The sequence below is a fragment of the Gnatocerus cornutus genome, chromosome 2 (genome assembly GCF_029298725.1).
Source record: "Gnatocerus cornutus isolate USDA-ARS CGAHR chromosome 2, icGnaCorn1.1, whole genome shotgun sequence".
NCBI classification, from domain to species: domain Eukaryota; kingdom Metazoa; phylum Arthropoda; class Insecta; order Coleoptera; family Tenebrionidae; genus Gnatocerus; species Gnatocerus cornutus.
In genome coordinates, this window is record NC_142234.1 from 2,554,125 (window position 1) to 2,676,020 (window position 121,896).

The 121,896-nt window shown below is 30.3% G+C and overlaps 1 protein-coding gene across 3 annotated transcripts; it reads right to left on the reverse strand.

Moving 5' to 3' along the window:
* Positions 1–62,939: 62,939 nt before the first annotated feature.
* On the reverse strand, positions 62,940–120,775 carry Zip48C (Zinc/iron regulated transporter-related protein 48C). 3 transcript variants are annotated; one of them, XM_088030088.1, is made up of 7 exons: positions 120,337–120,775; positions 120,054–120,288; positions 119,873–120,004; positions 119,606–119,822; positions 81,290–81,388; positions 67,572–67,730; positions 62,940–63,300 (listed from the first exon to the last, which is right to left on the reverse strand). In XM_088030088.1, exons 1-7 carry the CDS (start codon positions 120,442–120,444, stop codon positions 63,222–63,224), a joined length of 1,029 nt encoding a protein of 342 aa, XP_087886214.1. In that variant the 5' UTR covers positions 120,445–120,775; the 3' UTR covers positions 62,940–63,221. The 3 variants fall into 3 exon arrangements, with proteins under 3 accessions (XP_087886214.1, XP_087886215.1, XP_087886213.1); XM_088030089.1 differs by having other exon boundaries at positions 62,941–63,300; positions 119,606–119,772; positions 119,874–120,004; XM_088030087.1 differs by having other exon boundaries at positions 62,941–63,300; positions 119,606–119,825.
* Between the last annotated feature and the right edge of the window lie 1,121 nt (positions 120,776–121,896).

Consider the following 121,896-nt stretch of genomic DNA (forward strand, 5'->3'; position numbering starts at 1 on the left):
AATTTTTATTTATGAACCGATTTCAAAAATTTTAAAATTGATTTAAATGGCTTTAAATTTACTAAAAGCTGATGATTTTAGAATGTTTCTAAATGTCTTAGAATAACGGCATTCATTTCTTTTTTATTTATATTTTACATTTATTGCCTATTTTTTTTCAATTTTAATAATTTTTTTAAAAATATTTTTTGTAAAAGTAGAACATATTACACATTTCTGAATCAAGAAAATTAATATCTTCCAAATGATGCAAAAAAAAATATGGGTGCCAATTTAAAATAAGAAAGTTGAATATCGCCCAAAAGATAATAAGACATTTAGAAAAATTCTAAAATCATCCGTTTATAGTAAATTAAAAACCATTTAATTTGTTTTTAAAATTTTTGAAATCGGTTCATAAATAAAAATTCTACGCCTGCCGTTTTTTAAAAATCACCCTGTATTAAAATTAACCCAAATTTAGCAACTTCTGTGGACTATTTAACCTTAAAAAAACTCCCACAAATTTCGTTCTTGTGACACCAAAAATGTCGACATTAAAGCGCGTTCAAGTTTTTTTTGTAAATTTTTTTAGCTACTCGAAATAAAAATTTCTACAAATTCTCCTTTTCGCTCTAAATTTTTGTAAATCGGCACTGTAAATAAGACAGTCAACAGTGATAATCTCCACAAATTTCGTTAAAATCACATCACAAATAGAGAAATTGCTGGCATTTTTTTGGTCTTAAAACGAATTTTTTTTTTAAACACCCTGTATTTGAAAATTTTTTGAAAAAAAAAACTGTTGTTAACAAACGTGACATACTTTTTTTCATAAAACATTTAAATTGGTATTTTGATTTGGTTAAAATGTAAAACGTCAAAACGTCAAAGTTGAACTTTCTAATCCGCCATTTTTAAGTTACAGGACAAAGAAAAAATTCACGTTTTGTTAAATTTTGTAAATTTTATAAAAAAAATAATGTAATAAATCTTGTATTTCTACAAGACCACCAGGGAGAATCATCAACAAAAAATTAGTTAAAAACTTTTTGGTCGTGTATTTAATAATATTTTAAATAAATTTTGAATAAATCTAAATTTGCAATTGCTAATAATTAACTGCAAAGAAAATTGTTCGATCAAATCTTCGTATTGACAAAAACTATCAAAAATACAGTTTATTACACAATTTTATTTATATTTATTGACGAAATTTGGAGTTTAGCAATAAATTATATTTTTGATCATAAATAACTTTCTCACAAATAAAAAATAAGTGCTTATTCATTTTCTATAAAATCTGCTTGCTATTATTTATTAAATTACGTACTAGTGGAATATTTTCATATTCTTAAATTTTTGAAATCGGTTCATAAATAAAAATTCTAAAACGCCTGCCGTTTTTTAAAAATCACCCTGTATGAACCGAGTGCACTTAAATCTAGGGCAGAAAATTAAGAACATTCTGAGAGTGAGTCCAGCTTACGTATTTCTTATGGCGTTTTTATAAATAATTATTATTTAATATTTTTGTGTAAATAAAATGCATAGGTAGTATTATAATAGTTAATTGTGTATCAAGACCAAAAAGTGCCTTTTTTTGGCCGAGCCTTTTTTTTAATGGCCGAGGCGATAGCCAATGTGATACACAAAAGATTTTTTAGGCGACATCATTAAATTTACAAGTTAATTATTTTTTATTTTTTATTGATAATTTATTGATTTAATCATTTACAACAACTGAATAATTGGAAATAATTATGAATCCTTCAGAAAAGTTCATATTTTCTTTATTTACATTTCCAGTTTCAGCATGTGTAGTTTAAAAATTCTTGAAACGGCGAAATTGTCAAAGTTTTGAAAATGACCTTGAAATTGCAATTTTTCGTTTTTTTAATGTTTTGGATTTGCATTTTTGAATTCGAAAATTTTTCAGCAATTTTCTTTATTGGTTTCTTGCATTTTTTAATTTTTGGATATTTGATTAATTTCTAAATTTCTCGAATTTCCTAAATTGGTATATTTAAAATAATTTTGCAAAAATCTTATTTTTAGACATTTAATAATTTTTGAAATTTGGATTTGACTTTGTACTAAAATACAATTGTGTAGCTTCAAAATTAAAAGTTTCAAAATTTTCTTGAATTTACAAAATTTTTAAAATTTTGAAAATGACCTCAGAATGTATTTTGGATTTGCACTTTTGAATTCCAAAACTTCTCTTAAATCCTAACATTTTGAGTTTTTGAATTTTTTTTACTCTTACTTTCTTTGATTTTTGATTTCTGAAAATTGACCCATTAGAGTTAACTTTTCCTTAAAATTTCCTATTCTTAGACATTTTATAATTTTTGAAATTTTGATTTTTTTTATCTAATAGAATTGCTCTTGAAGTCTAACAACATTTTGGAGCTTCAAAATTGAAAAGTTTAAAAAATCCTTGAAGCTATAAAATTCTCAAAATTTTAAAAATGCACTCAGAAATTCAGCCTTTCTTATTTTTAAACTTATTGATCTGCACTCTAAAATTCAAAAATTCTCCTGGAATTTTATTTTCTGTTGGTTTCTTGCGTTTTTTATTTTATTGGAATTTTTCGTTCTAACATTCTTAGTTTCTTCTTTTAATTTTTTTTGGATTAACTTTGCATTTAATAATTTTTAAAATTTGAATTTTTTTAGTTGGTACTAAATTACAAACTGAAATAAAAAAATGATATATCTAATTTTCTAAACCATCAATTTTTGTTTTCGATTTTTTAAAATTAAAAACTGCGGTTTATTTAATATTTTTTTTAATTAGGTCTTAAAAAAATCTGGCATTGAATCGCTATAGTTTTAAAACTATAAAAAAGGACTTTAGCTTCAATGTGATATAATTATGACTTTTGCAGGACTTTATTACACCACATTACAAAATTCCATAATCTAAAAGTGCCCAAAAAATTAAAATTTTCGGAAATTTATACAAGTTTTTAATTTTATTTTATTTTCAAAAATTAAGAAAAAAATGTTTGTTTCCATTGTCAATTTTTTAAACTGGTATAATAATGACGTCTGTTAAAATAAAAATTCACGCTGAACTTTCGCTCTAATATGATATAACTGCTACTAAAATTGCAGGACTGTATTCGAAAAGTTTGGGCCGCAAAGTTAGCTCACTTAAAATTCCAAAATTTTAAAATTATCGACTGTCAAAATTTCTTTAGAACACCAAATTTTGTCAAATCGCGGACTACTTGATAAAACTTTTTTTTCAATTTTCTAAAAATCTGGATTTAAAGCGGTATAATTTAGAAACGAGCCAAAAGAAATTTAGCTTAAATGTGATATAATTGTCAATTTTGCAGTACTGAATTACAAAGTTTTAAGTCTAAAATTTCATAATCTTACTAGTGAAATCCATAAAACTCATCGAAAAATCACTTATACAGGGTGATTTTAAAAAAACGGCAGGCGTTGTAGAATTTTTATTTATAAACAGATTTCAAAAATTTAAAAATTGATTTAAATGGCTTTAAATTTACTATAAGCTGATGATTTTAGAATGTTTCTAAGTGTTTTAGTATACCAGCATTCTTTTTTTTGACACCATGCACCTAAATTTTATTTATATTTTACTTTTATTGCCTATTTTTTTTCAATTTTGATAATTTTTTTAAAAATATTTTTTGTAAAAGTAAAACATATTACACATTTCTGAATCAAGAAAATTAATATCTTCCAAATTATGCAAAAAAAATATGGGTGCCAATTTAAAATAAGAAAGTTGAATATCGCCCAAAAGACATTTAGAAAAATTCTAAAATCGTCAGTTTATAGTAAATTAAAAACCATTTAATTTGTTTTAAATTTTTTTAAATCGGTTCATAAATAAAAATTCTACAGCGCCTGCCGTTTTATAAAAATCACCTTGTATTTGAAAAATTTTTGAAAAAAAAAACGTTGTTAAAAAACGTCACATACTTTTTTACATGAAACATTCTAAATTGGTATTTTGATTTGGTAAGAATGTAAAACGTCTAAACGTCAAAGTTGAACTTTCTAAGGCGCCATTTTTAAGTTACAGGACAAAGAAAAAATTCACGTTTTGTTAAATTTTGTAAATTTAAAAAAAAATAATGTAATAAATCTCGCATTTCTGTAAAATCACCAGGGAAAATCATCATCAAAAAATTAATAACAATTGTTAAAAACTTTTTGGTCGTGTATTTAATAATATTTTAAATAAATTTTAAATAAATCTAAATTTGCATTTGCTAATAATTAACTGCAAAGAAAATTGTTGGATCAAATCTTCGTATTGACAAAAACTATCAAAAATACAGTTTATTACACAAGTTTATTTATAAATTTTTATTTATAAAACTCATATATAACTCATTTATAAAATGAGTGCTTATTCATTTTCTATAAATTCTGCTTGCTATTATTTATTAAATTATGTATTAGTGAAATATTTTCATATCCTTAAATTTTTGAAATTGGTTCATAAATAAAAAATTTACAACGCCTGCCGTTTTTTTAAAAATCACCCTGTATTTGAAGCAAAGTGACGATATCTGATATTGTTATATACATGTTGTATTTGAAGGTTGTATTTGCAAAGTAGAGGCAGAAATCCACCAAACAGTGAGTTGTTAGCAAGAACCAAGGGTCAATTTTGGAGAAATCGGCAGCTAAAATAAAAAAATAAAATTCAAATTCCCATGTCATTTCCCTATGTCCAGCGATCCGCGGTACATAAAAAAAGTCCTAAGTTTCTACTCTACCTACTGCAAATCGAATGTGAATGAAAGTAGCATCTCGAACCTCGCGGTTAAAGTAGGTCACTTTAGGGTGGGAAAATATCCGAGCAAAAAATTGAACAAGATGATAATCCAACACTACATGTGTTGTTTGCGAGAGACAAATTAGAAAGAGTTTCCTGTGTGGCAAATTCAGAATTTAAAAAACTGAAATAGGAAACGAATTTTCTCTATGAAAACGTCGACGAGCTTAGTTGGGTCGTTCAACCCACATGCAATAAAGTAAATGTCCAGTTTTTCTATGAATTGAACAATGTTTGTAATTCACAACGTGACAAAACAAAAGTCATAAAGAAACGCCTCAATTTAGGTCACTAATATTCAAAGAGCCAACTTTACAAATCACAGAATTACCTGTAAACAATAACACTTCCGCGGTAATATAAATTGAAAATATCACAAACCAAATCGGCATTACGTGACTGCAGAAATCGAAATTACGTAAATCGCTATTTTAACCATCACCTGGTCATTTGCTTAAAAATCACAATGCACTCAGACCCAGGAAGCGAACATAAAAGCAAGACCTACATCGTGTTTCTTGGAAATGCACCGAAAAGAACAATCGATGCGAAATGTACCCGTCGAACTAGTTCGAAATGTGTATAGAAAGAACCCTAATTCTGAGAAATTCCTAAGGGAACCTGCAAGCGGTGAGAAACGGCCGTGGGAAGGAGCAGATTTAAACATGATCTACAGTTTACCAAACGCTCTAGTGCGGTTATGGCTTTGACTTTTTAAATCGTTTACAGCCACCGAAACATAATAACGCTCAAGTTTCATCCATATTTTCACCCAACTGGTCGGTCTTACAAATCGAAACAATGAAATTCCTCAAAATACGACCTGAAGTGGAATTATATGAAACTTACTTTTGTTTAGTAACAACAGATTTTCTAATTTTATATAAAACATACCTTTATGAAAATAAGGATCTGCTAAAACCTGAATTCTTCTAGAAACTGATTCCTTTCAAAAGTGAAAGCACTAAAGTGAACTCCCACTCCATTAGCCCTTTTACTTCGATTTTAAACCGACTGATAAAACTGGAAAGTCCCAAAAAACTGCCTGAGATAATCAGATTATACCATCCATTTTCATCCACCGTCCAAGAAAATCTCATCCCTTATGAGGGTCAAAGATCAAAGACGCCGAAAAAGCATAGAAACTCCCGGTAATCCAGAATTTCTAGACGTGTTTTGAATGTAGTGTCTTGATTAGTATTGTCGGTCAGCTCTATTAAGTATAACAATCAATAAATAGAAGTCTAAAATCAGATAGTTTCAAAAATTAATGATAATTTATAATCATTCATGGCTTTAGATAAATTAATGTCGATAATGATTTCAGTACCTCTGAAGCATAAAGGTCTATCTCCAATTTTTGTGAAAAATGTTTTTAATACTCTTTACATCTTCTTTAAAACAGAGAAAAATAATCCCCATTAGATGAAAAACAAACAATTTTAGGTTTCTCTAAAGAACTGAGTAACACATCATGTTAGAAGCATAATGAACCAACTCCTTACAGGTCTAAATTTCCGTGTATTCGAACATTCATTAAATTTTTTTTTAAGATTCTGTAATTTCTTTATGTTTTATGCGATTTTAACGACATTTGTGGAGATTATCACTCCCGACTGCCTTATTAAGAGCGTCGATTTAGAAAAATTTAGACGGAAAAAGAGAATTTTTAGAAATTTTGATTTCGAGGAGCAAAGAAAAATTTTTGTTTTATTAAGAGTACTGATTTTGAAAAATTAAGACCAAAAAAGAGTATTTTTAGAAATTTTTATTTAGACAACTGTGAAAATGTCAATATTTTCAACACTGTAATTTTGTTATTTTTAGTGCGACAGGAATGAAATTTATGCAAGTTGTTTCTTTTGTTTGTTTTAGTTATATCGCTAATTTGCAAAAATTTTGATCAAAAAGTCGAATTGTTAGAAATTTTCGTTTTAAGACCAAAAAAATGCCTCCAAGTTTTTTTAAGATCCTGTAAATTCTTTATTTTTCATGTGATTTTAACAAAATTTGTGGAGATTATTGCTCTCGACTGCCTTATTAAGAGCGTCGATTTAGAAAAATTTAGACCGAAAAAGAGAATTTTTAGATTTTGATTTTGAGAAACGAAAAAAAATGTTTGTTTTTTGACCAAAAAAAAAGTGACCAAAAATTTTTAACGTCCTGTAAGTTCTTCATTTTTAATGCCACTATAACTAAATTTGTGGAGTTTATAAGTCTTCACTGTCTTAAGAGTTTTAGAAAAATTTAGACCAAAAAAGGAGAATATTTAGAAATTTTTATTTGGACAACAGTGAAAATGTCAATTTTTTCAACACTGTAATTTCGATATTTTTAATGCGACAGGTACGAAATTTATGCATGTTGTTTCTTTTGTTTGTTTTAGTAATATCACTAATTTGCAAAAATTTGGATCAAAAAGTCGAATTTTTACAAATTTTCGTTTTAAGACCAAAAAAATGCCACCAATTTTTTTTTAATCCTGTAATTTCTTTATTTTTCATGTGATTTTAGCGAAATTTGTGGAGATTATTACTCTCGACTGCTTTATTAAGAGCGTCGATTTAGAAAAATTTAGACCGAAAAAGAGAATTTTTAGAAATTTTGATTTTGAGAAACGAAAAAAAATGTTTGTTTTTTGACCAAAAAAAAGTGACCAAAAATATTTAACGACCTGTAAGTTCTTCATTTTTAATGATACTAAACCCAAATTTGTGGAGTTTATAAGTTTTAACTGTCTTATTAAGAGTTTTAGAAAAATTTAGACCAAAAAAGGAGAATATTTAGAAATTTTTATTTGGAAAACTGAAAATCTCAATTTTTTCAACACTGTAATTTCGTTAGTTTTAGTGCGACAGGAACGAAATTTATGCATGTTGTTTCATTTGTTTGTTTTAGCTATATCGCTAATTTGCAAAAATTTAGATCAAAAAGTCGAATTTTTACAAATTTTCGTTTTAAGACCAAAAAAATGCCACCATTTTTTTTTTTAAATCCTGTAATTTCTTTATTTTTTATGTGATTTTAACGAAATTTGTAGAGATTATCACTCTCGACTGCCTTATTAAGAGCGTCGATTTAGAAAAATTTAGACCGAAAAAGAGAATTTTTAGATTTTGATTTTGAGAAACGAAAAAAAATGTTTGTTTTTTGACCAAAAAAAAAAGTGACCAAAAATTTTTAACGTCCTGTAAGTTCTTCATTTTTAATGCCACTATAACTAAATTTGTGGAGTTTATAAGTCTTAACTGTCTTAAGAGTTTTAGAAAAATTTAGACCAAAAAAGGAGAATATTTAGAAATTTTTATTTGGACAACAGTGAAAATGTCAATTTTTTCAACACTGTAATTTCGATATTTTTAATGCGACAGGAACGAAATTTATGCATGTTGTTTCTTTTGTTTGTTTTAGCTATATCGCTAATTTGCAAAAATTTAGATCAAAAAGTCGAATTTTTACAAATTTTCGTTTTAAGACCAAAAAAATGCCACCAATTTTTTTTTTATCCTGTAATTTCTTTATTTTTTATGTGATTTTAACGAAATTTGTAGAGATTATCACTCTCGACTGCCTTATTAAGAGCGTCGATTTAGAAAAATTTAGACGGAAAAAGAGAATTTTTAAAAATTTTGATATCAAGGAGAAAAAAAATTTTGTTTTTTGACCAAAAAAATGTGACCAAAATTTTTTAGTTCTTCATTTTTAATGCCATTATAATCAATTTTGTGGAGTTTATAAGTCTTGACTGTCTTATTAATAGTACCAATTTAGAAAAATTTAAACCAAAAAGGAGAATATTTGGAAATTTTTATTTGGACAACTGAAAATGTCAATTTTTTTCAACTCTGTAATTTCGTTATTTTTAGTGCGACAGGAACGAAATTTATGCATGTTGTTTCTTTTGTTTGTTTTCGTTATTTCGCTAATTTGCAAAAATTTTGATTAAAAAGTCGAATTTTTACAAATTTCCGTTTTAAAACCAAAAAAATGCCACAATTTTTTTTTTAATCCTGTAATTTCTTTATTTTTTATGTGATTTTAACGAAATTTGTGGAGATTAACATTCTCGGCTGCCTTATTAAGAGTGTCGATTTAGAAAAATTTACACCAAAAAAGAGAATTTTTAGAAATGTTGGGATCGAGGAGAAAAAAATTTTTTGTTTTTTGACCAAAAAAAATTTGACCAAAATTTTTTAGTTCTTCATTTTTAATGCCATTATAACCAAATTTGTGGAGTTTAAAAGTCTTGACTCTCTTTTTAATAGTACCAATTTAGAAAAATTTAAACCAAAAAGGAGTAGATTTAGAAAATTTTATTTGAAAAACTGAAAATATATTTTCAACATTGTAATTTCGTTATTTTTAGTGCGACAGGAACGAAATTTATGCATGTTGTTTCTTTTGTTTGTTTTCGTTATATCACCAATTTACAAAAATTTATATCAAAAAGTCGAATTTTTACAAATTTTCGTTTTAAGACAAAAAAAATGCCACCAATTTTTGTTTTAGATCCTGTGATTTCTTTATCTTTTATGTGATTTTAACGAAATTTGTGGAGATTATCACTCTTGACTGTCTTATTTACAGTGCCGATTTACAAAAATTTAGAGCGAAAAGGAGAATTTGTAGAAACTATTATTTCGAGTAGCTAAAAAAAATTACCAAAAAAACTTCAACGCGCTTTATTTCGACATTCTTGGTGTCACAAGAACGAAATTTCTAGGAGTTTTTTTAATGTTAAATAGTCCATAGAAGTTGCTAAATTTGGGTTAATTTTAACATCCATTATTTCTAATAACGACTATTACGCACGATTTGAAATAAATAGTCATCAATAACTCGCAATTCGCTCATAAACTGCATATTTGAAAAGACAATAATAACACCACCGTGATTTTTTAGAAAACCCGTTTTGTCAAATTTCTCGAAACTATAATTTATGGAGATAAAACTCTCATGCTTCTGAGATGCCAATTTATTAAAAAAGAATCATTTTAAGAATTTTTTCCTGTATTCATATGATTAAGAATAATTGTAATTGTACCTAAAGTTTCAAATAACTGCTCTATCAGAATGATAAACGCTAGCTACTTTGAGGAATTTCATTGTTTCGATTTGTAAGACTGACCAGCTGGTCTTTAAAAAGTCAAAGCGATAACCGCACTCGAGCGTTTGGTAAACTGTATGTAATCAGATCGTTTAATGTGAAATTTCAAATTTCTGAACAATGTGCGACATTACGAGGAATATTTTGAATGAAATGTCACGTTTTACGACGCTTAATTTTTATTAGTCTATTGTTGCACCATCAGGTGAAAGGTCAGAGAATTTTGCGTGAAGAAAATTTCAAATCTCTCTGAAGCCTGCCCTGCCACAGCAACACTGAATGGTCAATTGTGCTTGGAAATGACTGGCGACTTCGCTATCAGAAATTTTAATGGGAATTTTAGCACCAGCAGTTCGCTCAAGAATGAAACAACAGCAAAGTAGTACCATAACATTGGAATCAAATCACAGTGATTTATTGGTCTTTAAAACCCTTTCTAATGCCTTATTCCCAACGAAAACACGAGTAAATATGAGAACATTCCAATCCAACGTACGTGAATGAATTTATCAGCAATGACGTTAAATGTACTTCTGTTGAGAAGCGTCCCACACCATTTTCTATAGTAGGTATTGTGTCATCGGTCGTTTATGTAGGTTAGCAGCTAGCTAACTCTGGAATGCGACCTGTGGGTGCTCGTTGCAGTCTCGACTTAAAAAGGCCGCCGCAGACTGAGTCAACCTTATAAGGCCTAGCGCCACCAAGCCCGGCGCTCCATGTCTGCACTCTCACTTATCTCACTTCCCGGGGTTTCACCAAAGGTGGATTGGGTGGCGTTTTATGATCCTGCAAATTATTACTGCCCAAATAAACGCCGCCAAATTACCATTAATTAAGCAACGACCAGGGGCAATGCCTACATGCGGAAAAAGAGGTGGACCGAGTAGGCTGCTTGCATATGGAAAGGTTTGCCAAGTGCAATTTGAATGGAGAAAGGCGTAATATCGCCACTCCATGTACTCTAGTAAATCTAGTTACCTTTGATATTACGTGCCTTGTCAGTAACACAGATCGACAAAAAACTTTTTTATCCAAACGTCACAAAAAGTCACTAATTTTTAGTCGTTTTTAGACAGTAAAGTAAAGAAGAAGTAAGAAAAACTGCTTTTTGAGTTGTAAAACGTAAATGTCATCAATGACAACTACATGCATAGCCATCCATGTTTTTACTTCAATTTGCGTTCACTCATTGTCGGTCTAACGTTTGGAGAAAAAGTAGGATTTGTTATTTGAAACGCTTTGCCTCGCTATTGCCACTTAATTGCTCGGCAAAAAGTACCACTTTTCTGCCGTGTAACAAAATCTACTATTTTTCTGCCTTTCTGTTTTAATATATAAATTCGGATGTTAAATATCGAAAAACACTAAAATATACATTCTTAGCGTCTAAAGTTACGAGCAGCAAGTGGTAGCAGATTGATAAAAACAGTTGCTAATTTACTATAAACAGATAAATTTAGATTTTTTCTAAATGTTTTAGTTTCTTTTGGGCGATATTTAACTTTCTTATTTTAAATTGGCACCCATATTTTTTTCCATAATTTGGATATTAATTTTCTTGATTCATAAATGTGTAATATGTTCTACTTTTACAAAAAATATTTTTAAAAAAAATTATTAAAATTGAAAAAAATAGGCAATAAAAGTGAAATATGTATAAATAAAATTTAGGTTCTAAAATCATCAGCTTAAATTTAAATGTAAAGCCATTTAAATCAATTTTTAAATTTTTGAAATCTGTTTATAAATAAAAATTCTACAACGCCTGTCGTTTTTTTAAAATCACCCTGTATAAGTGATTTTTCGATGAGTTTTATGGATTTCACTAGTAAGATTATGAAATTTTTAGACTTAAAATTTTGTAATCCAGTACTGCAAAATTGACGATTATATCACATTTAAGCCAAAATTCTCTTGGCAAGTTTCTAAATTATAGCGATTTAAATCCAGATTTTTAGAAAATTGAAAAAGTTTTATCAAGTAGTCCGCGATTTGACAAAATTTGGTGTTCTACAGAAATTTTGACAGTCGATAATTTTAAAATTTTGGAATTTTAAGTGAGCTAACTTTGCGGCCCAAACTTTTCGAATACAGGCCTGCAATTTTAGTAGCAGTTATATCATATTAGAGCGAAAGTTCAGCGTGAATTTTTATTTTAACAGACGTCATTATTATACCAGTTTAAAAAATTGACAAAGGAAACAAACATTTTTTTCTTAATTTTTGAAAATAAAATTAAATTAAAAACTTGTATAAATTTCCAAAAATTTTAATTTTTTGGGCACTTTTAGATTATGGAATTTTGTAATGTGGTGTAATAAAGTCCTGCAAAAGTCATAATTATATCACATTGAAGCTAAAGTCCTTTTTCATAGTTTTAAAACTATAGCGATTCAAAGCCAGATTTTTTAAGACCTAATTAAAAAAATTATTCAATAAACCGCAGTTTTTAATTTTAAAAAATCGAAAACAAAAATTGAAGGTTTAGAAAATTAGATATATCATTTTTTTATTTCAGTTTATAACTTTGAAATTTTTTATTGATAACAAAAGACAATAATAATTAAATAAAAAAAAAAAAAACATCTACCTAATTTATTTAAAATACTGTTGAAACGCCATCCCGATTTTTTCAGTGCACAATTAACATCATGCACTTAGATTTGACTAATTTTTATTGCCTATTTTTTTCAACTTTAATAATTTTTTAAAAAATATTTTTTTGTAACAGCAGAACATATTTCTGAATCAAGAAAATTAATATTTTCCAAATTATGCAAAAAAATGGGTGCCAATTTAAAACAAGAAAGTTGAATATCGCCCAAAAGATACTAAGACATTTAGAAAAATTCTAAAGTCATCAGTTTATAGTAAATTAAAAACCATTTAATTTGTTTTTTTAATTTTTTAAATTGGTTCATAAATAAAATTCTACGCCTGCCGTTTTTTTGAAAATCACCCTGTATAAATCGCACAGAAGTGAGTATTTTTGTCTATAGCAACTGCAACAACCGCTCTTGTGTGTTAATGAGTTAAAAAATGGCGTCAAAACAGTGCAAAAAGATATTGAGCCTTTCGGTTTTTTGCGGTGAATTTATTAATGTAGCAAAAAATTTTCTTTGCCAACAAAAAATCACGAAAAATTCAGGGAAAAATATTAGAACATCAGGGGCCAATCAAAAGGAAACCACTAGGATATCAGGGAAAGTTAGACGAAATCAGGGGAATTTGGACGAAATTACAAGAAAATCCGAAAAAGTTAGACAACAATAAATACGAGGAAATCAAGGGAAAAATTTAACAATCAGGTCAACTCAGCCTCTGCTCAATACCAATTTATGAATGAATAAACTTAAACAAACAGGTCGTTTCCAAAAAATAAATTATTGTAGCCCATTTATGATTGCTGAAATCTCAAAAAGTTTTAAATTTTTTTGACTCGGTGCAGCCTGCCTGATTTATGAATTTTCTGCATAGTACTGTTAAATTTGTAATAGCAAAGCCCGTTGGTTATTTTCTGTTAAATTTTTAAGTCTGTTTTTTATTCTAAAATTTTCAGAAAATTCTACATTTTGCCATGAGTACTAATTATTTGTATCAGAATTTCAAAAATCGAAAAACACAAAATATTAAGTAATTAAAAATAAAATGTTTAATAAAAATTTAAATGCTCAGTAACTGTTATTATTATATGGAAAAAATCATCAAAATTAACCACAATCAATTCTCTTTTTTTTTCAATTAACAATATACAGAGTGTCCCAGAACTCATGACCCAGAGAGCAAGACAGATCGTAGATTTCAAAACAAAAATGAATTAGGTTTAATAGTATTCGAAAAAGGATAATAAATTAACATTATTTTTTGAGCTAGGAAATTTTTGTTTCGAAAAGACAAAAATCGTGTCGACCGGTGTAATTTATATTAAAACATCTCATTTCCTTCATGGCCCCATTAATTAATTAACTAATTAATACAGTGCGTTGCATAATGATAGACGCACCTTCATTTTTCATTATTTCTTATAAATTTTTATATTTAATATAATTATTTCTTATATTCAGTAAACTTAAATTGAACGTTAAAAATAGGCAAAGACAGAATTCGATTTACAGTTGTTGCAAAATATTAGACGCACCTAATAATTTGAAACTTTCAGTGTATTGTACAAGGTGTTTATAAATGTTTCTAGCATCAAAGGTGGCTCTGGAATTCTCGTCATGCACTATTTTGCCGCTTTGTTTTCATAGTGAATATAACTATCTTGAATTTTTTTTATAATGTTACTTACGTCAATGACGTTTTAGTTACTATTTTATGCCCAAGTTTTTAATTTTCAGGTGTTAAACCACAATTAGAACAGTTTCTTCTTTCAAAACTTACTTTACTCCATGTTTGAGGTAACTGCAAATGTCAGTCGAAAAATTGAAACTCACATTTGTAACGAGCGGCAAATTTCTATAACATTACATAGCCACCCTTGATGCTAGAAACATTTATAAACACCTTGTATTATAGATTTGACTCACAGAAAACAGAATTTTTAAGTGAATTGGAAAGCCAGGTGATCATTAAAGTTGATAAATTTAGTAAAAGCAGTTAGTTCTCAGTTTCACCTACTGCAAATCGATTTTTGACTCTTATTATTCAATGTAAAATGCACCTATTTTTCGTAATATCAGTTTGGTAATACAATTACCTATTACAATCCTAAATACGCGCATGCAAGTTTTAAAATAATAAAAATTATCATTTTGCATGGATAATCGAACTCGAAAATCGCCAATTTTTCCGCACTCGCGTCAATGTTGCGTGTCTTCTTTTGATGGGCATTTTGAATACTGGCGAGCCGAGAACAGCTTCCAGGAACAATAACATTATTTATTTTAATGTTTTCGCAGTAAATTGCGGATTGCGGACATCGGCATAGCACAATGGATGTGCCCGATTATCTGAGGTGTACTAGGAAGACGCCGGGGGCACAAACGAAATCAGATACATTGTTATACGTATTATAATGAATGAATTTATGACAATACTTCTGGGAAAATATTTGTCCTTCGCTGCTCTCTCAAAGAATTGTTATTTCATGAGTCAGTTCATTCATATTATCTGTAGTTATATGCAATCAAATTACTCATATTTCTGATTAGCCATTCAAGTTTGAGAAAGATTTTTTCGAACATTGCAGGGTCATAAGTGTGAATGAAACTGAGTCATCATTGTAAAAATATCATGTGTCTTTTAATTCGATTTTGGGGTAGTAAAATTTTTAACATAAATTTTAACGTGCGATTGAGAAAAAAAACAACGCCACGTCAATTTCCTTGTGACCTTCGACTCTTCCTAAATTTGAACGAACTTGACAGCCCATAACAAAACAAAAACAAAATATTTTTGAGTTAATTTTAAATTAAGCCTGTCCCAATTGTTTTTTTTTTCGTACTAGATTTTTTTAAAGAAATTCCCCCGACTTATCTAACAAGTATTTATCTAAGTATTTATTTAGAGGATTTACGAAATAATCTGGAAAAATTGAAGAAAATTTCTAAAATCTACAAAATTTTAAATATCTAGAAAACGAAAAGCATTCAAATAAATACAAAGAATATGAAGAATATTAGTTTGATTTATGGAGGTGTGGGGCTGACGAAATTGGGAGGCGAGCGAAGCGAGCTGCGCTGTTTGGCGGCCAAAAAAGTATACAATAGCTCGCTTCGCTCGCACGTTGAACACTCAAATTTAGAGACGTTATAAGAGAATAGCTACAATTTTTCGGCAGTTTTTTTAAGTGCGCCAAATTGCAAAATTGAAAATTTTTAGAAGTTTTCATTCTTGGAGCCAGGAAAAAATTTAAAAATTCCTAATAAATGGCATAACTCTGGTAGTTTTATGGCTAGAAAAGTGAACTTTGGCTGCATCACGTATTTTAGTGTGCTAATTAATTAAGCCAAATTTCAAAATATTCGGACAAGAAATACAACTTTCAGAAATTTTTATTTTACGGATTAACTAAATTTTCGAACTCATAACTTTGACACTTTTAATTCTAAAAGAAAGAATGAAACTTGAAGACGTTGTTACTTTCAGCGGCTTTTTTAAGGGTGCCAAATTGCAAAATCCTAAAACGCAAAAAAATTTTTGAAAAAATTTTCATTCTTAGGGCCAATTAAAAATTCAGATATCTCGAACAAATGGCATAACTCTGGTAATATTATAGTTAGAAAAGTAAAGTTTGGTTTCGTTACGTATCTCAGTGTCCTAATTAATTGAGCCAAATTTCAAAATTTTTGGACAAAAAACACAAGTTTTAGAAATTTTTACTTTACGGATTAACTAAAAATTTTCGAATTTTTACGAAATGTCATAACTTTGACACTTTTAATGCTAAAAGAATGAAACTTGGAGACTTTGTTACTTTTGGCGGGTTTTTTAAGTGTAGCAAATTGCAAAATTCAAAACACGTGGAAAATTTTTTAGAAATTTTTATTCTTGGATAAAAATAAAAAAATTAAAAATTCCTAATAAATGGCATAACTCTGGTAGTTTTATGGTTAGAAAAGTGAACTTTGCCTGCATTACGTATTTTAGTGTGCTAATTAATTAAGCCAAATTTTAAAATATTCGGACAATAAATACAACTTTTAGAAATTTTTATTTTACGGATTAACTAAAAATTTTCGAATTTTTACGAAATGTCAAACACTCGCAACTTTGACACTTTTAATGACAGAACAATGAAACTTGGAGACGTTGTTACTTTCAGCGGCTTTTTTAAGGGTGCCAAATTGCAAAATCTTAAAACGCAAAAAAAAATTTTAAAAAATTTTTATTCTTAGGGCCAATTAAAAATTCAAATATCTCAAACAAATGGCATAACTCTGGTAATTTTATAGTTAGAAAGGTGAACTTTGGTTTCGTTTCGTATCTCAGTGTTCTAATTAATTGAGCCAAATTTCAAAATTTTTGGATAAAAAACACAACTTTTAGAAAATTAGAAATTTTAGTTAGAAATTTTTATTTTACGGATTAACTAAAAATTTTCGAATTTTTACGAAATGTCATAACTTTAACACTTTTAATGCTAAAAGAATGAAACTTGGAGACTGTTACTTTTGGCGGATTTTTTAAGTGTAGCAAATTGCAAAAATTCAAAACACGTGTAAATTTTTTTAGAAATTTTTATTTTTGGAGCCAATTAAAAATTAATATATATTATAGTTTTATAAACAAATATTAAAAATTCGGGAATAAATGTGGAGCGATTGCATATTAAAATGTTTAGTAAAATGTTTAATCTCAGTAAATCTAAAAACTATGAAAGATTCGAAAATTTTGGAGAGTTCAGCTGAATCCTAGAAAATTGGACAAAATCAAAAATTAAAAAGTTGAATCTCACAGAATAGCTCGCAGAACGTCATTAAGCTTTAAATCATCCAAAAAAGCTACTAAAACAAAAATTCCAAATTCCATTTTTCAACCTAGGTGAAGAAATCTTAATTTTTTACATATTTGTCGTCAAATCTAGGATTTGAAAATTTGGGGAATGAATAAAGAATATTTCTCAATTCTGAAAATAACACATACAACTTAACAACTTAAGCCGACGATGTGTATAAATTTATATAAATTATAAAAAATTCGTGCAAATATCCCAAATTTTCCACCATTTGGTACAAAATTTATAATTTTTCCTTAAAGGTTTCTCTCCATAAATGTAGGCCATTTTCTTGTAAAATTGATCAACGGAAAAAAAACAAGCATTTTACCAAACATGCACAGAATCAAGAAAAACACCAATTTTTAAATTTGTTGAAAAAATTTCAAACTTCAAATTTTACTTAGTCTTTAAATTTTTTTTAAATTTCATCTGCAAAAAGTAAGAAACGAGAAATTTTTCAAAAGAATAAAAAAAAAAATTCGCATTTTAAAAATTTTTGGAAATTTTCCAAATCTACATTTTTTTATTGTTTATTAATTCTTAATTTTGTCGGCACACTTCCATACGTAGGTAAATTCGATCTGTTAAATGACAGGAATGAGCTCGTTTGCAAAAAAAACACAAAATTAAGAAAGAAAAAAATTTTAAAATTTGTTGCGAAATTTCCAAATCTCGACTCGACCAAGATAAAATTTATAATTAATTTTAAACATAAAAAGCTCACATTTCATTATTTTACTATAATTTTTTCGTTAATTTTGATCTGTAGGAAGATAACAACGAGGAATTTTCTAAATTTCCACACAATTAAGAAAGATGCGATTTTTTTAGCAATTATTCCTAATTTTCGATCATTTCAAATAAAAATTTTAATTTGTGCTTATAGCTCTCACTCGCTATTTTTTACTTGAGATAATTTTCTTAAATTTAATCCATAGAAAGACGAAACAAGTAATTACAAAATATCTACAAAAAATACGACATTTTTTAACAGTTGCTGCATAATTTTTATTGGTTTATTCTGACCAGAGAAATTAATTAAACTCGCGGTTAACTTATTTTACAAATATCTCTTAGTCCTGACCTGATGGACCAAAATCCCAAAATAGATACAATCTCTAAATCTTTTTTTTTTCCTAAAATAATTAATTGCGTTTGCTTTTTTCTAAGAAACGCAACGATAAATTAATGTACGACACTAAAAATAGATTGAAAATGAATAAAAAAATTGATAATTTCATTAATTTGAGTTATGACCGGCGAACCAGAGATTAGTGATATCTTGAAATGTTTTTCCTGGTGCAAAATTAGTTAATGCGATGTTACGTTATAAGATAAAGAATAAATAACATTTAAATAAAAATATTTCTTCGTTTAAGAACTTACTTACACTATTCGATAAGTAATGTCACAATTATCTAATTGAAGTGTTGTAAGTAGTAATCAACCCAAATTAGTAGGTAGGCATTTTATCAGCAAAAAACGAAAAGAAGTCGAGGAGAATTCCAAGTCTAAAAATAGAAACTGCACATTTACATGTGCAGGTAATTGAAATGCATTACGATAAATGAAAACATTTGTAAAATTTCTTTAACACCGTGACATGAGTAATTTTCTATTAAAATGAAATGTCAACTTGTAAAATAATTGGCAAGCAGAGTTGTTAAGTAGGCGCCACAACCCAAACAACAATCTTTTGTAATCGCAATTCTGGCACTGAATCACATCACAACAAATAAATTTATTAGATTTCCTCGTTCCGGGGATATTTTAAAAACAGGATAAAATAACCGGTAAAAGTATGATTATACCTTTGAGTGCAGTAATGACACTGGTTTAACTTTGAACGGCGCATTAAAAGCGGTAATTATTAGGTACTTAATGGAATCAACATTGCAAGGGGCCTAATAGGTGCGAAGTTGAACAATACCAGAAAATTCCGCGCGCTGGAAATTTTAAATTATGAAACAAAGGTGGTCGGGAAAAACCTAACTGCACATTCACCTGCACCTGGCCAGATGTTTCTTTATTCCACTTTATCACTTGGCAAGCCGTGGAAATGACCAGAAGTCACTTGCAAATTGGCAGTTAACGTTACCGGGAATCTTAAAGTACAGTTTAACAAACGCTCTAGTGCGGTTATGGCTTTGACTTTTTAAATCGTTTACAGCCATCTTACCGCAATTGTGGTTGGGTCTCATCTAAGAAATATTTTTTCCCAGCTGGTCAGTCTTACAAATCAACTCCTTACAGGTCTACATTTCGAGGTGATTTTGTTACTCAATTGACCCAAACTTACTCAAATTGATGATAAACGCAATTATATTAATTGGGGAGACTAAAGAAAAAAATACGTGGATTGGAACAGTTGGAAATTTGTGGAGTTTCTAATCTAAGTCTTGACTGTCTTATTAATAGTACCAATTTAGAAAAATTTAAACCAAAAAGTATATTTAGAAATTTTTATTTGGACAACTGAAAATGTCAATTTTTTCAACACTGTAATTTCGTTATTTCTAGTGCGAGAGGAACTAAATTTATGCATTTTGTTTCTTTTGTTTGTTTTAGTAATATCAGTAATTTGCAAAAATTTAGATCAAAAAGTCGAATTTTTACAAATTTTCATATTAAGACCAAAAAATGCCACCATTTTTTTTGAGGTCATTTTCAAAATTTTAAAAATTTTGTAAATTCAAGAAAATTTTGAAACTTTTTAATTTTTAAGCTACACAATTTGTATTTTAGTACAAAGTCAAATCCAAATTTCAAAAATTTTTAAATGTCTAAAAATAAGATTTTTGCAAAGTTATTTTAAATAGACCAATTTAGGAAATTCGAGAAATATAGAAATTAATCAAAAATCTAATAAGTAAAAAATGCAAGAACCCAATAAAGAAAATTTCAGAAAAATTTTCGGATTCAAAACTGCAAATTCAAAACATTAAAAATACGAAAAATTGCAATTTTAAGGTCATTTTCAAAACTTTGACAATTTCGCCGTTTCAAGAATTTTTAAACTACACATGCCGAAACTGGAAATGTAAATAAAGAAAATATGAACTTTTCTGAAGGATTCATAATTATTTCCAATTATTCAGTTGCTATAAATGATTAAATCAATAAATCATAAATAAAAAATAAAAATTAATTAACTTGTAAATTTAATGATGTCGCCTAAAAAATCTTTTGTGTATCACATTGGCTATCGCCTCGGCCATTAAAAAAAAGCTCGGCCAAAAAATAAACACTTTTTGGCCTTGGTACACAATTAACTATTATAATACTACCTATGCATTTTATTTACACAAAAATATTAAATAATAATTATTTATAAACGCGCCACAGAAGAAATACGTAAGCTGGACTCACTCTCAGAATGTTCTTAATTTTCTGCCTTAGATTAGAGTGCACTCGGTATATAGAGGGTGATTTTTAAGAAACGGCAGGCGTTGTAGAATTTTTATTTATGAACCAATTTCAAAAATTTAAGAATATGAAAATATTCCACTAGTACGTAATTTAATAAATAATAGCAAGCAGATTTTGTAGAAATTGGATAAGCACTCATTTTTTATTTGTGAGAAAGTTATTTATGATCAAAAATATAATTTATTGTTAAACTCCAAATTTCGTCAATAAATATAAATAAAATTGTGTAATAAACTGTATTTTTGATAGTTTTTGTCAATACGAAGATTTGATCCAACAATTTTCTTTGCAGTTAATTATTAGCAATTGCAAATTTAGATTTATTCAAAATTTATTTAAAATATTATTAAATACACGACTAAAAAGTTTTAAACAAATTTTTTATTGATGATTTTCCCTGGTGGACTTGTAGAAATGCAAGATTTATTACATTTTTTTTTTATAAAATTTACAAAATTTAACAAAACGTGAATTTTTTCTTTGTCATGTAACTTAAAAATGGCGCATTAGAAAGTTCAACTTTGACGTTTTGACGTTTTACATTTTTACCAAATCAAAATACCAATTTAGATGTTTTATGAAAAAAAAGTGACGTTTTTTAACAGTTTTTTTTTTAAATTTTTCAAATACAGGGTGATTTAAAAAAAAAAAAATTCGTTTTCAGACCAAAAAATGCCACCAATTTTGTTTTTTAATCCTGTAATTTCTTTATTTTTTATGCGATTTTAACGAAATTTGTGGAGATTATCACTCTCGACTGCCTTATTAAGAGCGTCGATTTAGAAAAATTTTGACCGAAGAAAAGAATTTTTAGAAATTTTGATTTCGAGGAGCGAAGAAAAATTTTTGTTTTTTAACCAAAATAAAAATGTGACCAAAAATTTTAAACGACCTGTAAGTTCTTCATTTTTAATGCCACTATAACCAAATTTGTGAAGTTTATAAGTCTTAACTGTCTTTTTAAGAGTTTTAGAAAAATTTAGACCAAAAAGGGAGAATATTTAGAAATTTTTATTTGGACAACAGTGAAAATCTCAATTTTTTCAACACTGTAATTTCGTTATTTTTAGTACGACAGGAACGAAATTTATGCATGTTGTTTCTTTTGTTTGTTTTAGTAATCACAAATTTGCAAAAATTTTGATTAAAAAGTCGAATTTTTAAAAATTTTCGTTTTAAAACCAAAAAAATGCCACCAATTTTTTTTTAATAGTGTGATTTCTTTATTTTTTATGTGATTTTAACAAAATTTGTGGAGATTATCACTCTTGACTGTCTTATTTACAGTGGCGATTTACAAAAATTTAGAGCAAAAAGGAGAATTTGTAGAAATTTTTATTTCGAGTAGCTAAAAAAAATTCCAAAAAAGCTTGAACGCGGTTTGAATTTGTGAAATTTGTGGGAGTTATTTTTAAGATTAAATAGTCCATAAAAGTTGTTGAATTTGAGTTAATTTTAATATATCTTTGTTAGCCATTATTTCTAATAACGGTATTATCTTTATTTTTGTAAAAACATTGTTAATTTTTTTTGAAAGTTTCTATTACTAAGTGGTCCAGATAATCTAATTTTTCTTAGAAGCATAAGGAAAATATGCCCAAAAAAATATTTTTGTATCAAAAATTACGACTATTACGCACGATTTGAAATAAATAGTCATCAATAACTCGCAATGCTCTTTTAAATTGCATATTTGAAAAGAGATGGAGAATATTTATTGCGGTTCATTTCAAGCCAGATGAGACCCAACCACTTGCGGTAAGGTGGCTATAAACGGTTTAAAAAGTCAAAGCCATAACCGCACTAGAGGGTTTGATAAACTGTACGTAAAATATTTACGCATTTTGCACACAAAGTCCGTGAGGTTTCACAATGATGTTGCCAAATTTCTGCCTTGTGTCAACGGTTATCAGAAAATCGTCAAGAAACTGATAAATTCAGGCGAAAAAGAAGTTGTTTTTGGCAAAAATGTAAGACAATCGGATAAATTAATAAAAGCAGCCGTGCTTATGAGAAGGAACTAATTGGATTTACTGTTAAGTAAATTGGAGCAGAAAAATCCAAAAAAGATGATAATGCGATTTAGGTGAAAGTATGTTTGTTGTTGAGCGTCTGTTTAAAAAATCGCTCCTATCTCACTTGCGTCAGTACTGTAAGTAAACACAGCTTTATTAACTATAGACATTTAAAATTTAAAAGTCCCCAGACAAATTCGAGAGTTGCCAACCCAAATAGGTGGTTCATTAGAGTGATTTTCGCAATTTGCGAGTTTTACCAATGACTGAAGGGTGAAGCAGTAATTACAGTGTCAGAATAAATATTTAATAAAACGCGAAAAATGTGCAGATAGACGCCAGTTCAACGAACTAGACTTTGAGTCATATAAATATAACTCTTATTAGCGTACCATAAAGGTAATAAACTATCAATTTGTTTAATCAATGGGCACAAATGTAGGCTGAATTAACGATGATTACCTACTCGACGTCTGTAATCGCGGACGTTTAATTACGTCCACATTTTACATTGTAAAACACGCATTATTATCTCACCTAGTTACCCAGTGATGGGATTAAGTGATAAACGGAGAATTCGTCGGGCTTCCACAACCATGAATGGGTGACGGCGAAGGAATGATTTGAAAAAAATGAGGCCTGCGTTGGGAGGAAAGCTCATTAAGGAAATATTTAGGTCAGGTCAGTTCAGGTCAAGTCGCAAAAATCCGAATAAAAAAATTCGAGCGAGATTTATAGGGGATATCTGCATTCCTCCTAGAGCGGGCAGTGGCGGGGGTTATGTAACTCTGTCTGGGTTAAATAATGAATGAAGTAAGCGGCCGTTCGATGGTTTAGTGAACCGCTAGCAACAAAAAATTGGCGAATGACTTTGTAATTCGGCAGTCTGACTGCTCCTAAAGGGAGCCTCAAACTGGCTAGACAGTCGTCCCCCACATCTATTACAATTATAATCCACAGTTCCTAGACCTCTAACTCAAAGAATTGAAGGAGTGATCGAATTTGGCGACTTGACCCAGACAGGAGAAACCTTATGAAATGAGCTGGGATCTTTGCTCAAAGGGTTCCGAGCCGATCAAGCGGAAAAGCCAAACTGACCCACATAAAAGTTAGATAATAAATGTAAAAATTGCAAAATACGCAATAAATCCAGCGCGATAGCTTAAAATAAGTTTTATGTCCAGTGATTTTTCATAATGAAAAAAATTTGTTTTCAAACAATTACATAGTCGATAAGAAAGGCATAAACGTGCCGAGCATAAAAACCCAGTAATTACCCATGATAAGTACATGCACATACGTAACTCGTTGCGTCCAAGTCGAAGGGAAAATGCGGAAAATCCCTTTTCTCCCACTCGCGGAAGCGCCTCTGTCCACTAACCTACCCAAAAAATTCTACTTACGGTGAAAAATCGCATTCAAACTCCAATTGCTTCTCAATTGGCAATAATTCATTGGGTGGGGGCTGAAAGCACAAACTAAGAACACTGGTTATATGACGAGCAGTTTATTGCAACTACTTATTTTCTAGTAAGGAGTCGCGCATAGCAACCAACCGACAAACGTCGCATTACACCGCGCACACGAATTAAACGATAGCAAGTGAGATCGAGAGAAACACGTCATTCAGACCGGCGCACTCCAATCTTCGCGAACTTGGCGAGTGGGGATTGCCCGATTTCCCCAATTTTCACCCCCACAAACCACTTTCACGCCCTCTCTTTGTGTGGGAAACCAAGTTCGCGACCCCTGCGAAAACTCCACCACGAAAAAGTCCGCATTTTTCCGCCCAAAACCGAGAAAAACCACTCCGAAACGGTAAAAGTCGCAGGCGCGCCGCGTGGAAGGACGAATTTCGAGCAAAATGGTTGCTATCGCCAACTTCGCTAATCAAGTGCGCAAATTCTGTTTTGCGAAAAAAATTTTGCGAACGTTTTTGACGACTTTGGCTCCGGAAAACTCCGCGGGAATTTTCTGGGTGCGAAAAACTCGGTTTGGGCGCGCGGACGCGCCGGAAACCGCGAGGGACTTTAAGGGATGATTTGGGGACTTTGCGGGGGGAAAATGTCGGCTTTTATGGGTCTAATGCGTTCCTTGGTCGGTTCGCTGGGGTTTTAACTGGTAAAAGTTCGCCTGAAGCCTCGCACTTGGGCGTAAAAAAATAATACGCACTCTAAGAAACAATAATGGCGCACCGACCGCAAGAAAAAAGGACCATGTGAGTGAAGTTCGCCTTTTTCGCCAATTTTAAGTTAAAACTACGCACTTATTTTATTCCAATTGAAGTTTAAATTAATTTCAGTCAAATGGGCGTTAAGTTGGAGGACAAAATTTGTCACAAAAGGCCCTATTTCTTCGTCAAAGCCCAACATTTCCTATGGCGGGCGTGTCTAGATAGTTAGAACTGGAACCCTTAAAAAGGTCATTTGTAGAAATATTTAGGGGTGTTTCATTTGAGCCCTTAAAATACCTTGTTTTTGCAATGCGACTCCATTTCAAAATGTTTATTTATTTTGTTACAAAATGAAGGAAAAAATGCAGAAAAAAGTGCGAAATCGCTTATTCTAACCAAAATGACTCCTTTCAAAATTCGCCTCTTTAAACTTATTGTGCCCTAAATCAAACGAAAATTATTTCCAAGAATGACAAATGTTGAAGGCAAATTGTTATTGTTAATTAAACGAATTGAAACAGAAATTTAGAATTTCAGCAAAGGCAAAGAATTTCTAAGAAAGAAAAAAATTCACTTTAAAATTTTTGGTAATTCCAGGTAAAAATGACAACGAGATGATTTCCACATAAAACTCAACTTTATAGTTTTCCTCATAATTTTCTACACTCGAGGGTAGTTTTATTCAAATATTACGCTACAGGTTTTAAAATTTAATTAACTTCAAAAACCAAAGGAAGAGAGTGAATATAGAAACAAACCTAACAATGAAACAGTTTTAATTTTTTTGCTTAGGAACTTTACTGAATTTACACTTATAGAAGGGGTGTATATTTGGCCATCCGCAAGAATATGCAATCGATTTTTTCACCGCTTTGCAAGAAAGGCAGAAATAAACAGCAATAAAGTCACTTTAAAAAGTGAAATAATTGAAATGTGTGACAAATATATTTCATATTTTTTAGTTTATAAAGCAAAAACTTGTAAATGAAGAAATACCGTGCGTTTTTTTAAAAACTTTTTAAACTTTTATGCATCAAAAAAAATTAACTTCATCATTAATTTTTTTAGATAGTTTGTTATTTTCGAAAGGCATTTATCTATAGATAATATTATATGAAGTCCGAATCTTTATCCTATCAAAATGGGTTTGAAATTTTACCATTCACCTTTAAATTTGTAGAAATGAGGAGCTTTTAAAAAAAACAATTTTAGGATAAACTTAGAAAAAGCTCCAAAGAAAAGAAATTTTTGAGAGGAAAAGCGCCCCAAAAATCATACTAAACTGGCAAAATATCTAAAAAGCGGGCATAATACTTCATATTTAATTTTAAGGTTGATTGACACCTTTGAAATTTGTACTTACATTCTAAAATCTGCAAGAAAAGGTTTAAGTTGTCATGAAACTGCAGATTACGCCAAGTCGCTACGAGCCATAAAACCGCAACAAAAGTCATAAAATTATACTTAATACATACCTATTGTGCGTTCTTTTTTCTCAATATGCCTACCATTATACAAGCATTCATTTTAGAGCTCGAATAAAGACGATTTTTCAACAGTTTTAGAGAGAAAAAGTGGAAAAACTGGCTAGACAAGAAATTCCAAGACAAAAATAATAAAGGCATTTCCCAAACGGTGGATGTAAACAGTGAGAAATCCTCGGTAAACTGGGTTAAGCTTGTGTAATTTTTAGATGAATTAAAGATAAATTATTTGGTCAAAGCAATGCAACAGGCGCCACACAAAAAGTAAGAGAAGTAATAAAAGTATATTCAGCTCTTGAGGAAATCAAAACATGTAAATTTGATAAACACGAAAGTATAATACTTTCACACAAACTCAAAAGTACATTCATTTCAGCGCATAAATTAATTAACTTGTAGCAGTGCAAAAAATCGTAAAAAACAAGTCAAATTCATTAGTTTAAAGACTCGTGACCGCTGAGCTGGCAACAATTATTCATGTAATAATTACGATTACACTTTGGGAATTAAATCCACCAAGCGTCAAAATTGCTTCTAAGAAACAAATCTGTTCGGCTGAGAAAAAACTCAAGTTGGAAGCTTTTTTGATTAGTGGAGGCCAAATTTCAAGTTTAATAAGGGTAAGACCAGATGGAACAGCTTGATAATAACTGCATTTGAGCACTAGGCCAATTAATTAAAAACCGCTTCTTGAAGATGATGGCCGGAATTCGACTTGGTATCAGACATACGGTACGGATGGGCGCTCAAGCGCTCTTTGCCGCCACGTTAACGACCCCGGCACGACACCAGTATTCCGTCTGTCTTGCCATACTGGATCAATAGCCATTTGCTCTAGTCATGTGGAGGCAGGACGGAAAATTTTAAATAAATCTGAGAAAAAAATCGGTTTTCTTTAGATTTGCACAATGAAATTTACTTGTTTTTTGACTTTTTTTTGTTCATTTCTTAAATTTTTAAGCCAGCTCTGGAAATGAACATCCGGTGGTAGCACTTTGACAGTTTGAGGTTAAAATTTAACTGCAATGCAGAAATGTCATTGTTGGCATGATTTTAATGACAAATCTAAAAAGTGAAACTTCATATTAAACAGGGCTGCCACCTAGTGCAAACTCCAAGGCCATTTGCAATTTCTATTTTTATTTATATTTCATTATTTCTTGTTTTTACAAGCAAAACTCCACTTTTATAATGAGGAAGAACAAACACAAATGTCAATAGAAAAGAACTTTTTGCAGATAATCACAATTTTTGAGGTTAATTTTGTTTAAAATTTTGTGTGATCCATCCAATTTTAATTGGCAGTGGGTTTTGAGCAAATTTTTCATGTCGTAGCTAACACCAGCGCATCAGGTTTCTGATGCGATTTTTCTGGCGGTTGTGCAAACCAGGGAACTAAAAATTTTAAATAAATCTGAGAAAAAATCGTTTTTTTGGATTTGCACAATGAAATTTACTTGTTTTTTGACTTTTTTTTGTTCATTTCTTAAATTTTTAAGCCAGCTATGGAATTGAACATCTGGTGGTAGCGCTTTGACAGTTTGAGGTTAAAATTTCACTGCAATGCAGAAATGTCATTGTTGGCATGATTTTAATGACAAATCTAAAAAGTGAAACTTCATATTAAACAGGGCTTCCACCTAGTGCAAATTCCAAGGCCATTTGCAATTTCTATTTTTATTTATATTTCGTTATTTCTTGTTTTTACAAGCAAAACTCCACTTTTATAAGGAGGAAAAACAAACACAAATGTCAATAGAAAAGAACTTTATGCAGATAATCACAATTTTTGAGGTTATTTTGTTTAAAATTTCGTGTGATCCATCTAATTGTAATTGGCCGTGCGTTTTGTGCAAATTTTTCATGTCGTAGCTAACACCAGCGCATCAGGTTTCTGATGCGATTTTTCTGGCGGTTGTGCAAACCAGGAAACTAAAAATTTTAAATTGATCTGAGAAAAAATCGTTTTTTTTGGATTTGCACAATGAAATTTACTTGTTTTTTGACTTTTTTTTGTTTATTTCTTAAATTTTTAAGCCAGCTATGGAATTGAACATCTGGTGGTAGCACTTTGACAGTTTGAGGTTAAAATTTCACTGCAATGCAGAAATGACATTGTTGGCATGATTTTAATGACAAATCTAAAAAGTGAAACTTCATATTAAACAGGGCTGCCACTAGTGAAAATTCCAAGGCCATTTGCCATTTCTATTTTTATTTATATTTCAATATTTCTTGTTTTTACAAGCAAAACTCCACTTTTATAAGGAGGAAAAACAAACACAAATGTCAATAGAAAAGAACTTTTTGCAGATAATTACAATTTTTGAGGTTAATTTTGTTTAAAATTTTGTGTGATCCATCTAATTTTAATTAGCCGTGGGTTTTGAGCAAATTTTTCATGTCGTAGCTAACACCAGCGCATCAGGTTTCTGATGCGATTTTTCTGGCGGTTGTGCAAACCAGGGAACTAAAAATTTTAAATAAATCTGAGAAAAAATCGTTTTTTTGGATTTGCACAATAAAATTTACTTGTTTTTTGACTTTTTTTTGTTTATTTCTTAAATTTTTAAGCCAGCTCTGGAAATAAACATCTGGTGGTAGCACTTTGACAGTTTGAGGTTAAAATTTAACTGCAATGCAGAAATGTCATTGTTGGCATGATTTTAATGACAAATCTAAAAAGTGAAACGTCATATAAAACAGGGCTACCACTAGTGCAAATTCCAAGGCCATTTGTCATTTTTATTTTTATTTATATTTCAATATTTCTTGTTTTTACAAGCAAAACTCCACTTTTATAATGAGGAAGAACAAACACAAATGTCAATAGAAAAGAACTTTATGCAGATAATCACAATTTTTGAGGTTATTTTGTTTAAAATTTCGTGTGATCCATCTAATTTTAATTGGCAGTGGGTTTTGAGCAAATTTTTCATGTCGTAGCTAACACCAGCGCATCAGGTTTCTGATGCGATTTTTCTGGCGGTTGTGCAAACCAGGAAACTAAAAATTTTAAATTGATCTGAGAAAAAATCGTGTTTTTCTTGGATTTGCACAATGAAATTTACTTGTTTTTTGACTTTTTTTGTTTATTTCTTAAATTTTTAAGCCAGCTATGGAAATGAACATCTGGTGGTAGCACTTTGACAGTTTGAGGTTAAATTTCACTGCAATGCAGAAATGTCATTGTTGGCATGATTTTAATGACAAATCTAAAAAGTGAAACTTCATATTAAACAGGGCTGCCACCTAGTGCAAACTCCAAGGCCATTTGCAATTTCTATTTTTATTTATATTTCGTTATTTCTTGTTTTTACAAGCAAAACTCCACTTTTATAAGGAGGAAAAACAAACACAAATGTCAATAGAAAAGAACTTTATGCAGATAATCACAATTTTTGAGGTTAATTTTGTTTAAAATTTTGTGTGATCCATCTAATTTTAATTGGCAGTGGGTTTTGAGCAAATTTTTCATGTCGTAGCTAACACCAGCGCATCAGTTTCCTGATGCGATTTTTCTGGCGGTTGTGGAAACCAGGAAACTAAAAATTTTAAATTGATCTGAGAAAAAATCGTGTTTTTCTTGGATTTGCACAATGAAATTTACTTGTTTTTTGACTTTTTTTGTTTATTTCTTAAATTTTTAAGCCAGCTATGGAAATGAACATCTGGTGGTAGCACTTTGACAGTTTGAGGTTAAATTTCACTGCAATGCAGAAATGTCATTGTTGGCATGATTTTAATGACAAATCTAAAAAGTGAAACTTCATATTAAACAGGGCTGCCACCTAGTGCAAACTCCAAGGCCATTTGCAATTTCTATTTTTATTTATATTTCGTTATTTCTTGTTTTTACAAGCAAAACTCCACTTTTATAAGGAGGAAAAACAAACACAAATGTCAATAGAAAAGAACTTTATGCAGATAATCACAATTTTTGAGGTTATTTTGTTTAAAATTTCGTGTGATCCATCTAATTTTAATTGGCAGTGGGTTTTGAGCAAATTTTTCATGTCGTAGCTAACACCAGCGCATCAGTTTTCTGATGCGATTTTTCTGGCGGTTGTGCAAACCAGGGAACTAAAAATTTTAAATAAATCTGAGAAAAAATCGTTTTTTTGGATTTGCACAATAAAATTTACTTGTTTTTTGACTTTTTTTTGTTTATTTCTTAAATTTTTAAGCCAGCTCTGGAAATGAACATCTGGTGGTAGCACTTTGACAGTTTGAGGTTAAAATTTAACTGCAATGCAGAAATGTCATTGTTGGCATGATTTTAATGACAAATCTAAAAAGTGAAACTTCATATTAAACAGGGCTGCCACTAGTGAAAATTCCAAGGCCATTTGCCATTTCTATTTTTATTTATATTTCAATATTTCTTGTTTTTACAAGCAAAACTCCACTTTTATAAGGAGGAAAAACAAACACAAATGTCAATAGAAAAGAACTTTTTGCAGATAATTACAATTTTTGAGGTTAATTTTGTTTAAAATTTTGTGTGATCCATCTAATTTTAATTAGCCGTGGGTTTTGAGCAAATTTTTCATGTCGTAGCTAACACCAGCGCATCAGGTTTCTGATGCGATTTTTCTGGCGGTTGTGCAAACCAGGGAACTAAAAATTTTAAATAAATCTGAGAAAAAATCGTTTTTTTGGATTTGCACAATAAAATTTACTTGTTTTTTGACTTTTTTTTGTTTATTTCTTAAATTTTTAAGCCAGCTCTGGAAATAAACATCTGGTGGTAGCACTTTGACAGTTTGAGGTTAAAATTTAACTGCAATGCAGAAATGTCATTGTTGGCATGATTTTAATGACAAATCTAAAAAGTGAAACGTCATATAAAACAGGGCTACCACTAGTGCAAATTCCAAGGCCATTTGTCATTTTTATTTTTATTTATATTTCAATATTTCTTGTTTTTACAAGCAAAACTCCACTTTTATAATGAGGAAGAACAAACACAAATGTCAATAGAAAAGAACTTTATGCAGATAATCACAATTTTTGAGGTTATTTTGTTTAAAATTTTGTGTCATCCATCTAATTTTAATTGGCAGTGGGTTTTGAGCAAATTTTTCATGTCGTAGCTAACACCAGCGCATCAGTTTCCTGATGCGATTTTTCTGGCGGTTGTGGAAACCAGGAAACTAAAAATTTTAAATTGATCTGAGAAAAAATCGTGTTTTTCTTGGATTTGCACAATGAAATTTACTTGTTTTTTGACTTTTTTTGTTTATTTCTTAAATTTTTAAGCCAGCTATGGAAATGAACATCTGGTGGTAGCACTTTGACAGTTTGAGGTTAAATTTCACTGCAATGCAGAAATGTCATTGTTGGCATGATTTTAATGACAAATCTAAAAAGAGAAACTTCATATTAAACAGGGCTGCCACCTAGTGCACATTCCAAGGCCATTTGGCATTTCTATTTTTATTTATATTTCAATATTTCTTGTTTTTACAAGCAAAACTCCACTTTTATAAGGAGGAAGAACAAACACAAATGTCAATAGAAAAGAACTTTATGCAGATAATCACAATTTTTGAGATTATTTTGTTTAAAATTTCGTGTGATCCATCTAATTTTAATTGGCAGTGGGTTTTGAGCAAATTTTTCATGTCGTAGCTAACACCAGCGCATCAGGTTTCTGATGCGATTTTTCTGGCGGTTGTGCAAACCAGGGAACTAAAAATTTTAAATAAATCTGAGAAAAAAATCGTTTTTTTGGATTTGCACAATGAAATTTACTTGTTTTTTGACTTTTTTTTGTTCATTTCTTAAATTTTTAAGCCAGCTATGGAATTGAACATCTGGTGGTAGCGCTTTGACAGTTTGAGGTTAAAATTTCACTGCAATGCAGAAATGTCATTGTTGGCATGATTTTAATGACAAATCTAAAAAGAGAAACTTCATATTAAACAGGGCTGCCACCTAGTGCACATTCCAAGGCCATTTGCCATTTCTATTTTTATTTATATTTCATTATTTCTTGTTTTTACAAGCAAAACTTCACTTTTATAATGAGGAAGAACAAACACAAATGTCAATAGAAAAGAACTTTTTGCAGATAATCACAATTTTTGAGGTTAATTTTGTTTAAAATTTTGTGTGATCCATCCAATTTTAATTGGCAGTGGGTTTTGAGCAAATTTTTCATGTCGTAGCTAACACCAGCGCATCAGGTTTCTGATGCGATTTTTCTGGCGGTTGTGCAAACCAGGGAACTAAAAATTTTAAATTGATCTGAGAAAAAATCGTTTTTTTGGATTTGCACAATGAAATTTACTTGTTTTTTGACTTTTTTTTGTTCATTTCTTAAATTTTTAAGCCAGCTATGGAATTGAACATCTGGTGGTAGCGCTTTGACAGTTTGAGGTTAAAATTTCACTGCAATGCAGAAATGTCATTGTTGGCATGATTTTAATGACAAATCTAAAAAGAGAAACTTCATATTAAACAGGGCTGCCACCTAGTGCACATTCCAAGGCCATTTGCCATTTCTATTTTTATTTATATTTCATTATTTCTTGTTTTTACAAGCAAAACTTCACTTTTATAATGAGGAAGAACAAACACAAATGTCAATAGAAAAGAACTTTTTGCAGATAATCACAATTTTTGAGGTTAATTTTGTTTAAAATTTTGTGCGATCCATCCAATTTTAATTGGCAGTGGGTTTTGAGCAAATTTTTCATGTCGTAGCTAACACCAGCGCATCAGGTTTCTGATGCGATTTTTCTGGCGGTTGTGCAAACCAGGGAACTAAAAATTTTAAATAAATCTGAGAAAAAATCGTTTTTTTGGATTTGCACAATGAAATTTACTTGTTTTTTGACTTTTTTTTGTTCATTTCTTAAATTTTTAAGCCAGCTATGGAATTGAACATCTGGTGGTAGCGCTTTGACAGTTTGAGGTTAAATTTCACTGCAATGCAGAAATGTCATTGTTGGCATGATTTTAATGACAAATCTAAAAAGTGAAACTTCATATTAAACAGGGCTGCCACTAGTGAAAATTCCAAGGCCATTTGCCATTTCTATTTTTATTTATATTTCAATATTTCTTGTTTTTACAAGCAAAACTCCACTTTTATAAGGAGGAAAAACAAACACAAATGTCAATAGAAAAGAACTTTTTGCAGATAATTACAATTTTTGAGGTTAATTTTGTTTAAAATTTCGTGTGATCCATCCAATTTTAATTGGCCGTGGGTTTTGAGCAAATTTTTCATGTCGTAGCTAACACCAGCGCATCAGGTTTCTGATGCGATTTTTCTGGCGGTTGTGCAAACCAGGAAACTAAAAATTTTAAATTGATCTGAGAAAAAATCGTTTTTTTTGGATTTGCACAATGAAATTTACTTGTTTTTTGACTTTTTTTTGTTCATTTCTTAAATTTTTAAGCCAGCTATGGAATTGAACATCTGGTGGTAGCACTTTGACAGTTTGAGGTTAAAATTTATAGTTCAGCCAAGTTGGCCTGAGCCACCATAAAATCATAAAAATTAGACGGCAACCGCACCCGGACAGTTTGCGGTATTTTGTCATTTATGACGAGACATCTGGCCTGTTTAGGGATGCTGTTCTGATCGCAGGGTGCAAACTTGAGCAAATAAACCCTCATTATGTGCACTTGAGAATCTTTTGAAGCTGTCTCGTTGCGGTAGCCCGCAAATTTTTATACTTTTATGGTGGCTCAGGCTAACTTGGCTGAACTATAACTGCAATGCAGAAATGTCATTGTTGGCATGATTTTAATGACAAATCTAAAAAGTGAAACTTCATATTAAACAGGGCTGCCACCTAGTGCAAACTCCAAGGCCATTTGCAATTTCTATTTTTATTTATATTTCATTATTTCTTGTTTTTACAAGCAAAACTCCACTTTTATAAGGAGGAAAAACAAACACAAATGTCAATAGAAAAGAACTTTTTGCAGATAATTACAATTTTTGAGGTTAATTTTGTTTAAAATTTTGTGTGATCCATCTAATTTTAATTAGCCGTGGGTTTTGAGCAAATTTTTCATGTCGTAGCTAACACCAGCGCATCAGGTTTCTGATGCGATTTTTCTGGCGGTTGTGCAAACCAGGGAACTAAAAATTTTAAATAAATCTGAGAAAAAATCGTTTTTTTGGATTTGCACAATAAAATTTACTTGTTTTTTGACTTTTTTTTGTTTATTTCTTAAATTTTTAAGCCAGCTCTGGAAATAAACATCTGGTGGTAGCACTTTGACAGTTTGAGGTTAAAATTTAACTGCAATGCAGAAATGTCATTGTTGGCATGATTTTAATGACAAATCTAAAAAGTGAAACGTCATATAAAACAGGGCTACCACTAGTGCAAATTCCAAGGCCATTTGTCATTTTTATTTTTATTTATATTTCAATATTTCTTGTTTTTACAAGCAAAACTCCACTTTTATAATGAGGAAGAACAAACACAAATGTCAATAGAAAAGAACTTTATGCAGATAATCACAATTTTTGAGGTTATTTTGTTTAAAATTTTGTGTCATCCATCTAATTTTAATTGGCAGTGGGTTTTGAGCAAATTTTTCATGTCGAAGCTAACACCAGCGCATCAGTTTCCTGATGCGATTTTTCTGGCGGTTGTGGAAACCAGGAAACTAAAAATTTTAAATTGATCTGAGAAAAAATCGTGTTTTTCTTGGATTTGCACAATGAAATTTACTTGTTTTTTGACTTTTTTTGTTTATTTCTTAAATTTTTAAGCCAGCTATGGAAATGAACATCTGGTGGTAGCACTTTGACAGTTTGAGGTTAAATTTCACTGCAATGCAGAAATGTCATTGTTGGCATGATTTTAATGACAAATCTAAAAAGTGAAACTTCATATTAAACAGGGCTGCCACCTAGTGCAAACTCCAAGGCCATTTGCAATTTCTATTTTTATTTATATTTCGTTATTTCTTGTTTTTACAAGCAAAACTCCACTTTTATAAGGAGGAAAAACAAACACAAATGTCAATAGAAAAGAACTTTATGCAGATAATCACAATTTTTGAGGTTATTTTGTTTAAAATTTCGTGTGATCCATCTAATTTTAATTGGCAGTGGGTTTTGAGCAAATTTTTCATGTCGTAGCTAACACCAGCGCATCAGTTTTCTGATGCGATTTTTCTGGCGGTTGTGCAAACCAGGGAACTAAAAATTTTAAATAAATCTGAGAAAAAATCGTTTTTTTGGATTTGCACAATAAAATTTACTTGTTTTTTGACTTTTTTTTGTTTATTTCTTAAATTTTTAAGCCAGCTCTGGAAATGAACATCTGGTGGTAGCACTTTGACAGTTTGAGGTTAAAATTTAACTGCAATGCAGAAATGTCATTGTTGGCATGATTTTAATGACAAATCTAAAAAGTGAAACGTCAAATAAAACAGGGCTACCACCTAGTGCACATTCCAAGGCCATTTGCCATTTCTATTTTTATTTATATTTCAATATTTCTTGTTTTTACAAGCAAAACTCCACTTTTACAAGGAGGAAGAGAACAAACACAAAAAGTTTATTCTATTTCAGAAGAACTTTTTGCAGATAATCACAACATTTTTTAGGTTAATTTTCACGTTTGGCGCATGCGTATTAAAATTTTGTGTAATAAAAGCCGACATACGTTCAAATGCATGGTCCTGTCTAAAACAAAAATTTAATGGATCACACGGAAGTATCTGCATGTTTTTGACAGACAATGACAGTTAGTTGCAGGAGTACCAACCCATAAAAAATTTGTAACTAGAATCTCTTAATGCTGCGGAAATTGTTGAAAACTGAGTTTTATAAGCCGTTTAAAGCAAAGAAGTTAAAACTTTGTTATTTATCTACGTGAAAATGCTTCTGAAGGCACTTTTCCACAATGCCCAGACTGAAAATTTAAGGTAAAAAGTTACACGTGTGCTTAAATAAACCTCATCAGTAAAGCACGATTTTCGTTCCTTTTGCGCACATAAATCCCAGGTTTGGTTTTGAATAAGTCCAGAGGTAAACCTTTTGTGGGCCTCCAACTTTTTTCAACCTTCAAGGAGCTATATTTTCATAGTTTTATTACATGACGTAACAATATAATTCTTCAAAATGTTCCATAAATTCAGAGCTCTTCTCTTGGCAAATAAGTAGGATTTTACCGAATAAGATGCAAAAATAGAAATAAAATTACGACACATTTTATTGATAAAACCAAAACCTTTTCGTTCTAGGAACTTGCAGCGTTCATATCTGATAAAATTTCAAAAATTACACCAATTCACTGGCGTCATTATTTATTTTATTTTACCTTTCTTAGAAATTAATTACCGTAACGTATAATTGAGTGGAGATGGCCAACCGCCAAATATCGAAGTTTTTTAATATAAAAATGTGCGGATTTTCGGGTCAGAGTGGTTTATTGCTATTCGTAAAATATTCAGCCAGTCTTTAACCCTGGGTTCCCTGGTGAATTTTCTTGAAGATAATTGTGCAGTAACGTGATATTTGGCTAATTTCGATGCATTTTCGGCGTCGGTAGTAATTTTCTCGAGCCGCTGAATAAAAAATGCATAAAACCTGCGAATGTAAATGCTCGATAATTATGGTGATTGTGTTCGAAAAATGTGAATTTAAAATTTTGCGTTGGCGCCGGCGTGGACAATGCACTCCTGACGATTTCCATTGAAAAATCCTCGAAAGCAATTATGCTCATAAATATTATTACAGTTTACTTAGGCAATTTAAATAGACAAATATAGAACAGCTGTAACAGGTCAAAAACAAAAGAATACATTAAGTTGAATTTACACACAATTTTCGAGCCTTTTAATTTTTAAATATCTCGGTGGAAAGCGGTGTTACATAAATACACAAATATTTACAAAACAATATGAAGCACAGCGCCTAATGAAGCACAATCTTATCAAAGTAGAACGGAATTAAGTTATAAAAAAACTTACCAAATCGTCAATTAAAAATAAGTTGCTCCAATTAAAAGAAATGTACACTGAAAACCACTGCACGGTTATTTTCACTCGGTGCATTTTATACTTCCGCTAAACAACGTGGCATGCAGGCAAGATTTTTACGAATATCATCAAGTCAAAGAAGTGCATTTAGTCCGTTTGTTCATTCATGAAATTTATTTTCTGAGAGTCAACAACAGCCGATAAGTTATCGACTTTACTGTCCATCACAATGATAATGTATTTCTGAAAAGAAGCACAACTACCTTGCCCATCGCCACTGCACGACTGCGGTCGATGCCAGAGTATGCCGTAGGCCCATTGAAGAATGCAGACTGTGGAGTCACTCACTTGCATAGTGTGGAGAGGGAAGACAAGAGAAAGAGCAAAATTCGGTTATTTCCATTCATAAACAAGCATACGGTTTTATCATTTGTGGAACGATCGGGGACAAAATGCTTTTCACTAATCGCCGCTATTCCTACACTTTTTCCTCGACTTGTCCATCAGATCTATGAATGAACTTTTCGGTGTCTTGGCAATTTTTGGGAATTCGCCAATTATGTTGGAAAAATTTCACGGTAATTCAAACTGAAATTAACTGTTTTCAAAGTTTTACAGATAAAAATTGGCGACAAGTTTCTGGTTTCTTTCAGGAAGATTGCTTGTATTTTTTTAAATTAAACAAGAAACAAAATTTAGAAAACATTATTAATTCAATTTCAACGAAACTGAATCATCACTAACAAAGTTTAATACAAGCCGTTTAAAAATGCAAAAATTATATGAGAGAATTTGAATTTTATTATTTTCCAGCTCTTCTTAACATAATGAAATTCAATTCAAGTTGGATTGTGCTTTAAGAGGTTCTTAATTCAAAAGCCATTTTTGGATCAAATGTTATTGCGGCATTATTTAAATAAAATGAATCGAAAACATAAAATTTAACAGTTAATTAGTTTTTATTTATGATTTATTGATTTAATCATTTATAACAACTGAATAATTTTGTCGATTTGATTTTACCCAAATAATTATAAAATTAGGGGTAATGTCGGTATCTTGATGTAATATGCAAAACTATGGATAGATGGCGCCACCATAGATCGGCCGAAAATGTTTGCGGCCAGAAAAGACTTGCTTTTAGGCCGCTTTTGAGGCCTAAAAATCCCATTTTCGGTTTAGGTCGCCTAAAATAGTTATTTGTGTACCAAGGCCAAAAAGTGTTTTTTTTTAATGCGCGAATATCGGTGTGCGCCGGTATATAATTTGGAATGCCATATTCCAAATTACCTGCACCCCAAGTAAGAACACGCTTTTGGAATTTTTTAGTTTGATAGACATTTTTAGAAGGTTTGTCTTGGCAATTTTTGGGAATTCGCCAATTATTGTTAGAAAAATTTCACGGTAATTAAAACTGATGCAAAAGTCTTACAAATGAAAAATTCCGACGCATTTTTACATTTTCTTAATAATATTTCATGCGACAAGTTTCTGGTTTCTTTCAGGAAGATGGCTTGCATTTTTTTAAATTAAACAAAAGACAGAATTTAGAAAATATTATTAAGTAAATTTCAACGAAACTGAATCAGCACTAACAAATTTAATACAAGCCGATTAAAAATAAAAATTATTTGAGAGAATTTGAATTTTATTAGGTTCAGCGTAGCTGGAAAATAATAAAATTCAAATTCTCTCAAATAATTTTTATTTTTAATTTTTTGTCGATTTGATTTTACCCAATTAATTATAAAATTACAGGTAATGTCGGTATCTTGATGTAATATGCAAAACTATGGATAGATGGCGCCACCATAGATCGGCCAAAAATGTTGGCGGCCAGAAAGACTTACTTTTAGGCCGCTTTTAAGGCCTAAAAATCCGATTTTCGGTTTAAATCGTCTAAAATAGTTATTTGTGTACCAAGGCCAAAAAGTGTTTCTTTCTTGGCCGAGCATTTTTTTAATGGCCGAGGCGAGAGCAAAATGGCACTTTTTACAAGATAATTATTTTTTATTTTTGATTTATTGATTTAATCATTTATAGCAACCGAATAATTGCAAATATTTATGAATCCTTCAGAAAAGTTCATATTTTCTTTATTTACCGCTATTCCTACACTTTTTCCTCGACTTCTCCATCATATCTATGAATCTATGAATTCGCCAATTATTGTTAGAAAAATTTCGCGGTAATTAAAACTGATTCAAAAATTTTACCAATAAAAAATTGCGACGCATTTTTACATTTTCTTAATATTACTTCATGCGACAAGTTTCTGGTTTCTTTCAGGAAGATTGCTTGCATTTTTTAAAATTAAACAAGAGACAAAATTTAGGAAATATTAAATATTATTAATTAAATTTCAACGAAACTGAATCAGCACTAACAAAGTTTAATACAAGGTGTTTATAAATGTTTCTAGCATCAAGCGTGGCTTTGGAATTCCTGTCGTACAATATTTTGCCGCTTTGTTTACATAGTGAATATAACTATCTTGAAAATTATTTATAATGTTACTTACTTCAATAACGTTTTAGTTATGGTTTAGTGTCCAAGTTTTCAATTCTCAGGTTTTAAACCACAACTGGAACAGTTTATTTCTCAAAATTTACTTTGTTTCATGTTTGAGGTTAACTGCAAATGTCAGTTGACAAATCGAAACCCACATTTGTAATGAGCGGCAAATTTCTTTGACTTGATGCTAGAAACATTTATAAACACCTTGTACAAGCCGTTTAAAAATAAAATTATATGAGAGAATTTGAATTTTATTATTTTCCAGCTCTCCTGAACCTAATAAAATTCGGTTCAAGTTGGATTGTGCTTTAAGAGGTTCTTAATTCAAAAGCCATTTTAGAATCAAATGTTATTGCGGCATTATATAAATAAAATTGATCGAAATCATAAAATTTACGAGTTAATTAATTTTTATTTATGATTTAATGATTTAATCATTTATAACAACTGAATAATTTTGTCGATTTGATTTTACCCAATTAATTATAAAATTACAGGTAATGTCGGTATTTTGATGTAATATGCAAAACTATGGATAGATGGCGCCACCATAGATCGGCCGAAAATGTTTGCGGCCAGAAAAGACTTACTTTTAGGCCGCTTTTAAGGCTTAAAAATTCCATTTTCAGTTTAAGTCGCCTAAAAATGCGTTTTATTAAAGTTTAACATAAGTTTTATACTTTTTTTTTTCTTTTTCAACTTCTATGTACATTAATTAACCACTCAAACGAAACAATTTGTAATAATTTCCAAAAAAAAATAATTTAAGAATATACTTGTTATTTCAAGATTGAAAAAAAATCAGAGCCAATCTTTCAAAACTTTCAAATATCTGCAAATTATCTGCATCCGAAGTAAGAACACGCTTTTGGAATTTTTTAGTTTGACATTTTTAGAAGGTTTTTATCTGTGGTTCAGTTTTATCGTTTGTGTTAATCAGGTTTAATATTTTTCCAAAAATTTAATGTCCTTACACTCGAATATAATACTAGATTTTATCAAAAACCTCTGTTGGTTGCAATTAAGGCATTAAAAGAATTGTCAGAAGTGACAGCAGTGACAAATTTTTAGTTTTTAGAAAGCCATGCTTGCATTGTTGTCATGGAAATGTGGCATAATTTTCTTTAAATTGTTTAGAGTTTAAAGTGTTTAAAGTACTAAAGGATCTAATAAAAACATTTTGGCTTGCTAAAATATTAACTCACTTCTTTTTTATACATGATAGAAAATGTTTAAAAAAATCGCAAAAACAGACAATTTAAATTTTCACAAAAAATCACTTGGAACCTTATAATTCTCACGTCGCGATTCAATATTATCAGTTATCAATATTATATTATTATATTATTATTATTATTCAATATTATCAGTGTTCAGTTATCTTATTTTAAAGGTCTTATTGCAAATATAAAAAAATACAGTCAAATTATTCAAATTTTATGTCTTTTCAACGACTTCATTTTCATTACAAATTAACAGAACTCACCTTTTGAAGTTTTCTCAAATTTCTAATTTAGAATTTTGGATTTTAAAGGATATCCGTGACCATTTTTGTTTTGTGTAAGTAATTTTCTCCAATTTTCTGTGTTTCTTCTTATTTAATAGATTAAATTAAAAACCGTTTGAAGCACAATCCACCAGTATAACCGAATTTAATTGGGAGGTTCGGGAGAACAGGAAAAAATAAAATTCAATTAACCTTCTAAATTAGAAATTTTCAACATGTAAGTTGGCAAAAATGTTGTTTATACGTTTAGTTGAGGAAAATTCGTTTCTTCTCTTGCCACAGTCAAAAACTCGCCCATAAAATTTGCTTCAATGTCCAAACTTTTTGACACCGACTTTTGAACTCTTCTTGACTGTTTTATAGACATTGTTGTATCATTCATTCTCTTTATGTTTTATTCATTCCTTTCAATGATCTTTCCCTTCACATTCCCTTCTTTTTTAATGTTGATGTTGATGTTACCCTTTATTTTTTCTACAAAATTCTTTAAAATTCCTCTTCGTTCTCCTCTTTGCTTCATTTCTGCATTATTTGTTTCGCAGTCAGGCATTTTTTACCAACGTTTTCTTCCACAATTCCATAATCGGTTGACGACCGTCCCTTTGAAAGTTTTGATAATGGCAAATTCTTGAGTGTGCCTAGTCCACAATTTGCTTTTTTGATCCTATCTACAGTTTACCAAACGCTCTAGTGCGGTTATGGCTTTGACTTTTAATAGTTATTTAATAAACTAGTTTGTTAATGAAGGCGATTAATAATCGAAACTAAAATAAACGAAAATAGTTGAGCTTATTAATCGCCCATTAACAAACGAGTTGCTTACAACATTTTTTTCGACGATCGTCGCAACAATCAACATTCATATTTTCATTTGGATTCAATTAGATGAAATTCTATAACTTTTCATTTGTCCTTGGATTTCACAATGTTTAGAATTATATTATTAATGAAACAATTATTAAAGGTACACATATGGCTGCTGTCAATGTTATCAACATTTTCTAAGTTAGAAGAAGAAACATTTGACGTTTTATAAAGGAAATTACTTTATAATATTTGCTTATACAGTATGATCCAAAAATTTTTGATCAGCCCTTCTCTGAAAAACAAAAGACATGGAAAACGTAGGTCGTAGTTGAAACAAGCTGCAGCTGTCAACCTGATTATTGTAAATTATTTGATAATAATTCAAACTGGTATTGAAAAGATTTGAGTTTTTGGTGGCCGCCTGCGCTCTTGTGAAAACCGTTAACATGTTGAGACCGAAGTTTGAGGTTATGTTATTAAAAACAGTGTAAAAACAGCATGGATAAAAAACACCAGTAGTGCAACGTGCAATTGCTAGTGTATTTAATAAAAAAATGTTAAAAGTGGTGAACACCTTTTCAATTATGACAGTAATGACATTAATGACAGCCAAATGACCACTCAAATTTATTATGCGAAGTTCCCTACGCCATACGTTTTCAATTTTTCTGTTTTCCACAAAAGGGCTGATCAAAAATTTATTTGATCATACTGTATCAATGTTTTGTTTTATATTTAGTGTTGACTTGAATATTTAGGCCACAATGAGGCCAGCAGACCTTTACTTTGGATATCAGAGAAATATACTAATACGAAGCCGGTTGTTAGGTTAGGTTAAATAATAAAGACAAATCATCGATATTGGAGCGTATATTTAATATCGAAAAGAAAATCGATGTAAATTTAATAAAAATTTATTAAAGTCCGTTTTTTTTATTAAAAAACCACCAACACCGCACTCTTTCAGCACTTTACAACCGGCAACATCGTCGATGGTGACTTTTTGGTGATAAAATCAAATAGGTTAGCTGCCTAATTGACAATTTGGTTACAAAAAAGGGCCTTTTAGGCTGTGCCGAGTCTTTTCACTATTAAATCATTTGATTTCTAATCCAACAGGCTGTAAAAGAAACGTTTTTAACGGAAACACTGTCAAATTTTCAGAAATGTCAAAAATTTGACAATTATTTTCTCACCAAAAATCTCCCTATGCAACGTTGCCGGTTGTAATGCAGGAGAAGATTGCGGTGTTGGTGGTTTTTTAAAAAAAAACGAACTTCAATTTGATAAATCAAAAAATATAAAAATAAAATTTTGTGTAAGCTTAAAAACTAAAGTTTGTACAGAGATAACTCATTTTTGATTAATTTGTGAATTGATCGAGTGATTTCGATATACATATGTCGATGTACAGCGCTGGGATTAGAGTCATCATCGAAATGAATTGACACTTGCATGTGGTAAAATACAAATGACATATCTGCTTGATAAAGTGATGCATTAACGCATTCACTTTCAAAAGAAATCTTGCAAATAAAGTAACTTTAATGTTACTTTATGTTAATGATCGTCGGAAAATAGTATATTATTAAACGCGTTTCATAATGAACATTTTGCCGCACGCACGTTTTTACGACACGACGAGCATATATGTATACTATATTTCAGAATTATTGACATCTCGGTAGGCCATGTCTGTGTAACACGCCTCTAACAATGTGAACGACTTTTAGCATTTTGGTTCTAAAACTGTCAATGTAACATTTTGAGGTTATGAAGTAAATGGATTGATATTTTAATCAGATTCTGAATCTACCATCATAACACAGATTTCTTCTGCTTCAGATGAATCTGATGATAAATATAAATCTAAAAACACTAAATACGCTTATATTAGAAGATTCTGACAACATAAATTTGAATTTCCAAGGCACACTGAGATGTCAATAATTCTGAAATATAGTATACGTAAATAACGTGTGATTCAATTTTTATGTAGAGTAGGCTTTGACAAAAGTCGAGAAAAAATTTGACAGCAGTTTGATATTTGTCATTTAATTAAATTTAATGTAATGTTACATATTTTCATCAAAAAATTGAGGTTATATCAAAAACAAAATGACATCTAAAGTCCGTTTTTTTTTTAAACCAGCAACACCGCAGTCTTCCGCTGCATTACAACCGGCAACGTTGCCTAGGGAGATTTTTGGTGAGAAAACAGTTGTCAAATTTTTGACATTTCTGAAAATTAGCCAGTGTTTCCGTTAAAAACGTTTCTTTTACAGCCTGCTGGATTGCAAATCAAATGATTTAATAGTGAAAAGACTCGACACAGCCTGAAAGGTCGTTTTGTGTAATCAAATTGTCAATTAGGTTAGCTAAGCTATTTGATTTTATCACCAAAAAGTCACCATCGACGACGTTGCCGGTTGTAAAGTGGTGGGGGAGTGCGGTGTTGGTGGTTTTTTAATAAAAAAACGGACTTTATGTTTGTCTCTCTCTTTCATGGCCTACCCTAAACAAACATTTTGTGGCTCACATGTTATAATAGATGTGAATACAGGTTGTGAGGTTAGGTTAAAATTCAGTGACAGTGAAACTTAATAAAAATTTAGAATTTTGGATTTTACAAGATCTCCATGACCATTTTTATTTCATGTAAGTAATTTTCTCCAATTTGTGTTTTTCTTATTATTTATTTAATTAAATTAAAAACCGTTTAAAGCACAATCCACCATTATAATCGAATTTAACTAAAAAATCTTCTAATTTAGAAATTTTCAACATGTAAGTTGGCAAAAATGTTGTTTAGTTGACACCATAAAATTTTTGACACCGACATTTTTGTATCATTTTTTCCCTTTATGTTTTATTCATAGTATAGTTTCCTTTCAATAATTTTTCCCTTCACATTCTCTTCTTTATTAATGTTGACTCTCATAAAATTATTTTTCTTACCAATCACCATTACTTGCACTTTTTTTGCTAGTTCAATTTGCAACACATCCAGATTTTCTTGCATATGTGGCACTGTCACGCCCTTTCGCTTGCAAATTTCTCTTTTCTACAGCACTCTTTAAAATTCCTCTTCGTTCTCCCCTTTGTTTCATCTCTTTCACAGTCAGGCAACGTTTTCTTCCATAATTCCATCGAATTCTTGAGTGTTCAAAGTCCACAATTTGCTTTTTGGGCGACAATTTTAGGCCTAAAAGTAAGTCTTTTCTGGCCGCAAACATTTTTGGCCGATCTATGGTGGCGCCATCTATCCATAGTTTTGCATATTACGTAAAGATACCGACATTATCCCTAATTTTATAATTAATTGGGTAAAATCAAATCGACAAACTGCTGTAAAGTGCTGCAACAACATCAAAAAGCACATCAAAACTAATTCATACAAATTGTGAAGCTACACATGCCGAAACTGCGAATGTAAATAAAGAAAATATGAACCGAACCAAAAATGTCCACCACTTTCTAATAAATTCCGCAACTTTGCCAGTTTTTCTTCTGAAACTGTGAAATTGGGTGTTTTTTTTTACTTTTAACTTGTTCACCAACAGTGCTAATTTCCAAATTTTTTAACAAAATCTAGAATTTTAAGAAATTTTTTTGTGACATGAACCAACCATTTTGACAAGTTTATATTAAATTATTTGTAACTTTGACAGTTTTTATGCTAAAACGGTGAAATTTGGAGGCGTTACTACTTTTGGCTTGTTTAATAACTACGCTAAATTTCAAAATTTTAGATAAAAAAACAATCAAAGAAATTCACAACTTTTTATTAAATTTCGTAACTTTGGCAGTTTTTATTCTAAAACGGTATAACTGGGTGAATTCACTCCAGATTCACTTGCGATTAATTTAGGATTTTCCTGGATTCTCTTGCCATTTCTCTTTTAATTTTTCCTATAGTTTCTAGATCTATTTAGATTAATTTTAAATTCTCTTAAGATTTTCTACAGTATAATTTTTCTAAATTCTCGGATTTATTTTATTTAAGATCTTGTTAAATTATCTTCATTTTCTCAGTCAATTCTATTTAAATCATTTTCAAAATTTTTCTCGTTTTTCAAGATTTATTGAATTCTTTCTTGATTTCTTCTAAATTTTCTCTTTATTTACTTTGAAATGAACCAAAAATGTCCATTTTTTTTTTATTAAATTTCGTAACTCTGATAGTTTTTATGATAACATAGTAAAATTTGAAGATTTTACTACTTATGGTTTGATTAATAAATGTTTCAAATTGCTAAATTTTGGAGCAAAAATAGCATTTTTAGAAAAATTTATTTTGAAATGAACCAAAAATGTCCAATATTTTCTATTAAATTTCAAAACTTTGATAGTTTTTGTGGTAAAATAGTGAAATTTGAAGATTTTACTACTTACGGCTTGTTTAACAAATGTTTCAAATTGCTAAATTTTAGAGCAAAAAATAGCATTTTTAGAAAAATTTATATTGAAATGAACCAAAAATGTCCAATTTTTTTTATTAAATTTCGTAACTTTGATAGTTTTTGTGGTAAATTTTACTACTTACGGCTTGTTTAACAAATGTTTTAAATTGCTAAATTTTAGACCAAAAAATAACATTTTTAGAAAAATTTATATTGAAATGAATCAAAAATGTCCAATATTTTCTATTACATTTCGTAACTTTGATAGTTTTTGTGGTAAAATAGTAAAATTTGAAGATTTTAGTACTTACGGCTTGTTTAACAAATGTTTCAAATTGCTACATTTTAAAGCAAGAAATAGCATTTTTAGAAAAATTTATTTTGATATGAACCAAAATTTTTAACCATTTTCTTTTAACTTGGACAGTTTTCAAGCTAAAACTGTGAAATTTAGAAGTTATACTACTTTCGGCTTGTTTAACAACTGTGCTAAATTCCAAAATTTTTCACCAAAAAATAGAGTTTTCAGAAAACTTTGTGTTGAAATCTACCAAAAATTTCCACCACTCTCTATTAAATTTCGTAACTTTGGTAGTTTCCATGCTAAAACAATGAAATGTGGAGGTTTCACTACTTTTGACTTGTTTATCAACTTTACTAAATTCCAAAATTTTTAATTGAATTTTTAGAAATTTTTATTTTGAAAGCGAACCAAAAATGTCCACCACTTTCTAATAAATTCCGTAACTTTGCCAGTTTTTCTTCTGAAACTGTGAAATTGGGTGTTTTTTTTTACTTTTAACTTGTTCACCAACAGTGCTAATTTCCAAATTTTTTAACAAAATCTAGAATTTTAAGAAATTTTTTTTGTGACATGAACCAACCATTTTGACAAGTTTATATTAAATTATTTGTAACTTTGACAGTTTTTATGCTAAAATGGTAAAATTTGGAGGCGTTACTACTTTTGGCTTGTTTAATAACTACGCTAAATTTCAAAATTTTAGATAAAAAAACAATCAAAGAAATTCACAACTTTTTATTAAATTTCGTAACTTTGGCAGTTTTTATTCTAAAACAGTATAACTGGGTGAATTCACTCCAGATTCACTTGCGATTAATTTAAGATTTTCCTGGATTCTCTTGCCATTTCTCTTTTAATTTTAATTCTCGGATTTATTTTATTTAAGATCTTGTTAAATTATCTTCATTTCCTCAGTCAATTCTATTTAAATCATTTTCAAAATTTTTCTCGTTTTTCTAGATTTATTGAATTCTTTCTGGATTTCTTCTAAATTTTCTCTTTATTTACTTTGAAATGAACCAAAAATGTCCAATTTTTTTATTAAATTTGGTAACATTGATAGTTTTTGTGGTAAAATAGTAAAATTTGAAAATTTTACTACTTATGGTTTGATTAATAAATGTTTCAAATTGCTAAATTTTATTTTGAAATGAACCAAAAATGTCCAATATTTTCTATGAAATTTCAAAACTTTGATAGTTTTTGTGGTAAAATAGTGAAATTTGAAGATTTTACTACTTACGGATTGTTTAACAAATGTTTCAAATTGCTAAATTTTAGAGCAAAAAATAGCATTTTTAGAAAAATTTATTTTGAAATGAACCAAAAATGTCCAATATTTTCTATTAAATTTCAAAACTTTGATAGTTTTTGTGGTAAAATAGTGAAATTTGAAGATTTTACTACTTACGGCTTGTTTAACAAATGTTTCAAATTGCTAAATTTTAGAGCAAAAAATAGCATTTTTAGAAAAATTTATATTGAAATGAACCAAAAATGTCCAATTTTTTTTATTAAATTTCGTAACTTTGATAGTTTTTGTGGTAAATTTTACTACTTACGGCTTGTTTAACAAATGTTTTAAATTGCTAAATTTTAGACCAAAAAATAGCATTTTTAGAAAAATTTATATTGAAATGAATCAAAAATGTCCAATATTTTCTATTACATTTCGTAACTTTGATAGTTTTTGTGGTAAAATAGTAAAATTTGAAGATTTTAGTACTTACGGCTTGTTTAACAAATGTTTCAAATTGCTAAATTTTAGAGCAAGAAATAGCATTTTTAGAAAAATTTATTTTGAAATGAACCAAAATTTTTAACCATTTTCTTTCAACTTGGACAGTTTTCAAGCTAAAACTGTGAAATTTAGAAGTTATACTACTTTTGGCTTGTTTAAGAAACTGTGCTAAATTCCAAAATTTTTCACCAAGAAATAGAGTTTTTAGAAAACTTTGTTTTGAAATCTACCAAAAATTCCCACTACATTCTATTAAATTTCGTAACTTTGGTAGTTTCCATGCTAAAACAATGAAATGTGGAGGTTTCACTACTTTTGACTTGTTTATCAACTTTACTAAATTCCAAAATTTTTAATTGAATTTTTAAAAATTTTTATTTTGAAAGTGAACCAGAAATGTCCACCACTTTCTAATAAATTCCGTAACTTTTGCCAGTTTTTCTTCTGAAACTGTGAAATTGGGTGGTGTTTTTACTTTTAACTTATTCACCAACAGTGCTAAATTCCAAAATTTTTAAACAAAATCTAGAATTTTTAGATTTTTTTGTGATATGAACCAACCATTTTGACAAGTTTATATTAAATTATTTGTTACTTTGACAGTTTTTATGCTGAAACGGTGAAATTTGGAGGCGTTACTACTTTTGGCTTGTTTAATAACTGCGCTGAATTTCAAAATTTTAGATAAAACCAATCAAAGAAATACAAAATTTTCTATTAAATTTCGTAACTTTGGCAGTTTTTATTCTAAAACAGCATAACTGGGTGAATTCACTCCAGATTCACTTGCGATTAATTTAAGATTTTCCTGGATTCTTTTGCCATTTCTCTTCTAATTTTTCCTATAGTTTCTAGATTTATTTAGATTAATTTTAAATTCTCTCATTTTCTACAGTATAATTTTTCTAAATTCTCGGATTTATTTTATTTATTTGGACTGTGATTAATTTCTCTTTACATTTTCTCGAATATCTTGAAAATCTTGTTAAATTATCTTCATTTTCTCAGTCGATTCTATTTAAATCATTTGCAATTTTTTTCTCGTTTTTCTAGATTCATTGAATTTTTTTTGGATATTTCTTCTAGATTTTCTTTATTTTGCCCAGTTCCCCCCCGTAGATTCTCCAAATTTTCTGTTTTTTAAAAGGCTTGAATTCTCCTAAATTAGTTACTTTTACTTTTATTTTCAGATTCTTCGATTTTCTTTGATTTTATATGTACCGCGTGTTCCACAAATTGCCGAACATACGAAAATGGCATGGGAATTTGAATTTTATTTTTTTCTGCTCTCCCGAACCTTTAAATTAAATTTGGTTAATGGCAGATTGTGATTCAGAAAATTCTTAATCTGAGAGCTATTTTAGAATTACATACATGTTATTTCGGCATTTGTAAAAAATGGAATTGAAAAATGCAAAATGTCAAATTTCCCGCTCGAAACCATTAATTTAATTTGGAAATTCGAAAAAGCAGAAAAAAATAAAATTCAAATCCCTATGTTCAACACCAAAATGTTTCTATTCTTTTTGATTCTTTTCAACACTTAATTGTTTTACGTGTCATTCTAATAAATTCATAAATTCTTTAAAATCTTAGTTGAATAGTTTTAGATTATTGCTTCATAATTAGATCATTAAATATTCTTTATCTTTTCCTCGGTTTACACTTTTTTGGATTTTCTCTAGATTTTCTTCAATTACCTTTAGATTTCATTATCATAATTTTTCTTTAGAGTCTATTTAGATTTTCATCAAATTCAACGTCGATTTTCATTGGATTTTCAAATTTCTATACTTAAGTAGATAGAAAATTTATTTTTAGATACTTCTTAGATTGTCTTTTCTAATTTCTGTAGATCAAATTCTTCGAGGCTTCACATTTTTTATACATATTCCTCAAATTTTATTTAAATTTTCTAAATTATCTTTTCATATTTATTTTCTCACGATCGTGCATAAATTTTCTTTGCACTTCTCTTAGATCCTATTGTTTGGAATTTTCCATAGAATTTCTTTTAGTTTTTTCTTGGATATACTTTAGTCTCTGATTTTTCTTTATATTTTCCGGAAATTCAGTTGAAAATTCATACAAATTGTGAAGCTACACATGCCGAAACTGCGAATGTAAATAAAGAAAATATGAACTTTTCTGAAGGATTAATAAATATTTACAATTATTTAGTTGTTATAAATGATTAAAGTAATAAATCATAAATAAAAAATGAAAATCTTCTTTCTGGCCTCGGCCAAAAAAGAAACACTTTTTGGCCTTGGTACACAAATTACTATTTTATGAACAGCCTCTGTAATAATAAAGTAAAACGCCCGCTTTTTAGTGTCGAATAATTATAAACAAATTAATGTCAAATTAGAATTAGAAGTTTCTTGGTTTCTGATTTCTGGACTTGGAAGGAAGAACAGATTCCTTATAGCTTTAGACTCTACTTAAATGATTAAAATGAATAAATCATAAATACAAGTTAACGAACTAGTAAATTTAATCACGGCCAAAAAGTGCAATTTTGCCCTCGCCCTCAAAAAAAAAGCTCGGACGAAAAAGAAACACTTTTTCGTCTTGGTACACAAATAATTATTTTAGATCCTGTCTACTAATTCAAATCTCTTATATTTTCAAGTAATTCAAATTACTTCAAAGTAATTGTCTCAACAACCTGCAAAGTTGTTTCCTTTAAATTAAATTACAAGTATTTACTTCCACTTTATGCGTGCTACAACAAACAATGTGAACATCGGCGTACTTGTAAATGTAACATGAATGACAATTCTATAACTTCGTACGCTAAAGTGCGTTACTTTCAGGACATCGAACTGTACTATTGTCGTCGTGTTCCTCTTATTCTCTGAAAATAACAAGTAATGTAACAACCGCTAGACCATAAGTGGGAGCTTATCGTTTGTTTAAAGTTGTGTAGATCTTCAATAAAGTCAAGGACTGATATAATGAATATTTAGATTCCTGAGAGGTTTGGACGCTGAAATTTTCATATTTTTCTTGTTGTTCATTTAGCGTGCAGTCCTGACTGAGACTTGTTCATTTTTAAGAGTCAGCATTCCTTAACAAATTTTACTTATTAACTTGAAAGTGAACGGTAACTGTTTTATTGTTATCGTTGCTCTGTTTTTATAATTAAACAAATTCAACTGAGAGCTCCTGAAATATTTCCGCCGCAAAATAACTAGAATAGAATTTGGCATAATCCTCACACCTTTGCTTCTTAGCGTTGCACTCCGACCAAACTTAACTTAATGATTCCTTTCATGTTTATTAAAATACGCATAGCTAATGGCTGACATAAACATATTTTCCGAACACATCAAACTTCCTGCTAAAAACTATTGTTAAACCAGTAAAAATGTAGACGTGATTATGCAAAAGGTCGTTCCTATTTCTGTGGACTAATTTTAGGAACAAAGTTATAGCGCGGCGCCGCGGCGCTCCCGACAAAACTTCCGCCTTTTCTCTCGGTTTTATTTTATTCGAAATTTTGCACTACGAAAATAGAGATTTGCTGTTCGGATTTAAATAAGGAAAGGAAGTGTGGAGTTTTGAGATTACTATTTTAGAATGAAAGTTTTATTTTTAACAGACGAATTATGCAGGTGCTTTTGCCGTACCTAAAGTGAAAAAATGAAGCCACTTGAAACGTGTTTTAGGACACATTTCTTGATTATCTCTAGATTTGATTTTGATTTTTCGCAAATTCTTTACGGATTTAAGGCAGATTCAAAATGGATGTTAATATTGCTTCCTCGCTTTTGCTTGAATTTTCTGTTTATTTTATATTTTTTATATTTTTATATTAAAGGCGAAAAAATTTCCATCACGTGTTAATAAATTTCGTAACTTTGGCAGCTTCTAAAAGAGTAAAATTGGGTGGTTTTTCTACCTTTAACTTGTCTACCAACAGTGCTAAATTCCAAAACGTTAAATCAAGAAATGCAATTTTTAGACATTTTTATTTTGAAATAAACCAAAAATGTCCAATATTTTCCATTAAATTTCGTAACTTTGCTAGTTTTTGTAGTAAAATAGTAAAATTTGAAGATTTTACTACTTACGGCTTGTTTAACAAATGTTTCAAATTGCTAAATTTTGGAGCAAAAAATCCCATTTTTAGAAAAATTTATTTCGAAATGAACCAAAAATGTCCAATATTTTCCATTAAATTTCGTAACTTTGATAGTTTTTGTAGTAAAATAGTAAAATTTGAAGATTTTACTACTTACGGCTTGTTTAACAAATGTTTCAAATTGCTAAATTTTAGAGCAAGAAATAGCATTTTTAGAAAAATTTATTTCGAAATGAACCAAAAATGTCCAATATTTTCTATTACATTTCGTAACTTTGATAGTTTTTGTGGTAAAATAGTAAAATTTGAAGATTTTACTACTTACGGCTTGTTTAACAAATGTTTCAAATTGCTAAATTTTAGAGCAAGAAATAGCATTTTTAGAAAAATTTATTTTGAAATAAACCAAAAATGTCCAATATTTTCCATTAAATTTCGTAACTTTGATAGTTTTTGTAGTAAAATAGTAAAATTTGGAGATTTTACTACTTACGGCTTGTTTAACAAATGTTTCAAATTGCTAAATTTTAGAGCAAGAAATAGCATTTTTAGAAAAATTTATTTTGAAATAAACCAAAAATGTCCAATATTTTCCATTAAATTTCGTAACTTTGATAGTTTTTGTAGTAAAATAGTAAAATTTCAAGATTTTACTACTTACGGCTTGTTTAACAAATGTTTCAAATTGCTAAATTTTAGAGCAAGAAATAGCATTTTTAGAAAAATTTATTTCGAAATGAACCAAAAATGTCCAATATTTTCTATTACATTTCGTAACTTTGATAGTTTTTGTAGTAAAATAGTAAAATTTGAAGATTTTACTACTTACGGCTTGTTTAACAAATGTTTCAAATTGCTAAATTTTAGAGCAAGAAATAGCATTTTTAGAAAAATTTATTTTGAAATAAACCAAAAATCTCCAATATTTTCCATTAAATTTCGTAACTTTGATAGTTTTTGTAGTAAAATAGTAAAATTTGAAGATTTTACTACTTACGGCTTGTTTAACAAATGTTTCAAATTGCTAAATTTTGGAGCAAAAAATACCATTTTTAGAAAAATTTATTTCGAAATGAACCAAAAATGTCCAATATTTTCTATTACATTTCGTAACTTTGATAGTTTTTGTGGTAAAATAGTAAAATTTGAAGATTTTACTACTTACGGCTTGTTTAACAAATGTTTCAAATTGCTAAATTTTAGAGCAAGAAATAGCATTTTTAGAAAAATTTATTTTGAAATAAACCAAAAATCTCCAATATTTTCCATTAAATTTCGTAACTTTGATAGTTTTTGTAGTAAAATAGTAAAATTTGAAGATTTTACTACTTACGGCTTGTTTAACAAATGTTTCAAATTGCTAAATTTTAGAGCAAAAAATAGCATTTTTAGAAAAATCTATATTGAAATGAACCAAAAATGTCCAATTTTTTTTATTAAATTTCGTAACTTTGATAGTTTTCGTGGTAAAATAGTAAAATTTGAAGATTTTACTACTTACGGCTTGTTTAACAAATGTTTCAAATTGCTAAATTTTGGAGCAAGAAATAGCATTTTTAGAAAAATTTATTTTGAAATGAACCAAAATTTTTAACCATTTTCTTTCAACTTGGACAGTTTTCAAGCTAAAAATGTGAAATTTAAAAGTTATACTAGTTTCGGCTTGTTTAACAACTGTACTAAATTCCAAAATTTTTCACCAAGAAGTAGAGTTTTTAGAAAACTTTGTTTTGAAATCTACCAAAAATTTCCACCACTTTCTATTAAATTTCGTAACTTTGGTAGTTTCCATGCTAAAACAATGAAATGTGCAGGTTTCACTACTTTTGACTTGTTGATTTTTAGAAATTTTTATTTTGAAAGCGAACCAAAAACGTCCACCACTTTCTAATAAATTCCGTAACTTTGCCAGTTTTTCTTCTGAAACTGTGAAATTGGGTGTTTTTTTTTACTTTTAACTTGTTCACCAACAGTGCTAATTTCCAAATTTTTTAAACAAAATCTAGAATTTAAAAAAAAAATTTTTGTGACATGAACCAACCATTTTGACAAGTTTATATTAAATTATTTGTAACCTTGACAGTTTTTATGCTAAAACGATGAAATTTGGAGGCGTTACTACTTTTGGCTTGTTTAATAACTACGCTAAATTTCAAAATTTTAGATAAAAAAACAATCAAAGAAATTCAAAACTTTCTATTAAATTTCGTTACTTTGGCAGTTTTTATTCTAAAACAGTATAACTGGGTGAATTCACTCCAGATTCACTTGCGATTAATTTAAGATTTTCCTGGATTCTCTTGCCTTATGAACGGATTTTTCCAAAATTTAAAATATAATTTCTTGAATAGGTAAGGATGATGTGACATTACCAGCGTCATCCTTGTCTTAAAAATGTTAATTTTACTTGTCTTATTTTAAATTTTAATTAGTTAGGAGTTATGTCATTTTATAAAACATCAATAATTATTCGAGTGTGCCAAAACTCAACGCTGGTAATGTCACATCATCCTTACCTATTCAAGAAATTATATTTTAAATTTTGGAAAAATCCGTTCATAAACAACAAACACAAACACCCTGTATATTGTTATTAAACACGAATCGTAAAATCCGTAATGTGAAATTGACCAAGAACTTGACAGGAAACGGGTGACAGCCAGACTAATTAATTCTGCCAATTCTTAAAAAACAAAATTTTCTACTTTGAGTTCTCTTATACAAGGTGTTTATAAATGTTTCTAACATCAAGGATGGTTCTAAAATTTCGTTCGTGAACTATTTTGCCGCTTTGTTTTCATAGTGAAGATAACTATCTTGAAAATATTTATGATTTATTCTAAACCACAACTAGAACAGTTTATTTCTCAAAATTCCATGTTTGAGGTTAACTCCAAATGAATTTCTCAAAATTCCATGTTTGAGGTTAACTCCAAATGTCAATTAAAAAATCGAAACCAACATTTGTAATAAGCGGCTAATTTTTTCGACTTTTCATAGCCACCCTTGATGCTAGAAACATTTATAAACACTTTGTAAGAAAAGAGTCTATAAAAATCTAACGAGATTCTAAGAAAAACTAAGAAAAATAGTGAAATTGACCAACTGACTTGACAAGAAACAGGTGACAGCCAGACTAATTAGTTCTGCCAATTGTTAAAAAACAAAATTTTCTACTTTGAGTTTTCTTATATACTAGAGCTCATTACTATTGGTCCACTTATTAAAAAGTAAAGTTGGCAGAAACCCCTAGCAATTTTTATCGGAAACAGTTGGGAGAAAAAGCATTTGACGTTGAAGCAATTGCGACATGCGTAGATGCTAATCGTCCTGCGCAAGTTTGCCATACTCATAATTGAAATACTAACAAAGATACGAATTTTAATGAAAAAAATTAAACATTTTTGATTCGTTTTAAGATAAAAATTTCTAAAATGTCTATTTTTCGTTAAAAAATTTTGTACTTTGACACAGTCAATGAACACTTTAGAAATAGCGATCTCCTCAAATTTCATAGATATAACTTTAAAACTAACAAAGATACAAACTTCACCTAATAAAAAAAAGCTGAAAATTTTTTGTTTGTCCAAAAATAAAATTTTCTAAAATCTTTAAATCTTGTTCTATAAGTTTGAACTTTGGCCCAATTAATGAACACTTTAGAAATAGCAACCTCGCCAAATTTCATTGTCAGAACTGAAAAACTTACAAAGATACGAATTTTAATGAAAAAAAAGTTAAAAATTTTTGCTGCGTCCTATAATAAAATTTTCTAAAATATTTATTTCTTGTTCTAAAATTTTTCACTTTAGCATAGTTAATAAACAGTTTAAAAATAGTAACCACCATAAATTTCATTGTTATAACTTAAAAACTAACAAACATACGAATTTTAATAAAAAAAAGTCTAAAATATTTTATTTCCAATGTTTACATGTTGTAATTGTAATTTAACAAAATAAATGTAAAAAATTGACAGAATTCTTATTTAAATCTCTCTTTTGGAACTAACCTTTGATTAATTTTTAACTAATATGAGATGTTCATACACCAAACTTTGACAACGTGTTAACCTCAAAAAACGTTATTCAATTTTCCCCTAATTTACTCCCTAAAGAAATGAAAGCCGAATTTACACCCAAGAATTGTCGAAAATTTACACAGGAGAGTGGACAGATAGTAATAAGCTTGACTTTAGATACCTATAAACTACTCCAAATTAAGTACTCTAATAGACCTATAAAGCGGCAAATTCGAAAAAGTGTTTAAAATTTCGAGTTGTCAAATTCGTTTTATATTCTCTGTACATTTTACTCGCATTTCCTTCTTCAAATATTTTGAATGAAAACTTGGTCTTACTCAAAAAAAAGTTTAAAGTTGGAATTTTACAAGACCGTTTCCAAACAGAAGTCTAAAGTGCACAAGAGTGCAAAAAACGTAATAAGCACCACTATGCATAAATAACAATGCTTAAATTAGACGCTCCTTTAGCTTCTAATTATGAAGCAATAATCTACAACTATTCAACTAAGATTTTAAAGAATTTATGAATTTATTAGAATGACGTACGTAACAAAATTAAGTGTTAAAAAGAATCAAAAAGAATAGAAACATCTAGGTGTTGAACATAGGGATTTGAATTTTATTTGTTTATGCTTTTTCGAATTTCCAAAATAAATTCAATTAATGGTTTCGGGCGGGAAGTTTGACATTTTGCATTTTTCAATTCCATTTTTTACAAATGCCGAAATAACATGTATGTAATTCTAAAATAGCTCTCAGATTAAGAATTTTCTGAATCACAATCTGCCATTAGATAATTTAATTTAAAGGTTCGGGAGAGCAGGAAAAAAATAAAATTCAAATTCCCATGTCATTTTCGTATGTTCGAAAACGCGGAACACCCGGTACATATAAAATCAAAGAAAATCGAAGAATCTATGAAAATAAAAGCAAAAGTAACTAATTTATGGGAATTTAAGCCTTTTAAAAATACAGAGAACATATGGAGATCTACAGAGAACTGGGCAAAATAGAGAAAATCTAGAAGAAATCCAAAAAGAATTCAATGAATCTAGAAAAACGAGAAAAAATTTGGAAATGATTTAAATCGAGAAAATGTAAAGATAAATCAATCTGAAATTAATCACAGTCCAAATAAATAAAATAAATCCGAGAATTTAGAAAAATTGTAATGTAGAAAATCTTGAGAGAATTTAAAATTAATTTAAATAGATCTAGAAACTATAGGAAAAATCAAAAGAGAAATCACAAAAGAATCCAGGAAAATCTTAAATTAATCGCAAGTGAATCTGGAGCGAATTCACCCAGTTATAATGTTTTAGAATAAAAACTGCCAAAGTTACGAAATTTAATAGAAAATTTTGTATTACTTTGATTGGTTTTATCTAAAATTTTGAAATTCAGCGCAGTTATTAAACAAGCCAAAAGTAGTAACGCCTCCAAATTTCACCGTTTTAGCATAAAAACTGTCAAAGTAACAAATAATTTAATATAAACTTGTCAAAATGGTTGGTTCATATCACAAAAAAAAATCTAAAAATTCTAGATTTTGTTTAAAAATTTTGGAATTTAGCGCTGTTGGTGACTAAGTTAAAAGTAAAAACACCACCCAATTTCACAGTTTCAGAAGAATAACTGGCAAAGTTACGGAATTTATTAGAAAGTGGTGGACATTTTTGGTTCGCTTTCAAAATAAAAATTTCTAAAAATTCAATTAAAAATTTTGGAATTTAGTAAAGTTGATAAACAAGTCAAAAGTAGTGAAACCTGCACATTTCATTGTTTTAGCATGGAAACTACCAAAGTTACAAAATTTAATAGAATATGGTGGAAATTTTTGGTAGATTTCAAAACAAAGTTTTCTAAAAACTCTATTTCTTGGTGAAAAATTTTGGAATTCAGCACAGTTGTTAAACAAGCCGAAAGTAGTATAACTTTTAAATTTCACAGTTTTAGCTTGAAAACTGTCCAAGTTGAAAGAAAATGGTTAAAAATTTTGGTTCATTTCAAAATAAATTTTTCTAAAAATGCTATTTCTTGCTCTAAAATTTAGCAATTTGAAACATTTGTTAAACAAGCCGTAAGTAGTAAAATCTTCAAATTTTACTATTTTACCACAAAAACTATCAAAGTTACGAAATGTAGTAGAAAATATTGGACATTTTTGGTTCATTTCAATATAAATTTTTCTAAAAATGCTATTTTTTGCTCTAAAATTTAGCAATTTGAAACATTTGTTAAACAAGCCGTAAGGAGTAAAATCTTCAAATTTTACTATTTTACTACAAAAACTATCAAAGTTACGAAATTTAATGGAAAATTTTGGACATTTTTGGTTTATTTCAAAATAAATTTTTCTAAAAATGCTATTTTTTGCTCTAAAATTTAGCAATTTGAAACATTTGTTAAACAAGCCGTAAGTAGTAAAATCTTCAAATTTCACTATTTTACCACAAAAACTATCAAAGTTTTGAAATTTAATAGAAAATATTGGACATTTTTGGTTCATTTCAAAATAAATTTTTCTAAAAATGCTATTTTTTGCTCCAAAATTTAGCAATTTGAAACATTTATTAATCAAACCATAAGTAGTAAAATCTTCAAATTTTACTATTTTACCACAAAAACTATCAAAGTTACGAAATTTAATAAAAAAAATTGGACATTTTTGGTTCATTTCAAAATAAATTTTTCTAAAAATGCTATTTTTTGCTCTAAAATTTAGCAATTTGAAACATTTGTTAAACAAGCCGTAAGTAGTAAAATCTTCAAATTTCACTATTTTACCACAAAAACTATCAAAGTTTTGAAATTTAATAGAAAATATTGGACATTTTTGGTTCATTTCAAAATAAATTTTTCTAAAAATGCTATTTTTTGCTCCAAAATTTAGCAATTTGAAACATTTATTAATCAAACCATAAGTAGTAAAATCTTCAAATTTTACTATTTTACCACAAAAACTATCAAAGTTACGAAATTTAATAAAAAAAATTGGACATTTTTGGTTCATTTCAAAATAAATTTTTCTAAAAATGCTATTTCTTGCTCCAAAATTTAGCAATTTGAAACATTTATTAATCAAACCATAAGTAGTAAAATGTTCAAATTTCACTATTTTACCACGAAAACTATCAAAGTTACGAAATTTAAGAAAAAAATTGGATATTTTTGGTTCATTTCAAAATAAATAAAGAGAAAATTTAGAAGAAATCCAGAAAGAATTCAATGAATCTAGAAAAACGAGAAAAATTTTGAAAATGATTTAAATAGAATTGACTGAGAAAATGAAGATAATTTAACAAGATCTTAAATAAAATAAATCCGAGAATTTAGAAAAATTATAATGTAGAAAATCTTGAGAGAATTTAAAATTAATCTAAATAGATCTAGAAACTATAGGAAAAATTTGAATCATATTTATAGCTTTTTTGTCTTGATCTTCTCTTCACATGTTCACATGTTCTTCACATTCTTCTCTGATTCTCTATATTCATTTAAAATTCCCCTTAGATTTTCTTAGTGTTAATCCTGCCGATTTCCCCATTTTAGAATTTGATGAGAAAAATCGGAATGTCTTCACCTCAAAGTTTTGGGCAGAATGAAGACCCAGCAGTTATCATCATTGCCATCAACATCCTTTCAACACAAGACTTAGACAACGTATTTTCTTTTGTCTGTTCCTCAACTGGAGCGTCTTCTGCAACACAATAGAAGATCTTGTGGGAAGATTACGCGATTATCATCCTCCTAAAATTAGCTGTCTAGAACAAGTGCGATACAATCCAAAAGCTTCATTTCTCACATTCATTTGCATTTAGTTAATTCCACAAGTCGCGACTCACACGTTCGTGGTGCGAAGAGGAGGGCTAAACTCTTTCAAAGCGAAGTAAATTGGAGTTTGATAAGTTATCACAATTCGATAGGAAATTTTGTAACGTGCAATACATGTCGAGTGTGTAATCGGAGTTGGGGTTCCGGTTTCCGGTGTGACGTACTTCCGTGGAATTTCCGGGTACCAATGCCGTGTTCATTCATGCTGAATACAATGCTTTTTGCAACGTTATTTCCTAACACTCTTCAAACGAGCGAATGATTGGTAAACTCGCTGCATTTATTCTCCATTCATGTTTAATAAAGTGGATGACATTGATTTTTGCCGTGAATGGAACAAATTCCAACATGACTTATGCAATTAGCGTTTTATTTTTAGAACTTTTCGTTCTTAGAAAAGGTGGAATTTTTTTATTTACAGGGTCACGGGGGTCTTTTATATGCACAAACAGGTGACACATCGACGAATTATTCGCTGCTGCTTCATGTTTCATTACTATGAAGGTAGGAAAGTCGTTATTGCGCCCAGGCAAAAAACATCTTCATTCTATTCTTTGTAAATTTATTTTATAATACAGAATTTCCGAACGAGATAAAGAAAATGTGGTCTAAAAAGAATGTAAAGAAAATTTAAACACTCAACTGAATTTCCGGAAAATATAAAGAAAAATCAGAGACCAAAGTAAATCCAAGAAAAAACTAAAAGAAGTTCTATGGAAAATTCCAAACAATAGAACCTAAGAAAAATGCAAAGAAAATGTAAGCACGATCTTGAGAAAATAAATATAAAAAGATAATTTAGAAAATTTAAGACTGTTAATGATCTACACAAATTAAAAAAGAAAATCTAAGAAAAATCTAAAAATAAATTTTCTATCTACTAGGTGGAGAAATTTTGAAAATCCAATGAGAATCGACGTAGAATTTTATGAAAATCTAAATAGACTCTAAAGAAAAGTCATGATTATGGAACCCAAAGAAGATTCAAGAACATATACAGGGTGATTTTCTAAAAACGGAAGGCGTTGTAGAATTTTTATTTATAAACCGATTTCAAAAATTTAAAAAAAACAAAAAACTGATAAATTGAAATTTTTTATAAATGTCTTAGTATCTATTGGGCGATATTCAACTTTCTTATTTTAAATTGACACCCATTTATTTTTTTGCATAATTTGGAAGATATTAATTTTCTTGTTTCAGAAATGTGTAATAATAAAAAATTTTTTTTTTTAAATTATCAAAATTGAAAAAATAGGCGAAAAAAGTTAATAAAAACTAAGTGCATGGTGTCAATTGTACAATGAAAAAAACGAGATGGCGTTTCAACAGTATTTTAATTAAATTAGGTAGATGTTTTTTTTGATTTGTAATTATTATTGTCTTTTGTTATCAATAATTTCAAAAAAGATTGCCAATCCTTTCTGTTATTTGCTGCTTTTTGACATTACAATAATGGTATTGTGTTATTTGACAGCACGCACCTAGATTTTATAAATGGGTGTCAATTTAAAATAAGAAAGTTGAATATCGCCCAATAGATACTAAGACATTTATAAAAAATTTAAATTTATCAGTTTTTTGTTTTTTTTAAATTTTTGAAATCGGTTCATAAACAAAAATTCTACAACGCCTGCCGTTTTTAAAAAATCACCCTGTAGAAAAAAGCCAAAAAATGTAAACCGAGGAAAAGATAAAGAATATTCAAAAAGAGTCTAATTGTGAAACAATAATCTAAAACTTTAAAATCTAAGATTTTAAAGAATTTATTAAATTATTAGAATATCGCACTTAAAACAATTAAGTATTAAAAAGACCTTGGAAATTTCGAGCGGTAATAGTTTGACATTTTGCCTTTTTTAATTTAATTTTTACAAATGCCGAAATAACATGTATGTAATTCTAAAATAGCTCTCAGATTAAGAATTTTCTGAATCAGAATCCGCCATTAACCAGATTTAATATTAAGGATCGGGAGAGCAGGAAAAAATAAAATTCAAATTCCCATGTTCTTTCCGTATGTTCGGCAATTCGCGGAACACCCGGTACATATAAAATTAAAGAAAATCGAAGAATCTGTGAAAATAAAAGTAAAAGTAACTAATTTATGAGAATTCAAGCATTTAGAAAAGATGTAATTTTTTTATTCACAGGGTCACGGGGGTCTTTTATATGCACAAACAGGTGACACATCGACGAATTATTCGCTGCTGCTTCATGTTTCATTACTATGAAGGTAGGAAAGTCGTTATTACGCCCAGGCAAAAAACATCTTCATTCTATTCTTTGTAAATTTATTTTAAAATAAATGTACAGGAGACATTCTAATATTGCAATAAATCTTACAATTACTATCACAGCAGTAGTTGTTAAAATTGGCTTTATTACACAATATTGGACTGTAAGTACAGAAGAGAGAAGAAATCAATAAGTAAAACAAACTTAAGTACAACTACAAACTGTCAAATCAAGATTAAATTCTACTTTAATAAAATGCAACGTTAAATAAAATAATACAATAACATAATTAAAACGAACAAAAACGTTTTTAGCTAATTTAGAAAATTTCAACTAGCCTAGACCTACGTCCAGTGTCATCATGACGAGAAATCCTGCAATTGCTCCCCAGGTGGCTAACTTCCCGTTGCCGCTGAAAAATGCGAAAAATTAATGAAATTTTCGTCGTGCTTTCAAATATTTCTTACAACGCGCCAAATTCTTTTTAACCCTTTCACTGTTAACTGTTAACTGACATTTTTCTCATAAACTACAAAAGATGAGAATTTGAAATTTTAGGAACAAAAATAAGCGAAACAAATCGGATGACAATATTCACATATTCGTGACACTTCCGGTTATGGCGGAAGTAGTAGTCAACTTGCTTATTTAAAATGGAACACCCCATATATTATTGCATTTTTAGATTCTACATCTAAATTAAGGGTGACTTTATGTATAATGTGCTGTACTTAAATTGAACCATTTCAGAAATATTTTGATTTTTGTGAAAAAATTGCACAACAAAAGTAAAATTTTTTTACGAGATAAGTAGTAGCCTATAATCTATTTTAAAATGGCCACGTTACTTGGAAAATGAGCACAATATAAACGTACAATAAAAATTTGCGTTAACTTTATGTATTAGACACTTATTTCCTACTATAATACGGAAAAAAAAAGTGTTTTTACTCTTTTTTTACTTTTTTTTTAAGCATGCTTTGGAATGGTGACAATTCTATTTTATGTCAATCTGGGACCTTTTCGATTTTGCCAAAAACATGGATTTTTAATATATATATTTATTTTCGATGTATCATTAAAAATCCATAATTGCGGTTTCGATGTATGTATTTTATTTTACACTCTTGATTTTGGTGATATTTATAAAGACTGAAATTTAATTAAAGGAAATTATATTTTAAAATTTTGTTTATTCTTATTAATATCAAATTTGTTATTTTTTTTTATAATTTATTTACTTATTATTTTGTTTATTACTTAAGATTTTTATTTATTTTAGTTTTTCTCGTATTTGCTTACTATTTTGTTGCTTTATGAAGAATTTAAATTATTTTTGTTTTTCACAATAAACTATGCTATATTGAGTTTTTTATTTACTATTTTTCAAAATCGATATATTGGAGATCGATGTAATTGTGCTCTTGTTGAAATTGAATTCAACATCGATTTTTTGTACTCGATGTTCCCACATTTAATTTTATGTGGATTTTTTATAAACAAATTTGGTGGTCTAATAGAAATAAAAATTCTCAAAAATTGTTTTTGAAAATATTGTTTTTTGTAATGCAAATTAATTTGTTGTTTTTTAAAAAATCGAGATATTTAAAAAAATATACAATTTAGGTATAGAACGGTATATAAAAAGTGATCTTTAATTTGTATATAGAATTCAAAAATGCAATAAAATATAGGTGTTCTCTTTAAAATAAGCAAGTCGACTGGCATTTCCGGCATAACCGGAAGTGTCACGTAAATGTGAATCTATTTATTCGATTCGTCTTATCCGCTTACTTTTGTCCCCAAAATTTCAAATTCTTATCATTTGCATTTTCTGAGAAAAATGGCAAAACGTACATACAGTAAATCTGGGACTTACATCGATTTTTTATTAATATCGATTTTGCCAAAAAAACATCAATTTTTAATGCATATATTTTTATTTTCGATGTATCATTAAAAATCGATGATTGCGGTTTTGAAGTATGTATTTTATTTTACACTCTTGATTTTGGTGATGTTTATAAAGACTGAAATTTAATTAAAGGGAATTATATTTTAAAATTTTGTTTATGCAGATCTGAATGAAGGAGTGCTGAATGCTCAAAATGAAACGAATTTGGTGAAATTGTGCGCACAACAAAAATTTGTAAATTAGTGTTATTTGAAGCTGGAGTGATATTGAATTCTGATAACAAAATGTGGGAGACCTTGAATTTGCTCTGAATCATTATTTCGAGAATGAAATTATTGTCAGAGATGACGTGTAAAAAAATGTGAAATTGATACATCGTCTCATGAGTCTGCAATAATAAAATTAGATTATGCATAAATGTGACTAATGCAGAATTTTATCGAGGGAGAGGTTTAGTCAGGGTGTGACTAAATCTTAATTTGATATCAGAAATGAAAAGTCATGTTAAATTAGTCAAGAAGAGAACACATGAAAATAAACGGAACTGTTAAATTTATTACAAATTGGGAAATCGAAAAATAAACGTTTGAAGAAATACTGTTTCTCGTTCTAAAATTTTGTAATCTGGCTATCCTAATAAATAAAAAAATAAGATATCCAAATTTTACTGCGTTTAAATAAATTTTACTGCGAATTTAATAAAGAGAGTCTTGATGGCACAATTAACAAAATTTTTTAAAAGATAGATATACAAGGTGTTTATAAATATTTCTAGCATCAAGGGTGGCTCTGGAATTCCTGTCGTACACTATTTTGCCGCTTTGTTTTCATAGTGAATATAACTATCTTGAAAATTGTTTATAATGTTATTTACGTCAATTCAGTTACAGTTTTGTGCCCAAGTTTTTTATTTTCAGGTTTTAAACCACAACTAAAACAGTTTATTTCTCAAAACCTACTTTGCTCCATGTTTGAGGTTAACTGGAAATGTCAGTTGAAAAATCGAAACCCACATTTGTAATGAGCGGCAAATTTTTTTGACATTTCATAGCAACCCTTGATGCTAAAAACATTTATAAACACCTTGTACAAGCTAAATGAGGTAACATCGAGTAAAAAAATCGATGTAGAACTCAATTTCAACAAGAGCACAATTAAATACATCGATCTCCAATACATCGGAGAAAACATCGATTTTGAAAAATAATAAATAAAAAAACTCAATATAGCTTAGTTTATTGTGAAAAACAAAAACAAATAAAAACCTTAAGTAATAAACAAAATAATAAGAAAATAAAATACATACATCGAAACCGCAATTATCGATTTTAAATGATAAATTTAATAAAATTAATAAAATTTTTAACAAAAATATATGTATTAAAAATCGAAGTTTTTTTGGCAAAATCGATATTAATAAAAAATCGATGTAAAAGTCCCAGATTTAATACAAGCTGTTTATAAATATTCTTATAGAGTGATCAAAGTAAAACTCATTCTCAGTTACCTTTGGAATCCCATAACGCGTCCTTAACTGTCAATCTGACTATTTTGAGGTTATTATAGATGGGAATTGTCTTAAATTGCAAAAAATTGTGTGGTAATTAATTTTTATAAGAAAACTACCTGCAATACAATTTAAACATGACAGCCTTGTGAAGATCTTTCATTAAAAATTTCACAAAATCCTTAGTTTGACAATGTCAAATTACTTGACAGAAACAAAAGATTGTTTCCTCAATCAAAGACATGTCTTGAAATTTCAAAGCTCAACTCAACTCAACTGAAAATGAGTTTTTTTTTTGATCGCACGATAGCAACAAGGGTAGCCGCTTTGTTTTCATAGTATGTAAATTTATAACTACGTTAAAAATTTAAGTCACGACTGTTGAGTTACGATTTTGTGTCCACATTTTCGATTTTCAAACTTCAAACCACAACAATAACTGTTTTTATCAAAGCAAACTTTGCTTCATGATTGTTGATAAAAAATTAAGCCACATTTGTAATGAGCGGCAAATTTCATGTTAGAAACATTTATAAACACCTTGTATAAGTTGTTAGATTTTGTTTGTGTGTTTTTTGGTTATTTTTCCACGGATTTTGAGGTTCTGGATTCTACAATAATTGATATTTTTTCATGCGGCAACATTTAGGGGGATTATGGGAAGCAGGTGTTAAATCTGTTAAACATCAGCTAAAACGAGTGGCAGGAAATGCTCATTTAACGTTTGAGGAATTACGAACTTTATTGACTCAAATGGAGGCTTTAACTTCCCTCCCTTCTAATTTGTATTTTTATTTAATTTGTTTTTTGTTGGATGTATCAAAAATCGTAAAAATAAGCTGCTTAGCCATAATAGTAGATTTTGTTATAAGGCAGAAAAGTGGTACTTTTTGTCGAGCAAGTAACTTTTCGGCCAAATAACAAATACTACTTTTTCTCCAAACGTCAAATTCCACGACCGACACAATGAGTGAACGCAAATTGAACTAAAAACATGGATGGCTATGCATTGATGACATTTACTGTGAAAAATATTGATTTCAAAGAGTTTCAAGGTTAAGATCGTGCAAGAGCCATACAAATTGTAAGTCGTCACAAAAAGTACTTTTTCTGCCTAGGCAGCAAAAGTGTTTCCATGTCAACGAGCGCTTTACATTACGTATAACAAAATTGCCTACATTACTGTCTGATAACGACTAAAAAATAGTGACTTTTGTGACGTTTAGAGAAAAATTTTTTTTTTCTTCAATTTTGTACTTACTTTGTATTGGCTTCCGGAATAATATCATCTACTACAACATAGATCATAGCTCCCGCAGCAAAAGACAGTGCATAAGGCAATGCTGGTTCGGCTAAAGCTACAGCGACAGCGCCAAGAACACCAAAAATTGGTTCCACCATCCCGCTAAGTTGGCCATACCTGTAACACAAAGCAGAAAAAACGATAATCGGCCAAACTCCAAAAGTGTGTTATGTCACTTAATTCTGTCATGCGTGTCATATCATTATATCCTTAGATTGTCAGTAAGTCGTTTCTTATATTTAAATAAATGACTAAGTAATATTAAAAATAGTCTCAGTACATGATTACTTAATGTAGTAGCTTTGTTTCCTGGGTTATAAAATAAATGACTATGTGAAATGAGTATTATTGCTCATTATATACATATACAGGGTGGCCCACCTACCAGACTTTCGAGGCCAATATTTTTATTATTTGTGAACGGATTAGAATAAAATTTAAAACCAAGATAACTGAAGAAGTGTTTTCTTTAAAAAGTGAATTTTATTCGTGTTAATTTAAATTTAAATTAATCTTATCTGATAAAACGACAATTATAATACGCGTTCGCTGAAGATCAACCGTGTAGCAGGTCCAGTTTACAAGAAAAAGATCAAAAACTAAGCCAACGTTCACCAAAGGTACAATTGCGTCTAAAAATAATGCACCATGGTGTGAATATAATATGCACCCAATAGATTTTACCCCTAGAACTTTTGGGTTGGTCTGCTTGAGATCTGAGCGGTCAGTTTTTGTCAGACAATTTTATTTACAACTCACTTGAAAACTCATGCAGAATTAGTCGACTAAACAACATGATTTTAAGACCATTGAAAGAAATTTTGAATCAATGTTTGTATTTTTGAGCAATGACCTCATTTCCACTATAAGTTGATTGCGATTAAATTAATCACGCATTTAATTAAGTTTGGTTGCTGACATGGATGGATGATGGAATCAAATATTAATTTTAATTAAAGATTTAATTTTTAATTTCTAATTTATTTCTTAAAATTCATTTTTCTTCACATAATTCATTTTCATTGCTAAAAAAGTAAATTTTAGAACAACTGATTTTTAATTCTGATCAATAGTAAGTAACTAAATATAGGCCGGTTTAATGCAATAATTGAAATTAAATTAAACTTGCAACTTAGCTATGTCACTTTAACATAATGTTAAATATTTCATTTCATTCTAAATTGTTAGAGTAACAGTATCACTTTAGCAGGAAATTGTATAAAGGCACATTTAACAATCCTAGTGCTGTTAAAAATTTGGCAACAATACTAGTGTTGGTAATTTTGTTAAACTGTTTACATGTTTTACTGATTGTGGCCAACTAGCATTTATAATTATTGAAGCGTCATTTTATACATTTTCTCGAGTTTGAGTTTTTCAAATGTAAAAACCCCAATAACGAAAAATACATTTTCTGTCATTGTTTGGGACCTAAGAGACTCAAATTTTCTTCATTTTCTTCACTAATAATTAACTTAAGTTTCTACTAATTAGTAAGTGAAAAAGTTACCAAACAATGAGAGCAAGTGATTTGACATGTCAAAATTGACAATTATATTTTTATTTAATTTAAGCGAAATTTGAAAAATTTTATACTGCACTTTTAAGCTAATCTAAATATTAATCATTCGTCAACTCTATTATTACAAGTTAACATTAGATTAAAACAAAACTTCACACGTTGAGTAATCTACTATACAGGGTCCGGCAACACTTGTGTCCACCCCTAAAATCGTCTTTAATTTTAAAGATAAAATTTTGAAACTTTGCATACACTCATAGTTGACAAAGCTCCAGAAGCTGACGCAGAAATTTGTTTTTTATCATTAATGGTTTTAGCGTCGCGACGTCTAAGAAGTATAATTTTTAGCGATTTTTGAGTTTTTGCGGAAAAATTCACGAAGTCAATTTTTTTTCAACACAAATATCTGAGTTTTTATTTTAAATCTAATGCAAATTGTGTTTAAAATTTGCGAAAAAAACGCTGTTTTATCAAGTTAGTTTTCAAAATTATGACAGCGCAGTGGCAAACTACGTTTACACCAAAATTTCACAAGTCACTTTATTCACTCTTATAAAGGTTAATTTTGATTAACACGGGCATGTTGCACTTTATGGACACTAGAAATCGTTAATTAACATCGACAAGACGACAATTTTACCAAGTAAGACTTTTGTTACAATCTAAAGCGAACCAAAGGATAGATGTCATTTGTGACACAAGATTTTGACAGATGGGTGTAAACGTAGTTCCCAATTTTGACGTAATGAAATTGGAAACTAACTTGATAAAACAGCATTTTTTTCTCAAATTTTGAAGACAATTTGCATTGAATCTAAAATAACAACTGAGATATGTTAAACACATTTATATTGAAAGAAAAAATAAATTAAGGGTTGATGTTACAAACCTTCAGAATTAACTAAAAATTGCATTTTTACGGCGTCGCGACGCCAAAACTAACGGTGATAAAAAACAAATTTTTCCATCGCTTCTAGAGCTTTGTCAACAAGTGTTGCCGGACCCTGCATTTTGTCTGTATGTCCTGAAACTTTAGTTCCAAATATTTTTTCCCCAATTCCAGTAAATTAAATAAAACAAAAAGGCTGTAATTTATTGGGGATCAATTCTGGTCATCAGACAAGACCCACCCCTTGAGAGGGTGATTATGTTTATAGGGTCTTGCGGTAAGTTTGGTGGAAACTGTTTAAAAAGTTAAAGTCGTTTTGAACCTGTTGGTTATGACGTTTCTTATTTGATCACATAAATTGACCAAAAACAGTCAGAATGTGTAGACATTAACACAAAAATAACGATTTCATTTGTTATTTCAAAAATATCATTGCTAAAGCGTTTCCAGAAAATAACTTTCAATGGCAAAATCGACTAATTCTCTTAACCGAAAACAAGGATCCAGCTAATTTTTGGTAAATATTTTGTTTATACTTAGGGCCGGTTTTTCCATTGCTGATTAATTAGCTGATCACGTAATTGACAATTTTTGATTGACCAAAAGTTAACTTTTGGATATCGAAAAAGGCGTTTTCAATTAATCAAAAAGTCGTTAAGTTGGTACAACTGGGTATAGCTGTGAAGTTGCATCAAACGTTAAACATTTGACATTGTCAAACAAAAGTTACTTCAACATTTTATTAAAAGTGAAACGGAAAAGTGTTCCTGTGCGATGGAAAAGCCTAGCCAACGATCCACCAACTTTACTGTAGAAGAGAAAACACTGCTAGTTGCATTAGTAGACCAAAATAGAGATGTTATTGAGTGCAAAAAGTCTGGAAATGTTACATGGAAAGAAAAAGAACGTATGGAAGAAAATTGAAATAGTTATTTACAGTCGCGTGTGGTAACTTACATTTTACAGCGCGAAATCAGTTTGAAGCACGACGGCGGAGCCGGAGTGCTTTAATGATTGAGCGCTGTAAAATGGTTAACGCACAAGAGTTGTATTAAACTTTTTGGCCGAAAAATACATACATCAAATAAATAAATACAGTTCATAATAAATGAATAGAATAAATAAATATAATATAAATAAATAAATAGAGTTCATATGCAACAAGAAATTTGAGAGAACCTGTGACTAAAAAACTTCAAAGTAAAAAAGTTACTCCAACACAAATTCTTAAATCTTTAATTAACATGACTATAGGTAGAAAAATTGTTAAAACAGGAGGTACCAAAAAATATATTGGCCCCGGGCATATACTTATAGAAGAAAAATTAAATTTTGGGAAGTTGCAGCGAGAAAAATTCTTAGAAGAACACGAACTTAGGATGAAAATTTTAGAACAAAAACTGCTAATAAGATTCTAAGTTTTCTTTCTATTTGTTTATTAGCAGATTTTGTTGTAAAAAAGACTTCATAATATTTAGTAAAAGTTACTTTGAATTAGCAATTTTCTAAACTTCTTCTAAAGTGGAAGAACTAGCGTCAAAAGCTAAGGAATCTACTCTTTTAACCAAGTCCAGAAGTCTGAAGAAATTGACAACGCTTACAGGAGGTTAAATTGTGTTTTAACATTAATTTACTTATAATTGTTTAGCTGTGACAAGCGGCCGTTTTACTTTATCATTACGGGCGCCGTCCACAAAGAGCAACTTTATAGACACTAGACGATATCGTAAACCATAGATTTCTTAATATTATTGTACAAACGGACATGAAATAAAAAAAAATTGCCGTGAATTTGTGAAATACCATGAAAACACAGATGAGTCAAACTTGCCTAAACCTTCTGTGATCCTTTTATACAGAATTTTTTGATATTTTTGAGATATAAACGTCTGAATAAAATGCAAATTTTAGTTACGTAGTTCGTTTCAATTGTCAGAAGCGCACCATTTTTGCAGGGCCGCATTCTAATTTTAATTTGTAAATGCAATTATGTATTTCTATTAATGTCTCGAATTGCTTGAATGATCTGATTTTTTGTCTTTTGTGTTGGTTTAAAGTTCATGATAAACAACATGAAATATCTCAAAAATCGTCTGTTCTAACCATGTAGAAAGACAAAAGTGACAAAAATATAAAAATAAATTAATTACACTACTAAAAGTCTCATAACTGAACTAATGTAAAAAAATCCAATTTTACAGACATTTAGATTTACCTTCTGGAAAATAAAATAAAATGTAGTCATAAAAGCGTGGCGATGTGTATTATTATTACAGTAGAACCTCGATTATTCGGATCACCGATTTAAAAAAAATTAAATACATGGCTTACGATACTGTCGCTACTAAACCTCAAGCGAATTTGAGACTTTGAAATTTACAAAATATTTAAAAAAACTTAATATACAGTATGTCCCCGGATTGAGTGCACAAGAGGGAAAAAAAGTTTATTTTCCATTTTACAAAAAAATGACATTTTTTGCTTATTTCAAAACAGATAAATCAGCCATTAAAATTTCAAAATTAGTAGTTTGTACTCCTTAAATTAATTTTTTCATAAAATTTTGTAATCGTATTAATAATAGCAGGCTGTGGCGTTAAAAATTAAAGGAAAATTTATCCAATAATGTGTAAGTATTAAAACATTGGAAAAGAAATGCAATTGCATCCTTAACAATAATTGAGAAAATTCGAAATTGAACTATGTGCTAAAACAGGTAATGGGTCAATCAAATAGTGGAAATTAAGGAACAAATTTCATTCCTTTGACATTTTTTGCAAAATTAAAAATAAAAAAGTTCTTTGTTATTTTTTGTTTTTTCGATTTTAAGAACACAGCTTGATAATATTAAAGTTTTAATTAAAGATTTATTCATTAAAATTACAATTTTTTCCCAAACACCAAATTTCGATGATTAAACTGATTTGCATTTTTTGTAAAAATTTGGTGCTTGGGAAAAAATTGTAATTTTAATAATTTGTCAACACCAAGAATTGATCCAATAAATTTTCTTTAAAGATTTATTTATTTTAAATTAAGCAAAAAATATTATTCCATCGTCATTTTTTTGTAAAATAAAAAATAACGTTTTTTTTTTCTCTTGTGAACTCAATCCGGAGACATACTGTAGAATATTTGTATATATTTAACTTTTATAATAATCCAAATTTTGCATCATTTTTTGTGTTTTTTACATATATTCTATGATCCGGATTTTCGATTATCCGGATGACCTCTGCAACAATTAGTCCGGATAATCGAGGTTCCACTGTATTATTATTGTTCAATCGCAAGCAAGCGACCAGGCTTCCCCGGATTCCTGAAAATAGAAAAATAACGTGGGACTTTGAATTTAATTTTTTTCCTGCTCTCCCGAATTTCCAAATAAAATTCGGTTACTGGTAGATTGTGTTTTAAGAGTTTCTTAATTTGAGAGCCATTTCAAGGATCCAATCTTATTGCGGCATTATTCAAAACAATCGAATCAAAAAGGTGAAATTTCAAATTTCCCGCTCGAAATTTCGTTGAAACTTGTAAAGCTGTCACGGCATTGTCTAAATCTAAACTAGTCTTACATTTTACATTTATTATTATTTGCAGTAAAAAGGTTAGTTTAGGCATAAAACGACATTACACAATGACAGATCTTCGTTTCGCAGTCACGCAACCCTCGAAGTTACGAGCGGGAAATTTAAAATTTAACATTTTTAAATCCATTTTTTTACTAAGAAGAGTAAAAAAATTAGATTTTTTTTTTAATCACATTTAATTTGAAGGCTCCGGAGAGCACGAGAAAATAAAATTCAAATTCCCATGTTAATTCCCAATGCTCGCTAATCCGCGGAACACCCGATACATACCAGGTTGGCCGAATATTAAGTGTTAAAAGCTCATTGATAAAAACGCATTTAATTAATCGTGGACGTGTGCTTTTGTTGTCATTTAAATAAAAAGTCTTTAGAGTGAATTGCACGGTCCATTATTGTTAATACAGGGTGATTTAAAAAAAAAGGCAGGCGTTGTAGAATTTTTATTTACGAACCGATTTCAATAATTTAAAAAACAAATTTAAGGGTTTTTAATTTACTATAAACTGATGAATTTAGAATTTTTCTAAATGTCTTATTATCTTTTGGGCGATATTCAACTTTCTCATTTTAAATTGGCACCCATATTTTTTTTTCATAATTTGGAAGATATTAATTTTCTTGATTCAAAAATGTGTAATATGTTCTACTTTTAGAAAAAAAATTTTAAAAAAATTATCAAAGTTTTTTTAATTAATCGGTTCATAAATAAAAATTCTACAATGCCTGCCGTTTTTTTAAAATCATCCTGTATGTTAGTCACTGTAATGTTAGTCACGTAATGAAAAAGTCAGCAGGAAACGACCTTGCATGGTCACAAATGGTATTCCACGTTGCTCTTGGAAATGGTAGTCATCTTAATGATTAATATTAAATGAACTGAACCTTATTCTTCAAACAACATGTTTAATGAGGTGTTTATGCACCAATTAATGAGCGCCCATTATTTTCTGTCGAAAAAATGTGCATAATTATTTACTGTGACGTTGACTTTAATGGGGAATTGCATTGCAACTAGTGTTGTTCACGAGTCTCATGTTGCTATGCAGTGCACTGCAAGCAGTGTAATCTTTCGTATTTTTTTGAATTTGTAACTCGAATATCTAATGACAGACTCTACGGAACATTAATTACAATACTAATAATTTTAGACTATTATAAGGAGTAATTTAGTAGTATGGTAGACTTGTTATCACCAAGAAAAATGATTGGATTTTAGGAGCCACGATGTCGGAGCAATCTGAGCTTTTATGCTTTATTTTAGAAGAACTTTGTGGGCTGCACAATTGTGTTTGTCTACAACTGTTGCAAAATAATAGATGCATTATGTCTGTATTTGTAAAAGTAAACTAAATACTTCAACACTTAATATACTTCAAAAATTCGTTCGATATAATCGGCAATATACCGGGTTTTTATAAAAGAATCTAACATCGCTGGCGTTGCAACCAAGTGAAAATGTGAACTTAACTAATGTAAGAAACGTCACTTGTCAAAATTTGACGTTGTTGATAGTTGTCTCTACTCTCGCTGCATGCTTTTACAAACACTGGAACAAACCTTTTTCCGTTTTCGTCAATTTGATCTCAAATGATTCATCCAACTCTTTACTGACTTTAAATTAGTGCGTAATTTCTAATTAAAACACTGTAAAGTTGTTAACTATTTGACGTAAGTGGCAAACCATGACTATGATTCTTCTCTTTTTTTACAGTAGTCTTTTATAAAAGCCCTGTATACAGGATGTGTCTAAAATAGCACACTAACTGTGTTACATGCAGTGTGCTTTTTAAAGTATTTTTTGAATTGCGAAGGTCGTAATAATAAATCGCTAGATAACATTCTGTTACTAAGTTACCAGCAAAAAAATCCTTATATTACAGGAATATGCGCTGTGATTGGTCGATTTTAAATGTAAATGAATTTCGCATTAAAAAGAAGTGGGACCGTTCTGAGCCTCCTTGTACAACGTGTTTATAAATGTTTCTAGCATCAAGGGTGGCTACGAAATGTCAAAGAAATTTGCCGCTCATTACCAATGTGGGTTTACATTTGCCTCAATCATAGAGCAAAGTGCATTTGGAGAAAAAAAAAGTTCTAATTATGGTTTAAAACCTGAAAATCAACGATTTGGACACAAAATCGTAACTGAAATGTTATTGACGTGAGTGACATTTAAACATAGTTATATTCACTATAAAACAAAGCGGCAAAATAGTCTACGGCAGGAATTCCAGAGCCACCCATGATGCTAGAAACATGCAGATTTCGAGCTCTTCTTTCGAGAAATCGTTGTTTTGCATCGAAATAAGCGAATTTCTCTAAGAATTTTGATGATTTCGTGCAGATTTCTGCTGTTTTCTTGCAATTCAGCCGTTGAATCTTGATAAAAATTGGTGTTCTTGCAGATTTCGAGCTCTTCTTTGCGAATTCAAGCCAAAAAAACGGCGAAAATCAGCGAGAAATCGTCGTTTTACATCTAAATAAGCGGATTTCTCTAAGAATTTTGATGATTTTGTGCAGATTTCTGCTGTTTTCTTGCAATTCAGCCGTTGAATCTTGATAAAAATTGGTCTTCTTGCAGATTTCGAGCTTTTCTTTGCAAATTCAAGCCAAAAAACGACGAAAATCAGCGAGAAATCGTCGTTTTCATCGAAATAAGCGAGTTTCTCTAAGAATTTTGATGATTTCGTGCAGATTTCTGCTGTTTTCTTACAATTTAGCCGTTGAATCTTGATAAAAATTGGTGGTTTTGTAGATTTCGAGCTCTTCTTTGCGAATTCAAGCCAGAAAACGGCGAAAATCAGCGAGAAATCGTCGTTTTGTATCGAAATAAGCGAATTTCTCTAAGAATTTTGATGATTTCGTGCAGATTTCTGCTGTTTTCTTACAATTTAGCCGTTGAATCTTGATAAAAATTGGTGGTTTTGTAGATTTCGAGCTCTTCTTTGCGAATTCAAGCCAGAAAACAACGAAAATCAGCGAGAAATCGTCGTTTTGTATCGAAATAAGCGAATTTCTCTAAGAATTTTGATGATTTCGTGCAGATTTCTGCTGTTTTCTTACAATTTAGCCGTTGAATCTTGATAAAAATTGGTGGTTTTGTAGATTTCGAGCTCTTCTTTGTGAATTTAAGCCAGAAAACGGCGAAAATCAGCGGAAATCGTCGTTTTGCATCGAAATAAGCGAATTTCTCTAAGAATTTTGATGATTTCGTGCAGATTTCTGCTGTTTTCTTACAATTTAGCCGTTGAATCTTGATAAAAATTGGTGGTTTTGTAGATTTCGAGCTCTTCTTTGCGAATTCAAGCCAGAAAACAACGAAAATCAGCGATAAATCGTCGTTATCATCGAAATAAGCGAATTTCTCTAAGAATTCTAATGATTGCGTGCAGATTTCTGTTGTTTTCTTGCAATTCAGCCGTTGAATCTTGATAAAAATTGGTGTTCTTGCAGATTTCGAGCTCTTCTTTGCGAATTCAAGCCAGAAAACGGCGAAAATCAGCGAGAAATCGTCGTTTTCATCGAAATAAGCGAATTTCTCTAAGAATTTTGATGATTTCATGCAGATTTCAGTTGTTTTCTTGCAATTCAGCCGTTGAATTTTGATAAAAATTGGTGTTTTTGTAGATTTCGAGCTCTTCTTTGCGAATTGAAGCCAGAAAACGGCGAAAATCAGCGAGAAATCGTCGTTTAGCATCGAAATAAGCGAATTTCTCTAAGAATTTTCATAATTTCGTGCAGATTTCTGCTGTTTTCTTACAATTTAGCCGTTGAATCTTGATAAAAATTGGTGTTCTTGCAGATTTCGAGCTCTTCTTTGCGAATTCAAGCCAGAAAACGGCAAGAATCAGCGAGAAATCGTCGTTTTGTATCGAAATAAGCGAATTTCTCTAAGAATTTTGATGATTTCGTGCAGATTTCTGCTGTTTTCTTACAATTTAGCCGTTGAATCTTGATAAAAATTGGTGTTCTTGCAGATTTCGAGCTCTTCTTTACGAATTCAAGCCAAAAAAACGGCGAAAATCAGCGAGAAATTGTCGTTTTGCATCGAAATAAGCGAATTTCTCTAAGAATTTTGATGATTTCGTGCAGATTTCTGCTGTTTTCTTACAATTTAGCCGTTGAATCTTGATAAAAATTGGTGGTTTTGTAGATTTCGAGCTCTTCTTTGTGAATTTAAGCCAGAAAACGGCGAAAATCAGCGGAAATCGTCGTTTTGCATCGAAATAAGCGAATTTCTCTAAGAATTTTGATGATTTCATGCAGATTTCAGTTGTTTTCTTGCAATTCAGCCGTTGAATTTTGATAAAAATTGGTGTTCTTGTAGATTTCGAGCTCTTCTTTGCGAATTGAAGCCAGAAAACGGCGAAAATCAGCGAGAAATCGTCGTTTAGCATCGAAATAAGCGAATTTCTCTAAGAATTTTCATAATTTCGTGCAGATTTCTGCTGTTTTCTTACAATTTAGCCGTTGAATCTTGATAAAAATTGGTGTTCTTGCAGATTTCGAGCTCTTCTTTACGAATTCAAGCCAAAAAACGGCGAAAATCAGCGAGAAATTGTCGTTTTGCATCGAAATAAGCGAATTTCTCTAAGAATTTTGATGATTTCGTGCAAATTTCTGCTGTTTTCTTACAATTTAGCCGTTGAATCTTGATAAAAATTGGTGGTTTTGTAGATTTCGAGCTCTTCTTTGCGAATTCAAGCCAGAAAACAGCGAAAATCAGCGAGAAATCGTCGTTTTGTATCGAAATAAGCGAATTTCTCTAAGAATTTTGATGATTTCGTGCAGATTTCTGCTGTTTTCTTACAATTCAGCCGTTGAATCTTGATAAAAATTGGTGGTTTTGTAGATTTCGAGCTCTTCTTTGCGAATTCAAGCCAGAAAACAGCGAAAATCAGCGAGAAATCGTCGTTTTGTATCGAAATAAGCGAATTTCTCTAAGAATTTTGATGATTTCGTGCAGATTTCTGCTGTTTTCTTGCAATTCAGCCGTTGAATCTTAATAAAAATTGGTATTCTTGTAGATTTCGAGCTCTTCTTTGCGAATTGAAGCCAGAAAACGGCGAAAATCAGCGAGAAATCGTCGTTTAGCATCGAAATAAGCGAATTTCTCTAAGAATTTTCATAATTTCGTGCAGATTTCTGCTGTTTTCTTACAATTCAGCCGTTGAATCTTGATAAAAATTAGTGGTTTTGTAGATTTCGAGCTCTTCTTTGCGAATTCAAGCCAGAAAACAGCGAAAATCAGCGAGAAATCCTCGTTTTGCATCGAAATAAGCGAATTTCTCTAAGAATTCTAATGATTGCGTGCAGATTTCTGTTGTTTTCTTGCAATTCAGCCGTTGAATATTGAAAAAAATTGGTGGTTTTGTAGATTTCGAGCTCTTCTTTGCAAATTCAAGCCAGAAAACGGCGAAAATCAGCGAGAAATCGTCGTTTTGAAGACACCTTGTATATAGAGACTGTATCACCTAACATGACGACTACCGAATGCAGCCAAAAATACAATTTTCATGAATAACCTTTTGTTAACTTTATTTAAATCTTAAATTCGGAAAGCTTCTGAACCTTAAAAATTCGAAAATCTTGGCAATCTCGTACAGCGAATTTAAAATTTTTTGAAGATTTTTCGTTCGATATTTGAAGATGAACGAGCAACTTTTTAGTTGTGCGAACAAAATAATTAAATAACAATAAAAAAAATTGAAGCGCTGATCGAAACATGTTTACCATGCAATGAATTAAAAAAAATTAATAAATCAATGCGTTTAGTTAAGCATTAAGTTTCCATTTGAAGTTCCCTAAAGCATTCAACATTGCATAAAATCCGCGTTTTTGTATAAAAAGTTTGGCAATAGAAACCGACATAAATGAGCGACCATCTTTAACAAAAATCATCCGAACTCAAGGACAATTCATCACCTTAGAACAACGGAGCTTTTACTCGCTACAAGATTATGAATGAAACCGCTTATGAATGAAAACTTTCTCTATCAACGAAACAAAAAGAAAGCGGAAGTGAACACCTAAGTTGCCCAGTTGATAACATTAGAGTTGGGAAATTTAGGTTATCACAATTTTAGTTGGTTAGTTATATTTTGACCAATTTCGATAATTAACACTGTTACTTTTTTTATGGATAAATTGTTGGTGGTCGAGTTGAAATAAGTTATAAATCAAAAATAATATTAAACTGATAGTTAGAAACAAAGCGTCGGTCGTGGCATCAGATGAACTACAAGCCGAAGGCATTGACCTGAATTCCGAGGTCGCATACCAATGACGTCACTTATCATTTTGATAACAACACGTGTTAAGCTAAGATTAAATTATACCACTATGGATTGTGAGTAGACGAAATGTGGTTAATAAGAATCATTAATAAACATTAATTATGTATTTATTTAAGGATACCTTAAATAGTTGTGCTAGATTTGAAAAGTTGAATGTACACATGGCAGTTTAGCTTCTTCTGAGATAGTAGAAATTATTTTAATCTCCCAAAAAACTAGCAAATTTCATTCCCAGTGATTAGGACTACATTTTCGTACCAAAAAGCACATTTTAAACCGAAAATTTGACCTGAAAAGTGATCAGTGATTAGTGCCTTTTAAAATTGTTTATAGCTTGTAGATCCTTAACTTTTTTAGAAATATTTTGGTAGCAAATTACAAGTGGAAGATGTATTTTGTGTTGCGTTTCCAAGTCGTTAGGGTCCCGTTATTAGACGACTCACCCTGTATATTTTTTTAAGTTTATTCAAGCAGTCTTTCCACCACATAATTTGTCATTGAAATCAGTGGCGTCAATAAGAAGAATTGGTACAATTTTATTTATAAAAAGAAGAGAAAACAAATTTTCAATAAATGTTTAAATTTACCAGAATTTTGATCAATACAAACATGTTAACCCAGTTATAATAATAGTTTTACTGTACCGGAAATAAGTTTATTTTCACATTACGAACAATCTACGCCACTGATAAAAATAATAACTGCCATTAAACACAAAATTTCCTCGTATAAATTTGATGCAAAGTTCGGTAGTCCTTTGCAAATTGTTCTCTGATTAAATAAAGTCCATCTCTTGAATCGTTAAAGAAAATAAAAAAAAACTTAAAAGAATCATTACTTTCATTGTTGCTTTCACTATAGCCTTAACGTTACTTTGAAACGAAATTTTTGAAATTTGGAATTTAACATTCTTTGCAACAATTTTTTAAAAATTTTACTAAACCTGCAATCACATAGAATTGTTTAAAATAGCCAGTTGACTCTCAGAAACTCGCGGAAGTTCTCCAGTGTATACAAGCATTTGTTTTTAATCAGAATCTATACAAACAAAGAGAGGAAAAATAGTAAAAAATTATTATTAGTGTTAGTACACAAACAACGAAAAATTAACAATAAACAAATATTAAAGAAATACCTTGCATTACCAATTGTCAAGAGCAAGAACAAACAGTAAGATAAAACAAGAAAAGGAAAGAACATGGAAAAAATAAAGAAAAAAATAGCAGAAACATCCATCAAAACGATAAACACTGTCTCTTCTGTTTTTGCCTCTTTAACACGGTTATTTTAGCGACTGACTGATTATATCAAATGACAGAAACTAAATTAGTTGACAATATCAAAGGTGACTATATCGAATGTTCACTGTACATACTTACCAGAAACTTCTCCATGTAGAGAAGCCAGCTGCCTGTAGTGGTAAACTTACAGCTAAACCTTCTGGAAAATTTTGAATTCCTATTCCTATGGCAAGATTTCTGAAACAGAATACAAAATTATGTTAAAATATATTCCATGGGCATTTTTATTGCTGTCTATTGTAGTTATTAAACATGCAAATATTGTGATTTTCTGATTTGAAAAATGGTAAAATTAAAAAAAAAAGAAATGAAAACATTTAATAAAAACTGTGAGTTTTTGTTGTTATAATTTTTTAGCATCATACAATAAAACCATATATTTGACCTGACCGGACCTAAAAGTGGCGCCATCTATGTGTCAGGTCTGGGACTTCAGAAATGTCAAAAATTACAAGTTTTTATTTTAATTTACATATCTTTTTGAATTTTAGCGCTTATTTTGACTCAAAAGTGGCGCCATCTATGTTTCAATTATGGAACTTCAGAAATGTCAAAAATTGCAAGTTTTTAAGTTAATTTACATATTTTTCTTGAATTTTAGCGTTTATTTTGACTCACAAGTGGCGCCATCTATGTGTCAGAAATGTAAAAAATTGCAGGTCTTTAGGTTAATTTACAAATTTTTCTTCAATTTTAAGTATAATTTGAACTGACCAAATTCAAAAGTGGCGCCATTTATGTGTCAAAAATTACTGGTTTTTAGGTTAATTTAGATATTTTTCTTGAATTTTACTTATAATATAAACTAAAGACTATTTTCCCAGCAGATTTTTTTTATAGACGCCAAATTTAATTTAAAGTAAATTATTATATTATTATTTAAAATAAAATGTACAACTATACATCGTTGTATATATTTTGCGATTATTAATAAACTTGATATTTACTTGTGGAGCCATCTATTAATCAAAATTGACATGTATCTATTACAGGTATCTGACTTATCCATTTCAAATCCTGCTGATTCGTTAATTGCTCCTTTATAAACCGCTAAATCATCAGGAAAAATAACCTACACCTATATTTTTTAATTAAAGCTGCCAAAAACACACTTTAACAAAATCTTAACAATAACAATTTTTAATATTGAAAGAAATTGAAACAATCAACTCTTATCAGACATATTACAAAAATAAAAAAGCAAAAACATAAAAGTAACTATTTCGTACCTAGTAAAAAAAATCTGGTACTTTTATTTATTTCTTTTTTGGTCCCAAAATTTTCTCTACCACTTGATTTTTCAGTTTCTTTAATTATGAAGGATTCCATTGCAAAAGAATTTGTTTCAAGCATTTTTTTTTCTTTATGTTTGCGAACTCTACTATTCAAAGACAGACATTTTAACTCATAATTTTGTTTTTGCTCTCTGCACTACACTAACTAAACTACACTAACTGTTAGTCGTGAAATTCCAAATTTTAACTTTTAACATTTTAACATTGGGAAGAACGAAATAGTTGGTCTTCGATTTGTGCGTTTTTTGCAATGCACGGATAATCCGCACCCGGATAATCGAGGTTCTACTGTATTTCAGAAATTTAAAATTAAATTAGAAAATTAAATTCAAGAAAAGAAATCCTTAAATTTCGTGTATTTGATAAATCGGGTTTATTGCATCTTTTCTATTCTTGAATCTTTCAAATCTTTCTGAATACTTCTAATTTATTTAATTTCTTTGATTGTTTTGGGCTGTTTGAGTTTATTATACTAGAGTTTGTGGACATTTTCGGTTATTTTTCCTGATTTCTAAGTTTTTATGTAGGTTCATACTTTAAATGAATTAATTTGAATGCTTTAAACCTGATAGTATGGCTTTTCAAAACCGATTTGTTTTTATACAAGGTGATTTTTTAAAAACGGCAAGCGTTGTAGAATTTTTATTTATTAACCGATTTTAAAAATTAAATGGTTTTTAATTTACTAGAAACTGATGAATTTAGAATTTTTCTAAATGTCTTTTGGGCTATATTCAACTTTCTTATTTTAAATTGGCACCCATATTTCTTGCATAATTTGGAAGATTAATATTTTTTGATTCAAAAATGTGTAATATGTTCTACTTTTACAAAAAAATATTTTTAAAAAAATTATCAAAATTGAAAAAAAAAAAGCAATAAAAGTTAATAAAATCTAAGTGCATGGTGTCAATTGTACAAAGAAAAAAACAAGATGGCGTTTCAACAGTATTTTAATTAAATTAGGTAGATGTTTTTTCTGATTTGTAATTATTATTGTCTTTTGTTTTCAATAATTTCAAAAAAGATTGCCAATCCTTTCTGTTATTTGCTGCTTTTTGACATTACAATAATGGTATTGTGTTATTTGACAGCACGCACCTAGATTTTATTAACTTTTATTGCCTAATTCTTTTCATTTTTGATAATTTTTTTAAAAATATTTTTTTGTAAAAATAGAACATATTACACATTTTTGAATCAAAAAAAATTAATATCTTCCAAATTATGCAAAAAATATGGGTGCCAATTTAAAATAAGAAAGTTGAATATCGCCCAAAAGATACTAAGACATTTAGAAAAATTCTAAATTCATCAGTTTCTAGTAAACTAAAAACCATTTAATTTATTTTTAAAATTTTTAAAATCGGTTCATAAATAAAAATTCGCCTGCCGTTTTTTAAAAATCACCCTGTACTATTATTTAAGTTTTTTGAAATTGAATACATATTTTTGAATTCTTGAAATTCTCTGTGGATCTTTTTGTTGCTTAGGTATTGGATCTTTTGTAGTTCATGAGAAAAATATCAAAACGTATACAGGGTCCGGCAACACTTGTGTCCACCCCTAAAATTAGTTCAGTTATGAGACTTTTAGTAGTGTAATTAATTTATTTTTATATTTTTGTCACTTTTGTCTTTCTACATGGTTAGAACAGACGATTTTTGAGATATTTCATGTTGTTTATCATGAACTTTAAACCAACACAAAAGACAAAAAATCAGATCATTCAAGCAATTCGAGACATTAATAGAAATACATAATTGCATTTACAAATTAAAATTAGAATGCGGCCCTGCAAAAATGGTGCGCTTCTGACAATTGAAACGAACTACGTAACTAAAATTTGCATTTTATTCAGACGTTTATATCTCAAAAATATCAAAAAATTCTGTATAAAAGGATCACAGAAGGTTTAGGCAAGTTTGACTCATGTGTTTTCATGGTATTTCACAAATTCACGGCAATTTTTTTTTATTTCATGTCCGTTTATACAATAAAATTAAGAAATCTATGCTTTACGATATCGTCTAGCGTCTATAAAGTTGCTCTTTGTGGACGGCGCCCGTAATGATAAAGTAAAACGGCCGCTTGTTACAGCTAAACAATTATAAGTAAATTAATGTTAAAACACAATTTAACCTCCTGTAAGCGTTGTCAATTTCTTCAGGCTTCTGGACTTGGTTAAAAGAGTAGATTCCTTAGCTTTTGACGCTAGTTCTTCCACTTTAGAAGAAGTTTAGAAAACTGCTAATTCAAAGTAACTTTTACTAAATATTATGAAGTCTTTTTTACAACAAAATCTGCTAATAAACAAATAGAAAGAAAACTTAGAATCTTATTAGCAGTTTTTGTTCTAAAATTTTCATCCTAAGTTCGTGTTTCTCGCTGCAACTTCACAAAATTTAATTTTTCTTCTATAAGTATATGCCCGGGGCCAATATATTTTTTGGTACCTCTTGTTTCAACAATTTTTCTACCTATGGTCATGTTAATTAAAGATTTAAGAATTTGTGTTGGAGTAACTTTTTTAGTTTGAAGTTTTTTAGTCACAGGTTCTCTCAAATTTCTTGTTGCATATGAACTCTATTTATTTATTTATATTATATTTATTTATTCTATTCATTTATTATGAACTGTATTTATTTATTTGATGTATGTATTTTTCGGCCAAAAAGTTTAATACAACTCTTGTGCGTTAACCATTTTACAGCGCTCAATCATTAAAGCACTCCGGCTCCGCCGTCGTGCTTCAAACTGATTTCGCGCTGTAAAATGTAAGTTACCACACGCGACTGTAAATAACTATTTCAATTTTCTTCCATACGTTCTTTTTCTTTCCATGTAACATTTCCAGACTTTTTGCACTCAATAACATCTCTATTTTGGTCTACTAATGCAACTAGCAGTGTTTTCTCTTCTACAGTAAAGTTGGTGGATCGTTAGCTAGGCTTTTCCATCGCACAGGAACACTTTTCCGTTTCACTTTTAATAAAATTTTGAAGTAACTTTTGTTTGACAATGTCAAATGTTTAACGTTTGATGCAACTTCACAGCTATACCCAGTTGTACCAACTTAACGACTTTTTGATTAATTGAAAACGCCTTTTTCGATATCCAAAAGTTAACTTTTGGTCAATCAAAAATTGTCAATTACGTGATCAGCTAATTAATCAGCAATGGAAAAACCGGCCCTAAGTATAAACAAAATATTTACCAAAAATTAGTTGGATCCTTGTTTTCGGTTAAGAGAATTAGTCGATTTTGCCATTGAAAGTTATTTTCTGGAAACGCTTTAGCAATGATATTTTTGAAATAACAAATGAAATCGTTATTTTTGTGTTAATGTCTACACATTCTGACTGTTTTTGGTCAATTTATGTGATCAAATAAGAAACGTCATAACCAACAGGTTCAAACAAATGTCAGGGATGTCCAAAATGACTAACTTTTTAAACAGTTTCCACCAAACTTACCGCAAGACCCTATAAACATAATCACCCTCTCAAGGGGTGGGTCTTGTCTGATGACCAGAATTGATCCCCAATAAATTACAGCCTTTTTGTTGATTCAAATTTACTGGAATTGGGGAAAAAATATTTGGAACTAAAGTTTCAGGACATACAGACAAAATGCAGGGTCCGGCAACACTTGTGTCCACCCCCAAAATCGTCTTTAATTTTAAAGATAAAATTTTGAAAATTTGCATACGCTCACAGTTGACAAAGCTCTAGAAGCGATGGAAAAATTTGTTTTTTATCACCGTTAGTTTTGGCGTCGCGACGCCGTAAAAATGTAATTTTTAGTTAATTCAGAAGGTGTGTAACATCAACCCTTAATTTAAAAACTGAAAAATCGCTAAAAATTATACTTCTTAGGCGTCGCGACGCCAACCGAACCGTGATAAAAAACAAATTTTTGCGTCAGCTTCTAGAGCTTTGTCAACTATGAGCGTATGCAAATTTTCAAAATTGTAACTTTAATTTTAAAGGCGATTTTGGGGGTGGACACAAGTGTTGCCGGACCCTGTATATACGTTTATAACAGAGTAAGGGTTAAATAAAGTTACAGATTGAGTCCGAAAAACTTCGTTTTAGGGACTTTATTGACAATTTTTGGGAGCGTATTCTAACAATACTTTAAAAGAGATGTAGCCCACCACAATATCACTTGTTTCAATCTAATAAATATCAATCAAGACCCCTCCAAGTCATGTCACCTTATTAAATAAAATCCATATAATTCTAGACAATTAACAATCCCATATAAATTAATTTGATCTACGTAGATCGAACAAGTCATAGTTAAAATTCTGTAGGAAGAATATCTGTGTGGGGTCCCCCGTCAATGAGGAAGAACACTTCCCCAGGAAGCTAATATTAAACTCCACATCCTTCACTTTTAGAGCTTGTGTTCTATTTAATTCTATTTAACGACTTATGAATTATAAATATATATTAGAATGTCATTTATCGATTCTACGTGCGCTAATGATTGGAAAACTCGCCTTGTTTGGGTCGATGAAATGATGGATCAAGATTGAAGATCCTTATTTTTCAGTAGAAATGGCCAAATGAAGCCATTTTAACCAACAAACGAGTGCTTTCACCACAATAAAACAACTGTTATTCAAGAAAATGGCATTTAGTTGACTAAATATTTTGTTGCCTGGAAACATTCACGTATAATCGCACAAATTGAATTACAACTTCACTTCCTCAATGTAATTTGTGAACACGCGTGGGCGGCAACAAAGGCATTTAAAATCATTAACAGTTTTTATAACATTCATTCGCATTAAATGCGAATAGAACAAAGGTTTGAGAAATAAATAAATCGGCACGACATCCTGGTGCATATTTTCACACACTATTCTTGGATTCATATTGCCGAACCCAAATCATTGATTTAAAACAAAGCAAGAAGTTACGTGTTCTTGATTCATATGCGGTAGTTGAAAAATTTCGTAGAAATTACGGTAGTTAAATAAATTAAGAACAAGTACTATGACTCATAGTCCAGTCAAATTAGACGAAAAAGTTAGGGTGAAGTTACATAAACTCGCAACAAGCTGAATTTTGGCGCAATTGTTCAAAATACAATTATAAACAAACCCTGAAAGTTCCCCATCATTCCCGTGTATGGAATTTTTTTTATTCAATGTCAAAGGTCAAAAAATGAGTTTTTCGCGATTTACAGCAAAACGGTAAGTTTTATCATAAAAATACTTCAAACTAAAATTGTAGATCATAAAATTATCTATAAAAAATATATTAACACTTTTTTTCCTAGAAGCCACCGTTTCAGAGAAATAGCGATTCAAAAAGTTGTAACAGTTGTAATCGTCATAACCGGTGCGATTTGAAATAAGGCGAAATAGAAAAAATAGCGTATGATACTTGTTCATAATGCATTTTGCCGCACTTACTACTTTATGACACTCCTCGCTGCGCTCGTCGTGTCCTAAAAACGTGCATGCGGCAAAATGTTCATTATGAAACGCGTTTCATAATATACTATTTGTAGTATTAAATTTACCTACTCCTGCAGGACATGTGATGACTTTTATCTGGTTTAATCTGTTCTATGGGTTTAATTATACTCAATGTGGTATTCTACATAAGAGGTAACTAATGATTCTCCTAGCCTTTAAAAAGATTCCAGGAAGCATGTCAAAATACATTGTGAACAACACAAAAAAGAAATTTGGAAATCCCAAACGCCCAAATTTAAAATTGTTTTAAAGAAATTTTAAAGATTTTTTTGGCTAGATTAATATTTATAGATATTTTCACAAATCAATTCAAAAACGAAATTTAATTCCATATTACCAATTTAGGTGTAATCTATGATGAGCCTCACCTTCCCAAGTGATCACAAGCTGTAATATAGAAATTACCAATGTTTTTGATCAGAAAGCTAATCGCTCGCAAGTACAAGCGCTTGATGCCGCATTTGGCTACTTGTTAATGTCCTACCTTTTGACACCGTTTTAATCCAGATCTTCCAAAGGTTTAAGATATATTTTTGTATTGAGTCGTTGTTGTGAGGTCCTAATAAATAATTTTGAAAAACATGCTATACAAGATGATCGAAGTGGTTGTTACGTTAATTTTTGTCATTCGTTCGGCTTCCTATCAGCCTAGAAGGGCGGGCTGATAGGTCGTTTCAACGCCCTTACCGATGTCTAGGTGAGCGCTAGGCATCGTAGCGTTAAGCTCACGTTCCTTCGTCTTCTCGTTAATTCCTTCGTTTCGATAGTCATCGTCATCGTTCTTTATTTCGTTGGGCAGATCTAATATTGGCTTTTAGTGCCCTTTTCGATTTGTACTTTGTTCTTTTCGCTTCTAACCTGTAATTCGAACTTAGTCTTTCTTTATTAGTTTCTCATACCATCGTGCTGAACAACTCGCTAGTAACAATTGCAGTTTCGTGGAAATCGTTAGTACCTTAGATTGTTTACATCGACTTAACCTCATTTGAATGACAGCTCTCTTTTGACAGAGCGGAGGTACTGCAGTTGGTACTATGCGCGCGAGATTCAAACGGTTAGGTTTTTCTTTATAGATTTTCTTCGCGCACTCTTTCTATTGGCTCTCTTAGTTTTCGTCTTTTCGTCGTCTTCCGGGAGCCATCTTAGTCGTCTAGCAGTTGTGCCCATGACGAGTGTGGTGTCGAACACACGTTCACCATCCAACGTGGTCTTCGTCGTTCTGCCCCATCGTTAGCCCCTTTCGAAGGTTGGGGATAGAAACCCTTTTGTGCGAAACCCTCGTCGTCCTAAGCCGGAAAAACCCTTTTTAAAGGTAACTAGCTACCCTTTTCGTATTTTCGTTCCACGTGGGCCATCCGCTAATTTGTCTTGACCACGTAGGGTTTTCCTGTTGCGTGGGACCAACCTTGCCACATCGTTGAATCTTTCGACTCCAAGCTCGTCGATCCCTTTTGACCTAGATCGAGTTCTAAAAGACTAGCACCACCAGCGAGGTTCACCAAGTCACGTCGATCGATCATCGTCGATAGCACCTAGACCAGCAAGGCTAAGTCCCCTTTTGTAACTTAACTAACATTTCAACCTAGCAATTTATCGTTACTCTCGTTTCAACTTAGTATCACTTAAATTTGACTTTTAACTCTGTATCATCTCATTTTAGTCTTAACGTAGTATAATTTAACTTTTGTAACTTTTTCCTTTTGTTATTAAACGCTTTAAGTAAAGAGCTTCCAGTTTCCCTCTTTACTACTGTTGGAGAAACTGGTGGCGCCCACACTTGCGTCTACTCGCCCCGCCCGTCTCCCTGAGCCTAGCCGCACCATTTTGTTGTTACAAATCACGTAACATGGTAACCACGACGTTGAGGCTGATAATATCATTCTATTGCAAAGTTTTGAATTATATATTTTCTTTTATTTTGTTGGTAACTATTTTATTATTTATTCTCTTGCCCAATTGCCCATCAATTCAACTTCAAATCTCGCTACTTTTACTGGTAATAAACTGAACGTAGAATTTTTTTCTGGAAATACTATCTATTCTCTAATCAATTGCTAAAATCAAAGTGTACAATTCGGATTATTTTTTCGACTTTGGCATGACTTCAAGAAAACACTGGGTACCAAACTTAAAAATTTTCGAATTCTGTATTGAAATAAAGACAGTGGCATTAGGATGAAGTAAGTTCTTTTGTGCTAACTCAAAAAGAATCTAGTTCTTGCTTGCACAAAATTGGCATATGAAACTGTTCAGAGTTGTTGGTTTTTACTAGAATTAGCAACTCTGGCTTCTAAATATTTTGGTTTCAAATTGACACCAACGCCTTGAATAAAAATTTTTACATTTTATAATTATTTCAAAGATAAAACAAGTAGCAAACTCTTTTGTATAGACATTAATGTAAAATTTTGGAACAATCCATCAAAAAGGAAAGAAAAAGTAGCCTTTGTCGTCCAGTGAGTTTCTACACACAATTTTCTTTATGTTTCATCTAAATAATGAAAAACTAACCCTAGAAATAAATATAATACATTCCTGCATTTAGCCATCGTCGCATTTCTCAATTGAATTATGTTAATAATCGTTAATTTGTAATTTTGCTTGTCTTTTGTAGTGAGTAAACAAACTGTTGAGGCTTAGAAAAGTTCTAAAATCATCAGTTTATAGTAAATTAAAAACCATTTAATTTGTTTTTAAAATTTTTGAAATCGGTACATAAATAAAAATTCTACAATGCCTGCCGTTTTTAAAAAATCACCCTGTAGAACCGCATCTTCACTAAATGTCAGACGACCACCATCACAGTGCTAAAGTAAAGAAAATCACGATAAAGGTGTTCGGAACAAGAAGGGTATTATTAGCTGAATAGGTTTGAGAAATGCAATAGTACTATTACTGATATAATACATACTATGCTGGGTAATAACATAAATTAGGAGATGCAAAACGCCCAGTTTGATTAATTAATCTTTCTAAGATTGCCGTTGAAAATACCACATGTTCAATTTCCACCTAAATGCTTCTGAGTCTTTCATTGCTCTGAATAGTTGGAGCGGAATTTCTAAAGCTATAATTATTCAAAAATTTTATTCTCTTTGCGGTTTTTACTGGGTCGGAAAATTTATCGACTATTTTTAGAAACAGATTAGAACGGTGTTTTTAGATCGTCTCCACTTTTTTGGCATTACAAATAACAAGTAGCAGTCCATTTTGACGTTATTTTAAGAAAAGAAAAAAAAGCCAGAACTAGTTATAAAAATGTAATAAATAATGTAAGAAACGCAAACAGAGGGTTTATACAGAGGGAATTCTATACAAATCCAAAATCTAGCAGAAGTCGGAAAATAAAATTATACTAATGCAAGACACAACGTTCTAAAAAAATTTAGAAAAAAGCGACTAATTTTCTATAAAAAATCTAAAATTGAAGAAAACCTAAAACTCCAACAGGTTGAAAAAATACAAAAAAAAATCTACAAAACGAAATGAATTTGCGCCGTTGAATGAAGAAAATTCAAAGTTCTAGAGAATTTAACAAAGCAAAAGCTAAATTAAAAAAAAATCAATACAAAATTCAAAAAGTTGAAAAACTATGAAAAAGAATATGACAATGAGAAATTTGAAAAAGGCAATAAAAAAAGGTTACCAAGCACGAAATTTAATAAGAAAAAACGAACTCTGCAGTCTTGGCCTAAAATTTTGAAGACAGAATGTTTGAATGTGGAAATATAAGGAATAATAGGCCTAAAGCATAAGAACTATGAATATACTAGTCAACAAATTTTGAAAAAAAAATGTACTGGAGAAGTGGAAGGTCCTTTCTACAGTGGAATGGCCTCCTGATACCGAATATAAAGACTCTTTTGTTCCATCAGGTTCGGAATCAGATATTCTTGAAAAAATATTTTTAGGTGCAAAAATTTATTTTCTTCACTTTTTCTTAAAAACTTGCAAATTTATGGAATTGTCCGACAGTGTTTTAAAAGCATTGAACAAATCCAAAGAATGTCAAGAATACAAAAAGAAATTGGGGAATCATTAATGATATTTTAAAATGTGGAAAAAATTACATATTAGATTATGTACTTAGAAATCTCAGTGAAACTAAAAAATATGCGTACATATAAAGAATTTCAAAAACTGTAAAGAATCTGAAGAGCTCTAAAACTTTGAAGAGTTCTGGAGAATCCTAAAAAACTGGACAACATCTAAATGCAAAGATAAACACATAGAAATTAAAGAAAATTCAATAGAACCGCATAGTATGGCACAGAGAGAATCATTAAAGTTTTAAAAAGAGGCAATTTTTGTTTTTTTTAAAGAAAACTACGGCATGAAATGTTTTCAAATTTGGAGGATATATTTTTACATAAATCATGAAGCGAAATTAAAATTTTCAGATGAAAATATTTAATTCTGGCCAAGTTATTAAGTATCTCCCAAGTCACTAGAAAAAAGGTCCTTCATTGCTGCAGTGACTGCGGCCTTCACAGTGGTTGAAATAAAATAAAATAAAAAGATTATTAAACTAGAAGATATTTACCGTTGGATAGTAAAAAAATTTTAAATTTGAAAAATGGTGGTGTTTTGAAAAAAAAAGTAAAATTTTGCTCGAAAATTTATTAATTTTTGGCCCGCCAAAATTAAATTTTTTACAAGATCGAAAAACAAGGTCATTCTACAGAAAAACATACAAAATAAAATAAAAAAAATATCTAGGCGATCAGATGATTTTGTCTGAGTTACAACAGCAGCAAATTTAAAAAATGTAGTTTCGAGTAAAACTTGTTTAAAGATAACTTTATTATTGTTAATAGCTGTAAGAAGGAGTTTATCATACTAATAGCAGTAACTCAAAAACTATTTAAAATATTTATTTGAAATTTTTGTATGTTATTTTTAAAGGTATAGACTATTGGAATATGCAAAAAAAACGATTTTTTCAAAATTTCACACTGGTTGTGTCCCTTATAAGCTCCAAATCGTACAAAAAGCTACAAGAAATAAGAAAACAGAAGTCCTAGAAAGTCCGAAAATCAAAAACTTGAAGAATAGAAAAATTACGAAAATCGAAAAAATGCTGATCCTAGAACCAATTGAAGAAGTCTACAAAATTTTAGTCAATTCATTACCCTTAATTTCAGGGAATCAACTTTAAAATCCAAATAATTAATTTCACTAGACAACAAATTTTGGAAAAAAATTATACTAGAGAAGTGGGAAGTGATTTCTAAGTGGAATGGCTTCCTGATTCCGAATCTAAACTCCGTTTTGCTCCATCAGGTCCGGATTCAAAGATATTCTCGAAAAATTATAATTCACTTTTTCTTGAAAACTTTTCTTGAAAAGTGCTCGAATGTTTTGGAAAGCTAATTTAATAAGATTTCCAAGAAAATACTCGCAAATCTGTTGAGAACTTAGCACAAAATGAAGAGGTGGATGCCACTAAAATTGTTATTTGTGTACCAAGGCAAAAAAGTGTTTCTTTTTTGGCCGAGCCTCTTTTTAATGAAAGAAGGCGAGGGCAAAATGGCACTTTTGGCCGTGATACACACAAGAGTTTTTTAGGCGACTTCATTAAATTTACAAGTTAATTAATTTTTATTTGTGATTTATTGATTTATTCATTTATAACAACTGAATAATTGTAAATATTTGTGAATCCTTCAGAAAAGTTCATATTTTCTTTATTTACATTTACAGTTTCGGCATTTGTAGCTTCACAATTTGTATGAATTAGGTTTGATGTGCTTTTTGATGTTTTTGCAGCTAGACATGTTGATTTTCAATAATTCAACACGTCTTTGTTGCACTTTACAGCAGTTTGTCGATTTGATTTTACCCAAATAATTATAAAATTGGGGGTAGTAATGTCGGTATCTTGATGTAATATGCAAAACAATGGATAGATGGCGCCACCATAAATCGGCCAAAAATGACTTACTTTTAGGCCGCTTTTGAGGCCTAAAAATTCCATTTTCAGTTTAAGCCGCCTAAAAATGTATTTTTTTAATCATCATTTGAACTTTTTCCGGACAATCTGATGGCAGTAACCGATGAAAATCATCATCAATTTCACGACAATTTAATGTGGGGCGGGAAATGATCCACATTGATAGGAAAACGTTTTCAAATTTAATTAAATCATAAAAATTCCACCAACAACTTTTTAACAGTTGCAGCAAAATTTTTCTAAAAATCGCAAAAGATAATAACTTGTATAACACCACATTAAAAAGCAGAGATCTCAATTTTGATAGTTACGTATTTAAAATAAAAAATCAAATTACCAAATTAGGATGTAAGAAAGTTTTTAAAAACCTTTCGCTATTCGAAATTTTGATCAGTTTTTCTCCAATATGTTGGCAAAAACTAACTCTACCGGCGCGCGGTGACTTTAATTAGCTGGGGTATCAAAAAAAAACTTATTTTACAAACGTCTTCGAGTCCTGACCTGGAGCAAAACTTTAGAATTTCGTCCAAAATTTTTCGTGATTTCTTGTTAAATCCGCACACTTTCCTTGTCGCTATTATTTTCTCATCTTTGCATTTATGTAATGTGCCTACCTCCTTAAATAATATTTTTCTAAACGTCCCCAATTATGCAAAACTGCCTTCGTGAGTATGTCAACTCGCTAACCTTCTTTCCCATGTCATTTTTGGCCCATAATTTTATGCATATAGTTATAATATGTGCAAGTTTCATTATTTGTGTGACCCAATGACGCGGCATGGCAGAGACATGAATGCCAAGAATGTGCCGGTACGAGGTGTGGGGTTCAATTCCAAGAAGCGACGGTGTAGATTCGCGGACAGTTAGAATGACATGTACTGGTCGACGACCTCGTGCAGAACCCCACTGCTCCAGCTAATGGTATCGGCTACATACTGCAGAATGCACATTGTTCACTTGCAACGAGTCTCCCATGGGAGGATTTGGCAACTATTTCTCGTCCTACTTAGCTTCAGATTCCATTCAAACAAAAACGACTGGGGAGTACCCGCTTTTTACTTCGTTCTAGATATCTATGATTTTTCTTTTCTGCGATATTTGCAGTCTTGACAGCACGATAGTGAAAGGTGGAATATTTTTGGTTTTGCCTTCGTAATTTCGTCGAAACCTATATGGTGTACATAAAGTTCCACTTAGCAGAACGTCACAGGTGGATTGCAGCATTCTTGTCCGTCTGACAAGTCAGGAACGGTCATTTCCGTTATAATTTTTGACTCGTAATTGGATTGTCGGTTGTTGCTGGTATTCTTGAATGATTTTTCTTGCGATTGTTTTTGCACCTGATGAGAAAACAGGACGTTTACAGGGTATAATTACATTTGCATAGTTGTCTTCACCTCCTTGTTTCCCCTTTTTAAGATAACTAGCAGTTTTCGATAAATCTCACTATGGGCTGCACTTTTGCCTATACAGTTTATCAAACGCTCTAGTGCGGTTATGGCTTTGACGTTTTAAACCGTTTATAATAATCATAATAACCCCGCAATAAATATTCTCAATCTCTTTTCAAATATGCAATTTATGAGCGAATTGCGAGTTATTGATGCCTATTTATTTCAAATCGTGCGTAATAGTCGTAATTTTTGATCCAAAAATATTTTTTGGGCGTATTTTTACACTTGATTCCTTATGCTTATAAGAAAAATTAGATTATCTGGACCTAAGTCCCACTTAGTAATAGAAACTTTCAAAAAAAATTAACAATGTTTTTACAAAAATAAAGATAATACCGTTATTAGAAATAATGGCTAACAAAGTTAAAATTAACCTAAATTCAACAACTTCTATGGACTATTTAACCTTAAAAAAACTCCCACAAATTTCGTTCTTGTGACACCAAAAATGTGGAAATTAAACCGCGTTCAAGTTTTTTTTGTAATTTTTTTAGCTGCAAGAAATAAAAATTTCTACAAATTCTCTTTTAATTCGACACTCTTAATAAGACAGTCGAGAGTGATAATCTTCACAAATGTCGTTAAACTCGTATAAAAAATAAAGAAATTACAAAATCTTAAAAAAAAATTGGTGGAATTTTTTTGGTCTTACAACAAAAATTTCTAAAAATTCGACTTTTTGATCTAAATTTTTGCAAATTAGTGATATTATTAAAACAAACAAAGGAACCAACATGCATGAATTTCGTTCCTGTCGCACTAAAAATAACGAAATTACAGTGTTGAAGACAATTGACATTGTCACAGTTGTCCAAATAAAAATTTCTAAATATTCTCCGTTTTGGTCTAAATTTTTCTAAATCAGTACTCCTAATAAGACAGTCAAGACTTATAAACTCCACAAATTTGGTTATAGTGGCATTAAAAATGAAGAACTTACAGGTAATTAAAAATTTTTGGTCAAAAAACAACAATTTTTCTTGACTTCCCGAAATCAAAATTTCTAAAAATTCTCTTCTTCGGTCTAAATTTTTCTAATTCGACACTCTTAATAAGACAGTCGAGAGTGATAATTTCCACAAATGTCGTTAAAATCGCATAAACAAATCAAGAAACTACAAAATCTCAAAAAAAAGTGGTGGAATTTTTTTGGTCTTACCACAAAAATTTGTAAAAATTCGACTTTTTGATCTAAATTTTTGCAAATTAGTGATATTACTAAAACAAACAAAAGAACCAACATGCATGAATTTCGTTCTTGTCACACTAAAAATAACGAAATTACAGTGTTGAAAAAAACTGACATTTTCATTGTTGTCCAAATAAAAATTTCTAAAAATTTTCTTTTTCGGTCTAAATTTTTCTAAATTGACGCTCTTAATAAGCCAGTCGAGAGTGATAATCTCCACCAATTTCGTTAAAAACGCATAAAAAATAAAGAAATTACAGGATTAAAAAAAATTGGTGGCATTTTTTTTGGTCTTAAAACGAAAATTTCTAAAAATTCTCTTCTTCGGTCTAAATTTTTCTAAATCGACTCTCTTAATAAGCCAGTCGAGAGTGATAATCTCCACAAATTTCGTTAAAATCACACAAAAAATAAAGAAATTACAGGATTAAAAAAAATTGGTGGCATTTCTAAAAATTCTCTTCTTCGGTCTAAATTTTTCTAAATCGGCGCTCTTAATAAGCCAGTCGAGAGTAATAATCTCCACAAATTTCGTTAAAATCGCATCAAAAATAAAGAAATTAAAGGATTAAAAAAAAAATTGGTGGCATTTTTTTTGGTCTTAAAACGAAAATTTCTAAAAATTCTCTTCTTCGGTCTAAATTTTTCTAATTCGACACTCTTAATAAGACAGTCGAGAGTTATAATTTCCACAAATGTCGTTAAAATCGCATAAAAAATCAAGAAACTACAAAATCTCAAAAAAAAATGGTGGAATTTTTTTGGTCTTACCACAAAAATTTCTAAAAATTCGACTTTTTGATCTAAATTTTTGCAAATTAGTGATATTACTAAAACAAACAAAAGAAACAACATGCATAAATTTCGTTCCTGTCGCACCAGAAATAACGAAATTACAGTGTTGAAAAAATTGACAGTTTCACTGTTGTCCAAATAAAAATTTCTAAATATTCTCCGTTTTGGTCTAAATTTTTTTAAATCGGTACACTTAATAAGACAGCCAAGACCTATAAACTCCACAAATTTGGTTATAGTGTCATTAAAAATGAAAAACTTACTGGTCGTTAAAAATTTTTGGTCAAAAAAACTAAAATTTTTCTTGGCCCCTCGAAATCAAAATTTTAAAAATTCTCTTTTTCGGTCTAAATTTTTCTAAATCGACGCTCTTAATAAGGCAGTCGAGAGTGATAATCTCCACAAATTTCGTTAAAATCACAAAAAAAAAGAAATTACAGCATTAAAAAAAATTTCTGGCATTTTTTTGGTCTTAAAACAAAAATTTTTAAAAATTCGACTTTTTGATCTAATTTTTGCAAATTAGTGATTACTAAAACAAACAAAAGAAACAACATGCATAAATTTCGTTCCTCTCACACTAAAAATAACGAGTGTTGAAAAATTGACATTTTCAGTTGTCCAAATAAAAATTTCTAAATATACTCCTTTTTGGTTTAAATTTTTCTAACTTTTTACTATTAATAAGACAGTCAAGACTTATAAACTCCACAAATTTCCAAATGTTCCAATCCTCGGATTTTTTTCTTTAATATCCCCAATTAATATAATTGCGTTTATCATCAATTTGAGTAAGTTTGGGTCAGTTGAGTGACAAAATCACCTCGAAATGTAGACCTATAAGGAGTTGATTTGTAAGACTGACCAGCTGGAAAAAAATATTTATTAAATGAGACCCAACCACTTGAGCGTTATTATGTTTATGGGGGTTTGCGGCAAGTCAAAGCCATAACCGCACTAGAGCGTTTGTTAAACTGTATGAGAATTTGCGCCGCATGTAAACAGAGTTCCAGATCGAAGAGCGTCAAGTAGAAGCACGTGCGCGTGTGGTCATTTAAAAGTTTAAATATCGGGCTTTGCACGTTCAGGGTGCTAATTACAGTTGCCATGCTTTTCTGTCAACGACCACAGAACACCGATTATTACTTCATCAAATAGAAGCTCCACGCGAGGTTTTGGATATTTAACTGGACTTTAAATAATTAGACCTCTCTTTAGTCAAACACTGGGTTATCTTAACCTTGTCTTCATCTGTGGAATGCAGTGCTGCAAGGTGCAACCATTTCTTCACAAAGAATTACATATCTCTTACAAAGGTTTAAATGTTAGCCAGCTATATAATGGTAATTAGCGATTTTTCTACAACTCTCGGCCGTTCTTATGCAATGCTGCAACTGTAAAAGTAAAGCAATGTAGTCAAATAAAGACAATTTCTGTTCACTTCGTTCTAGAGGTTCCTGACCTTTCTAGATGCTATGCAAATACCAGATAATAAATTCTTGGAAAATTAACTCCATTTTAATATTTAAATTTATTAATGCACTCGGCCAGTAAAATAATAGTTTTTTAGAAAAGAGAACGAAACGAATTTCTGGCTCCTCCACCAATTTCTGCTGATCAAAAATGCAGATCTGATTTTGGCGTCTTGAGCCATCAAAGCACTACCAAGCGGAGGTACTTTTTGCAACCTCGACCTATAATTCTACGTATTTGGATAATTGAATGGTGATTTGGTACGTACAGTTACAAGCATTCGCATCCTCATTTCAATTCATCATTCACACACCATGAGACAGTTTGCTCGGCGATAGAAAGTCGAATTGCTAATTACCCTAAAAACCGCAAAAAAGAAAGGTACTTGTCGCATATTTGTCTTTCTCCTTGCAAGACCGCGTCAAAGCAAAATTCCTTAAGCGACAACGCGAAATATTTGTTTAATAGTGTCCCTGTAGTACCGGAAAAGGGTCAACAAGCGTATAGTGATCGCAGAGAAGAGGGGTCTCTTCTGCAGGTGCGAGAGTGGAGAGCGCATTCCTGAGCGGTGTGCGATCACGACCGTCTGGTCAAGGTAGGCCTGGCCACATTCCACACGCGACTTGACCCTTTTACTTCACAAGATCCGCTCGGGCTCCTGCTGCTGCTTCCAACTAATGTTGTAATTTCTTACGAGATAGCTCTAATTTAGTTTGGGCTTATGCAAAGCGAACAAACTGCGAAAAGATAAGTGGCAAAGAGCCAAAAACTTCCACTTCCTGAAGGATTTTTCATCCTGCGAACGCGTTTTTCTTTCGTCAACCATTTTGGTTTACTAGAATCTGACATTGCGTAACTAAATCCAACAGTTTAAAATTACTCGTGGTTGAAAAATTGTACATTTTACTGTCACAATATCAAAGAATGTAGTTTTCGCAAATTCTAATTTGTTCAAACGAAACGGGATAATTCACCCCATTGTTTTAATCCAATTTTGTTCCTTAATAATATTTCCAGCAGGAAACTCCTTCGCGAGTTTTTCTCATCAACTCTCAGAAATTGAGTTTATTATTATGAAGTCGAGGTAACATTTAATTCAAAATTGAATTTTTTCTTTATTATCCGCAAATTCCGATTTGCGTTGGTTCAAAATTAGTGTTAACCCTTTAACTGTTATAAAAGTATACAGGGTGATTTTTAAAAAACGACAGGAGTTGTAAATTTTTATTTATAAACTAATTTCAAAAATTTTAAAAACAAATTAAATTTAGAATTTTTCTAAATGTCTTAGCATCTTTTGGGCGATATTCAACTACCTTATTTTAAATTGCAAAGAGCAAAGTAAATTTTGAGAAATAAACTGTTCTAGTTGTGGTTTAAAACCTGAAAATTAAAAACTTGGACCAAAACTGAAACTGAAACGTCATGAATGTAAGTTACATGATAAATAATTTTCAAGATAGTTATATTCACTATGAAAACAAGGCGGCAAAATAGTGCAAGGCAGGAATTTCAGAGCCACCCTTGATGCTAGAAACATTTATAAACACCTTGTAATATGTCTGATAAGAGTTGATTGTTTCAATTTCTTTCAATATTAAAAATTGTTATTGTTAAGATGTTGATAAATTTTGTTAAAGTTTTTTTTATGTTTTGAATTAGAAAAACGTTCAGAATCAGAAAAAATAACCGAAAATGTCCACAAACTCAAGTATAATAAACTCAAACAGCCCAAAACAATCAAAGAAATTAAATAAATTAGAAGAATTCAGAAAGATTTGAAAGGTTTAAGAACAGAAAAGATGCAATAAACCCGATTTATGGACATCAGATACTCGAAATTTAAGGATTTCTTTTCTTTAATTTAATTTTAAATTTCTGAAATACAGTAGGACCTCGATTATCCGGGTGCGGATTATCCGTGCAAGAGTGTTGTAATATGTCTGATAAGAGTTGATTGTTTCAATTTCTTTCAATATTAAAAATTGTTATTGTTATTAAGATGTTGATAAATTTTGATAAAGTTGTTTTTATGTTTTGAATTAGAAAAACGTTCCAAATAATTCAGTTGCCTTAAAACGTATCGCACTCCTAGATGAAAACTTCGGTTCAAAACCAAAAAAAATCTCATTTTTCAGAAATGATGAAAAACTGACTTTAAAATATTTAGAACAAATGTCAAAAATCTAATATCTATAACATCTATAAAATCTAATCTAACATTTTCTAATGTTGTTCTAATGTTGTTGTTAGAGTATGTAGTATTATTTTTATTTAACTTTCTAATTTAATTTTGAATTTGTAAAATAATTGAAATTTTAAAAAAATTTCTGGGGATTATTGGTGTTCTAAAAAAAATCTAAAATTCTCGGGATTCTGTAGGCTCCTAGAGAATACTTAAACTTAAACGCCAAAGAACTTTATTAGAAAATCTTTTACTATACTAGCCTTCATCCAATGTGTAATTTCTCATTTTCTAAAAATACGGAAAAAAGAAGTGTTTGTTTCCAATTTCTTTAAGCATGCTTTGGAATGGTGACAATTCAATTTTATGAGGATTTTTTATAAACCAATTTGGTAGTCTAATAGAAATAAAAAATTCTTAAAAAAATATATTTTTTTTGTAATGCAAATTTAATTTGTTTTTTTTTGAAAAATCGAGATATTTCAGAAATGATAAGATTTAGATATAGCACGGTATATATAGGATGATTTTTTAAAAACGGCAGGCGTAGAATTTTTATTTATGAACCAATTTTAAAAATTAAAAAACAAATTATATGGTTTTTGATTTACTATAAACTGATGAATTTAGAATTTTTCTAAAGGTCTTAGTATCTTTTGGGCAATATTCAACTTTCTTATTTTAAATTGGCACCCATATTTTTTTTGCATAATTTGGAAGATATTAATTTTCTTGATTCAGAAATGTTCTACTTTTACAAAAAATATTAAAAAAAAATTATCAAAATTGAAAAAATATTCAATAAAAGTTAATAAAATCTAAGTGCATGGTGTCAATTATGCAATGAAAAAAACGGGATGGCGTTTCAACAGTATTTTAATTAAATTAGGTAGTTGTTTTTCCTGATTTGTAATTATTATTGTCTTTTGTTGTCAATAATTTCAAAAAAGATTGCCAATCCTTTCTGTTATTTGCTGCTTTTTGACAATGCAATAACGGTATTGTATTTTATTAACTTTTATTGCGTAAATTTTTTCATTTTTGATAATTTAAAAAAAAATATTTTTGTAAAAGTAGAACATACTGCACATTTCTGAATCAAAAAAATAATATCTTCCAAATCATGAAAAAAAAATATGGGTGCCAATTTAAAATAAGAAAGTTGAATATCGCCTAAACGATACTAAGACATTTAGAAAAATTCTAAAATCATCAGTTTATAGTAAATTAAAAACCATTATTTTTTTTTTATTTTTGAAATCGGTTCATAAGTAAAAATTCTACAACGCCTGCCATTTTTAAAAAATCACCCTGTATATACGTTTGGACATTTTTCTCATAAACTACAACATATGAGGATTTGAAATTTTGGGAGCAAAAATAAGCGAATAAAAGAAATAAAATGACAATATTCACATATTCGCCGAAAGTAGTAGACAACTTGCTTATTTAAAATGGAACACCCTATAGACAGGGTCCGGCAACACTTGTATCTACCCTTAAATTTAATTTTTAATATAATAATAATAATAGTAATTTAAGTAATATTTAATTTTTGACATTTCTACAGTTCTAGACCTAACACATAGATGGCGCCACTTTTGAGTCAAAATAACCGCTAAAATTCAAAAAATTACGCAATTAACTTAAAAACCTGTAATTTTTGACATTTCCAAAGTTCCACACTTGAAACATAGATGGCGCCACTTTTGGGTCAGGTCAGGTGAAATTATATATACAGGGTCCGGCAACACTTGTGTCCACCCCCAAAACCGTCTTTAATTTTAAAGATAAAATTTTGAAAATTTGCATACGCTCACAGTTGACAAAGCTCTAGAAACCGACGCAAAAATTCGTTTTTTATCACTGATAGTTTTGGCGTCGCGACGTCTTAAAAATGCAATTTTTAGCTAATCGTGAGGGTTTGTGAAATCAATCCCTAATTTATTTATTTTTCAATATAAATGTGTTAAAAATATCTCAGTTGTCATTTTAGATTTAATGCAAATTGTATTCAAAATTTGAGGAAAAAATGCTGTTTTATCAAGTTAGTTTTCAATTTCATTACGTCAAAAATGGGAACTACGTTTACACCCATCTGTCAACATCTTGTGTCACAAATGACATCTATCCTTTGGCTCGTTTTAGATTGTAACAAAAGTCTTACTTGGTGAAATTGTCGCTTTGTCGATGTTAATTAACGATTTCTAGTGTCAATAAAGTGCAACATGCCCGTGTTAATCAAAATGAAATTTTATAAGAGTGAATGAAGTGACTTGTGAAATTTTGGTGTAAACGTAGTTTGCCGCTGCGCTGTCATAATTTTGAAAACTAACTTGATAAAACAGCGTTTTTTTCGCAAATTTTAAACACAATTTGCGTTAGATTTAAAACAAAAACTCAAAAATTTGTATCACAGTTAAGTTGAAAAAATTTTAATTCGCGAATATTTCCGCAAAACCTCAAAAATCGCTAAAATTATACTTCTTAGGCGGCGCGACGCCAAACAAACCGTTATAAAAAACCGAATTTTTTCGTCAGCTTCTAGAGCTTTGTCAACTATGAGCCTACGCAAATTTTCAAAAATTTATCTTTAAAATTAAAGACGATTTTGGGGGTGGACCCTGTATACCTGTAAATTGAATACAATTTTTTTTAAACAGGGAAAACCATCTTTTTTCGACAATATTGTGATTGAATATTCCTAGAAAATTACTTATATCTGAGATTATTTAGATCGAAGGAATATTTGCCGACAAAGCAAACATGAAAAATTCATAATGTATAATTTTAATGAAAAAATACAACTTGTGATGTAAAATTTAAAAATATACTCCTATTTTAGCTTGTCAAATCAATTAATTTCGATAAAATGGCATAACGACCTGGTTTAAAGAAGCCAAATTAAGTCTAATTCAAATTGAAAATTTGGTGGAAATCGAAAAACTGACTTGCCCTATGTCGAAATGTTCTGAGCAATGTTCAAATGTTCAAGCATTCGCAGTTGCAAATTTTTTTTCAAAAATTCAAAAAATAGTCTAGTTCTTTACAAAAAGGAAAATGGAGTTTTTTAGGAGTGAAATTTGCTAATTAATTACGTATGTGTGCAATTCAAGATATTTTTCGCCAAATTTTATATTCAAATTTCTTAGAAATATCTACATGTTGAAACATCCAACTTCTTAGCAAAAACAAAATTTGATTTTTAGGCAGTTTGTATCGTTAACACTGCACGTTCCATATTATGTTCAAAAAGTTTTTGCTTTTTACATTTTTTTTTCTATTTTCGATCAGGTATCGTTTTTGGTAGTGCCTAACATTCACTTCGCATCTGCAGAATCAATTTTTGAACCGAAATTTAAAGAAAATTAAAAGTTGAATTTTAAATTTGGCGCCGTAATTTTGGCGCGATCCACTGAGTTTAAAATTTTCTTTCGTAATAACCTATAATAACGAATAGTCTGAAACCATCAGGTCGGGTAAAATGCAATTTCTCCTTGCTGTAAATATTTGGGGACAAATTCTTACTACTTGGCCGACAAAAACTGCCAGAATCTGGTGGATTCTGACGGTCATATTTTGGGTCGCCTCCTCTTAAGGGTGAGTTTATGTATAATGTGCTACACTTAAATTGAGTAATTTCAGAGATATTTTGATTTTTGTAAGAAAATTGCACTACAAAAGTAAATTTTTTTTCCGAAATAAGTGCTCTATAATTTATTTCAAAATCGCCACGTTAATTGAAAATAAGCGAAGTTTTTTACTCTTTTGTTTTCAATTTTATTAAGCATGCTTTGGAATGCTGACAATTCAATTTTATGTTGATATTTTATAAACAAATTTGGTGATTTAATAGAAACAAAAAATTGTCAAAAATGTTTAAAAATATTTTTTTTTGTACTGCAAATTTAATATTTTTTTTGAAAAATCTAGATATTTCAGAAATCATATAATTCGGGTATAGCACGGTATATAAAGTCCAGCTCATTGCTATCAGTGCACTCTCCTGTGTAAATTTTCGAAAATTTTTGAGTGTAAATCTGGCTTTCAAATCTTTAGGGAGAAAATTAGGGGAAAATTGAATGTAGCGATTTTTGAGGTTAACACGTTGTCAAAATTGTGTGTATTAATCAATAACTAATGAAACATTTATTGCAACAGGAAGTTTTTAATAGAGATTTAACAAGTTTTGGCAATGTTGCGTCAAGGTCAAACACTTTTACTGCCAATTGTTACCGATAAAAATTACTAGGGGCTGCTGCCAACTTAACTTTTTAATGAGTAATGAGCTCTGGTATAGAAAGTGACTTTTAATTTGCATATAGAATTCAAAAATGCAATAAAATATAGGGTGGCATAACCGGAAGTGTGAATCTATTTATTCAATTCGTCTTATCCGCTGACTTTTGTCCCCAAAGTTTCAAATTCTTGCAACAGTTAAAGGGTTTAATATCGGACGTTTTACGTTTTCTAATTTTAGAAATTTTCTTATCTGAAATACATCAAGGAAATACAATAATTTGTGGAGGATTTGCGGAGGTCGTATAAACTATTGTTTTATTGTTTAGACTAGTTTACACAACAAAAATAGATTTAGTACATGCGGCTGTTTCAGGAAGATAAGTCCACCCCCTCAAATCCGCGTTGAATGGGTGGCGAGGAACACCAAATTAGAACAGAATAGAACTGGCGTCTGATGAGGTGTTATAATACAAAAACTGCAAAGTTCAGAATGCGCAGCAGGGAAAAGCAACATCATTTATCACCTCAAATAGCCGACAGGGAGCAGGCCGATCACCCTATTTTATAACCTCTCACTTTCAAATTATTTACTCCACACTTGCGGGATCCTTTGTGTCTCGACCACTGGCGCCTGTTCTTAGGCCTCTCCCACACTGGGTGCCAGGTTATTCATAAATCTCACTTTTCGCTTGCCAAAAACACCTTGCAAACTACTCAGGTTGGTTATGCAAGGCTTGCGAAATCGAAATATTTGAATTTGATCCTCGTGTGGGCTCGTTATTGATTGCATTATAAGAAGAAGCTTTTTGGCACGAGCAGCAGGGTGGATCAATACCGGATTCCTGCTACAAACTTCTGCCATCCTGTTCCTGCACTTCCTGGATTGCTCCAGGTAAACGTAAAATATTCCCGAATTTATGACCCACGTACCTATCGTAACTTTAACGATTTAAAGAAACTTTTAAAATAATTCAGGTTGGGTGAGCTCAGTTTTCCACAAAATTGTGTAAAAGCAAAATTTCGAGGAAATGCGGGACAGGGAAGCAGAAAAAGAAAGCGGTGCGCGGAGTTTCATTCATACGAATTTTCCGGAAAATGAAGAAAATGTAACGGGGGCTCAGAGCGAGAAAGTAGTTTCTAATCACAATTCGAATTCAAACGTTAAAACAGAAACCGCTTCCAAATGAGGACATAAAATTTGAATACATGAAGGTACTTTGTGTATGTTAATCTATCAAATAACCCTAAAATTCAAAGATCAATCAATTCACAAGATTACCATAATAATTATATACATGGGATTCTGAAAGGGAAAGGGAGACCTTAAAACAGTCTGTTGACCGTCTCCGACCTACCCAGTTCCAGGAACTCCAAACGCGGGTCAGATATGCACCAAGATTTCAACTTCACAAAGTCTTCTTTCTTTAACCAAACGAAAGGGGGTTCGTTTTGATCAAAATGTTTAAACAGGAAGTAACGAAATATGTTTCATTATTAGGAAAAATTAGAAAGTTTGCAACCTTTTTCATGAAAATTTGGACAATGTCTTACCCTTTTAGTGTTTAGAGCAAAATACTTATTTAGAAAATTTGACGAGTTGAACCAATCCTAATAAATAAATAAAAAATGGGATTTTTCCATGAGCTCAATTTTAAATTCCTGTATGGTCGATACAGGGTGGGCGATTGTGCCTTTATGAGTTCACATTCTTAACAAATTTGTGCAAAAATGCATAATTTTAAAATTCAATTGCTTTGTGATAAATTTTGGGCAAATTCATTTCCTTGACTTTTTAACAGAATCCCTCTAAGATTATTTTCTCTTTTCTTTTTTTTAGACTTGTTTAATTATTATATTCTTCATAAAATTGATAGTTCAAAACATTTTACATTTTTTTAAAAATGCATTCGATTTTCGGTTTTTTCAATTTTCCTGATTCCTCTAATTTCTTGTGCATTTTTGAATCTACGTACTCTGTAATTTCAAAAATTTTAAAATTCGGTAGCACCATCAAACGTGAATAGCCTTTGCATTCCTTAATTCATTTAAAAAAATTTATTTTAATTTGATGGAATTTCTCAGAATAGAAATAATATGAAATTTTCAAAATTTTTTGTATACCTAATTGAGTTTTTTTTCTATAAATTTTACAGGTGTTTGGATTAACTCGATTGACGTTTCACATTTTAAATTTAACAAACTGAGAATCCGGAAATTTGAGACTTTGTAGATGTAAAAATTTTATTATCAAATTTAAGTTATCATAAAATTGATAGTTCAAAACTTTTAACATTTTTTTAAAAATGCATTCGATTTTCGGTTTTTTCAATTTTCCTGATTCCTCTAATTTCCTGTGCATTTTTGAATCTACGTACTCTGTAATTTCAAAAATTTTAAAATTTGGTAGCACCATCAAACGTGAATAGCCTTTGCATTCCTTAATTCATTTAAAAATTTTTATTTTAATTTTATGGAATTTCTCACAATGAAAATAATATGAAATTTTCTAAATTTTTTGTACACCCAATTGAGTTTTTTTCTATAAATTTCACAGGTGTTTGGGTTAACTCGATTGACGTTTCACATTCTAAATTTAACAAACTGAGAATCTAGAAATTTATTATCAAATTTAAGTTATGAATATAAGAACATCGAAGAGCAATTATGAAATTTAGTTTTCTGAGAATCTCAAATCAGATCAATCTGGAAGTGAGGATTTTAAAATCTGAGAATATTAAAAAAAACTAATAATGTAAGAAAAATAAATATCAAAACCTAATTTTTCCTGCAGAGAAAATTTGACGAGTTGAACAAATCCTAATAAATGGGATTTTTCCATGAGCTCAATTTTAAATTCCTCTAAGGTCGATGTTTTAAAATATACAGGGTGGGCGAATGTGCCTTTATGAGTTTACTTTTTAACAAACTCGTGCAAAAATGCATAATTTTAAAATTCAATTGCTTTGTGATAAATTTTAGGTAAATTCATTTCCTTGACTTTTTAACAGATCCCTGTAAGTTTTCTTTTTTTTAAACTTGTTTAATTATTATATTCTTCATAAAATTGATAGTTCAAAACATTTTACATTTTTTTAAAAATGCATTCGATTTTCGGTTTTTTCAATTTTCCTGATTCCTCTAATTTCTTGTGCATTTTTGAATCTACGTACTCTGTAATTTCAAAAATTTTAAAATTCGGTACCACCATCAAACGTGAATAGCCTTTGCATTCCTTAATTCATTTAAAAAAAATTACTTTAATTTGATGGAATTTCACAGAATGAAAATAATATTAATTTTTTTTTAATGTTCTGTATACCTAATTGAGTTTTTTTCTATAAATTTCACAGGTGTTTGGATTAACTCGATTGACGTTTCACATTCTAAATTTAACAAACTGAGAATCTGGAAATTTATTATCAAATTTAAGTTATGAATCTAAGAACATCGAAGAGCAATTATGAAATTTAGTTTTCTGAGAATCTAAAATCAGATCAATCTGGAAGTGAGGATTTTAAAATCTGAGAATATTAAAAAAACTAATAATGTAAGAAAAATAAGTATCAAAACCTAATTTTTCCTGTAGAGAAAATTTGACGAGTTGAACAAATCCTAATAAATGGGATTTTTCCATGAGCTCAATTTTAAATTCCTCTAAAGTCGATGTTTTAAAATATACAAGAGAGGGCGATGTGCCTTTATGAGTTCACTTTTTTAACAAACTTGTGCAAAAATGCATAATTTTAAAATTCAATTGCTTTGTGATAAATTTTAGGTAAATTCATTTCCTTGACTTTTTAACAGATCCCTGTAAGTTTATTTATCTTTTCTTTTTTTTAGACTTGTTTAATTATTATATTCTTCATAAAATTGATAGTTCAAAAACATTTTACATTTTTTTAAAAATGCATTCGATTTTCGGTTTTTTTCAATTTTCCTGATTCCTCTAATTTCTTGTGCATTTTTGAATCTACGTACTCTGTAATTTCAAAAAATTTAAAATTCGGTAGCACCATCAAACGTGAATAGCCTTTGCTTTCCTTAATTCATTTAAATAAATAAATTTAATTTAATGGAATTTCTCAGAATGGAAATAATATGAAATTTTCTAAATTTTTTGTATACCCAATTGAGTTTTTTTTCTATAAATTTTACAGGTGTTTGGATTAACTCGATTGACGTTTCACATTCTAAATTTAACAAACTGAGAATCTGGAAATTTATTATCAAATTTAAGTTATGAATCTAAGAACATCGAAGAGCAATTATGAAATTTAGTTTTCTGAGAATCTAAAATCAGATCAATCTGGAAGTGAGGATTTTAAAATCTGAGAATATTAAAAAAACTAATAATGTAAGAAAAATAAGTATCAAAACCTAATTTATCCTGCAGAGAAAATTTGACGAGTTGAACAAATCCTAATAAATGGGATTTTTCCATGAGCTCAATTTTAAATTCCTCTAAGGTCGATGTTTTAAAATATACAGGGTGGGCGAATGTGCCTTTATGAGTTTACTTTTTTAACAAACTCGTGCAAAAATGCATAATTTTAAAATTCCATTGCTTTGTGATAAATTTTAGGTAATTCATTTCCTTGACTTTTTAACAGATCCCTGTAAGTTTTCTTTTTTTTAAACTTGTTTAATTATTATATTCTTCATAAAATTGATAGTTCAAAAACATTTTACATTTTTTTAAAAATGCATTCGATTTTCGGTTTTTTCATTTTTCCTGATTCCTCTAATTTCTTGTGCATTTTTGAATCTACGTACTCTGTAATTTCAAAAAATTTAAAATTCGGTAGCACCATCAAACGTGAATAGCCTTTGCTTTAATTTAATGGAATTTCTCAGAATGGAAATAATATGAAATTTTCTAAATTTTTTGTACACCTAAATGAGTTTTTTTTCTATAAATTTCACAGGTGTTTGGATTAACTCGATTGACGTTTTACATTCTAAATTTAACAAACTGAGAATCTGAAAATTTATTATCAAATTTAAGTTATGAATCTAAGAACATCGAAGAGCAATTATGAAATTTAGTTTTCTGAGAATCTTAAATCAGATTAATCTAGAATGTGAAGATTTTAAAATCTGAGAATATTAAAAAAACTAATAATGTAGGAAAAATGAGTAGCTATACCTATTTTTCCTGCAGAGAATTTTTGCCACCTTTAACCCTTTCGCTGTTGTAAACGTATACATACAGGGCTGTCCGAAAAGTGGCGGTCCCCCAGAGTACCAAAAAAATCCAGACTTTCTGTTTTTGCAGGAGGACCAAAAGAAAATTAGGAAAATGGCAAAATGTCCTTTAGGTAACAAATTCATTTAAACGTCAAATTATTGCACAGAAATCGTTAATTTTCGCTTCAAACTTTGCTTCTTCAATCCATCATAACTCGTAAAATTAAAGACATGGATTTTTTTAAAATTTTTCTGGTGATCTATGACATTGTCCGATGATACAGTATCACGGTGGTGCACGACTTTCCGGACACCCTGTATATACGTTTTGCGTTTTGCCGCGATAGTATATAGGTGTCCCAGAACTGGCGCCCCAAAGAGAAAGAGCTTATGGAGGCAACAATTCTGAACAAAAATTTCAAAAACTAAAATTTTTTAAATTCAAAAAGTAATCGAAGTAAGACGAAAAAACAGTAGCCAATCCTCGAAACTTTTTTTTCCCGTAACAGTTTCAGTGTACAAAATACTTGTTCAAAAATTTAATATAAAAATACGTAATTTCTTTAGAATTTTTTACATCTTTGAAATGTCAACATTTGTTCACAGAGACCTATAAGAATACTTTTTGAAGATAATGAGTTTAAAGCCGATTTTTCGACAAATTCCAAGCATTTCCAACGGGCGCGACTTTGATGTTAATATAAAAATTTAGAAACTTGAGGCTCTAAAGAACGAGGAACATAAGTTGAGACTTTTGAAATTTTTAGTATTGAAAGGAGCCTGAAAAAGCAAAGCAAACACTACGAAAACTGAGTCACCCTGTATATTGCAATTATTGAAAATCATATTAAAAAACCTTACTCACGATAAGTAATTAAAAAATCGTAAAATTGCGGTAACCAATAATTCGTAGTGACGCGACATTATTGTCCATTTGAAGGTGTGCCATAAATTCGCAATTAACGATTTCCCCACAAGGGGCAGCGGCTTACTAGAATAGTTATTTGTGTACCAAGGCCAAAAAGTGTTTCTTTTTTGGTCGAGCGTTTTTTTAATGGCCGAGGCGAGGGCAAAATCGCACTTTTTGGCCGTGATACACACAAGATTTTTACATCATTAAATTTACAAGTTAATTAATTTTTATTTATGATTTATTGATTTAATGATTTATAACAACTAAATAATATTTATGAATCCTTTGCAGTTTCGACATGTATCGATTTGATTTTATCCAAATAATTATAAAATTGGGGGTCATGTCGGTATCTTGATGTAATATGCAAAACTATGGATAGATGGCGCCACCATACAGCGGCCAAAAATGTTTGCGGCCAGAAAAGACTTACTTTTAGGCCGCTTTTGAGGAATTAAAATTCCATTTTTAGTTTAAGTCGCCTAAAAAAAACATTTATTTCAAAATAACGTGATGCAACTTTTGAACTACATTGTAATCCAAGCCAAAAATTAAACTGTTGAACTACTAATTGAACGTTAACATAACTACTAATTATTAACCTACAAGAGGTAATCTGTGCCTACAATATAAATGTCGGTACCTTGATGTAATATGCAAAATTATGGATAGATAGCGCCACCATAAATCGGCCAAAAATGACTTACTTTTAAGCCGCTTTTTAGACCTAAAAATTCCATTTTCAGTTTCAGTCGCCTAAAATAGCTATTTGTGTACCAAGGCCAAAAAGTGGTTCTTTCTTGGCCGAGCCTATTTTTAATGGCCGAGGCGCTAGCCGAGGCCAGAAAGAAGGCGAGGGCAAAATGTCACTTTTTGGCCGTGATACACACAAGATTTTTTAGGCGACATCATTAAATTTGTTAATTTAATTAAAATTAATTAATTTTTACTTATGAGTTATTGATTTAATCATTTATAACAACTGAACAATTGGAAATATTTATGAATTCTTTAGAAAAGTTCATATTTTTTTTATTTACATTTGCAGTTTCGGCATGTGTAGCTTCACAATTTGTATGAATTAGGTTTGATGTGCTTTTTGATGTTGTTGCGACAGCACTGCTATCCATGTTCATTTTCAATAATTCAATACGTCTTTGATGCACTTTACAGCAGCTTGTCGATTTGATTTTACCCAAATAATTACAAAATTGAGGGTAATATCGGTATCTTGATGTAATATGCAAAACTATGGATAGATGGCGCCACCATAGATCGGCCGAAAAGACTCACTTTTAGCCCGCTTTTAAGGCCTAAAAATTTTATTTTTAGTTTAAGTCCCCTAAAAACTTCTTTACAGTTGTCGTACGACATTTGTAGTCTTGTTTTCAACAGCAATACGTTAATTCTTTTCCCAATTGTTCGGCTTTTTATTTCATGTGAGCCACAAAATTTTTGTTTAGGGTAGGCCATGAAAGAGAGAGACAAACATATAAGTCATGTCGGAGTGAAATTTTGTTTTTGATATAACCTCAATTTTTTGAAAATATGTAACATTACGAGGTGCAAATAAGAGAAAAGAAGAGTTTATTGAAAACTAATTGAAATTAAATCAAATGACAAATGTCAAACTACTGTCAAATTTTTTCTCGACTTACGTAAATTTTGTCAAAGCCTACCCTAAATAAAAATTTTGTGGATCACACGCTACTACACCGTGTTTCAAAAAGATTTTATCTAGTCGCCTATGATTTAGCGTGCAAATTAAAAAATCCCGCACTCCGAAGATAATGATTTGAACTTTTAGTTACATAACCTTAAAATTATTTTCAAAAATTATTAGGTCGACACTGAATCGCTGAAGATATAAAACTGACTCAAGCTCTGCTTAGTTTTTCTGTTTGTTTAAATTGTTTTTTATTGGAGATTTTGACCTTTGACAGGTGACAGAACTAGTTCAAATACAGTACAATGGGAGCGGCACTAAAGTAATTACATAATACAAGGTGTTTATAAATGTTTCTAGCATTAAGAGTGGCATGAAATGTTAAAGAAATTTGCCGCTCATTACAAATGCGGGTTTAGATTTTTCAACTGACTTTTGTAGTTAACCTCAAACATGGAGCAAAGTAAGTTTAAAAAAACTGTTCTAATTAGTTGTGATTTGAAACCTGAAAATTATAAACTCATAACTTATAAAGAGTTTCCAAGATAGTTAGATTCACTGTGACAACAAAACGGCAAAATGGTGCAGGGCAAGAATTCCAGAGCCACCCTTGATGCTAGAAACATTTATAAACACCTTGTACATCACTAGATGAAAAGTATTTGGAAACACGGTTTAGAATCAATCAGTTTCGATTCTACTCCGTGTTCAGATTTAGATGTTTAGATTCTTTGAACTCTGTTGACTTCAACCTCTTTATTTTTTTGCTTTTTACATTTTTTTTATTTCAATTTTAAATTCTATATTTTGTAGATTTTCTACACTCTCCAGGTTATCTGTGCCTACAATATAAATGTCGGTACCTTGATGTAATATGCAAAATCATGGATAGATGGCGCCACCATATATCGGCCAAAAATGTTTTCGGCCAGAAAAGACTTACTTTTAGGCCGCTTTTGAGACCTCAAAAATTACATTTTTTAGGCGACTTAAACTGAAAATGTGATTTTTAGGCCTCAAAAGCGGCCTAAAAGTAAGTCTTTTCTGGCCGCAACCATTTTTGGCCGATCTATGATGGCGCCATCTATCCATAGTTTTGCATATTACATCAAAATACCAATATTACCCCCAATTTCATAATTATTTGAGTAAAATCAAATCGACAAAATGCGGTAAAGTGCAACAAAAACATGTTGAAATATTGAAAATGAACATGTCTAGCAGTGCCGAAACTGCAAATGTAAATAAAGAAAATATGAACTTTTCTGAAGTATTTATAAATATTTACAATTATTCAGTTGTTATAAATAATTAAGTCACTTTTTCGCCTTGGTACACAAATAACTATTTCAGTTTAAGTCGTATTGTGAGTTGCATCCACATTTTTTTTATTGAACGCAAATGGCCAAAAGACAGCTTTCTGATAAAACTGCAAAGAAGACACGTCTGCCGCCAGAAGGGCAAGTTGCTCTTCTTTGTTGTCTCTAGACAAAAGCTCAGCTCATCAAAAGAATTTTTCTGCTCCCATGGAACCGCATGTATTTGGAAAGCATGTATCTACATATTACTGAAAACGAGGTCGGTATTCAGGTCGCAAAATGATACAGGTCCGCTAGACAGCGAGGCTCCTCATCAAGACTACTTTCAGATGAATGAAGCTATAAAACATGTACGTAATTAAAGCGACTTTTTAAATATAGAATTGCCCTTTCGATTGTCATTTACAACTCGAGCAGTTAGACTGTTTTGTTTCGAGAATTCCGCATCGACAAACACGTTTTTTGGTAAAAAACAGTGTTTGTGCAAAATGGGACAAGCATAATCCATAATATATTCTGCACAACAGTTGTTCTGCTATACCGCAGAATACAGTGGACGTGGAGCAGAGGGGGCGGTGTGAGGTCAGACGTCTTGCGCGGAGGAATGTTCGGCGCCTCAGGCATAGAATTAAATTCCTGGCCCCCCTGTCGAGCCCCCGCCGGGCTGCTCCATTCATTCACAACAGTGGACCTCCTACTAGGACATCTTCACATCGATGGTCACCACTAGCGACATCTACCAACCGAGGACGAGACTAACATCACATGTAGGAAACTGTTTTAGCATTTTTCGAATTTGCCGCTTTAATAGCTCCATTAAAGTAGTCAATTTGGAGTCGTTTATAGGTATCTATAAAAGAACTCAAAGTAGGAAATTTTGGTTTTTAAGAGTTGGCAGAACTAATTAGTCTGGCTGTCACCTGTTTCCTGTCAAGTTCTTGGTCCAGTTGGATTTTACGATTCGTGTTTAATAAAAATTGCTAAAAAAAACTAGCGACATCTACCAACCGAGGGCGAGACTAACATCACATGTAGGAAACTGTTTTAGCATTTTTCGAATTTGCCGCTTTAATAGCTCCATTAAAGTAGTCAATTTGGAGTCGTTTATAGGTATCTATAAAAGAACTCAAAGTAGGAAATTTTGTTTTTTAAGAGTTGGCAGAACTAATTAGTCTGGCTGTCACCTGTTTCCTGTCAAGTTCTTGGTCCAGTTGGATTTTACGATTCGTGTTTAATAAAAATTGAATTGTCCTCTGCGGCCAACAATAATTGTACCTAAATATAATAGATGTGAATACAAGTTGTGAGGTTAGGTTAAAATTCAATGACAGTGAAACTCAACAAATGTGAAATTTTAAATTGAATTTGAAAATCAAGTGGCAAGTCGTGGTTACAAAACCATTACCAATCGTGTAAAACGAAAAGTCTTAGAATTGGAAAATTTAAATGAAACCAAATTGGCCATTATAAAACACGTTCTTTAATATACTATATTGCACTTCCGCTTGTTGTCATTGTTAACTACAATAATTCAAAGGCGGTGGTCGCGAAAAAGAAACCATTTTTTGACTCTCAACCTTTGTTAAGTGTGTCATGGAAATAGTTTAGTAACTAACTTCATCTCATTGTAAAAAATGTAAAATGAGTTGGATGCGAGAAGAACAATCTAACACAAGGACTCTTATAATGGAGTTTCTTCAGATCGCTGAAGAAAGAGTGACTTTTTTGTAAAACTGTACTACATTCACTCCATTGTGCATAAAAAACTAAAAAGAACATAGCTGTGTAAATTATAAAATAGCTCGTGTCCCTGACATAATTCAGAAAGGCAGTGTCTGGTCCAAGGCAAACCTCAATTTATGTCGCAAATAGGAAAAATATTTAATTATTAAGTAACAATCAACTGTCTTTGTAAAACCAATCCTATGGAGTTTAAATTCCTACGTTTGTCTGACGAGCTATGCCAAATTTGGGGAAATTTTATTTGGTGATTCGACCTAAAAATAAATTTGTTATTAACAATTCCAATTGTCTGAAAAGCGGTCTTGACTGAATATGCAGAAAAACCAGTTTTTATTAATCAACACAATATTGTCAATGTGTGAACTTTCAAACTTGACATTGAAACAAAGTATGACCCCATTTTTTGGACCAAGACCTTGAGGGACACATTTAACACACTATTATTCTAAACTTTCGTTAGTTGTTTAAACAATTATGATTATCAATTATGAATGAGGACTAAAGAACCGAGAGAAGTTGAAAATACAGAAATTCCAGAAGACTCTAAAACTAGACACTAAGAAATGTAGAAATAACTAAATATTTCAAGGATGTAAAACAAGTTCAATTCCAACATTTGCAGAAATGATAGATCAACGATCAGAAACCTTAAAAATTTAGAGATTAGAAAGGTTTAACACATTTAAAAAAAAAATGTACCTTGACATGTAAACAAGAATGAAAAGCATTATTAAAAAATCGAACATAATTCTAAAAAAATTAAAATTTAAAATATTTATTAAAAATAAACAATTTAAAGACGATTTGAAAGAAATTTAACGAATAATCTAAATCTTGTTTAAGATATTGAAGAACTAACGATTGTATAAAATAAGTAGAATTCCAAATCTTAAAAAATATAGAGAATATAAAAAATTGCGTAGATAAAAAAAAAATCAACGTCACAAGCTAAATCTGGGACTTACATTTTTAATACCTATATTTTTATTTTCGATGTATCATTATTTTACACTCTTGATTTTGGTGATATTTCGTTTGATTGATTGTCAACGTATATTTTAGAATGTTTATTCTTATTAATCTCGAATTTGTTAATTTTTTATAATTTATTTACTTATCATTTTGTTTTTTACTTAAGGTTTTTATTTATTTTTGTTTTTCACAATAAACTATGCTATATTGAGTTTTTTAGTTACTATTTTTCCAAATCGATGTTTTCTCCGATGTATTGTGCTCTTGTTGAAATTGAGTTCAATATCGATTTTTTTTACTCGATGTTCGCAGATTGATCACAAGCCTGCTGACAATTTGGCAAATCAAATTAACCTGGAGAGTGTAGATAATCTACAAAATATAGAATTTAAAATTGAAATAAAAAAAATGTAAAAAGCAAAAAAATAAAGAGGTTGAATTCAACAGAGTTCAAAGAATCTAAACATCTAAATCTGAACACAGAGTAGAATCGAAACTGATTGATTCTAAACCGTGTTTCCAAATACTTTTCATCTAGTGATGTACAAGGTGTTTATAAATGTTTCTTGCATCAAGGGTGGCTCTGGAATTCTTGCCCTGCACCATTTTGCCGCTTTGTTGTCACAGTGAATCTAACTATCTTGGAAACTCTTTAAAAGTTATAAGTTTATAAATTTCAGGTTTCAAATCACAACTAATTAGAACAGTTTTTTTTAAACTTACTTTGCTCCATGTTTGAGGTTAACTACAAAAGTCAGTTGAAAAATCTAAACCCGCATTTGTAATGAGCGGCAAATTTCTTTAACATTTCATAGCCACTCTTAATGCTAGAAACATTTATAAACACCTTGTATTATGTAATTACTTTAGTGCCGCTCCCATTGTACTGTATTTGAACTAGTTCTGTCACTTGTCAAAGGTCAAAATCTCCAATAAAAAACAATTTAAACAAACAGAAAAACTAAGCAGAGCTTGAGTCAGTTTTATATCTTCAGCGATTCAGTGTCGATCTAATAATTTTTGAAAATAATTCTAAGGTTATGTAACTAAAAGTTCAAATCATTTTCTTCGGAGTGCGGGATTTTTTAATTTGCACGCTAAATCATAGGTGACTAGATAAAATCTTTTTGAAACACGGTGTAGTAGCGTGTGATCCACAAAATTTTTATTTAGGGTAGGCTTTGACAAAATTTACTTAGTCGAGAAAAAATTTGACAGTAGTTTGACATTTGTCATTTGATTTAATTTCAATTAGTTTTCAATAAACTCTTTTCTTTTCTCTTTTCTCTTATTTGCACCTCGTAATGTTACATATCTTAAAAAATTGAGGTTATATCAAAAACAAAATTTCACTCCCACATGACTTATATGTTTGTCTCTCTCTTTCATGGCCTACCCTAAACAAAAATTTTGTGGCTCACATGATATAAAAAGCCGAACAATTGGGAAAAGAATTAACGTATTGCTGTTGAAAACAAGACTACAAATGTCGTACGACAACTGTAAAGAAGTTTTTAGGCGACTTAAACTGAAAATGGAATTTTTAGGCCTCAAAAGTAAGTCTTTTCTGTCCGCAAACATTTTTGGCCGATCTACAGTGGCGCCATCTATCCATAGTTTTGCATATTACATCAAGATACCGATATTACCCACAATTTTATAATTATTTGGGTAAAATGAAATCGACAAAATGCTGTAAAGTGCAACAAAGACGTGTTGAATTATTGAAAATGAACATGTTTAGCAATGCTGCTGCAAGAAAATATGAACTTTTTTCAAGGATTCGTAAATATTTACAATTATTCAGTTGTTTAAATCAATAAATCATACATAAAAATTAATTAACGTGTAAATTTAATCATGTCGCCTAAAAAAATCACGACCAAAAAGTGCCATTTTCCCCTCGCCTCGGCCATTAAAAAAAGACTCAGCCCAAAAAGAAACACTTTTTGGCCTTGGTACACAAATAACTATTTTGGTGCCAATAGTTTGAACAATTTAGCCCACAATTCATTATACGTCTCGTTATTTCACTTCTTTTGGGAGTCTGCAGCTACAAAAGTAGAATAAAAGTAGTGTCAAAAAAAATCAACTAAAAATGAATAAAATAATTAAGATTGCCTACTGTTTAGAAACGCCTATTAAAATGATTTTCCAATTCTTGGAATAAACAAATCAGGAAAATAACACGGTCAATTGACCATCATCTCGAAATATGTTCAATGAATTGCAGCTTTGGATAACAACAAAATGAATGCTGTTGTTGTCACAGATAATTTCCAATTTCAAGGCCCCATCGCTAAATTTCCCAGTTGTTTTCTGTCTGGATCTGAGGAATAACCAACTTTTTTGTCTTTCAACAGAACAAAAATAAAAAAATAACATAAACAAGATAGTGGTTTTAAGATGTCTCAGACAAAATTTTATTGGCATTGCATGTTAATTAAGTGACTGACCTTTTTTATCAAATAGGTGACGTGTTTAGTTAGATTAGTTTAATTATTAAGTACTCACCGGGCACTTTCAAAAGTAGCCGACGTTGAACTGCCAATGGCTCCAAATCCAACACCTACAGCTAAACCTTCAGGAATATTATGGACTGTGATTGCTATTACTAAAAGTATGATTCGTTTCCACTGGCCGTGTTGGATTTCTTCAATGTTGGAAACATCTTCATAACTCTGCGTATGAACTATTTCTTCACTCTGTCCACTCATTTTATCTAATTTACCTACTGCAATTGCGAGGATTAGTAATTGGGCGGTCCAACGTCGCACTTACCCCTCCTGCGCTGATGAACTGTGCCCCCCAGCTCAGAAAACCCGTCAATTGCGGTAGAATCAGGCGACGAGATATGCGAATTTGGTCTAGAATGATCGCGTCGTTCTTTGCGGTTGCTTGTCGAGTGCAATGCTGCAATCGTACAATGAAACATGGGGGCCACACTGCCGTCATTACGTACCTAGCATCATGTTTGGTGAATGCACCCCCAGAACTGATATCAACACGTCGGCGCCATAGACAAACAGAGCCCCTAGCAAGAACCCCAACGCCACAGGAGCAAAAGCGTATTCGCCGTTTTCTCCATAAATCTTGGACTGTTCTGCCATTTCAATCGCAGGAGACAGCAGCGACCAGTACGAGGCGGCTGTCATCACTCCGGCAGCGAAGCCCAAGCTGGCGTCCAAGAGTTTTCTCTGAAAATGTCATGATGACTTTTGGTGGTTTTGAGGTTATGTTCTAACCTGTGAGCCTCTGATTATTATGACAAGAGCAGCACCAGCTGCTGTAAGGCCCCATGTGAACAAAGTGCCGAGGAAAGCTTGCATGACCGGTCCATGGCCCTGGATCATTTTGACGTTTTGATACCAAACACGATAACTAGCATGCTACTTAAAACATTTCGCGAACAAACACGGACTACAACAAGGCTGCCCTTGTTGCTTGTTTTATGCCTGATGCCGCCAATTCTTTAAAAACCGCTGTCTCCCACAACAGTTTCGTGCACAAGCGCTGTTTCTACTTCATTTCTTTGACACTAGGCAATGCTGAGCTGGGAATTTCTAGGTAAATTATTGAACAAAACTTTGTTGTTACTTTTGGTGGACGACCACGCAGGTGTAGTTGATGTGGACGTGTACGTGCGTCCGCTCGGTTACACACTTGACAATAATAACTAACAAGTACTGATAACAATCTAATTGGTGATAGTAGTGATAGTAATTTTTCATTTCTTCTTCTTCAAATAGGAGGTTTTTTTTGAATGAATTGTTGAATATTTCATTGACTCAATTATTCTAATCATGAACCGCCAATTTTGAATCTCAAAACAAATAAGTGGCTTAACTGTGATCATTGATAATACACGGTGTTTATAAATGTTTCTAGCAACAAGGGTGGCTATGAAATGTCAAAAAAAATGCCGCTCATTAGAAATGCGGGTTTCGATTTTTCAACTCACATTTGCAGTTAACCTCAAACATAGAGCAAAGTAAATTTTAAGAAATAAATAGTTCTAGTTGTGGTTTAAGGCGAGTGCCAAGACATTTTTCTTATGGAGAATCCCATGTAAAGTATCGTTTAAATATTTCGCTTATTTTTTCATGTATCAGTTTCGTTCTGATTCTCAACTGCTTGTATTCATATTTTCTTCTAAAACTAAGAATCAAACATTGAAAAAACATTTAATTTAAAAGTTAAAGGACTTAAGTGCCGTTTATCTCGAGAAAAACTATACTTTATGTATTTAAACATTGCTTAATTATAGACGTACTTTTTGGGGTATTCAAGGTTCTGATTTTTTATTTTGTTAAGCTACAATAAAACGACCATCAGGATGTTCGGTCCCATTCTTCAGAGATTTCGCATTTTTTATTTTTTGTAAATTTAATGTTCTCTTCGAATTCATATTTATTTATCGGTTCATTTGTAGTGAACATTAACTTATTTATCCAATTCTCATATACCTCCTTCTTATCTCCGCTTGAACAGTTGTCGGCATGACTTTAAAACTTAATTGGAGTACTCACTACACAATAGTACCAATTTACCGAATAGCAGATTTTGTTATTGATGAAAAACATCGGTAAAATGTGCCACCCGACTATCCCTGTCTGATGGTCGTTTTTTTTTCTGGTGACAAAGGGTGTGGAGTGGATGTCGGTACTTATAAATACTCATAAATAACAAAACTAAGTCAGATGGTGTACTCCTTTTGTGTAAAAAGTACCTTATTAAGTCATACACTCTTGCACTTTTAGTCTCGTCTAATATCTACACGGTATTTCAACTGAAACTGTGGCCCC

Bases quoted from the DNA above. Each gene is read 5' to 3' on its own strand.
- Zip48C (XM_088030087.1), bottom strand. From the start codon at position 120,444: ATGATCCAGGGCCATGGACCGGTCATGCAAGCTTTCCTCGGCACTTTG. The intron at 81,389-119,605 runs GTGAGTACTTAA...ATTCTGTTTCAG, and splicing joins GCTACTTTTGAAAGTGCCCG to AAATCTTGCCATAGGAATAG. The intron at 63,301-67,571 runs GTAAGTACAAAA...CGCATTTTTCAG, and splicing joins ATTCCGGAAGCCAATACAAA to CGGCAACGGGAAGTTAGCCA.